The 107,606-nt window shown below is 42.3% G+C and overlaps 6 protein-coding genes and 1 pseudogene across 7 annotated transcripts; all 7 read left to right on the top strand.

The window, feature by feature from the left end:
* The first annotated feature begins 5,630 nt into the window (after positions 1–5,630).
* Positions 5,631–17,429, top strand: LOC306933289 (tyrosine 3-monooxygenase-like; annotated as a pseudogene). Its single transcript has 12 exons — positions 5,631–5,797; positions 6,811–6,883; positions 7,890–7,981; positions 8,970–9,039; positions 9,486–9,536; positions 10,750–10,895; positions 11,377–11,512; positions 13,190–13,259; positions 13,751–13,807; positions 14,690–14,785; positions 15,258–15,391; positions 17,264–17,429. The product of its transcript is annotated as a tyrosine 3-monooxygenase-like (transcript).
* Positions 17,430–26,594: 9,165 nt separating this feature from the next.
* Positions 26,595–31,490, top strand: LOC306934256 (E3 SUMO-protein ligase PIAS2-like; the record flags this gene model as incomplete). Its single annotated transcript, XM_079516828.1, has 5 exons — positions 26,595–26,678; positions 27,680–27,863; positions 29,467–29,600; positions 30,102–30,139; positions 31,200–31,490. Exons 1-5 carry the CDS (start codon positions 26,621–26,623, stop codon positions 31,488–31,490), a joined length of 705 nt encoding a protein of 234 aa, XP_079372954.1. The 5' UTR covers positions 26,595–26,620.
* Positions 31,491–40,553: 9,063 nt separating this feature from the next.
* Positions 40,554–52,494, top strand: LOC306933514 (tyrosine 3-monooxygenase-like; the record flags this gene model as incomplete). Its single annotated transcript, XM_079515766.1, has 12 exons — positions 40,554–40,720; positions 41,746–41,818; positions 42,827–42,918; positions 43,909–43,976; positions 44,417–44,467; positions 45,704–45,849; positions 46,381–46,516; positions 48,180–48,249; positions 48,814–48,870; positions 49,753–49,848; positions 50,321–50,454; positions 52,329–52,494. The coding sequence occupies exons 1-12, from the start codon at positions 40,604–40,606 to the stop codon at positions 52,492–52,494; spliced, it is 1,206 nt and encodes a 401-aa protein (XP_079371892.1). The 5' UTR covers positions 40,554–40,603.
* A 2,241-nt stretch (positions 52,495–54,735) lies between these two features.
* Positions 54,736–99,948, top strand: LOC306934123 (perforin-1-like). The gene is made up of 3 exons (XM_079516602.1): positions 54,736–54,914; positions 98,933–99,169; positions 99,735–99,948. Exons 2-3 carry the CDS (start codon positions 98,942–98,944, stop codon positions 99,897–99,899), a joined length of 393 nt encoding a protein of 130 aa, XP_079372728.1. The 5' UTR covers positions 54,736–54,914; positions 98,933–98,941; the 3' UTR covers positions 99,900–99,948.
* LOC306934621 (E3 SUMO-protein ligase PIAS2-like) lies at positions 62,788–69,705 on the top strand. The gene is made up of 5 exons (XM_079517270.1): positions 62,788–62,819; positions 63,759–63,942; positions 65,546–65,679; positions 65,995–66,032; positions 67,093–69,705. The coding sequence occupies exons 2-5, from the start codon at positions 63,785–63,787 to the stop codon at positions 67,333–67,335; spliced, it is 573 nt and encodes a 190-aa protein (XP_079373396.1). The 5' UTR covers positions 62,788–62,819; positions 63,759–63,784; the 3' UTR covers positions 67,336–69,705.
* LOC306934613 (tyrosine 3-monooxygenase-like) lies at positions 78,400–90,496 on the top strand. Its single transcript, XM_079517257.1, has 12 exons — positions 78,400–78,566; positions 79,578–79,650; positions 80,649–80,740; positions 81,731–81,798; positions 82,236–82,286; positions 83,395–83,540; positions 84,022–84,157; positions 85,778–85,847; positions 86,412–86,468; positions 87,664–87,759; positions 88,227–88,360; positions 90,249–90,496. The coding sequence occupies exons 1-12, from the start codon at positions 78,450–78,452 to the stop codon at positions 90,409–90,411; spliced, it is 1,203 nt and encodes a 400-aa protein (XP_079373383.1). The 5' UTR covers positions 78,400–78,449; the 3' UTR covers positions 90,412–90,496.
* On the top strand, positions 92,602–93,630 carry LOC306934255 (UBX domain-containing protein 6-like; the record flags this gene model as incomplete). The annotated part of the gene is made up of 1 exon (XM_079516827.1): positions 92,602–93,630. One exon carries the CDS (start codon positions 92,602–92,604, stop codon positions 93,628–93,630), a length of 1,029 nt encoding a protein of 342 aa, XP_079372953.1.
* Positions 99,949–107,606: the final 7,658 nt, after the last annotated feature.

Below are 107,606 nucleotides of genomic sequence, written 5' to 3'. Positions count from 1 at the left end.
TTTAATGGGTTAATTCACCTGATCTAGGGCTGGCTATCTTTAGGACATTTTGTGGTATCAGAACCTTGAGTATTGTTTATTTTCTTTTTTTTATTGTGCAAATTAAAGCAATCGAAGCAACTTAAAGGTGCTGTGAGTGATTTTGTTTGTTAAAGCTGATATTGACAAGTTTCCAGTGTTTGTACACAGAATTCAAATAGCTCCACCCCCCCCTCCCTCCCCCTGTTATTCTATTGGCCGAGCCAGGTCACGTCAGGCTATGGGATTGTTGTTGCTGCTGGGAGGGACGCTATGGATATTGCGCTCGTATGGCTAATATGAGGAGAACACCTCAGCATCATAATATAGGGAAAGATAGAGGGGGAAAAGGCCAACAAATACATTTATATATATTTTAAATTTTGCCTGAAAACTTTTCTATATCACCTTTAAAATAACTGTTGAAACTAATTCTAAAGGTAATCATCGCTGTAGACTAGTGTTCTTTCAGGAGCAAGGGTCTCTAGTAAATGGAACATGCATTGCCTGGCTCCAGCCCTGAATCACTATCCATACCCATTAAGAAAATATGTTCTGGCAATTATGAAGTGAAACAAAATGAAAATTCAGACTGAGAGGCTACCAATTACGTCTACCATGGGAGAGAAGACTCAGGACTACTGGATGCTGTAAAATAGACGTTTATTGTTACTGAACAAACACTATAGCAATGATTACTATATTGACTATATGTCATAATATAGAGCATAAACTAAATATCACTTACACTACCTTTAAATTCTATTTTGTTTTCCTTTTTAAGTCAGATATTTGCAAATTAATATGGGGGGGGGGGTAATCTTTAGAAAGCCTTTAATCATGCAATTATCATCATTGTGACATTTTAACCATCTCTTGAACAAAGATGTTTAGATGGAGTTAATTTAGTTTGAATATACTTGCTAAACTCCGATGCCACTTTGAAAGCTCTCCGTCCCATCAGCTGGGTCCCGACGGGGAATGCATGGCAGTGCTTCTCAAAATTTGAACAATAGTCTAACGGGATCTGGCTATGGAGTCACCAGCTGCTGCTTTTCACAGAGGACGTGAACGCATGCAGAGGGACACGCTATCCCTCCCAGGTTACCAGAAGGTGGCACACCCATTCCCTGATCCCAGTTTAGTGTTCCATAGCTTTGGTTTGATGGGCTTTGCAGCGGATTTGAACGGGAAACACACCTTTGTGCGTTTACTGTTCAAATCTACTGCAGAGCCAATCAAATGAAATATCAGGAAAACGGAATGCAATGCCACCTAGTTCTTCTGGGAAATGAACCCAAGATCTGTTGAAGCCGATATTTGGAAATGGAGGGGGAATGGAACCACAGACTCGACGGTGGTGGGCAGGAGGTTTACCCCTGTACCACCCGGATGCCCACCCTCTCTGAGAGCAAACTCTTGAGTAAAATGAACACTTTTTAATTTGCTGTGCACCATCAAGTGGCCGAGCCGTTGCTAGCATGTTGGTTGTAGCGACCTGGCCTGTGGTGTTGCCACGCGTCACAATACCGTTTCAGTTGAACTCTTGGTTACCTTTTTGTTTTGATACCGTCTTTTGTTATGAAGTATCTTTAAAATGCTATGTCATCTCTTGTTGCTTTTTTCCTTTTTTTGCTTTATGGACATCTGACATCCAGTAATCACAGAAGCCCAAATTATACCATGCCATACCACGGTGACGGATGCCGAAAATAGATGTTGCCTTTGACAAATGAAGCTCAATGCAACTGCACTGACTTTGAAGAAAGTCCGTAAAATCAATATTACGGTTATTTCAAACCTATGCCTCGATCATGCAATTAATGCATGATTCCTTTTGTTTTTATTTTAGAAAAGGTGAAAATGGCAGATCTACAAGGTTAGTTTACAATGTGTTGCGATGCAATACATTGTCACCTTGCAGATTGTCTATTTTTACTATCTGTATATATGCTGCCATTGCACAATGAATTATAGCACTACAGGGTCAAGTTGTTAATCAGACTAATCGATTCTCCGAGGCTATTATTCAATGAACCTACATGAGCAAGATTAAGGTGGTTATTGCTCATACTTATTGGTTTCTATATATTTCCAGCCCTACTGTGACAGCTGTGGGAGGAGTAGTCTGGTGTAGTCTGAGCATGAGTGCTCCAACAACTGATACTCCATGAATACAAGGCTTCATGGGGTGTGTAATTGACAGAAAATAAGTCACTTTTTGGGTGAACTAACTTTAGTGGCTCAGGTGTAGAGTTGTCGTTTATATAATGCAACGGAAAAACTATGGGTCGAGACCCTTATTTGGGTTGCAGGAAGGGACTGTGTGGTCCACAACTGAAAAAGGGCCAATCTCTCTTCCAAAGTGTGATTTATTAGTTTTTGAAAGGCATACTAGCCTGTGAATGTATTAAGATTTTGACAACAGAAGTATAGGTACCTTTTCTATTTACAAATGTGTACACAGCAACACTTCCATAGCCTTTAAACACTGATGGGACACGCATTCAGCTGGCTATATTTAAGGCTGTAAGCTTTATTTGTTGATGTGCTTTATCTCTTTTGATTGTGAAAAGAAAAAGACAGGAAAGGAAAACGCTGATTTGATGTTATATCCTGGTTGTTGATGCAAGAGAGGTCATTTATTCTACCACTGTCTGGAAGACATTACAATTCATTAAATATTTCTGTGGTTCTTGGCTCTTGATTGCTAAATCACATTTCTTTGTAAAAAAATAAAATAATCTATTGTATTTACAGTAGGCCTAAGTACATCAAAGTCATCAATAATATTAATTATGTCATTAATCAGAAATGTGAGCTGTTAATGTATGAAAAGGGCAGATGACATTATCTCACCATGTAGGGCGACCATGCAGCAGACAACCAGGGCCGTCAACACATGCTTTGGTTTCAGCAGCAGCATCCTGATAGGGGACTTCTGACGAGGATGGAGGGAAGATGAAACTCAGCCACTGGTCTCTGAGCAGCAATAGGAGGTCCTCATGGTTTATAAAGCTGCCAAGAAGGAAGTACCATAAACTCTGCCCACACACAGGAGAAAAAGAAAAGGAACTAGAAAAAGTGCCCTTCTGGTTTGTTTGTTTTTTGCAACAATTTTCTTCATTTTGTTGAGGAAATGCAGAGCCAGATCACTCATAGCATCTCTGAGGATAGAATTCTGGATGAGCAGGACATGTGCAGCATTTTGTACAAAACGGGCCACTCCTGAAGACTTTGGAAGGCAATCTTAGCCAATCAGTGTAGAATCTGAAAAATCAAACAGACTCGTCTTGATCACATGACTACAGAGATCATGTATACCGATTTGCATGAGATTTGGATGAAATCTGTGCGACTAATATAAACAATGTGTTTTGCAGAAATCGGCCTCATGGTGGCGCTATAACCGGCAGATGTGGAGGGATGCAGGGAAAATGTTTTTCCATGGCCTCTAGGGAGTGCATACAAAGTTGTACACAGATCGATGCAGTTATAGGTAAAAACAGGAATTGCCCTGTTATAGCGCCACCATGAGGCTGGTTTGGAAAATAAATTGTGTCATGTTATCAGTCCTGCTCCTGAGATGCACCTGACCAGCCTGAATTTGGCTTGTGGCGCGATGGAACCCCCTTTGTTCCAAACCAGGTTGTGAAGCCTGGTTGACCCGACCGGCGTCCCTCAGGGCTCTATTCTGGGCCCGCTCCTTTTTTATTATAGGATTCTTTTATGCTGTATGTGTACATGAGTGACACAGTAAACACAGCATGGGCTTCAGCAGGGTGGATGTTGTCACATCACGTGGTGGATCTAGAATTGTGCCCCCAAGGGCAGGTGGCTGACAAAGGTAAATCTAATCAGGAATCTATCCATTCACAGTGCAGCGTGTCACCGCTGGAGGGGTGGGGGCAATGTCATTAAGGTTACTTACCCATAAACAGCTTAATGGATGAGCACTCTGTGTGATTAACCATTCCACTTGGCAGCTGTATTTTCACACTTTGCAAGCGCAATCACGACCTCACCAGCCACACCTCCTGGGGGGAATAAACGTGGACATATTACAGTATACCACATCCATTCTTTTCCTGTCCTGTATGATTTTATGACAGTGGTTTTCAACCTTTTTCATATCAAGATCCATTATTTATTCGGCATTTGAGCCACGGATCACCATTTGATGAGATTTAGCCTCTCAGTCCTAAGACTTGGAATATTTTGTTATCGTTGGAGATAATTTGTCTACAATTCCATGCTGTATGTGGTACCATTAAGAGAGATAACAAACGTTGATCAAAATAATAATTCTTCTACATGCTCTAATTGTGTAGATGTACATTAGGTAATGCAGATGTTTAACAATAATTTAACCCTTATGGGTCCATTTGACAACATGTTACGCTCTCAAGAATTAAAGATCTATAAGGATCCATTTGGTTACCAACTCTTCATATAGCTGGGGACCACCTGGAATCCCTTCAAGGACCACTGGTGGTCCCCGGACCACTGACCAGAAGAGTGACAGTAGTACTTATTTATTACTACCACTAGAGAGTTTGAGGACTTTGTCATGGCTCATTGAATCTGTAATAAATTAATGTTTTTGTTTTCCTGTGCTTTATCATTGATGAAGTTACTTTTAGCTGATTTGGTCATGGCAGTTACACTGTTTCTTAGCTTGATTCGTTTCACCTGGAGTCAAAAGTAGCCTACAATATTTCTATTTGAAATGTTAGTGAAAGTAATGTACTTGCTTTTTTATATACCGGTTTGACTCACCTGGCTGGGGAGAGATCAACACACCATAGGAAATAGTTTGGACTGCTAATCCACACACACAGAGGCGTGTCGATTATGCTAAATCATAGCAGTTAAGCAGTGGCAAGCCAACCAAAGACATTTAGCACAATCATGTCAAGCAATTAATGTTCATTTAAGATATCCTGCGAGTGCGATGATTATACACACCAATGCGAAGATCATAAATTAATCTGCTTCACCCACACAAAAATGTTATTTTTTTTGTCTCACCAAAACAACAAATAAAAACCTATATGCCCTATAGGCCTACAGTCTAATTCTCATGTTTCACAGACTGTCCCAAATTATTCTTCAAGCCATAGGACAAATTATTTTGATTGCTAAATTGATGTCGGCAACTATATGTTTAGATATAGGCCGGCTACATCTAAATAACTGTTGAGTTGTGGTTTCATTTATAGCATTTATACAATATTATATAGGCTATCTAAGATATGTCCCTTTTAGCGCTGTAAGTGAAAGTAAAATCCTCTCTCTCTCGTCTGGAGGGGGTGGGGTGTAGATATGTATCTCTCCTCCTCAATACAAGAGAGAGAGAGAGAAGAGGAACTTTATGTAAATGCAGGATTTAATTTTCCAAGAGTAGGGACGGCCTACTTTTTTCACCCAATATAAATGCACCGCATTGCAGTTGACACCTGGTTATAAACGCCAGGAAGGGTTCCAACTTCCAAAGTCCTACATCGGAGAAATTGTTAAGGGTAAAAAAAACAGAAACAGAAAAGACGCCACACTACAAACACTACACTGACTGACTGGCTGCCACAGCAAAACAAGATAGACGCACGGAACGGACGGACGGACTTGTAGTATAACAGAACATAGCATTATTATAATTATTATGACTTCCAGTAAAGTAGAGATCCCCGGCGGAGTGAAGAGTGACCCCGCTGCGCTCATGGCACAGCTCCACCTCATGCCCCAGCCGGTGCCCAACGCGGAGATCCAGTACACCAAGGTAAGTTTCATTAGAACATGTTTTAAGTTATTTCCAAAAGTAGGCTATCCCCATGGAGCTCGTGTAGCCTACAAGTGGAACCAAATGGACCCTCACGGGTCCATTTGGTTCCACTTGTAGGCTACACGAGCTCCGAGATATAGGCTAAGGACCTGCTATGATGATGGAAGCCTGAGGGTTTCCTGGCCCCACTTTTTGGGAACCGCACTGATCTGTTTTGCTTTGAATCTAATATATTATGTTCAAACAAACATGCATGTCCAATGACATGCATGTCCAATCTGTCGATCCGATCCCCCAAAAATGTGATCTGTGCCAGACAGTCAGTGCTGCTGAAATCGTATACAAAGCCCAGGTGCGGTGCAATGGGTGTATCATGCGCCTGTTACGCACAGCAGCACAGGTGATACACTTTGGTAGGTTTTTTAGCGTGTGTGTGTGTGTGTGTGTGTGTGTGTGTGTGTGTGTGTGTGTGTGTGTGTGTGTGTGTGTGTGTGTGTAACACACTGTGTTAGTGTGTACCTGTAAGCATGATGAGCCTGTCGGGGTGTTTTCGCTTAGAATCGTATCTCAGATATAGGCTATTTTCCATCGGCGTAAAGCATGGTCTTTGAATGATTGAGAGGTTTTCTTCCATGACTTAGAAATAGGTGGAATTCAGTCTATCAAGTTGCAGTGCATATCAACTAAAGACGCATATTTTACTATATATATATATATATATATATATATATCATTGTCAACTGTTGGAATGAATGAATAGGCTATTCTCTCCATTTGGCAGTTAAAAAAAGGCATTTTCAGGAAAAACAGCTTTGTTCACATGCACTCATTAGCCACATAAAGCCCTATTTTAAAAAAATAGTGAAAATAGCAGATCTGTAAGTGTTGTGGAGTTTTGTAAGATTATTATTTATTTATTTTTAGCTTAATTTTCTATTCATAGGGTGTGTCGTACGTACGTAGCTTGATTGTGTGTCATGACTAAGAGAAATATGGTTTTAATCACAAAGCATGACGTCAGCACGCTCATCAGCGCCATCAAGAGGATTGCAGACGACGTCAAGACCACCAAAGAGGTCAAAGGTAAGACCCTCCCCGTTTGTATTTGGAATTATTAAGTGATGCTATACAATTGTACTATAGAGGGTATGCGTGTGACATCATCATCATACCCGGAAGTTATGCGGGAATGCCTACTGAGTGGCAAAAAGCTACTTTCTGGCCTTGACAGCCTATACATCCAAAGTCCTATTTGATTGCATTAAATTGCTTTAAACAACATTAAATTCACTTTGTCACTCACTTTGCCACTTGATTTGCCACTCGATCTGCCATTCACTTTATGCTAAGGCTGTCCCCGAACATTCGGGGGTTCGAACGTTCCCTCGTTAGGATTGGCACTCGAATCTTAATTAATGGGCTTGAACCCATTAAATAACTCGAAAATATATCTTGGCGAGAATGCGATATGCATAATAAGAGTACTATGTTCATTAACTGTTATTAAGGCTGTTGGAAATATCTTGTCTTATTATTAATACTATTTTGGATTTATATAGGCTTCTATAAGATTTAGATGTTATTAATAATGGTGCTTAAATCCTTCCCAGGGACACGTTGTGAACTTAAGCCATATTTCACTGATAGTCTGTATGCAATGTCGCCCCCCATAGGATCTATTTATGAATTGCAGCCTGGTTAAAAGCGGAGGTTCGGAGCTCGAAGGTTATTTTTTAAATGAATTAGAAACTAATGGTTCGGATGTTCGCTCGAAAATGCCTGCCGAAGTTCGAGTCCTAAAAACAGGGCTAGGGTGCAGCCTTACTTTATGCATGATGTTTGTTTGTCTTGTTTTGTATTGTAATGTATTGTCATGACTGTAAAGATTTGTTTAAAAAAAAAGGGGAAAAAAACTGCACTTCCGCTTGACTTCCAGCCTTCATTGGAGACACGTCGCTCCAATGAACTGCAGCGGCCAATGAGGCATCTCTCCTAACACTTTGAGAAGCACTGCTTTATGTCACTGGAATATCCAACTGTCCACCTGGAGACATTCATATTTGTGCCCAATTTCCCTTTTCTCCTCCAGAGAGAGAATTATTCCCAAAGAGAATAGCTGAATTGGACAAATGTCACCACCTCGTCACAAACTATAATCCGGAATTAGATCAAGAACATCCTGTGAGTATATAAAATGTCTCTTTCTTATGTTCGCTCGGAAATTCAGGGTTGGGGTCCAGTTCTAATATGATTATTTTGGGGGGTCCCCAGTCGGAGTGCCTGCTCAGCAGAGAGCAGGATTTGGGAGGAATAGACCACATCAGAATGTTTTAAACAGACATGTAGAGCGGGTATTTATGGGTAGAATCTCTATGGATATTTACTCAATATAAAATAAAGTGTCCAGAACATTAGCTATGTCTAGTTTGTCAACCTGAAGATAAAAATAATGTATTTCTAATAGTAAAAATAGTGTCCCGTTTGTCTAGAAATGGGGTTATTGAATACTGCTCCAATGCAAACGCCAGAGTTTTCAACCTGTAAATACATTTTTGGTTGTGGTGATTTCCTGATGATTCATTTGGTTTATAGCGTGTTCCTCCACATATGTGTCCAAATTTGACTGAAGAACTGCCATTGGATTTTTTAGAATTTTCGTTTTTTCATGTCATATGAAAGCAGGGAATCATAGCTTCAAATTGACATATTGGTTGTTCAGTTTGACCCACCAGTTTTGGAGATATGGCGTATATATATAGAGTAATGTCTTGCAGAAAACAGCGAGTTGAGAAAGGCTTGAAAGGTTCACTTCTGTGGACTCTAACATTACACCTAGATTATGTTATACACTGGTGAAACTCCTCACTGTCTATCAGTGGATGTGGTTGTCTAGACCAGGGGTTCTCGACGTTTCTGGCTGGGGACCCTCGAAAATGCTTTGGCCATGTCTCACGCCCCCCGCCCCCCTCCCCACCCCAATACAAATTGGCCGCTACAATAACTTTAATAATAGAGAAAATACATCATAAATAAATACTGAAACCCGATATAATCATTATGGAAAATTGCATGCACTATGTGTACTATGTAAAGTATTATTATCCCTTTTTGAGGGGCTCTACACATACAGATTTGTGGCGTGACCCCATTGTTTATCCATTGTGGACAGGGCTTCACAGACATTGTCTACACAGACAGAGGCGGGAGATGATTGGAGATATTGCCTTCAGATACAGATAGTAAGACACTATAATCTCTTCACACTCAACCTCATGCCCCTGGCGCTCCTTACTTATTAGTGCTGCCTATTCAGATACATACTAGATAATGTCATTCAGATGCTGTCCGTTTGTTATTTGGAATGCAGGGGACACATTTCACACAATATAAATAAATGTATAGTGACAAATACTCCCAAAACAATTCAATGTAAGTTACTTTGTAATTTTAATTTTGAATAATTGAGTAATTTTAAAAGCATGTATACTTTTTAATATTGAGTACTGCAGTACTTTGAATGAGCACTTGTAGTTGTAGTAATATTTAACTCGAGTACTGTGGTTGAGTACGTAGTCCACCACTAGTCTAGTTGTTGTCTGGTCTAGTGACTAGTGACTAGTGACTAGACTAGTCACTAATAACCTGAGGATTTACTAAAAGTGTGCTTGTCTGCTCTTGTCCTCAGCGGGGAGATCATTCCCAAACTGGAGTACACAGAAGAGGAGATAAGCACTTGGTACTTGATTTATGAGATTTATTATGTATCCTTCTGCTTGTGTGTTTACATAATTAACGTTTAGTACAATTCCACTATTGTTTAATAATTATATTGTGTGGTAGCTCTCCCCCCTCTCTCTCTCTCTCTCTCTCTCAAATTGGCCGTATATACTGTATATATATATATATATATATATATATATATATATATATATATATATATGTATATATATATGGGTCAGTGACACAATGGGATTGGCAAAGATGTTATGTTAAATCTTATGTTAAGGGCAATTTGTTTATTCCCCATGTGGCGCCAATTTATTCCTCAATGAGTCAGCTTCATAAGCTTCTTTGTTACACACATGCTTGTGAGTCATGGCAATATGATTTGGCCTCCATGGTTATTTTGATAAATTAGTTACAGGTGGAGGGTGCTATTAAAGCAATCTAGACATCAGCTTTAGATCATCTAAGTGCAAAATGTCAGCGAGGGTGCAGTGATTGAATGGATTGCCACTCAGTGTAGCAAATGGTGGTGTTGTTTTGCTTTGGGAAAAAATAATCACAGATTTGTTTTTTAAAGAGTTGTGAAATAAACCACTGCTCATCCGTTAACTAAAAAATCACACGCGTGTGAAGTAAGTGGTGCAACTCCGTTTGGGTTGTGTGGATGTAGCATTAAAAGGGTTTGAGCATGTGTCATCACTTAAAAGACACATTGACACCTAGCTGTATCCAACATTCCAATGTCTAGATTGACATCAAGCAATCAGACGCTGTACTCACTCAATTATTACATAATCGCCTAATCACAATTATTTATTTGAGATAATTACAATTATTTTTGCATTAATTGTCAATCGTTTAAAAAAATGTAAGATTTTTCAAAAATAGCAGAATTAGTAGATCAACTATTTCTGCTATTTTGTACATTTTTGGAAACAAAAACATTACAAATTATTAAATGTGTCAGTGATTTCTTTGTCATATCTGCACTGTGCAATTTATGATTAAGAAGCCCAAAAGGCAAACAGAAATACAATTGTAAAGTTCCAATGTTCAATGCTAAAAACACAATTAAATCCAATCGTCAACTTAAATTTGTAATCGTGACAGCCCTACTACTCACTCACTCACTCACAAAATAACATAACATGCTTTTTAGTACGTTCAAATCATTTCTGCAATCTGTAATCCTCATGAATGGATTGCGCGGTTGTGTTGTGCAGGAGAACGGTGTACAACACCCTGAGGGATCTGTACAACATCCACGCCTGCACAGAGCACCTGGAGGCCTTCCGTCTGCTGGAGAGGCATGGTGTGTACAGCCCAGACAACATCCCTCAGCTGGAAGACGTCTCGCGCTTCCTCAAAGGTACATACTTGACGGCACACTTTGCTGTAATTTTACTCGTATTCTTTTGAATCGATTTAGTTGTAGTAATATTTTTAGTCATCTGAAATGTTTTTTATTTTGCCGGGCGTTGTAATGCCTGATTTATAGGTGTGTGCCGAAAATAGCTGATCTACTACTTGTACATCTGCTATTTTCGGAGCGCGGCACCCACGCGCAGCCAAGCATAAAATGACTTGTCTTCGTTTGACTGGATCTCTTGTCCACTAGTCCCTCCCTAACATTTTCATCTCATTTTAATTTCTTAACTGCATAGAGAAAACCCTATTCGGATGAATCCTTAGTTATAATGTCATGTTTAATTTGCCCTTGATCACTAACTTCTCTCTCTCTCTCTCTCTCTCTCTCTCTCTCTCTCTCTCTCTCTCTCTCTCTCTCTTACACACACACACACACACACACACACACACACACACACACACACACACACACACACACACAGAGCGCACAGGGTTCCAGTTGCGTCCAGCCGCAGGTTTGATCTCGGCCAGGGATTTCCTGGCCAGTCTGGCGTTTCGGGTGTTCCAGTGCACGCAGTACATCCGTCATGCCTCCTCTCCCATGCACTCCCCAGAGCCGTGAGTACACTACAGCACATCCGCCATGCCTCCTCTCCCATGCACTCCCCAGAGCCATGAGTACACTACAGTACATCCGCCATGCACTCCCCAGAGCTGTGAATACACTACACACCACCCTCCTCTTCCTCATGCCTTCATCTCTTTCATCATCATCTTTACACTTTGGGCTGTTCTCCCCAATTAGGACAATCCTCTGTGCCACTCTCTCTATATATACTGTATCAAAGGCATAAAAAGCCCAGAAAATATATTTAGGACCCCCATAACTCTGAAAGTTACAGACCTGTAAGGGTCCATTTAGTTCTGTGTGTACTCTCTCAGAGTTATAGATCTGTAAGGGTCTATGTCGCACCCCCTCAAGGAATGCTGAGGGTAACTGGTCACCACTTTGAGGACCAATCCTCTGTGCGCTCCATCAAGTCACATCACGCTGTAAAAACCACAGGAGGCACAAGGGGGCGCCAGAGGGGCCAATTGAAAATATGAACCAGGAAAGCATCTATGTCATTTTAGATTTTAGCTATATAGACCAATTATTTGTTTACAAACATTGGGACTGGGCACAGGGTGACTGTTTCATGTAATCAATTCCCAACAGATCTCCAAGCCTGTTGTTTTGAGGAGCACTGGTTTCAGTCCATTCAACCTCCTCTTGTGTGTTGACTAGTGAGGTGCACCCTAGGACAGGGGTTCTCAACCCGTGGGTCGCGACCCCTCGGGGGGGTCGCCAAATTATTTTGGGGGGTCCCAAATTATTAAAAAAAAAAAAAAAAAAATCTTTTTGCAACTGAATGGCTGGAAAATGGAAATGAAGAGTTTACATATAGTACACATAGTACATGCATACACCTTCCCTAATGATTATATCTGGTTTCAGTATTTATTTATGGTCTCTATTATTAAGGTTATTGTAGCAGTCAATTTATATTGGGGGTCGGGAGGGGGCGGGGCGGGGGTCCCGAGACATTGCCAAAGCATTACCGGGGGTCCCCGGCCAAAAACGTTGAGAACCCCTGCCCTAGGAGACATTTATACTTCATTGCGCAACAGTAGAGAACAGCTGATATACAAGCTCACATCGCGTCGCGGACGTGACTGTTGTGAGCTTAGAGGTCTGCAACTTCTTTGAATTGCTATTATTGTTCACACACAACAGAAACCAATGGATTATATATTTCAAGAGAGAGAGATCACAATAAAAATCATAATCATTCTTCCTCCACACTGGGAGGAAAACAGCATCAGAAAGTTTGATGAGACATGTTTTTACATGAGCTAGAACCTTTCCATTGCATCTTAGTGGTGTTCTTGTGCTGCCGGCATGCGCGCGCATGCTGTTGCTTATCAGTGTGACGTCGTCTGGCGTCTATAGCGATATGTTGTTTTTTGTGTTTTTAAATTGGATTTAGATGATATTTGTAGAGTTGGCCTGACACAGCACACATGGACGTGCAAGCACGTTTTGTTTTGTTAGTTTTCCAAGACAGATATTTCTAGGTCTGCTATGCTCTAAATCCGATCATGCTGCTCTTCAGATGTTCTCTGTCTCTGTTGCTTTATCTTCTCATCTCATCTGGGGCCAGCCCATAATGTTGTTGTGGTGTGTCTCTCTCTCTCTCTCTCTCTCTCTCTCTCTCTCTCTCTCTCTCTCTCTCTCTCTCTCTCTCTCTGTAGAGACTGTGTCCATGAGCTTTTGGGCCATGTGCCCATGCTGGCAGACAGAACCTTCGCCCAGTTTTTACAGGTGAGTACTCACATTCCTCTTACTGCAGTGTAAGAAATACTTAAAGCAGAATGTCCCATTTCAAGTTTTCAAATGTATAAAAATCTTTTGAAAATAGCAGATCTACAAGCTCACAATGCATCAAATCACTATGAAAGCTTGTCGATCTGCTATATTCAAATGGCTGATAGGGTTGAAGTGGTTAATGTTTGTTTTGTAATAATAATCACAATCTACAAAGTTAACTAGTAAAGTTTTCAATTAAATGTAGTGGAGTAAAAAGTACAATATTTGTATCTGAGATGTAGTGGAGTATAAGTAGGCCTATTGGAAATTGGAAATACTCAAGTAAATTCCTCCAAATTGTACTTAAGTATCGTACTTAGGTAACTTTCCACCACTCGCTACATCCAACATTTCACTCTTTTCTTGCCGCTCCGTGCACTTGTTATGATGAAGTTGATATGATGAGAGCCAGGTGTGTGATAACGTCTGCCAAATGTGTGTTGTAGAACATCGGACTGGCATCGCTGGGCGCTTCAGAGGAAGATATTGAGAAGCTGTCCACAGTGAGTGGCTATCCTTCCCAATTTGACGCTGTATTTCTGTTTAGTAAAATCCTCTGTTCATTTTCCCATTTGTAATGTTATATCCTCAGAGTTAAAGGTGCTGTAAAAGTTATATGTTATGTCAAAACAAGTGTTAAATAGCTCTACATTAACATAGCAATCACATTATAGACTCTATAACTATTACTGAATAATCACTCTAGTCTAAAGTGTACTACTAGAGTGTTTGCTCAGTAACAGTTTCTTGTCTCTCCAGCTCTTAAACAGAAAATACATTTTCAGGTTGGGGTAAAAATTGTATCCAATCAATCAATCCAATCAATCCAATCCAATAAATTAACCCAATCCAAGCCATCCGCGAAATATCTCGAGGAAAGCTATTATTACCATCTGGGCCATCCACAACAAACATGAGATTTCTTTAAAAAATATAATAAAACATTAATTGCCCAGGGTTATTTAATCCATTAAATCAGTGGGCCCAGCGATTTATAGCAGCGGAGCACTTTTACCGACGGATTGGATGTTATCCCGGATGTGGATGTAGCAGCTAAATGTAGCCAAAACACTCTAAAGGCGATCGACAACAACGGGAGGTATGATTAAATCTACCGCTACTAGCATCTGGACCACGGTGGGCCATCTAACACATGATCTTTTCTTAGAATTAGACATTATGATTTAGATCACGAGTTATGAACTGTTCTCTCGCCTAACTGGATGAAATTGGTGTCCCACCAGAAAATGTATTTTCTACTTTTCCTAAAGAGCTGGAGAGAAGGGGAAACCCCTGGTACTGAAGAAACACTATAGCAATGATTACTTTTTAAAAGTAAAGTGAAATCAGCTAACTTAATGTTTACATGTCTGATTGTCCCTCAGCTGTTCTGGTTCACGGTGGAGTTTGGCCTGTGCAAGCAGAACGGCCAGGTGAAGGCGTACGGAGCTGGACTGCTCTCCTCATTTGGGGAGCTCGAGGTACGTACAGTCCAGTGCCCAACACGTTTTCTCTTTTCGTCCTGTGATTTTATCTCTCTGTCCGGAACATTAAAAGGAGAGCGCTTCACCCACTTTCTTTTCTTTTTCTTAATTCAAAGTTTTCCCAATCCATTTTCAAATTGATCTTCAAATTGGTCCGTTCAGTTCAGTAATAGTCCAGTTCAGTAATAGCTGCCTATCAGTGACATCATGGACGGGGATTCCAAGCTAATAGAAACAACAGCCTTTCATAGTCATTTGGAAAGTTAGCAGGCTGAAATAGAAGCCATTTTAATAATAATAATAATAAAACAAGGTTTGAAACCTCAAAATTAACAAAGCTGCCTACCGATAATGTCACTGGTCGGTGGGTTTTTGAACCTGTCCTCAGGCCTCTTCTGAGACACAGAGCGAAAATGGGTGAAGTGGAACTTTGAATCTTTTTCTCTTTGCCTCTCTTTGTCTTTGACAGCACGCCCTGTCCGATGAGCCTGAGAGGAGGGAGTTTGACCCTGAGGCGGCTGCGGTGCAGCCTTACCAGGATCAGGAATACAACAGTGTCTACTTTGTTTCTGAGAGCTTTGCAGACGCCAAGGAGAAACTCAGGTACACGGTGCACATTGACGCTTGCACACGCATGCACATACCACCTAGACTCTCTCTCACATGCACGCACACATACCACCTGTCCTAGACTCTCTCACACGCACGCACACATACACAGACACGCACGCACAGCCTTTGTGGATGTAAGAGGTCAGACAGGATTCAAGATCCAGGTTTCTGACACGGGGAACCCAAACATCTACTGGTCGTCTAAAGGGGGAATTTCCCCCCGGCTAAGACAAATATTTGGGTTTACAAGAAGGTTTCAGAGAGTTTGCCGGTAATGCACTCGAGCAGAGAATCCTGTAGGTTGACCGACTTATACGTTTTTGTTTTTAACGTTACGTCCGGCGGTTGGGTTGCGGTTTTCGCCTCATTCCGTTTGTCTCTTTGTTTGGCTGCCTGTAACTGCTTAAAAACCTCATATACTGCGTATAGTTGACCCCCCCCCCCCCCCCCCCAGGGTTGTGCTAGGTCCACCCCCCCCCCACATAGAAATCTCTTCACCAAAATCTACAAACTCACTTGTAGCCTATTTGAGTTCTCTTGTGTTGCTACGCGTGTCAAACAGACCAGCAGTTCCCAAACATGTTAGCTCGAGACCTAAAAGAGAAATTTCAACTTTAGCATGGGACCCAAACTAGTGAAGAAAGCAGATCTACAAGCGCGCAACCCGTCGCTTTGTGATGCATTCTGAGCTTGTAAATCGACTATTTTCGCTACTTATTAAACATTTGTTTTCTAGAGTTTCAGAGTTTTTAATACAGGTGAACAGAGAACGCTTCACAAACATACACTAACATCATGTGACAATAAACAACGACCTGACAAGGACTGACTGGGGAACAGGGATGATTACAAATGAGATACATCTGGGGAAGACATGAACAATTTAACATAGAACTATATGAAAACTAGAACATGAACATAACACAGTCATAGACAATACAATACCTAGACAAGACAGGCAAAATCTGTGACTGTGGCAACATGTTGTGATTTTGTACATCTGATACTTTAATGCTATAGGGTTTTAGTGTGAACGGATTTGCTCTCTGACTGTGCATGCATGTCTCTCATGGAATTACAATGACAGGTACAAATATCATGCTGATTCTATATCATGTATAGTGAAACGTGCTGTCGGGCTGTAGGTGTGGCCACTAACACAATGATTGAGATTTATAAAGACCAGAATCATGTGAACATTTGACTTAACGTTTGACATTTCCGTCCTTGTGTGTGCAGTTTGCGCACAGTGTTATTTAAGCATTTTTATGAGCAGTCTTCGTGCCGTCGCTGAAAGGCCTAATTAACAATTAGGTTCTAATTAACAAACTTTCTCCAGGCCATGCATATGATAATTGAGGCCATGCATTTGTATGATAATTTGTTTTTTGGAATCTAAGTACTTCCCCCTGAAAGATGCATATAAGCACGGGTGCTTACGGTGCTTTTTCAATATGCTAAGCCTGACCACACCTGAAACCATGGCTCTGCCATGATGAAAAGAATATTCAGTTTCAGTATGCTAAACTTGACCACCAGTGTCGATTTTGGGAAAAAAATTGCCATGATGACTAATACTATAAGACTAAATAGTAAATACTGACAATTTCATCAACAAATAAAAACTAGACTCAAATCTTAGGGGGGGACTAGTGGAGAAGAGATCATGAAAAGTCTAAAATCTCCATTTACAACGCATCAAGGCCCACCAAAATGCTTTTTTGTAGATTTAGTCTACTAAAATTGTATGATATTTAGTCGACTAAAATTAGACTAACACTAAAATATTTCACGTGACTAAAACTAAATTAAATTTTATTCAAAAGACTATGACTAAAACTAAATCAAACCGTTCTCCGACAGGACATACTTGGCTGGCATCAAGCGACCATTCTCCGTGAGGTTCGATCCGTCCACGTGCAGCATCGAGGTCCTGGACAACCCCCTGAAGATCCGAGGAGGCCTGGAGTATGTGAAGGATCAGGATGAGCTCAAGACTCTGGCAGATGCCCTCAAGGTTCTGTCGTGAGTCCCCCCCCATGCAGTCCCTGTGTACCACTACTGCTGTGTTCTGCTCTCTGCTGTCTAATGTCTGACACGTACCAAGACTGTTGTGTTCATAACTTTCTGTGCTGTTTTATGCTGCTATCTATTGTATGAAATGTCGTCTGGTCAGTGGTGGCAACCATTCAAACCTCAGTGCATAGTATAGGGCATCATGTCCAAAGATAGAATGTCCACTCGCGCCTGGATGTGGATTCATTCATTGACACAGCCAGGGTTCGGCCAGTTGGTGGCGATATTTATGATTGATGTCACAATTTAACAATCTAATTAAAATATTAACTATAGTCTACTACATCAAAGATTATTTGTCTTAAAATGTAAAAAAAAATATATAGCTTAAATACCCAATCTATAAGCTCACAACGCGTCACATTATGTTGATATTTTTGGTATTGGTATAGCTCTTGATACTTAAGCTATTTTTCAGTGGTAAAGAAAATGACCTGCTCTATTTATTTTACAAATGGAACTGTGGTTACAGTTTACGTATATTTACTTGAGTATTTAAAAATGTCAACACTTTATACTTCTCCCCCACTACATCTCAGATGCAAATATTGTACATTTTACTCCACTAGCATTATTTGGAAACTTGAGTTACTAGTAACTTTAGATTAATATTACAAAACAATCAATCCAATTAAGCCCTATTTTATACTTTGGTTCTTCTATTTTCGGAGATCGTCACATTTAAAAATAATCTACAGAAATGTGTTTTGCCAAAATCAGCCTCATGGTGGCGCTATAACAGGCCGTTGTGGAATAGAAAGAAAGTAAAAACTGTGCAATGGTGGAAGAAGAATCACATGCAACCCACTGTGTGATGACCACATGTGATGGCCACTGGTGGAAAAGCTTTTGTTTAAAGATCCATATGCCAGTTAAAAATCAACCAGGTTAAATGGAAGGACACTGAAAACGAAATCAAATCTTTAAAGAAAAAAGCAATATTACACGACAGGGTGTGCGTTACCGTCATTAATTGCACACCTGCGTTGCTGGTTGCTGCAGGAAGGAGCCGATAGGCGAGTTCCGTAAGCAGCGCAGAAGAGCGTATGTCTGATTATGGCAATGTGTGTATGTATGTCTGTATGACTGAGTACGGATTTTTTTTATTTTTGCGTTACATCCAGAGGTCGAACATTCTATTAAGTCAACAACCGTGCTTGACTCCAAAGCCACCGCTCACTTCACATTGGTGTGATTTTTCTGTTTTGATTAGGTGATGCTGGTTTGAAGCAGGGTATTTCAACCAATCAGATTGCTTCCTCGAAACTATATCTGTGGTATAATCGGGAGTTATTTCATTTGTATTTAAGTTTATTTTGTTTTTGAGTAGTGGAGTTTAAATGCTGGCCACAGAAATGACCAGCTGCTTCAGATTGGCTCATAAGGAGCTGGGTAATTGGACTGCACCATGTTCCCTTTGCATATGGGATGGGCAGGGGTTTATGTTTGAATGTATTATTAAGATTTTTGAATAAATGCATTTTTGATATTTCAGTTTCATTGTATTTTCTTTTGTTAATATGAGTTAGTGATGTGTTGTAGTGTATTATGTTGTAGTGATGTGTAGTATGTTTAAATGTTATCCTTTGTCTTCCCCTTTGTGTCAATAGTGGTTTGATCACCCACTATATATATGTTCCCCTCATATCTCATTTTGGTCAGTTTTGAGGTTCTGTTTGTCCTGAAGAAGAAGAAAAAAAAATATTTTATGAAACTACACACTTGTCCTGGTGTCTCTCTTGCCGATCAACTCTGGTCCCTGGCACCCATACACTAAGACTGGAAAAGCATCAGAGTCTTTTTAGATTTGAGCTTTAAAAATAAAGCATTATGTCATGCTTTGGCCATTCAGAAATAGCAGATCTACAAGCTCACTGTGTGTCAAAAATGCACTTAAAGTACCAAAAATACTCATTATGCAAATTGTAAAAGCAAAGTTTTCAGAACCTCCCTGTCACCACCGCATCATTTGGTGACCCCCCCCCCCCCCCCCCCCGGGGGATCATGACCCACAGTTTGTCAGCATCCAAGAATACCAAGTATGCAAATTGGAGCCCGACAGCATGCCAGATTTCTGGGTCCGATGTTGATATGACCCATATTTGATCAAGTGCTTTACAATGTGTTTTTTACAACTTTCACACACACTGATGGCGGAGGAAATCCACGCAAGGTTCATCAGGAGCAGTTAGGGGTTCAATGTCTTGCTCAAGGACACTTTGGCACTAAACCAGGGGGAGCCAGCCATCTATAGCTGGGAACCGTTTCCCAAGTGATGTCACACAAAGTATAAGGGCTACCCTGGCCTGGGGACTGAGAACGCCAGACACAGCATCAAGAGCTTGTAGCATCAAGCAAGAAGAAGTTCTCCACCCCACGGCTCAAGGTTAGAAGAAATAACCTCGCCCTCCAGAAAGAATCTACCTACATAGGTAGACCAGCATAGTTTCCTTCAACCTCCAATATCGCGTGACCAGACTCTTGGCCTTGGTTACATTTACCGTTGCTACTTTATGTATAATGTTGATAGTTTTATTTTATTTTATTTATTCTTTTGAATGCAGCACTTTCTTTACATCGTCATTGTGGTATTGATACCAGCCTACTGAATACTTCAGTTCACCACTGAAAAGAACATGATAGCAGAGGTAAAGCACAAGCACAGTTCTATACCTTGAGTCAATGTCACTGTGAAAGGAGATATAAGGTGGCGAACTTAAAAGAGGGTCCAAGGCAGCTCTGTCCAGTAGAAGTAGAAAAATCCTTTATTTCATTAATTAGTTAAATATTAAAAACAAGGGTTAAAAACACGACCAACGCGTTTCGGCCTGCATGGGCCTTCATCAGGGTCAACTGTGATAGCAGAGGTATTTCCATCTATAAATAAAGGTATACCAAGCAGACATCAAACAGGATATCACTCCTAAAAATCGCTGACCTATACACTTCCCCAAGACAGGCATCCCGTCACAGTCTATATGCTATTATTAACGCGTCTGAGGAGGAAACTACTCCATCTACCAATAAAGGAAACCACTGCGTCGGCATTTCCCGCACGCAGGCTCCAGAATAGAAAGTTATGGTCCAAAAGAGAGGTTTCTGAGACTGATCGCTCAGCTGTTGAGCTTGTGCCAAATACCTTTGTACTTTTACTTTTGCAATTTTGAATGCAGGGCGTTTACTTGGTATTTTCTGCATTGCGGTATTGCTAATGTTACTTAAGTAAAAGTATGAATTCTGCGATATAGAAATACTCTGTTACATGTGAAAGTCCAGAATTCAAAATGTACTTGAGGAAAAGTAGGCCTACAAAAGTATTGCCATCAAAATGTAGTTAAAGTACCGAAAGTAAAAGTAGGATATACTCATTATGCAGAATGTCCCATTTAAAAAAAATCTATTTTTGAAAATAGATCTACAAGCTCACATGCATCGCATTGTGACGCATTGTGAGCTTGTACATTTTCAAATGGCCGAAATGTCTAGGGCTGAAGTAGTTAATTAATGTATGTTTTGTCATAATAATCAAAATCTACAAATAACAGAAGTTTTCAAATAATTGTAGTGGAGTAAAATGTCAATATTTGCCTCTGAAATGTAATGGAGTAGAAGTAAAAGTAGTGAAAATTGGAAATACTCCAGTAAAGTAAAAGTACCTAAAATGTTGTCCACACTATGGGGGCGGGCTCTCCACGGCTCGGGGCGAGCCGTCATCACTTTTCGAAATTCTGTGGCGAGCCGTCTTCACTTTTCGAAATTCTGTGGCGAGCCGTCTTCACTTTTCGTGAGGGCGAGTTGGAAAAGGGGCGAGTCGACCTGGTACCACCTTTCTTATGACAGTCTCTTGTAACTTAGGGCTGTATTTTGCGTGTCTTAAGTACCAGGTCTTATTACATAACTTAAGACCTGGAGGCGTGGTTAATGCTCTTTGGCCACTCAGAATAGCCAAATGGCATTGATCACGCCTCCAGGTCTTAAGTTATGTAATAAGACCTGGTACTTAAGACACGCAAAATACAGCCCCTGGTCTCTTTGTGTGACCAGTGCAAATGGAGCTGCTGCATCCTGCTGCTGCTAGCTGCTTGTGGCTTGATTGCTTACACAAAAAACCTGTGTACCCAATTTACATGAGCAGACCAAAGGAGACACGGAACGTGACTTTGACTCTTCAAAATAAAAGCATTACAACAACTTGACACGAATACATGAAATAATGTTTTAAACGTAAATGTGACTTAATTATGACCTTTTAGGAATAAAGCAAACTATATCACCTATAGTGGCAACAGTTACAATATGAATGTGTTTAAATGCCAGTGTAGCTGGTTCACACACACACACACACACACACACACACACACACACACACACACACACACACACACACACACACACACACACACACACACACACACACACACACACACACACACACACACACACACAATGCAGCAGGCATTAGACAACCTGACAGCCACCAACCTGGCAACCCTGAATGAGCCAATCAGCTGTCAGTCTCTGGTGTGTGTGTGTGTGTGTGAGAGAGAGAGAGTTCTCACAAGTACTGTTAAAAAAAACTCTACCCTAACGTCACTAAAAAGTACATTAAACACTTTTTCCTTTCCAAAACAAACACAACGTACATTATGACAATATTTCACCCTTTGCATTGGTAAAATAGACTTTTTCTTTTTTTCCCTTCCCTTCCAAAAAAACTAAAAGATGAAATTACCCAAAATCCATGGTTAAGAGTATTCCACGATGGCTCAGTGGTTTGGGCAGCTTCTTGCGGTGCTTGCCAGAGGACGCTGGATCGAGACAGTCAACAAGTCTGCAGTCAAGATTCGGGACCTCGGACCAAGGACTAAGGATCCAGAATAAATAAATCAAAATAAATCACTCTTTACCTTTTAGTCAACAAGTCAAAAGTCAAGACAAGGACTAAGGACTAAGGATAAATCAATCCCGGCCCCTCCATAGGGCCGGGGGTCCGCCGGGGGTCCGCGGAAGGGGTCCGCCGGGGGTCCGCGGAGGGGGTCCGCCGGGGGTCCGCGGAGGGGGTCCGCCGGGGGTCCGCGGAGGGGGTCCGTGGGGGTCCCCGGCCCTATCTCGGCCGTCCCTTGTCCGTTTCGGATGGGGGGAATCTCGTTCGAACCGGGCCGCCGTCCCGGACGCGCTCCCGGGGCTCTCGCGGTGGCAATAGTTGGAAATGTCACGTCCACCAAGGGGAAACCTTGACCAGGCTATGGTGAGTATGCCAGTATGGCCACTATATGCGTGTAGGCTACTATGTTGGCAGCAGTGCTCCGTTCACGTTTGTTTATTATATTAGTGCTGTCTGCCGTGATACCTGGCTTAATATGGTCAATACTGAATCAGTCTAAAATATGCTTTGGCCCCCCCCCCCCCCCCCCCACCCACCTCTTGCTATAGACAGACATGACTTGACATGACATGACATGACATGATGTGTGTCAAACAATTGTCACACATGGATGGATGATTATCCTTCAGTATGCAAATGAAGGTGCGTGGTATGCAAATGAATGGGAGTGGTATGCAAATGAAGGGGCATGGTTCCGGCTACTTTGTGGGATTAGTTTATGCAAATGAAGGTGCGTGGTATGCAAATTAAGGGGCATGGTTCCGGCTACTTTGTGGGATTAGTTTATGCAAATGAAGGGGCGTGGTATGCAAATGAAGGGGCGTGTTGTGCAAATGAAGGGCAGTGGTATGCAAATGAAAGGGAGTGGTATGCAAATGAAGGGCATGTTTCGGCTACGTTGTGGGATTAGTTTATGCAAATGAAGGTGCGTGGTATGCAAATGAAGGGGAGTGGTATGCAAATGAAGGGGAGTGGTCTGCCCCTTCATTTGCATAAACTAATCCCACAAAGTAGCCGAAACATGCCCTACATTTGCATACCACGCACCTTCATTTGCATACCACTCCCCTTCATTTGCATACCACGCCCCTTCATTTGCATAAACTAATCCCACAAAGTAGCCGAAACATGCCCTTCATTTGCATACCACTCCCCTTCATTTGCATACCACGCCCCTTCATTTGCATAAGATAATCCCACAAAGTAGCCGAAACATGCCCTTCATTTGCATACCACTCCCCTTCATTTGCATACCATGCCCCTTCATTTGCATATCACACCCCTTCATTTGCATACCATGCCCTTCATTTGCATACCACTCCCCTTCATTTGCATACCACTCCCCTTCATTTGCATACCACGCCCCTTCATTTGCATACCACACCCCTTCATTTGCATAAACTAATCCCACAAAGTAGCCGAAACATGCGCTTCATTTGCATACCACTCCCCTTCATTTGCATACCACGCACCTTCATTTGCATACCACTCCCCTTCATTTGCATACCATGCCCCTTCATTTGCATACCACGCACCTTCATTTGCATACCACTCCCCTTAATTTGCATACCATGCCCCTTCATTTGCATACCACGCCCCTTCATTTGCATACCACGCACCTTCATTTGCATACCACTCCCCTTAATTTGCATACCATGCCCCTTCATTTGCATACCACGCCCCTTCATTTGCATATCATGCCCCTTCATTTGCATACCACGCCCCTTCATTTGCATACCATGCCCCTTCATTTGCATACCACGCACCTTCATTTGCATACCATGCACTTTAATTTGCATACCACTCCCCTTCATTTGCATACCATGCCCCTTCATTTGCATACCACGCACCTTCATTTGCATACCACTCCCCTTCATTTGCATACCATGCCCCTTCATTTGCATACCACGCACCTTCATTTGCATACCACGCCCCTTCATTTGCATAAACTAATCCCACAAAGTAGCCGGAACCATGCCCCTTAATTTGCATACCATGCCCCTTCATTTGCATACCACTCCCCTTCATTTGCATACCACGCCCCTTCATTTGAGTAAGATAATCCCACAAAGTAGCCGAAACATGCCCTTCATTTGCATACCACTCCCCTTCATTTGCATACCATGCCCCTTCATTTGCATACCATGCACCTTCATTTGCATACCACTCCCCTTAATTTGCATACCATGCCCCTTCATTTGCATACCACGCCCCTTCATTTGCATACCACTCCCCTTCATTTGCATACCATGCCCCTTCATTTGCATACCACGCCCCTTCATTTGCATACCACGCCCCTTCATTTGCATACCACACCCCTTCATTTGCATACCATGCCCCTTAATTTGCATACCACGCACCTTCATTTGCATACCACTCCCCTTAATTTGCATACCATGCCCCTTCATTTGCATACCACGCCCATTCATTTGCATACCACGCCCCTTCATTTGCATACCACACCCCTTCATTTGCATAAGATAATCCCACAAAGTAGCCAAAACATGCCCTTCATTTGCATACCACTCCCCTTCATTTGCATACCACGCACCTTCATTTGCATACCACTCCCCTTCATTTGCATACCATGCCCCTTAATTTGCATACCACGCACCTTCATTTGCATACCACTCCCCTTTATTTGCATACCATGCCCCTTCATTTGCATACCACGCCCCTTCATTTGCATACCATGCCCCTTAATTTGCATACCACGCACCTTCATTTGCGTGCGTCTCACAAATCTAAACATATTGTAGATGTGTGCATAAATATGTTTGTGTAGTTGAACATGCAGTTTAAAGATGGAGTGCCATGATTGTTTTCCTCCCTAAAACATGATCATCGGGTATTATTACAATATAAGGAGGAAGAACTTTTTCCAAAAAGTGTACAATATTTGTTAAAATCTTGCTTTTATGTGGACACGCCCACCAGTTCATTAAGTTTGCCTGGTGGGTGGTGATGGGTGGTGATCCACCTAAATTGAAGCCACACCCACAGCTGTAGTTGTATGATAAAGGGGGAGTGGTTAGGGGAGGGGCTGATAGTGTGATGTCACTATATTACTGTTTATTTCATTGGCCCGTTTGACTGTCAAGGGTTCAGCCTCCAGGAAGAAACCATTGCACATAAAAACGACTCCAGGGTTGTAGGTCTGCTATTTTTGAAAAATGGTGAAAATGAAAAACCTCATGTTTCTCTATCAGTGGTTCTCAATATTTCCCTCTTGTAGGTCTGCTATTTTTGAAAAATGGTGAAAATGAAAAACCTCATGTTTCTCTATCAGTGGTTCTCAATATTTCCCGCTTGTAGGTCTGCTATTTTTGAAAAATAGCAGACCTACAAGTGGCACCGAGTGCCGCGCTGTGAACTTGTAGGTCTGCTATTTTTGAAAAATAGCAGACCTACAAGTGGCACCGAGTGCCGCGCTCGGGGAGCTCTATAACATATCCGAAGATCAGACCGGAAGGCCTGATTTTCAGCTCACAGTGCGGCACCGAGTGCCGCGCGGTGAACTTGTAGGTCTGCTATTTTCTACAGAAGCAAAGGTTTGACGTTTGCGCGCGTCTACGTCGACTAGAAAGGTCGCCCGAGGACGTACTACAGTTCCACGCGTGCGTCTCGGGGAGCTCTATAACATATTCGAAAATCAGACCGGAAGGCCTTACCGTTGTGGCGTTCTACAGAAGCAAAGGTTTTAAATAGTAGATCTACAAGCTCGTAGCGCGCCACTCGGTGTAGTGGAACGTTCGCGCGCGCCATGTCGACTAGAAAGGTCGCCCGAGGACGTACTACAGTTCTACGCGTGCGTCTCTGGGAGCTCTATAACATATCCGGAAATCAGACCGGAAGGCCTTTCCGTTGTGGCGTTCTATAGAAGCAAAGGTTTTTACGTTCGCGCACGCCATGTCGACTATAAAGGTCGCCCGAGGACTTACTACAGTTCCACGCGTGCGTCTCGGGGAGCTCTATAACATATCCGAAGATCAGACCGGAAGGCCTTACCGTTGTGGCGTTCTACAGAAGCAAAGGTTTTAAATAGTAGACCTACAAGCTCGTAGCGCGCCACTCGGTGTAGTGGAACGTTCGCGCGCGCCATGTCGACTATAAAGGTCGCCCGAGGACGTACTACAGTTCCACGCGTGCGTCTCGGGGAGCTCTATAACATATCCGAAAATCAGACCGGAAAGCCTTACCGTTGTGGCGTTCTACAGAAGCAAAGGTTCAAGTTCCAGGAGGATGGCAGCTGGTGTCCCATGAGACCCAAGAAAGAGTCAGTCAAGGTGTCCTCCCAGTCCATTCCAAAACTTGAGCGTAAGTACAACTTTATTTATGTTTTTGTTGAAACTCACAGATTTAAGTTGTCAGTGGCCATTCCCTAGAAGGCGCCTCACACACCGAAATTCTGCTATCTACAAGATGGCCTATCTTCGGTTGTTTGTTGTTGTTTTTTTGTGTGTGTTTATTGATAGTAGAGAGAGACAGGAAACTGGGACAGTGGCACGCAGCCATGGCCGCCGGGCTCAGAAATTGCACCTGCGACTCACTATCAGGCTGCTTTAGAACCTATAACCTTAACCGCTAGGCCAGCGGTGCTCTAGTTATTCGTTATTTTAACATAAGAGTATTTGATGTGGTGACGGTCAAACTAGAAATAGAATACATTCAGAAAGACCCTATTGATCTCGTATATTTAATAAAAGCAAAGGTTTAAGGCCACAGTCTGCATTTGGTTGGTTGCATGGCTACCAAAACATCATTTGACATATTGTGGTCATTGTTTATGAAACAGAGCACTAATTTGTGGGGGAGGGGTCTCCTTTCACACGGTTTCACAAATGGCAGACTTAGACTATATTAGCCCAACATAATCTTTCAGTCGCGTTGTGAGATTTTCTTTGCTCTCGTCCATGGAAACTGTAGTCATAGTTGTCTTAACCCACTAAGACCTGGAACGCATCTGTATCACCTTAGCGACCACATGAACCATTATTTTATACTTTAGCTGTTGAAAAATAACAGATCTACAAGCTTGTAGCTCTGCTATTTTTGAACAATTGTGAAAATGTGAGCAATTCTTTGAATTTATATTCTTTCACTTGCTTCTGGGGGGTCCCTGGAACGACATATGCTTTGATGGGGGTCGGCGGCCGAATCCATATCATTTACGGGGTCCTTGACATGAAATATTTTTTATCACCGCGCTGATATAGGAACATAGGTCTTTCAGAAAACTGTCATGATTTAGAAGACATTTGTAGAATCTGGTCTCAGGCCTTAATGGGTCCCATACCTCCCCCTCCATCACCCCACAGCGTCCACTCCCGTGCGACAGTGTGCGATGGCGCTGCCCACGGGCGAGTCCGGCTCCGCCAAGAAGGCCGACGTCATCGACCTGACGCTGGAGACCTCGTCGTCGTCAGAGGACGAGGAGCCCGACCTGCCCATGAAGAAGCGCTGCGTGTACATGACCAAGACGGAGGAGATCCACAGCAAGGGGTCAGTGGTGTTCGTCATTGTCTCCAAACCTTGGAGAAAGGGGGAAGCTGTGTCTCAGATCAGGTCTGACACAAACAGGCAATATAGAACATAGACCTATATAAAGGCTAGATGGCTCAAGGCGGAGTCTCTGACGTAGTTCAGCCGGAAGCCATCTTGCTTCGGGGCTACAGTACAGTATGTTCAATGGCAGCTCAAACAAAAAGTCATAACTCGCTCAAATCTTGACTGATTTATAAACGGGTTGGTTTATTACAAACATTAACGTGGCTATGATTCAGGGCGCTTATCTGCTTAATTTAGTTTTTTATATGAACGTCGTATAAAAGCATATAAGTATGCGGACGTCTCTGATGTTTATAACAAACCAAACCATTTGAAAATTGAGCAAGTTATGGTTATTTAAAAGCACATGCCCCATAGACACAATGTTATGCTGCCCCGAGGTAAGATGGCCGCCACGTAGCAACGTCGCTCTCCATTGGCCATTGCGCGGGTGAGCCATCTAGCTTTCTTATATATATATCTATGATATAGACCGTATTCACACAGCGGCCATCAAGTTAATAGCAGGGTGGCGAGTTGCCAACTTGCCACCCTGCTATTAACTTGATGGCAAGATGGCCGCAATTTGTGAATATGGTCTGTTGGCATGTTATACAGAAACAGACGGCAGAGTCACACTCATTGCCAGCTGTTGTAGTAATCAACCACTTCCACACCCCATCTATAGGTTCATGCTGCACTAGCTAGTTAGCCTGGAAACCAGACAAAACGGCCAGTGCAAAAACAAAAATTGCCCATGGCAGAATTAGTCTGGCCCCGCTTGGTGATTAGATTTAGCTGCCCCTGAAATTGTGTGGGGCACCAATTGGGGACCAGCGTGCAATTATGCGGCGGGTTCATCACCAGAGGCATTTTTGTTAATCCGGCCCCTGGAAATGCAGGTTCCACACAGATTCCAAAATATTAAGATTAAGGGTGCGTTCGGAAATGCGCACCGGGAATGTAGTCAGTTTGTTGAGTGTGGTGGGCGGTGATGTCACAGAGTGCGTTCAGTGTGCCTTATTTACGAACGACCAAAGCTGTGACGCATTCACACTGGACGACCCCAGCTTCAGGGTAGGGTCGCTCAGTGCGGGCACTCGGCACACCCGGTGCGCAGCACACTGGATTTTCGAACGACAACGCACCGAGTGCACTGAATAAACGAACGACAAGAGAGCACACCAGTGCGTTCAGGGCGCATTTCCGAACGCACCCTAAGTGTGGTGTTACTCACGTAACACTACACTGCCAAAATGACTACAATTTAATAGCATTCAAGGGACAATTTTCCCAGGTGTTTAATCCGTTTATACGACTGTATGTGGTTATTTTTATACAGTTATAGATATACCAGTTGTAGAAAAGGATGTGGCGATGTTGAGCCAAACTCGTTGCATACGAGTTACATGCATACTAAATAATTTCCTTTATTTCTACTATTGGATAGAGACCAGTATAAGGCTGTGCAATCCACAGCGCACAAATAATGGATGATTGAATCGGACCATGTCTTTACCCACAATATATCTTATTGTTTGTTTGTCTGTCTCTCCAGGGTACTGACCTACCAGCCCTCCACGGTGCGAGTGCCAAACGTCCAGACTTTGGACACGCCCTACCTAACGTCCTCGCTGTCAGACTACCCTTTCCACCACTCCACCCTGGCTACCATACCTGCTGACATGCAGAGTGAGTGGCAATGTAACCCCATGTGCTGACTGCATGTCACCCCAGTAATAAGGAGTAAATATGACCCTCTATGCCAGTGGACTGCATGTCTCCCCAGTAATAAGGAGTAAATATGACCCTCTATGACTGCATGTCTCCCCAGTAATAAGGAGTAAATATGACCCCTATGCCAGTGGTTCTCAAAGTGGGTGCCCTGACGCAAGTCCAGCGGTGCTGCAGAATGCTCTGATAACATTTGGAATTCATCAATATCTCTTCAGTTGAATCACTTAACACCCTCTATACCAGGGGTACTCAATTATCTTGCCGAGTTGCCACTGGAACTCTCTCAAGGACCCCTGTAGGTCCCCGGACCCCACTTTGAGAACCACTGCTCCTACAGAATGCGGCACAAGATGGGCATTAAGTCCTTGGATCGCTGGTTCACACCTGCTACTGTTTGCAAATTATTTGTATAATCCTTGTGTAACATTTCAAAATGTCTGTTTTGGTTTCTCTTAGGTCTGGATCTGCTTTCTTTTCTTCAAGCAGATTCTCAGGTACTTTGTCTTGAATTTAGCACGTTGTCATTATTTAACCTCATGAAGATTTTGTTGGTAATTTCCAGTCCAGGGATGGTATTGTGTTAGTTCCACTAACAGAGGACAATAAATTAGACAGTATGTATTAATAGACACAGGAAGGTTATACAATCTCTGTAACTAGCTCTATATCAGAAACTGTGTCAGCTTTACACAACAAGCAAAGTCTAACAATAGGCAGAAATGTGCCGAGATGTGGAATAATTGAATATCATCTGTCATGAGACAAGGGCACTTGCACATCATTTCCAGGAGATGGTGCAAAAACACCCTGCATTCTATTTACTGCTACTGAACTGAACAACCAGTTGATGTACTGTGTCACTTGAAGTTTTGTTTCAAATTTAAAGTGCACTATGAACTATGGCTATTATTGTACTTATGAGTTTTATTAAAATTATTTCAGCATTACCATTAGTATATCTCTGCTGTCGGGCAGAAACCAGCTATGTCAAAAATATAAACCTTTCAGGAAAGAAAAAAAAATGTTTTTAGAACGATACTCCCTCATCAAAGTTGGTACAGTGACTTTATACAGATACTTTTTTTTATTACATTTTTATCCCACAATTTTGCACCCCATCTTTTTCACCCAATTTTTTATTTAATTTTGTAATGTAATCCTGGGCGCTACACTTCCTCTGCCAACCAGGGGGGGCAGCGGACTGACCTCATGCTTCCTTCTATGCCTGAGGAGTCCAAGCTGCTTCTTTTCACCTGACGGGGGAATTTCCCCGGCCGGACATAGCGCGTGGAAGGAACACGTTATTCCCACCAGTTCCTTTCCCCTCCATCAGGCACCCCGGCTGGCCAGGGGGAGGTAGTTTAGAGACCAGGATTACTGCATGTTTTTTGTGAGGGTACCTACCTTTATACAGATACTTGAATATGTCCTTATATTATCAACACTTTACCCTTACCTTGTATGAATTATATTTCCATGTATTTCTAGCATTACAGTGCTCCCATGTTCCTGGACAACATTATATTATTGAACTTATGTGAATTATATTTCCAGCATTACCGTGCTCCCATGTTCCTGGACAACCTGAGCAGCAGCCTGCAGAGCTCGGCCTCCTCCACCAGCTCTGCACTGGTCTCCTCCTCCACCAGCCACTACGAGAGCTCCGCCCACGTCGCCACCAGCTCCACCCACCACGAGACCCGCGTCATCACGGGGGGCGGGGCCGGGAGTGCCGGCCGGGAGTGCCGGCCAGCCGCTGGGCAGCAGTGGCGGCTCCGGCGGCATTTCGGACATCATCTCGCTGGACTGAGAGGCCACGAGGGGTGCGACCACGAGGGTCTTTGAGGGAGGATTCAGAGGGCCTTGTACACTCCAAGTTAAATGGGCTCTATGCACACTAAGTCAATAACTCTTCCTACTTCCGGACCCCTTCTCTACTTACTGCACAGGTGTCACCGACGATAACTCATTTAAGGCTCTGTTCCATTCTGGTCAAACAGAGTCAGGGTGCTGCTATTGTGCGTGTTGGCTCATTGGAAACTCTGCTACACCAGTGGGTATCAAAGTATCTTTGAGTTTGTTCCAAATGGCCCTGTATGGGTCTGTAACTCTGAGTGTACAAATTTAACCATTTGTACACTAGGAGTTATGGGGGTCTATTTGTACACCCTTGGAGTTATGTGGGTCCACTAAATGGAACAGAGCCTTAATTGGTATCATCGGTAACGCCTGTGAAGAAAGTAGGGAAGCGGCCCCGGAAGGAGGAGTTCTTTCAAAAATGGCGTATGTGCATATAGCCTATTGGAACTGAAGATTTTACAGTGTGGATTGGGGATCCCAGAGATAAAAATGGGGGTCCGCAGACCTCCAACAGACCTCAACCTCGGACCCCCACCCACCACTACCGCCAGGTGATCCTTGTGATCCGCACAGCAAGTCGTCCTGTTAATTTAACCACATGAACACTGAGTGTCCTTATTCTCATGTTATGAGCTCAATCAGGGCCGGTCCTGAGCAATCTGGCGCCCCAAGCAGGATTTTTCGCGGCGCCCCCCCCCCCCCCCCCCCCCCTCAAAAAATAAAAAAATAAAAAATGTTTTTTTTTTTTTTTTTTTTTTTTTACTCTGTCCCAAAAATTGAGGAGACACTGTGGAGGCACTTGGGGGGACAGTGGGGACACTGTGGAGGCACTGGGGGTCCATTGGGGAGGCACTGTGGGGACACTGGGGAGGCTCTGTGGAGGCACTGGCGGGACACTGGCACTGGGGAGACACTGGGGAGGCACTGGGGAGGCACTGGGGGGGCACTGGGGAGGCACTGGGGGGGCACTGGGGGGACACGGTGCAGACAGAGTTGGGACAGAGTAAAAAAAAAAGGAAAAAAAAGTTTAAAAAAAATAAATAAAACATGTTTTTTTTTTTTTTTTTTAATGTTTTTTTTTTTTGGCGCCCCTCCCCCATGGCGCTCGAAGCCGTTGCTTCGTCGGCCTGTAGGAAGAACCGGGCCTGAGCTCAATAATAGTCACGATACGAGGAATTTCGGCAGAAGAAATAGGTGAAACATTCGGCAGAAGCTGTTTGTGCGGTCTTCCTTTCCTTTTCAGTTCATTTATTTGAGTATTTAAGTACATTGTTTGAGTATCTGTACTTTGTTATTGCTTTAGAAACGTATGTACAGAAGTACATTTAAATAATAAGCATAAACAAACATGCCAATTTAGTCTTTTGACTGATGTAGTTTTTTTAGGGCAGAATGAAAAACTAAATTTTTCTATGATTGAAATGATGTAATTAATAATATTTCGTTTCAATAATATGCAGTGATTATCAAGTCATAACTCTTTATTTATATTAATAATCTACACCAGTGTGCGGACCGTTGTCGACAAACTATAAAGCGGAGCACAAGTGGTCAAATTAACACTCGATCACTGGTTCTCAAAGGGTTCAAAATGGACTACAGAGCTCTGTAACTGATTGAGAGTGTACAAATTGATATGCACTTTCTGCTCTAAATCAAACCCAGGGATGAACGATGGTATATAATGCATAACAAGCTGTGGGGGTCCTTAACCACTGAGAATCACTTAACCACTGAAACCCCAGCATCTGCATGGTAGGGAAAGCTTTGGCAGAAAATAGCAGATGTACAAGCTCACAACGCGTTGCAGCGCATCGTCGTGTGAGCTTGTCGATCTGCTATCCTAGTCATCTAAAATCGTATAGGCATGAAATTATTGGCTTACGAATTCAACAAATCAGTCTACAGTGTAAAATCACCAGCGTAGACTGAAGAGTGCGTGCAAAGTGGGCCGGTAAAGCTATGCGTGTGTGCGGTCCCCTTGGTCTGTAGGATGGTCTCGACATTCAGAAGCAGTGAACCCCCCCCCCTTCTCTTTCTGTGGGGGATACTTGTACTTGTACCCTTTTTTTATTGCGCAAATTAAAGCAATCGAAGCAACTTAAAGGTGCTGTGAGTGATTTTGTTAACTGTTGAAACTAATTCTAAAGGTAATCATCGCTGTAGACTAGTGTTTTTTCAGGAGCAAGGGTCTCTAGTAAATGGAACATGCATTGCCTGGCTCCAGCCCTGAATCACTATCCATACCATTAAGAAAATATGTTCTGGCAATTATGAAGTGAAACGAAATGAAAATTCAGACTGAGAGGCTACCAATTACGTCTACCTGGGAGAGAAGACTCAGGACTACAGGATGCTGTAAAATAGACGTTTATTGTTACTGAACAAACACTATAGCAATGATTACTATATTGACTGTCATAATATAGAGCATAAAGTAAATATCACTTACACTACCTTTACATTCTATTTTGTTTTCCTTTTTAAGTCAGATATTTGCAAATGAATATGGGGGGGTAATCTTTAGAAAGCCTTTAATCATGCAATTATCATCATTGTGACATTTTAACTGATGAACCATCTCTTGAACAAAGATGTTTAGATGGAGTTAATTTAGTTTGAATATACTTGCTAGACTCAGATGCCACTTTGAAAGCTCTCCGTCCCATCAGCTGGGTCCCGACGGGGAATGCATGGCAGTGCTTCTCAAAATTTGAAAAATAGTCTGATCTACAACGTGTCACTGCAACACATTTGTTGTTAACATTGTAACAAACGCAAATCTTTTATGGGGGGGTCACGTCATCTTTTCAGATGGCTGTCCGTGGCCAAATGGAATGTTAATTTGGGGGTCCTTGACGTGGAAAAGGTTTGAGAACCGCTGCTGTAAGCAGACTTGAGACTAACGGGATCTGGCTATGGAGTCACCAGCTGCTGCTTTTCACAGAGGACGTGAACGCATGCAGAGGGACACGCTATCCCTCCCAGGTTACCAGAAGGTGGCACACCCATTCCCTGATCCCCGTTTAGTGTTCCATAGCTTTGGTTTGATGGGCTTGATCCACGGAGACTCTGGGTCCACACAAACGTCAAAGTTGTCTTTCTTGGTGATTCTGTGAAGATAAAGTAGCCTATTTTTCTTTTCTTCTTTTAGCTCTTATCTGGAAATGTAGTTTCATTAAATTGCAAATAGCTTAGTCAATTAAACAGTTCCCCCAGATTTGATTACTTTACTTGGTTTCTATTTTAGAACAATTCACTTAAAATTGAACTTCAACATCACTAATAAGCTTTTTGATAGATTCTACGAACAAGTGTGTGAAACCACATCCAGCTATATGAATGAAGATACTGATGTCATAAAAAAGTAGACATTTGTCTGGGTCTTTTAATACAATAACTGATAACACTGACATGATCTGGGTGAGTCGACAGTTGGCTCCCGCCGGCAGGATCTCCATTTTCTTGAATAATCGAGGAGCGATGTAGTCTGAGGAGGTCTGGATGCATCTGCACTTCTGTGGCCTTCCGATGCCATTGGCTGCAAGCAGTGGTGGAAAGTACAATTTAAGATGCACTAGGTAACTTTCCTCTTCTACCCTGGATTTATTTGAAGTGCTGATTGAGCTAATAGAGCCTGCCTGCTTGCTCAGGGGATAAATTGAATCTTGACCATCAGTTCAAAATTCACGTCAGATCCTGTGTCTGGGTGAGATGTGACCTTTGTATAACAATTAATATCGCACAATATTTTATTTAATTCATTAACAAAACGTTACATAGTTCCTCTGCGAGTGTATACATTTTACTACTCCACTAAGTATCTCCTGAGGCAAATATTGTAAGTTTTTCTCTACTACGTACTGTATGAATATCGCACAATATTTTATTTAATTCATTAACAAAAAGTTACATAATTCCTCTGCGAGTGTACCGGTATACATTTTACTACTCCACTAAGTATCTCCTGAGGCAAATAGTTTTTCTCTGCTATGTACTGTATGTTAAAAGTTACTAGTTACTTTGCAGATTTATCTACAAGCTGAAGCGCACAATGCATAATACATGTTTATTTCATTTATTCTACCACTGTCTGGAAGACATTACAATTCATTAAATATTTCTGTGGTTCTTGGCTCTTGATTGCTAAATCACATTTCTTTGTAAAAAAATAAAATAATCTATTGTATTTACAGTAGGCCTAAGTACATCAAAGTCATCAATAATATTAATTATGTCATTAATCAGAAATGTGAGCTGTTAATGTATGAAAAGGGCAGATGACATTATCTCACCATGTAGGGCGACCACGCAGCAGACAACCAGGGCCGTCAACACATGCTTTGGTTTCAGCAGCAGCATCCTGATAGGGGACTTCTGACGAGGATGGAGGGAAGATGAAACTCAGCCACTGGTCTCTGAGCAGCAAGAGGAGGTCCTCATGGTTTATAAAGCTGCCAAGAAGGAAGTACCATAAACTCTGCCCACACACAGGAGAAAACGAAAAGGAACTAGAAAAAGTGCCCTTCTGGGCACAGGTCTCCACCAGGAGGATAGGAGTGTGTGTGATGTTTGGCAAAATGTGATATAAACATGTTTGTTTGTTTTTTGCAACAATTTTCTTCATTTTGTTGAGGAAATGCAGAGCCAGATCACTCATAGCATCTCTGAGGATAGAATTCTGGATGAGCAGGACATGTGCAGCATTTTGTACAAAACGGGACACTCCTGAAGACTTTGGAAGGCAATCTTAGCCAATCAGTGTAGAATCTGAAAAATCAAACAGACTCGTCTTGATCACATGACTACAGAGATCATGTATACCGATTTGCATGAGATTTGGATGAAATCTGTGCGACTAATATAAACAATGTGTTTTGCAGAAATCGGCCTCATGGTGGCGCTATAACCGGCAGATGTGGAGGGATGCAGGGAAAATGTTTTTCCATGGCCTCTAGGGAGTGCGCATACAAAGTTGTACACAGATCGATGCAGTTATAGGTAAAAACAGGAATTGCCCTGTTATAGCGCCACCATGAGGCTGGTTTGGAAAATAAATTGTGTCATGTCGTCCTCAGCCTAGTGGAAATGTGCGTGTATAATTTCACGGAAATTTGCACACTGTGTTTGTGATTTGTGGCATTTTGTTCGAAACGGACCAATCATGTGAGCTTTGGAAGCGAATCTTAGTCAATCAGGAAGGAAGATGGGAAATGGTGCAGATCCGTGTTGATCCCATGACTATGGAGACAGTGTATACCGAATTGTGTGATGTATGGATACAATCAGGCCTGGAATTTCATCCTTTTAGGGGCAAGGCCACTTGGCCTTTAGTGTGGTCAACTTTTTAAGGGCACAAGGCCAAGTGCCAGGGCATGAAGGCCATCAATTAAAAAATGATTTTCCGATGAACATTGGTTCAGAACAGTGCTTCTTAAATAAATAATCACAGCTTTAAATAACAAAATATAAGTAGCTACTGTTGTAAAATATTGTAAACATGTTTTGGGGACCCAGTCCAGAGATGAAAATCATAATGAAATGGCCTAGGACCCTGTCAGGCTGTCACCCTAGGCTAATTAATATAAATTTAATTTGGGGGTCCTTGAAATTTAAATGGCTGAGGATCATTGGGTTAAACTGAGTTAATTCACATAAAATACAATGACAGCCTACATAACTTTTGAATAAGGGCTTGGTTTAGAAAAGCCTATATTTTGTGCTAAACTAATATATTGAATAACATGGCATTGTAGAGAGGTTAGTGACAGATAAGATAATTTCTCCATTGTGGGGCTGCACCGCTGCAGGACTGAGGACTCTGCAGTAAGTCAACACAAAGTGAAAGTGCAGCTTCAAATCAGTTTTTTGTTCTTACCTGGAGACAGTGTGTGCTGTGCACAGGGGAACAATTGTTTAATTATATCCATGGTGTCTTTCTGTCGCTATCCATAATGCGACGCAAAAGTACATTTATGTTTGTTTTGGTGGGCTAGATAGATTCGGTAGATCTCCTCCTTGTATGGACAGCCACGCTGTTTCGCATTAGACAAAAGGAAATCAGCTGGACCATGTCCGACCAACGTTAATACATGTGACGTAGGACCGCCACACTGTCGCAACTGTAGGAAACATTGTTTTGTTTTGAGTGATAGTTGCAGTTTGACCGGATAGCTAGATTAGCTACACTAGTAGGCAGCGTGTGGGCTAAATGCCCTCTGTTTACTCTGTCAGTGCGTGTATGTGTGGCGCGGAGGAGGAGGCGTGCGGGTGTGTGTGTGTGTGTGTGTGTATGCGCGCGTCATGACGACCAGCGGCAGCGGGGGTAGTTATTAAGGCAAAGTACCGCAAAATAATCAAACCACTTTGCAAATGGCAACACAATTACAACACAAATTTGTTCTGCGCGGGACGTGAGGGGAACATTGGTTACCGTAATGACTGGAAAATTGCGATAAACGGTAAAATGAACTTCTGTGGGCGCCGGTCGGGGCACCACGGCCACTGTGGCCGTATGGGCATATACTTTTTCGAGGGGCACACGGCCAAAGAGAGGGGCAACGACGGCCATGGCCGCCGTGGCCGCCGTGAAATTCCTGCCCTGGATACAATGTGTACGAAATGTGTTTTGCCTAAATCGGCCTCATGGTGGCGCTATAACAGGCCGTTGAGGAATATTTGGGGCAGAGGTTCGTCGTTGGCATCCAGAGAGTGTGTGTGCAAAGTTTGGCATGGATCGGGCCAACGGTGCCGGAGATTAGCTGGTAACAGACGGACGGAAGGAAGGAAGGAAGGAAGGACGGACGGACGGACGGACGGACGGACGGACGCACACACACACACGGAGTGCAAAACATACTCTCTCCCCATGCCTTCGGCCTGGTGGAGACAACAACCATCTCCCTTGTGAGGACCAGGAAAATTCTACTATAGGCCCACAAGCACACACACACACACACACACACACACACACACACACACATGGCCTGATTGACATCACACTCTTATCAGTCCTGCTCCTGAGATGCACCTGACCAGCCTGAATTTGGCTTGTGGCGCGATGGAACCCCCTTTGTTCCAAACCAGGTTGTGAAGCCTGGTTGACCCGACCGGCGTCCCTCAGGGCTCTATTCTGGGCCCGCTCCTTTTTTATTATAGGATTATTTTATGCTGTATGTGTACATGAGTGACACAGTAAACACAGCATGGGCTTCAGCAGGGTGGATGTTGTCACATCACGTGGTGGATCTAGAATTGTGCCCCCAAGGGCAGGTGGCTGACAAAGGTAAATCTAATCAGGAATCTATCCATTCACAGTGCAGCGTGTCACCGCTGGAGGGGTGGGGGCAATGTCATTAAGGTTACTTACCCATAAACAGCTTAATGGATGAGCACTCTGTGTGATTAACCATTCCACTTGGCAGCTGTATTTTCACACTTTGCAAGCGCAATCACGACCTCACCAGCCACACCTCCTGGGGGGAATAAACGTGGACATATTACAGTATACCACATCTATTCTTTTCCTGTCCTGTATGATTTTATGACAGTGGTTTTCAACCTTTTTCATATCAAGATCCATTATTTATTCTGCATTTGAGCCACGGATCACCATTTGATGAGATTTAGCCTCTCAGTCCTAAAACTTGGAATATTTTGTTATCGTTGGAGATAATTTGTCTACAATTCCATGCTGTATGTGGTACCATTAAGAGAGATAACAAACGTTGATCAAAATAATAATTCTACATGCTCTAATTGTGTAGATGTACATTAGGTAATGCAGATGTTTAACAATAATTTAACCCTTATGGGTCCATTTGACAACATGTTACGCTCTCAAGAATTAAAGATCTATAAGGATCCATTTGGTTACCAACTCTTCATATAGCTGGGGACCACCTGGAATCCCTTCAAGGACCACTGGTGGTCCCCGGACCACTGACCAGAAGAGTGACAGTAGTACCTATTTATTACTACCACTAGAGAGTTTGAGGACTTTGTCATGGCTCATTGGATCTGTAATAAATTAATGTTTTTGTTTTCCTGTGCTTTATCATTGATGAAGTTACTTTTAGCTGATTTGGTCATGGCAGTAACACTGTTTCTTAGCTTGATTCGTTTCACCTGGAGTCAAAAGTAGCCTACAATATTTCTATTTGAAATGTTAGTGAAAGTAATGTACTTGCTTTTTTATATACCGGTTTGACTCACCTGGCTGGGGAGAGATCAACACACCATAGGAAATAGTTTGGACTGCTAATCCACACACACAGAGGCGTGTCGATTATGCTAAATCATAGCAGTTAAGCAGTGGCAAGCCAACCAAAGACATTTAGCACAATCATGTCAAGCAATTAATGTTCATTTAAGATATCCTGCGAGTGCGATGATTATACACACCAATGCGAAGATCATAAATTAATCTGCTTCACCCACACAAATGTTATTTTTTTTGTCTCACCAAAACAACAAATAAAAACTATAATATCCTATATGCCCTATACAGTCTAATTCTCATGTTTCACGTTATAGACTGTCCCAAATTATTCTTCAAGCCATAGGACAAATTATTTTGATTGCTAAATTGATGTCGGCAACTATATGTTTAGATATAGGCCGGCTACATCTAAATAACTGTTGAGTTGTGGTTTCATTTATAGCATTTATACAATATTATATAGGCTATCTAAGATATGTCCCTTTTAGCGCTGTAAGTGAAAGTAAAATCCTCTCTCTCTCGTCTGGAGGGGGTGGGGTGTAGACATGTATCTCTCCTCCTCAATACAAGAGAGAGAGAGAGAAGAGGAACTTTATGTAAATGCAGGATTTAATTTTCCAAGAGTAGGGACGGCCTACTTTTTTCACCCAATATAAATGCACCGCAGTTGACACCTGGTTTTAAACGCCAGGAAGGGTTCCAACTTCCAAAGTCCTACATCGGAGAAATTGTTAAGGGTAAAAAAAACAGAAACAGAAAAGACGCCACACTACAAACACTACACTGACTGACTGGCTGCCACAGCAAAACAAGATAGACGCACGGAACGGACGGACGGACTTGTAGTATAACAGAACATAGCATTATTATAATTATTATGACTTCCAGTAAAGTAGAGATCCCCGGCGGAGTGAAGAGTGACCCCGCTGCGCTCATGGCACAGCTCCACCTCATGCCCCAGCCGGTGCCCAACGCGGAGATCCAGTACACCAAGGTAAGTTTCATTAGAACATGTTTTAAGTTATTTCCAAAAGTAGGCTATCCCCATGGAGCTCGTGTAGCCTACAAGTGGAACCAAATGGACCCTCACGGGTCCATTTGGTTCCACTTGTAGGCTACACGAGCTCCGAGATATAGGCTAAGGACCTGCTATGATGATGGAAGCCTGAGGGTTTCCTGGCCTAACTTTTTGGGAACCGCACTGATCTTTTTTGCTTTGAATCTAATATATTATGTTCAAACAAACATGCATGTCCAATGACATGCATGTCCAATCTGTCGATCCGATCCCCCAAAAATGTGATCTGTGCCAGACAGTCAGTGCTGCTGAAATCGTATACAAAGCCCAGGTGCGGTGCAATGGGTGTATCATGCGCCTGTTACGCACAGCAGCACAGGTGATACACTTTGGTAGGTTTTTTAGCGTGTGTGTGTGTGTGTGTGTGTGTGTGTGTGTGTGTGTGTGTGTGTGTGTGTGTGTGTGTGTGTGTGTGTGTGTGTAACACACTGTGTTAGTGTGTACCTGTAAGCATGATGAGCCTGTCGGGGTGTTTTCGCTTAGAATCTTATCTCAGATATAGGCTATTTTCCATCGGCGTAAAGCATGGTCTTTGAATGATTGAGAGGTTTTCTTCCACCTTAAATAGGTGGAATTCAGTCTATCAAGTTGCAGTGCATATCAACTAAAGACGCATATTTTACTATATATATATATATATATATATATATATATATATATATATATCATTTTTTAACTGTTGGAATGAATAGGCTATTCTCTCCATTTGGCAGTTAAAAAAAGGCATTTTCAGAAAAACAGCTTTGTTCACATGCACTCATTAGCCACATAAAGCCCTATTTAAAAAAAATAGTGAAAATAGCAGATCTGTAAGTGTTGTGGAGTTTTGTAAGATTATTATTTATTTATTTTTAGCTTAATTTTCTATTCATAGGGTGTGTCGTACGTACGTAGCTTGATTGTGTGTCATGACTAAGAGAAATATGGTTTTAATCACAAAGCATGACGTCAGCACGCTCATCAGCGCCATCAAGAGGATTGCAGACGACGTCAAGACCACCAAAGAGGTCAAAGGTAAGACCCTCCCCGTTTGTATTTGGAATTATTAAGTGATGCTATACAATTGTACTATAGAGGGTATGCGTGTGACATCATCATCATACCCGGAAGTTATGCGGGAATGCCTACTGAGTGGCAAAAAGCTACTTTCTGGCCTTGACAGCCTATACATCCAAAGTCCTATTTGATTGCATTAAATTACTTTAAACAACATTAAATTCACTTTGTCACTCACTTTGCCACTTGATTTGCCACTCGATCTGCCATTCACTTTATGCTAAGGCTGTCCCCGAACATTCGGGGGTTCGAACGTTCCCTCGTTAGGATTGGCACTCGAATCTTAATTAATGGGCTTGAACCCATTAAATAACTCGAAAATATATCTTGGCGAGAATGCGATATGCATAATAAGAGTACTATGTTCATTAATTAACTGTTATTAAGGCTGTTGGAAATATCTTGTCTTATTATTAATACTATTTTGGATTTATATAGGCTTTTATAAGATTTAGATGTTATTAATAATGGTGCTTAAATCCTTCCCAGGGACACGTTGTGAACTTAAGCCATATTTCACTGATAGTCTGTATGCAATGTCGCCCCCCATAGGATCTATTTATGAATTGCAGCCTGGTTAAAAGCGGAGGTTCGGAGCTCGAAGGTTATTTTTTAAATGAATTAGAAACTAATGGTTCGGATGTTCGCTCGAAAATGCCTGCCGAAGTTCGAGTCCTAAAAACAGGGCTAGGGTGCAGCCTTACTTTATGCATGATGTTTGTTTGTCTTGTTTTGTATTGTAATGTATTGTCATGACTGTAAAGATTTGTTTAAAAAAAAGGGAAAAAAACTGCACTTCCGCTTGACTTCCAGCCTTCATTGGAGACACGTCGCTCCAATGAACTGCAGCGGCCAATGAGGCATCTCTCCTAGCACTTTGAGAAGCACTGCTTTATGTCACTGGAATATCCAACTGTCCACCTGGAGACATTCATATTTGTGCCCAATTTCCCTTTTCTCCTCCAGAGAGACAATTATTCCCAAAGAGAATAGCTGAATTGGACAAATGTCACCACCTCGTCACAAACTATAATCCGGAATTAGATCAAGAACATCCCGTGAGTATATAAAATGTCTCTTTCTTATGTTCGCTCGGAAATTCAGGGTTGGGGTCCAGTTCTAATATGATTATTTTGGGGGGTCCCCAGTCGGAGTGCCTGCTCAGCAGAGAGCAGGATTTGGGAGGAATAGACCACATCAGAATGTTTTAAACAGACATGTAGAGCGGGTATTTATGGGTAGAATCTCTATAGATATTTACTCAATATAAAATAAAGTGTCCAGAACATTAGCTATGTCTAGTTTGTCAACCTGAAGATAAAAATAATGTATTTCTAATAGTAAAAATAGTGTCCCGTTTGTCTAGAAATGGGGTTATTGAATACTGCTCCAATGCAAACGCCAGAGTTTTCAACCTGTAAATACATTTTTGGTTGTGGTGATTTCCTGATGATTCATTTGGTTTATAGCGTGTTCCTCCACATATGTGTCCAAATTTGACTGAAGAACTGCCAACTGATTTTTTAGAATTTTCGTTTTTTCATGTCATATGAAAGCAGGGAATCATAGCTTCAAATTGACATATTGGTTGTTCAGTTTGACCCACCAGTTTTGGAGATATGGCGTATATATATAGAGTAATGTCTTGCAGAAAACAGCGAGTTGAGAAAGGCTTGAAAGGTTCACTTCTGTGGACTCTAACATTACACCTAGATTATGTTATACACTGGTGAAACTCCTCACTGTCTATCAGTGGACATGTGGTTGTCTAGACCAGGGGTTCTCGACGTTTCTGGCTGGGGACCCTCGAAAATGCTTTGGCCATGTCTCACGCCCCCCGCCCCCCTCCCCACCCCAATACAAATTGGCCGCTACAATAACTTTAATAATAGAGAAAATACATCATAAATAAATACTGAAACCCGATATAATCATTATGGAAAATTGCATGCACTATGTGTACTATGTAAAGTATTATTATCCCTTTTTGAGGGGCTCTACACATACAGATTTGTGGCGTGACCCCATTGTTTATCCATTGTGGACAGGGCTTCACAGACATTGTCTACAGACAGAGGCGGGAGATGATTGGAGAGATTGCCTTCAGATACAGATAGTAAGACACTATAATCTCTTCACACTCAACCTCATGCCCCTGGCGCTCCTTACTTATTAGTGCTGCCTATTCAGATACATACTAGATAATGTCATTCAGATGCTGTCCGTTTGTTATTTGGAATGCAGGGGACACATTTCACACAATATAAATAAATGTATAGTGACAAATACTCCCAAAACAATTCAATGTAAGTTACTTTGTAATTTTAATTTTGAATAATTGAGTAATTTTAAAAGCATGTATACTTTTTAATATTGAGTACTGCAGTACTTTGAATGAGCACTTGTAGTTGTAGTAATATTTAACTTGAGTACTGTGGTTGAGTACGTAGTCCACCACTAGTCTAGTTGTTGTCTGGTCTAGTGACTAGTGACTAGTGACTAGACATGGGGACCTGAGGATTTACTAAAAGTGTGCTTGTCTGCTCTTGTCCTCAGCGGGGAGATCATTCCCAAACTGGAGTACACAGAAGAGGAGATAAGCACTTGGTACTTGATTTATGAGATTTATTATGTATCCTTCTGCTTGTGTGTTTACATAATTAACGTTTAGTACAATTCCACTATTGTTTAATAATTATATTGTGTGGTAGCTCTCCCCCCCCCCCTCTCTCTCTCTCTCTCTCTCAAATTGGCCGTATATACTGTATATATATATACAGTATATATATATATATATATATATATATATATATATATATATATATATATATATGTATATATATATGGGTCAGTGACACAATGGGATTGGCAAAGATGTTATGTTAAATCTTATGTTAAGGGCAATTTGTTTATTCCCCATGTGGCGCCAATTTATTCCTCAATGAGTCAGCTTCATAAGCTTCTTTGTTACACACATTCTTGTGAGTCATGGCAATATGATTTGGCCTCCATGGTTATTTTGATAAATTAGTTACAGGTGGAGGGTGCTATTAAAGCAATCTAGACATCAGCTTTAGATCATCTAAGTGCAAAATGTCAGCGAGGGTGCAGTGATTGAATGGATTGCCACTCAGTGTAGCAAATGGTGGTGTTGTTTTGCTTTGGGAAAAAATAATCACAGATTTGTTTTTTAAAGAGTTGTGAAATAAACCACTGCTCATCCGTTAACTAAAAAATCACACGCGTGTGAAGTAAGTGGTGCAACTCCGTTTGGGTTGTGTGGATGTAGCATTAAAAGGGTTTGAGCATGTGTCATCACTTAAAAGACACATTGACACCTAGCTGTATCCAACATTCCAATGTCTAGATTGACATCAAGCAATCAGACGCTGTACTCACTCAATTATTACATAATCGCCTAATCACAATTATTTATTTGAGATAATTACAATTATTTTTGCATTAATTGTCAATCGTTTCAAAAAAATGTAAGATTTTTCAAAAATAGCAGAATTAGTAGATCAACTATTTCTGCTATTTTGTACATTTTTGGAAACAAAAACATTACAAATTATTAAATGTGTCAGTGATTTCTTTGTCATATCTGCACTGTGCAATTTCTGATTAAGAAGCCCAAAAGGCAAACAGAAATACAATTGTAAAGTTCCAATGTTCAATGCTAAAAACACAATTAAATCCAATCGTCAACTTAAATTTGTAATCGTGACAGCCCTACTACTCACTCACTCACTCACAAAATAACATAACATGCTTTTTAGTACGTTCAAATCATTTCTGCAATCTGTAATCCTCATGAATGGATTGCGCGGTTGTGTTGTGCAGGAGAACGGTGTACAACACCCTGAGGGATCTGTACAACATCCACGCCTGCACAGAGCACCTGGAGGCCTTCCGTCTGCTGGAGAGGCATGGTGTGTACAGCCCAGACAACATCCCTCAGCTGGAGGACGTCTCGCGCTTCCTCAAAGGTGCATACTTGACGGCACACTTTGCTGTAATTTTACTCGTATTCTTTTGAATCGACATCTGAAATGTTTTTTATTTTGCCGGGCGTTGTAATGCCTGATTTATAGGTGTGTGCCGAATATAGCTGATCTACTACTTGTACATCTGCTATTTTCGGAGCGCGGCACCCACGCGCAGCCAAGCATAAAATGACTTGTCTTCGTTTGACTGGATCTCTTGTCCACTAGTCCCTCCCTAACATTTTCATCTCATTTTAATTTCTTAACTGCATAGAGAAAACCCTATTCGGATGAATCCTTAGTTATAATGTCATGTTTAATTTGCCCTTGATCACTAACTTCTCTCTCTCTCTCTCTCTCTCTCTCTCTCTCTCTCTCTCTCTCTCTTACACACACACACACACACACACACACACACACACACACACACACACACACACACACACACACACACACACACACACACACACACACACACACACACACACACACACACACACACACACACACACACACACACACACACACACACAGAGCGCACAGGGTTCCAGTTGCGTCCAGCCGCAGGTTTGATCTCGGCCAGGGATTTCCTGGCCAGTCTGGCGTTTCGGGTGTTCCAGTGCACGCAGTACATCCGTCATGCCTCCTCTCCCATGCACTCCCCAGAGCCGTGAGTACACTACAGTACATCCGCCATGCCTCCTCTCCCATGCACTCCCCAGAGCCATGAGTACACTACAGTACATCCGCCATGCACTCCCCAGAGCTGTGAATACACTACACACCACCCTCCTCTTCCTCATGCCTTCATCTCTTTCATCATCATCTTTACACTTTGGGCTGTTCTCCCCAATTAGGACAATCCTCTGTGCCACTCTCTCTATATATACTGTATCAAAGGCATAAAAAGCCCAGAAAATATATTTAGGACCCCCATAACTCTGAAAGTTACAGACCTGTAAGGGTCCATTTAGTTCCGTGTGTACTCTCTCAGAGTTATAGATCTGTAAGGGTCTATGTCGCACCCCCTCAAGGAATGCTGAGGGTAACTGGTCACCACTTTGAGGACCAATCCTCTGTGCGCTCCATCAAGTCACATCACGCTGTAAAAACCACAGGAGGCACAAGGGGGCGCCAGAGGGGCCAATTGAAAATATGAACCAGGAAAGCATCTATGTCATTTTAGATTTTAGCTATATAGACCAATTATTTGTTTACAAACATTGGGACTGGGCACAGGGTGACTGTTTCATGTAATCAATTCCCAACAGATCTCCAAGCCTGTTGTTTTGAGGAGCACTGGTTTCAGTCCATTCAACCTCCTCTTGTGTGTTGACTAGTGAGGTGCACCCTAGGACAGGGGTTCTCAACCCGTGGGTCGCGACCCCTCGGGGGGGTCGCCAAATTTTTTTGGGGGGTCCCAAATTATTAAAAAAAAAAAAAAAAAAATCTTTTTGCAACTGAATGGCTGGAAAGTGGAAATGAAGAGTTTACATATAGTACACATAGTACATGCATACACCTTCCCTAATGATTATATCTGGTTTCAGTATTTATTTATGGTGTATTGTCTCTATTATTAAGGTTATTGTAGCAGTCAATTTATATTGGGGGTCGGGAGGGGGCGGGGCGGGGGTCCCGAGACATTGCCAAAGCATTACCGGGGGTCCCCGGCCAAAAACTTTGAGAACCCCTGCCCTAGGAGACATTTATACTTCATTGCGCAACAGTAGAGAACAGCTGATATACAAGCTCACATCGCGTCGCGGACGTGACTGTTGTGAGCTTAGAGGTCTGCAACTTCTTTGAATTGCTATTATTGTTCACACACAACAGAAACCAATGGATTATATATTTCAAGAGTGAGAGATCACAATAAAAATCATAATCATTCTTCCTCCACACTGGGAGGAAAACAGCATCAGAAAGTTTGATGAGACATGTTTTTACATGAGCTAGAACCTTTCCATTGCATCTTAGTGGTGTTCCTGTGCTGCCGGCATGCGCGTGCATGCTGTTGCTTATCAGTGTGACGTCGTCTGGCGTCTATAGCGATATGTTGTTTTTTGTGTTTTTAAATTGGATTTAGATGATATTTGTAGAGTTGGCCTGACACAGCACACATGCACGTGCAAGCACGTTTTGTTTTGTTAGTTTTCCAAGACAGATATTTCTAGGTCTGCTATGCTCTAAATCCGATCATGCTGCTCTTCAGATGTTCTCTGTCTCTGTTGCTTTATCTTCTCATCTCATCTGGGGCCATAATGTTGTTGTGGTGTGTCTCTCTCTCTCTCTCTCTCTCTCTCTCTCTCTCTCTCTCTCTCTCTCTGTAGAGACTGTGTCCATGAGCTTTTGGGCCATGTGCCCATGCTGGCAGACAGAACCTTCGCCCAGTTTTTACAGGTGAGTACTCACATTCCTCTTACTGCAGTGTAGAAATACTCCGTTACAAGTAAAAGTCCGGAATTCAATATTGACTTGAGTAAAAGTACAAAAGTATTGGCATCAAAATGTACTTAAAGCAGAATGTCCCATTTCAAGTTTTCAAATGTATACAAATCTTTTGAAAATAGCAGATCTACAAGCTCACAATGCATCAAATCACTATGAAAGCTTGTCGATCTGCTATATTCAAATGGCTGATAGGGTTGAAGTGGTTAATGTTTGTTTTGTAATAATAATCACAATCTACAAAGTTAACTAGTAAAGTTTTCAATTAAATGTAGTGGAGTAAAAAGTACAATATTTGTATCTGAGATGTAGTGGAGTATAAGTAGGCCTATTGGAAATTGGAAATACTCAAGTAAATTCCTCCAAATTGTACTTAAGTATCGTACTTAGGTAACTTTCCACCACTCGCTACATCCAACATTTCACTCTTTTCTTGCCGCTCCGTGCACTTGTTATGATGAAGTTGATATGATGAGAGCCAGGTGTGTGATAACGTCTGCCAAATGTGTGTTGTAGAACATCGGACTGGCATCGCTGGGCGCTTCAGAGGAAGATATTAAGAAGCTGTCCACAGTGAGTGGCTATCCTTCCCAATTTGATGCTGTATTTCTGTTTAGTAAAATCCTCTGTTCATTTTCCCATTTGTAATGTTATATCCTCAGAGTTAAAGGTGATGTAAAAGTTATATGTTATGTCAAAACAAGTGTTAAATAGCTCTACATTAACATAGCAATCACATTATAGACTCTATAACTATTACTGAATAATCACTCTAGTCTAAAGTGTACTACTAGAGTGTTTGCTCAGTAACAGTTTCTTGTCTCTCCAGCTTTTAAACAGAAAATACATTTTCAGGTTGGGGTAAAAATTGTATCCAATCAATCAATCCAATCAATCCAATCCAATAAATTAACCCAATCCAAGCCATCCGCGAAATATCTCGAGGAAAGCTATTATTACCATCTGGGCCATCCACAACAAACACGAGATTTCTTTAAAAAATATAATAAAACATTAATTGCCCAGGGTTATTTAATCCATTAAATCAGTGGGCCCAGCGATTTATAGCAGCGGAGCACTTTTACCGACGGATTGGATGTTATCCCGGATGTGGATGTAGCAGCTAAATGTAGCCAAAACACTATAAAGGCGATCGACAACAACGGGAGGTATGATTAAATCTACCGCTACTAGTGACTGGACCACGGTGGGCCATCTAACACATGATCTTTTCTTAGAATTAGACATTATGATTTAGATCACGAGTTATGAACTGTTCTCTCGCCTAACTGGATGAAATTGGTGTCCCACCAGAAAATGTATTTTCTACTTTTCCTAAAGAGCTGGAGAGAAGGGGAAACCCCTGGTACTGAAGAAACACTATAGCAATGATTACTTTTTAAAAGTAAAGTGAAATCAGCTAACTTAATGTTTACATGTCTGATTGTCCCTCAGCTGTTCTGGTTCACGGTGGAGTTTGGCCTGTGCAAGCAGAACGGCCAGGTGAAGGCGTACGGAGCTGGACTGCTCTCCTCATTTGGGGAGCTCGAGGTACGTACAGTCCAGTGCCCAACACGTTTTCTCTTTTCGTCCTGTGATTTTATCTCTCTGTCCGGAACATTAAAAGGAGAGCGCTTCACCCACTTTCTTTTCTTTTTCTTAATTCAAAGTTTTCCCAATCCATTTTCAAATTGATCTTCAAATTGGTCCGTTCAGTTCAGTAATAGTCCAGTTCAGTAATAGCTGCCTATCAGTGACATCATGGACGGGGATTCCAAGCTAATAGAAACAACAGCCTTTCATAGTCATTTGGAAAGTTAGCAGGCTGAAATAGAAGCCATTTTAATAATAATAATAATAAAACAAGGTTTGAAACCTCAAAATTAACAAAGCTGCCTACCGATAATGTCACTGGTCGGTGGGTTTTTGAACCTGTCCTCAGGCCTCTTCTGAGACACAGAGCGAAAATGGGTGAAGTGGAACTTTGAATCTTTTTCTCTTTGCCTCTCTTTGTCTTTGACAGCACGCCCTGTCCGATGAGCCTGAGAGGAGGGAGTTTGACCCTGAGGCGGCTGCGGTGCAGCCTTACCAGGATCAGGAATACAACAGTGTCTACTTTGTTTCTGAGAGCTTTGCAGACGCCAAGGAGAAACTCAGGTACACGGTGCACATTGACGCTTGCACACGCATGCACATACCACCTAGACTCTCTCTCACATGCACGCACACATACCACCTGTCCTAGACTCTCTCACACGCACGCACACATACACAGTCACGCACGCACAGCCTTTGTGGATGTAAGAGGTCAGACAGGATTCAAGATCCAGGTTTCTGACACGGGGAACCCAAACATCTACTGGTCGTCTAAAGGGGGAATTTCCCCCCGGCTAAGACAAATATTTGGGTTTACAAGAAGGTTTCAGAGAGTTTGCCGGTAATGCACTCGAGCAGAGAATCCTGTAGGTTGACCGACTTATACGTTTTTGTTTTTAACGTTACGTCCGGCGGTTGGGTTGCGGTTTTCGCCTCATTCCGTTTGTCTCTTTGTTTGGCTGCCTGTAACTGCTTAAAAACCTCATATACTGCGTATAGTTGACCCCCCCCCCCCCCCAGGGTTGTGCTAGGTCCACCCCCCCCCCCCCCACATAGAAATCTCTTCACCAAAATCTACAAACTCACTTGTAGCCTATTTGAGTTCTCTTGTGTTGCTACGCGTGTCAAACAGACCAGCAGTTCCCAAACATGTTAGCTCGAGACCTAAAAGAGAAATTTCAACTTTAGCATGGGACCCAAACTAGTGAAGAAAGCAGATCTACAAGCGCGCAACCCGTCGCTTTGTGATGCATTCTGAGCTTGTAAATCGACTATTTTCGCTACTTATTAAACATTTGTTTTCTAGAGTTTCAGAGTTTTTAATACAGGTGAACAGAGAACGCTTCACAAACATACACTAACATCATGTGACAATAAACAACGACCTGACAAGGACTGACTGGGGAACAGGGATGATTACAAATGAGATACATCTGGGGAAGACATGAACAATTTAACATAGAACTATATGAAAACTAGAACATGAACATAACACAGTCATAGACAATACAAGACAGGCAAAATCTGTGACTGTGGCAACATGTTGTGATTTTGTACATCTGCTACTTTAATGCTATAGGGTTTTAGTGTGAACGGATTTGCTCTCTGACTGTGCATGCATGTCTCTCATGGAATTACAATGACAGGTACAAATATCATGCTGATTCTATATCATGTATAGTGAAACGTGCTGTCGGGCTGTAGGTGTGGCCACTAACACAATGATTGAGATTTATAAAGACCAGAATCATGTGAACATTTGACTTAACGTTTGACATTTCTGTCCTTGTGTGTGAAGTTTGCGCACAGTGTTATTTAAGCATTTTTATGAGCAGTCTTCGTGCCGTCGCTAAAAGGCCTAATTAACAATTGGGTTCTAATTAACAAACTTTCTCCAGGCCATGCATATGATAATTGAGGCCATGCATTTGTATGATAATTTGTTTTTTGGAGGCTGCATGCTAAATCTAAGTACTTCCCCCTGAAAGATGCATATAAGCACGGGTGCTTACGGTGCTTTTTCAATATGCTAAGCCTGACCACACCTGAAACCCTGGCTCTGCCATGATGAAAAGAATATTCAGTTTCAGTATGCTAAACTTGACCACCAGTGTCGATTTTGGGGAAAAAATTGCCATGATGACTAATACTATAAGACTAAATAGTAAATACTGACAATTTCATCAACAAATAAAAACTAGACTCAAATCTTAGGGGGGGACTAGTGGAGAAGAGATCATGAAAAGTCTAAAATCTCCATTTACAACGCATCAAGGCCCACCAAAATGCTTTTTTGTAGATTTAGTCTACTAAAATTGTATGATATTTAGTCAACTAAAATTAGACTAACACTAAAATATTTCACGTGACTAAAACTAAATTAAATTTTATTCAAAAGACTATGACTAAAACTAAATCAAACCGTTCTCCGACAGGACATACTTGGCTGGCATCAAGCGACCATTCTCCGTGAGGTTCGATCCGTGCACGTGCAGCATCGAGGTCCTGGACAACCCCCTGAAGATCCGAGGAGGCCTGGAGTATGTGAAGGATCAGGATGAGCTCAAGACTCTGGCAGATGCCCTCAAGGTTCTGTCGTGAGTCCCCCCCCATGCAGTCCCTGTGTACCACTACTGCTGTGTTCTGCTCTCTGCTGTCTAATGTCTGACACGTACCAAGACTGTTGTGTTCATAACTTTCTGTGCTGTTTTATGCTGCTATCTATTGTATGAAATGTCGTCTGGTCAGTGGTGGCAACCATTCAAACCTCAGTGCATAGTATAGGGCATCATGTCCAAAGATAGAATGTCCACTCGCGCCTGGATGTGGATTCATTCATTGACACAGCCAGGGTTCGGCCAGTTGGTGGCGATATTTATGATTGATGTCACAATTTAACAATCTAATTAAAATATTAACTATAGTCTACTACATCAAAGATTATTTGTCTTAAAATGTAAAAAAAAATATATAGCTTAAATACCCAATCTATAAGCTCACAACGCGTCACATTATGTTGATATTTTTGGTATTGGTATAGCTCTTGATACTTAAGCTATTTTTCAGTGGTAAAGAAAATGACCTGCTCTATTTATTTTACAAATGGAACTGTGGTTACAGTTTAAGTATATTTACTTGAGTATTTAAAATGTTCAACACTTTATACTTCTCCCCCACTACATCTCAGATGCAAATATTGTACATTTTACTCCACTAGCATTATTTGGAAACTTGAGTTACTAGTAACTTTAGATTAATATTACAAAACAATCAATCCAATTAAGCCCTATTTTATACTTTGGTTCTTCTATTTTCGGAGATCGTCACATTTAAAAATAATCTACAGAAATGTGTTTTGCCAAAATCAGCCTCATGGTGGCGCTATAACAGGCCGTTGTGGAATAGAAAGAAAGTAAAAACTGTGCAATGGTGGAAGAAGAATCACATGCAACCCACTGTGTGATGACCACATGTGATGGCCACTGGTGGAAAAGCTTTTGTTTAAAGATCCATATGCCAGTTAAAAATCAACCAGGTTAAATGGAAGGACACTGAAAACGAAATCAAATCTTTAAAGAAAAAAGCAATATTACACGACAGGGTGTGCGTTACCGTCATTAATTGCACACCTGCGTTGCTGGTTGCTGCAGGAAGGAGCCGATAGGCGAGTTCCGTAAGCAGCGCAGAAGAGCGTATGTCTGATTATGGCAATGTGTGTATGTATGTCTGTATGACTGAGTACGGATTTTTTTTATTTTTGCGTTACATCCAGAGGTCGAACATTCTATTAAGTCAACAACCGTGCTTGACTCCAAAGCCACCGCTCACTTCACATTGGTGTGATTTTTCTGTTTTGATTAGGTGATGCTGGTTTGAAGCAGGGTATTTCAACCAATCAGATTGCTTCCTCGAAACTATATCTGTGGTATAATTGGGAGTTATTTCATTTGTATTTTATTAGTTTATTTTGTTTTTGAGTACTGGAGTTTAAATGCTGGCCACAGAAATGACCAGCTGCTTCAGATTGGCTCATAAGGAGCTGGGTAATTGGACTGCACCATGTTCCCTTTGCATATGGGATGGGCATGGGTTTATGTTTGAATGTATTATTTAGATTTTTGAATAAATGCATTTTTGATATTTCAGTTTCATTGTATTTTCTTTTGTTAATATGAGTTAGTGATGTGTTGTAGTGTATTATGTTGTAGTGATGTGTAGTATGTTTAAATGTTATCCTTTGTCTTCCCCTTTGTGTCAATAGTGGTTTGATCACCCACTATATATATGTTCCCCTCATATCTCATTTTGGTCAGTTTTGAGGTTCTGTTTGTCCTGAAGAAGAAGGAAAAAAAATATTTTATGAAACTACACACTTGTCCTGGTGTCTCTCTTGCCGATCAACTCTGGTCCCTGGCACCCATACACTAAGACTGGAAAAGCATCAGTCTTTTTAGATTTGAGCTTTAAAAATAAAGCATTATGTCATGCTTTGGCCATTCAGAAATAGCAGATCTACAAGCGCACTGTGTCAAAAATGCACTTAAAGTACCAAAAATACTCAATATGCAAATTGTAAAAGCAAAGTTTTCAGAACCTCCCTGTCACCACCGCATCATTTGGTGACCCCCCCCGGGGGATCATGACCCACAGTTTGTCAGCATCCAAGAATACCAAGTATGCAAATTGGAGCCCGACAGCATGCCAGATTTCTGGGTCCGATGTTGATATGACCCATATTTGATCAAGTGCTTTACAATGTGTTTTTTACAACTTTCACACACACTGATGGCGGAGGAAATCCACGCAAGGTTCATCAGGAGCAGTTAGGGGTTCAATGTCTTGCTCAAGGACACTTTGGCACTAAACCAGGGGGAGCCAGCCATCTATAGCTGGGAACCGTTTCCCAAGTGATGTCACACAAAGTATAAGGGCTACCCTGGCCTGGGGACTGAGAACGCCAGACACAGCATCAAGAGCTTGTAGCATCAAGCAAGAAGAAGTTCTCCACCCCACGGCTCAAGGTTAGAAGAAATAACCTCGCCCTCCAGAAAGAATCTACCTACATAGGTAGACCAGCATAGTTTCCTCCAACCTCCAATATCGTGTGACCAGACTCTTGGCCTTCGTTACATTTACCGTTGCTACTTTAAGTATAATGTTGATAGTTTTTTATTTTATTTTTGTATTCTTTTGAATGCAGCACTTTCTTTACATCGTCATTGTGGTATTGATACCAGCCTACTGAATACTTCAGTTCACCACTGAAAAGAACATGATAGCAGAGGTAAAGCACAAGCACAGTTCTATACCTTGAGTCAATGTCACTGTGAAAGGAGATATAAGGTGGCGAACTTAAAAGAGGGTCCAAGGCAGCTCTGTCCAGTAGAAGTAGAAAAATCCTTTATTTCATTAATTAGTTAAATATTAAAAACAAGGGTTAAAAACACGACCAACGCGTTTCGGCCTGCATGGGCCTTCATCAGGGTCAACTGTGATAGCAGAGGTATTTCCATCTATAAATAAAGGTATACCAAGCAGACATCAAACAGGATATCACTCCTAAAAATCGCTGACCTATACACTTCCCCAAGACAGGCATCCCGTCACAGTCTATATGCTATTATTAACGCGTCTGAGGAGGAAACTACTCCATCTACCAATAAAGGAAACCACTGCGTCGGCATTTCCCGCACGCAGGCTCCAGAATAGAAAGTTATGGTCCAAAAGAGAGGTTTCTGAGACTGATCGCTCAGCTGTTGAGCTTGTGCCAAATACCTTTGTACTTTTACTTTTGCAATTTTGAATGCAGGGCGTTTACTTGGTATTTTCTGCATTGCGTGGTCCAGACGTGACTTTGACTCTTCAAAATAAAAGCATTACAACAACTTGACACAAATACATGAAATAATGTTTTAAACGTAAATGTGACTTAATTATGACCTTTTATGAATAAAGCAAACTATATCACCTATAGTGGCAACAGTTACAATATGAATGTGTTTAAATGCCAGTGTAGCTGGTTCACACACACACACACACACACACACACACACACACACACACACACACACACACACACACACACACACACACACACACACACACACACACAATGCAGCAGGCATTAGACAACCTGACAGCCACCAACCTGGCAACCCTGAATGAGCCAATCAGCTGTCAGTCTCTGGTGTGTGTGTGTGAGAGAGAGAGAGTTCTCACAAGTACTGTTAAAAAAAACTCTACCCTAACGTCACTAAAAAGTACATTAAACACTTTTTCCTTTCCAAAACAAACACAACGTACATTATGACAATATTTCACCCTTTGCATTGGTAAAATAGACTTTTTCTTTTTTTTCCTTCCCTTCCAAAAAAACAAAATTACCCAAAATCCATGGTTAAGAGTATTCCACGATGGCTCAGTGGTTTGGGCAGCTTCCTACGGTGCCTGCCAGAGGACGCTGGTTCGAGTCAAGATTCGGGACCTCGGACCAAGGACTAAGGATCCAGAATAAATAAATCAAAATAAATCACTCTTTACCTTTTAGTCAACAAGTCAAAAGTCAAGACAAGGACTAAGGACTAAGGACTAAGGATAAATCAATCCCGGCCCCTCCATAGGGCCGGGGGTCCGCCGGGGGTCCGCGGAGGGGGTCCGCCGGGGGTCCGCGGAGGGGGTCCGCCGGGGTCCGCGGAGGGGGTCCGTGGGGGTCCCCGGCCCTATCTCGGCCGTCCCTTGTCCGTTTCGGATGGGGGGAATCTCGTTCGAACCGGGCCGCCGTCCCGGATGCGCTCCCGGGGCTCTCGCGGTGGCAATAGTTGGAAATGTCACGTCCACCAAGGGGAAACCTTGACCAGGCTATGGTGAGTATGCCAGTATGGCCACTATATGCGTGTAGGCTACTATGTTGGCAGCAGTGCTCCGTTCACGTTTGTTTATTATATTAGTGCTGTCTGCCGTGATACCTGGCTTAATATGGTCAATACTGAATCAGTCTAAAATATGCTTTGGCGCCCCCCCCCCACCCACCTCTTGCTATAGACAGACATGACTTGACATGACATGACATGATGTGTGTCAAACAATTGTCACACATGGATGGATGATTATCCTTGTTTATTTATTTATTTCCGGGGGGAATGAATGAATGAATGAATGAATGAATGAATGAATGAATGAATGAATGAATGAATGAATGAATGAATAAATAAATAAATAAATAAATAAATAAATAAATAAATAAATAAATAAATAAATAGATGGATGGATGGATGGATGGATGGATGATGGATGGATGGATCATATTTCCGGGGGCATTTCACACACCTCACATTTTGCTTATGCAAATTAGTGGGCTGCGTCCCACCTGCTTTGTGGGTGTGGTTTCGACTACTTTGTGGGAGTGGCTTATGCAAATGAAGGGGCGTGGTTCCGGCTAGTTTGTGGGAGTGGCGTGGTATGCAAATGAAGGGGTGTGGTTCCGGCTACTTTGTGGGTTTGGCTTATGCAAATGAAGGTGCGTGGTATGCAAATGAAGGGCACTTTCGGCTACTTTGTGGGATTGGCTTATGCAAATGAAGGGGAGTGGTATGCAAATGAAGGGGCATGGTTCCGGCTACTTTGTGGAATTAGTTTATGCAAGTGAAGGTGAGTGTTATGAAAATGAAGGGGAGTGGTATGCAAATGAAGGGGCATGGTATGCAAATGAAGGGGAGTGGTATGCAAATTAAGGGGCATGGGCCCGGCTACTTTGTGGGATTAGTTTATGCAAATGAAGGTGCGTGGTATGCAAATTAAGGGGAGTGGTGCCGGCTATTTTGTGGGAGTAGTTTATGCAAATGAAGGGGCGTGGTATACAAATTAAGGGGAGTGGTTCCGGCTACTTTGTGGGAGTGCTTATGCAAATGAAGGTGTGTGGTATGCAAATGAAGGGGAGTGGTATGCAAATGAAGGGCATGTTTCGGCTACTTTGTGGGATTATTTTATGCAAATGAAGGGGCGTGGTATGCAAATGAAGGGGCGTGTTGTGCAAATGAAGGGGAGTGGTATGCAAATGAAGGGCATGTTTCGGCTACGTTGTGGGATTAGTTTATGCAAATGAAGGGGCGTGGTATACAAATTAAGGGGAGTGGTTCCGGCTACTTTGTGGGAGTGCTTATGCAAATGAAGATGCGTGGTATGCAAATGAAGGGGAGTGGTATGCAAATGAAGGGCATGTTTCGGCTACTTTGTGGGATTATTTTATGCAAATGAAGGGGTGTGGTATGCAAATGAAGGGGCGTGTTGTGCAAATGAAGGGGAGTGGTATGCAAATTAAGGGGAGTGGTATGCAAATGAAGGGCATGTTTCGGCTACGTTGTGGGATTAGTTTATGCAAATGAAGGGGCGTGGTATGCAAATGAAGGGGAGTGGTATGCAAATTAAGGGGAGTGGTGCCGGCTACTTTGTGGGAGTAGTTTATGCAAATGAAGGGGCGTGGTATGCAAATTAAGGGGAGTGGTTCCGGCTACTTTGTGGGAGTGCTTATGCAAATGAAGGTGTGTGGTATGCAAATGAAGGGGAGTGGTATGCAAATTAAGGGCATGTTTCGGCTACTTTGTGGGAGTATCTTATGCAAATGAAGGGGCGTGGTATGCAAATGAAGGGGAGTGGTATGCAAATTAAGGGGAGTGGTGCCGGCTACTTTGTGGGAGTAGTTTATGCAAATGAAGGGGCGTGGTATGCAAATTAAGGGGAGTGGTTCCGGCTACTTTGTGTGAGTGCTTATGCAAATGAAGGTGCGTGGTATGCAAATGAAGGGGAGTGGTATGCAAATGAAGGGGAGTGGTATGCAAATGAAGGGGCATGGTTCCGGCTACTTTGTGGGATTATTTTATGCAAATGAAGGGGCGTGGTATGCAAATGAAGGGGCGTGTTGTGCAAATGAAGGGGAGTGGTATGCAAATGAAGGGGAGTGGTATGCAAATGAAGGGCATGTTTTGGCTACGTTGTGGGATTAGTTTATGCAAATGAAGGGGCGTGGTATGCAAATGAAGGGGAGTGGTATGCAAATTAAGGGGAGTGGTGCCGGCTACTTTGTGGGAGTAGTTTATGCAAATGAAGGGGCGTGGTATGCAAATGAAGGGGCATGGTATGCAAATGAAGGGGCATGGTATGCAAATGCAGGGGAGCGGTATGCAAATGAAGGGGCATGGTTCCGGCTACTTTGTGGGATTAGTTTATGCAAATGAAGGGCGTGTTTCGGCTACTTTAGTGGATTGGCTTATGCAAATGAAGGGGAGTGGTATGCAAATGAAGGGGCATGGTTCCGGCTACTTTGTGGGATTAGTTTATGCAAATGAAGGGCGTGTTTCGGCTACTTTGTGGGATTGGTTTATGCAAATGAAGGGGCGTGGTATGCAAATGAAGGGGCATGGTTCCGGCTACTTTGTGGAATTAGTTTATGCAAATGAAGGCGCGTGGTATGCAAATGAAGGGGAGTGGTATGAAAATGAAGGGGCATGGTTCCGGCTACTTTGTGGGATTAGTTTATGCAAATGAAGGGGCGTGGTAGGCAAATGAAGGGGCATGGTTCCGGCTACTTTGTGGGATTAGTTTATGCAAATGAAGGGCGTGTTCCGGCTACTTTGTGGAATTAGTTTATGCAAATGAAGGGGCGTGGTATGCAAATGAAGGGGCATGGTTCCGGCTACTTTGTGGGATTAGTTTATGCAAATGAAGGGCGTGTTTCGGCTACTTTGTGGGATTGGCTTATGCAAATGAAGGGGAGTGGTATGCAAATGAAGGGGAGTGGTATGCAAATTAAGGGGCATGGTTAATGAAGGGGCATGGTTCCGGCTACTTTGTGGAATTAGTTTATGCAAATGAAGGTGAGTGGTATGAAAATGAAGGGGAGTGGTATGCAAATGAAGGGGCATGGTATGCAAATGAAGGGGAGTGGTATGCAAATGAAGGGGCATGGTTCCGGCTACTTTGTGGGATTAGTTTATGCAAATGAAGGGGAGTGGTATGCAAATAAAGGGGAGTGGTATGCAAATGAAGGGCATGTTTCGGCTACTTTGTGGGATTAGCTTATGCAAATGAAGGGGCGTGGTATGCAAATTAAGGTGCGTGGTATGCAAATGAAGGGGCATGGTATGCAAATGAAGGTGCGTGGTATGGAAATGAAGGGGAGTGGTACGCAAATGAAGGGCGTGTTTCGGTTACTTTGTGGGCGTGGCTCATGTAAATGAAGGGGCGTGTGTCGGCTACTTGACATAACCACGCGCCTTAATTTGCATACCACGCCCCTTAATTTGCATACCACGCCCCTTCATTTGCACACCATGCCCCTTCATTTGCATACCACTCCCCTTAATTTGCATACCACGCACCTTCATTTGCAAAAACTAATCCCACAAAGTAGCCGGAACCATGCCCCTTAATTTGCATACCACGCACCTTCATTTGCATAAACTAATCCCACAAAGTAGCCGGAACCATGCCTCTTCATTTGCATACCACTCCCCTTCATTTGCATACCACGCACCTTCATTTGCATACCACGCCCCTTCATTTGCATAAGATAATCCCACAAAGTAGCCGAAACATGCCCTTCATTTGCATACCACTCCCCTTCATTTGCATACCACTCCCCTTCATTTGCATACGATGCCCCTTCATTTGCATACCACTCCCCTTCATTTGCATACCATGCCCCTTCATTTGCATATCACACCCCTTCATTTGCATACCACACCCCTTCATTTGCATACCACTCCCCTTAATTTGCATACCACGCACCTTCATTTGCATAAACTAATCCCACAAAGTAGCCGGAACCATCGGAACCATGCCCCTTAATTTGCATACCACTCCCCTTCATTTGCATACCATGCCCCTTCATTTGCATACCACTCCCCTTAATTTGCATACCACGCACCTTCATTTGCATAAACTAATCCCACAAAGTAGCCGGAACCATGCCCTTCATTTGCATACCACTCCCCTTAATTTGCATACCACGCCCCTTCATTTGCATAAGATAATCCCACAAAGTAGCCGAAACATGCCCTTCATTTGCATACCACTCCCCTTCATTTGCATACCATGCCCCTTAATTTGAATACCACGCACCTTCATTTGCATACCACTCCCCTTCATTTGCATACCATGCCCCTTCATTTGCATACCACGCCCCTTCATTTGCATACCATGCCCCTTAATTTGCATACCACGCACCTTCATTTGCGTGCGTGCGTCTCACAAATCTAAACATATTGTAGATGTGTGCATAAATATGTTTGTGTAGTTGAACATGCAGTTTAAAGATGGAGTGCCATGATTTTTTTCCTCCCTAAAACATGATCATCGGGTATTATTACAATATAAGGAGGAAGAACTTTTTCCAAAAAGTGTACAATATTTGTTAAAATCTTGCTTTTATGTGGACACGCCCACCAGTTCATTAAATTGGCCTGGTGGGTGGTGATGGGTGGTGATCCACCTAAATTGAAGCCACACCCACAGCTGTAGTTGTATGATAAAGGGGGAGTGGTTAGGGGAGGGGCTGATAGTGTGATGTCACTATATTACTGTTTATTTCATTGGCCCGTTTGACTGTCAAGGGTTCAGCCTCCAGGAAGAAACCATTGCACATAAAAACGACTCCAGGGTGCTCGTAGCGCGGCACTGAGTGCCGCGCTACGAGCTTGTAGGTCTGCTATTTTTGAAAAATGGTGAAAATGAAAAACCTCATGTTTCTCTATCAGTGGTTCTCAATATTTCCCTCTTGTAGGTCTGCTATTTTTGAAAAATGGTGAAAATGAAAAACCTCATGTTTCTCTATCAGTGGTTCTCAATATTTCCCTCTTGTAGGTCTGCTATTTTTGAAAAATGGTGAAAATGAAAAACCTCATGTTTCTCTATCAGTGGTTCTCAATATTTCCCGCTTGTAGGTCTGCTATTTTTTAAAAATAGCAGACCTACAAGTGGCACCGAGTGCCGCGCTGTGAACTTGTAGGTCTGCTATTTTTGAAAAATAGCAGACCTACAAGTGGCACCGAGTGCCGCGCTCGGGGAGCTCTATAACATATCCGAAGATCAGACCGGAAGGCCTGATTTTCAGCTCACAGTGCGGCACCGAGTGCCACGCGGTGAACTTGTAGGTCTGCTATTTTCTACAGAAGCAAAGGTTTGACGTTTGCGCGCGTCTACGTCGACTAGAAAGGTCGCCCGAGGACGTACTACAGTTCCACGCGTGCGTCTCGGGGAGCTCTATAACATATTCGAAAATCAGACCGGAAGGCCTTACCGTTGTGGCGTTCTACAGAAGCAAAGGTTTTAAATAGTAGACCTACAAGCTCGTAGCGCGCCACTCGGTGTAGTGGAACGTTCGCGCGCGCCATGTCGACTAGAAAGGTCGCCCGAGGACGTACTCCAGTTCTACGCGTGCGTCTCTGGGAGCTCTATAACATATCCGAAAATCAGACCGGAAGGCCTTTCCGTTGTGGCGTTCTATAGAAGCAAAGGTTTTTACGTTCGCGCACGCCATGTCGACTATAAAGGTCGCCCGAGGACTTACTACAGTTCCACGCGTGCGTCTCGGGGAGCTCTATAACATATCCGAAGATCAGACCGGAAGGCCTTACCGTTGTGGCGTTCTACAGAAGCAAAGGTTTTAAATAGTAGACCTACAAGCTCGTAGCGCGCCACTCGGTGTAGTGGAACGTTCGCGCGTGCCATGTCGACTAGAAAGGTCGCCCAAGGACGTACTACAGTTCTACGCGTGCGTCTCTGGGAGCTCTATAACATATCCGAAAATCAGACCGGAAGGCCTTTCCGTTGTGGCGTTCTATAGAGGCAAAGGTTTTTACGTTCGCGCACGCCATGTTGACTATGTGGACACGCAGTCAAGGTGTCCTCCCAGTCCATTCCAAAACTTGAGCGTAAGTACAACTTTATTTATGTTTTTGTTGAAACTCACAGATTTAAGTTGTCAGTGGCCATTCCCTAGAAGGCGCCTCACACACTGAAATTCTGCTATCTACAAGATGGCCTATTTTCGGTTGTTTGTTGTTGTTTTCTTGTGTGTGTTTATTGATAGTAGAGAGAGACAGGAAACTGGGACAGTGGCACGCAGCCATGGTCGCCGGGCTCAGAAATTGCACCTGCGACTCACTATCAGGCTGCTTTAGAACCTATAACCTTAACCGCTAGGCCAGCGGTGCTCTAGTTATTCGTTATTTTAACATAAGAGTATTTGATGTGGTGACGGTCAAACTAGAAATAGAATACATTCAGAAAGACCCTATTGATCTCGTATATTTAATAAAAGCAAAGGTTTAAGGCCACAGTCTGCATTTGGTTGGTTGCATGGCTACCAAAACATCATTTGACATATTGTGGTCATTGTTTATGAAACAGAGCACTAATTTGTGGGGGAGGGGTCTCCTTTCACACGGTTTCACAAATGGCAGACTTAGACTATATTAGCCCAACATAATCTTTCAGTCGCGTTGTGAGATTTTCTTTGCTCTCGTCCATGGAAACTGTAGTCATAGTTGTCTTAACCCACTAAGACCTGGAACGCATCTGTATCACCTTAGCGACCACATGAACCATTATTTTATACTTTAGCTGTTGAAAAATAACAGATCTACAAGCTTGTAGCTCTGCTATTTTTGAACAATTGTGAAAATGTGAGCAATTCTTTGAATTTATATTCTTTCACTTGCTTCTGGGGGGTCCTTGACATGAAATATTTTTTATCACCGCTGATATAGGAACATAGGTCTTTCAGAAAACTGTCATGATTTAGAAGACATTTGTAGAATCTGGTCTCAGGCCTTAATGGGTCCCATACCTCCCCCTCCATCACCCCACAGCGTCCACTCCCGTGCGACAGTGTGCGATGGCGCTGCCCACGGGCGAGTCCGGCTCCGCCAAGAAGGCCGACGTCATCGACCTGACGCTGGAGACCTCGTCGTCGTCAGAGGACGAGGAGCCCGACCTGCCCATGAAGAAGCGCTGCGTGTACATGACCAAGACGGAGGAGATCCACAGCAAGGGGTCAGTGGTGTTCGTCATTGTCTCCAAACCTTGGAGAAAGGGGGAAGCTGTGTCTCAGATCAGGTCTGACACAAACAGGCAATATAGACCATAGACCTATATAAAGGCTAGATGGCTCAAGGCGGAGTCTCTGACGTAGTTCAGCCGGAAGCCATCTTGCTTCGGGGCTACAGTACAGTATGTTCAATGGCAGCTCAAACAAAAAGTCATAACTCGCTCAAATCTTGACTGATTTACAAACGGGTTGGTTTATTACAAACGTCAACGTGGCTATGATTCAGGGCGCTTATCTGCTTAATTTTGTTTTTTATATGAACGTCGTATAAAAGCATATAATTATGCGGACGTCTCTGATGTTTATAACAAACCAAACCATTTGAAAATTGAGCAAGTTATGGTTATTTAAAAGCACATGCCCCATAGACACAATGTTATGCTGCCCCGAGGTAAGATGGCCGACACGTAGCAACGTCGCTCTCCATTGGCCATTGCGCGGGTGAGCCATCTAGCTTTCTTATATATATATCTATGATATAGACCGTATTCACACAGCGGCCATCAAGTTAATAGCAGGGTGGCGAGTTGCCAACTTGCCACCCTGCTATTAACTTGATGGCAAGATGGCCGCAATTTGTGAATATGGTCTGTTGGCATGTTATACAGAAACAGACGGCAGAGTCACACTCATTGCCAGCTGTTGTAGTAATCAACCACTTCCACACCCCATCTATAGGTTCATGCTGCACTAGCTAGTTAGCCTGGAAACCAGACAAAACGGCCAGTGCAAAAACAAAAATTGCCCATGGCAGAATTAGTCTGGCCCCGCTTGGTGATTAGATTTAGCTGCCCCTGAAATTGTGTGGGGCACCAATTGGGGACCAGCGTGCAATTATGCGGCGGGTTCATCACCAGAGGCATTTTTGTTAATCCGGCCCCTGGAAATGCAGGTTCCACACAGATTCCAAAATATTAAGATTAAGGGTGCGTTCGGAAATGCGCACCGGGAATGTAGTCAGTTTGTTGAGTGTGGTGGGCGGTGATGTCACAGAGTGCGTTCAGTGTGCCTTATTTACGAACGACCAAAGCTGTGACGCATTCACACCGGACGACCCCAGCTTCAGGGTAGGGTCGCTCAGTGCGGGCACTCGGCACACCCGGTGCGCAGCACACTGGATTTTCGAACGACAACGCACCGAGTGCACTGAATAAACAAACGACAAGAGAGCACACCAGTGCGTTCAGGGCGCATTTCCGAACGCACCCTAAGTGTGGTGTTACTCACGTAACACTACACTGCCAAAATGACTACAATTTAATAGCATTCAAGGGACAATTTTCCCAGGTGTTTAATCCGTTTATACGACTGTATGTGGTTATTTTTATACAGTTATAGATATACCAGTTGTAGAAAAGGATGTGGCGATGTTGAGCCAAACTCGTTGCATACGAGTTACATGCATACTAAATAATTTCCTTTATTTCTACTATTGGATAGAGACCAGTATAAGGCTGTGCAATCCACAGCGCACAAATAATGGATGATTGAATCGGACCATGTCTTTACCCACAATATATCTTATTGTTTGTTTGTCTGTCTCTCCAGGGTACTGACCTACCAGCCCTCCACGGTGCGAGTGCCAAACGTCCAGACTTTGGACACGCCCTACCTAACGTCCTCGCTGTCAGACTACCCTTTCCACCACTCCACCCTGGCTACCATACCTGCTGACATGCAGAGTGAGTGGCAATGTAAGTCCAGCGGTGCTGCAGAATGCTCTGATAACATTTGGAATTCATCAATATCTCTTCAGTTGAATCACTTAACACCCTCTATACCAGGGGTACTCAATTATCTTGCCGAGTTGCCACTGGAACTCTCTCAAGGACCCCTGTAGGTCCCCGGACCCCACTTTGAGAACCACTGCTCCTACAGAATGCGGCACAAGATGGGCATTAAGTCCTTGGATCGCTGGTTCACATCTGCTACTGTTTGCAAATTATTTGTATAATCCTTGTGTAACATTTCAAAATGTCTGTTTTGGTTTCTCTTAGGTCTGGATCTGCTTTCTTTTCTTCAAGCAGATTCTCAGGTACTTTGTCTTGAATTTAGCACGTTGTCATTATTTAACCTCATGAAGATTTTGTTGGTAATTTCCAGTCCAGGGATGGTATTGTGTTAGTTCCACTAACAGAGGACTATAAATTAGACAGTATGTATTAATAGACACAGGAAGGTTATACAATCTCTGTAACTAGCTCTATATCAGAAACTGTGTCAGCTTTACACAACAAGCAAAGTCTAACAATAGGCAGAAATGTGCCGAGATGTGGAATAATTGAATATCATCTGTCATGAGACAAGGGCACTTGCACATCATTTCCAGGAGATGGTGCAAAAACACCCTGCATTCTATTTACTGCTACTGAACTGAACAACCAGTTGATGTACTGTGTCACTTGAAGTTTTGTTTCAAATTTAAAGTGCACTATGAACTATGGCTATTATTGTACTTATGAGTTTTATTAAAATTATTTCAGCATTACCATTAGTATATCTCTGCTGTCGGGCAGAAACCAGCTATGTCAAAAATATAAACCTTTCAGGAAAGAAAAAAAAAAGTTTTTAGAACGATACTCCCTCATCAAAGTTGGTACAGTGACTTTATACAGATACTTTTTTTTATTACATTTTTATCCCACAATTTTGCACCCCATCTTTTTCACCCAATTTTTTATTTTATTTTTTAATGTAATCCTGGGCGCTACACTTCCTCTGCCAACCAGGGGGGGCAGCGGACTGACCTCATGCTTCCTTCTATGCCTGAGGAGTCCAAGCTGCTTCTTTTCACCTGACGGGGGAATTTCCCCGGCCGGACATAGCGCGTGGAAGGAACACGTTATTCCCACCAGTTCCTTTCCCCTCCATCAGGCACCCCGGCTGGCCAGGGGGAGGTAGTTTAGAGACCAGGATTACTGCATGTTTTTTGTGAGGGTACCTACCTTTATACAGATACTTGAATATGTCCTTATATTATCATCACTTTACCCTTACCTTGTATGAATTATATTTCCATGTATTTCTAGCATTACAGTGCTCCCATGTTCCTGGACAACATTATATTATTGAACTTATGTGAATTATATTTCCAGCATTACCGTGCTCCCATGTTCCTGGACAACCTGAGCAGCAGCCTGCAGAGCTCGGCCTCCTCCACCAGCTCTGCGCTGGTCTCCTCCTCCACCAGCCACTACGAGAGCTCCGCCCACGTCGCCACCAGCTCCACCCACCACGAGACCCGCGTCATCACGGGGGGCGGGGCCGGGAGTGCCGGCCAGCCGCTGGGCAGCAGTGGCGGCTCCGGCGGCATTTCGGACATCATCTCGCTGGACTGAGAGGCCACGAGGGGTGCGACCATGAGGGTCTTTGAGGGGGGATTCAGAGGGCCTTGTACAATCCAAGTTAAATGGGCTCTATGCACACTAAGTCAATAACTCTTCCTACTTCCGGACCCCTTCTCTACTTCCTGCACAGGTGTCACCGACGATAACTCATTTAAGGCTCTGTTCCATTCTGGTCAAACAGAGTCAGGGTGCTGCTATTGTGCGTGTTGGCTCATTGGAAACACTGCTACACCAGTGGGTATCAAAGTATCTTTGAGTTTGTTCCAAATGGCCCTGTATGGGTCTGTAACTCTGAGTGTACAAATTTAACCATTTGTACACTAGGAGTTATGGGGGTCTATTTGTACACCCTTGGAGTTATGTGGGTCCACTAAATGGAACAGAGCCTTAATTGGTATCATCGGTAACGCCTGTGAAGAAAGTAGGGAAGCGGCCCCGGAAGGAGGAGTTCTTTCCAAAATGGCGTATGTGCATATAGCCTATTGGAACTGAAGATTTTACAGTGTGGATTGGGGATCCCAGAGATAAAAATGGGGGTCCGCAGACCTCCAACAGACCTCAACCTCGGACCCCCACCCACCACTACCGCCAGGTGATCCTTGTGATCCGCACAGCAAGTCGTCCTGTTAATTTAACCACATGAACACTGAGTGTCCTTATTCTCATGTTATGAGCTCAATAATAGTCACGATACGAGGAATTTCGGCAGAAGAAATAGGTGAAACATTCAGCAGAAGCTGTTTGTGCGGTCTTCCTTTCCTTTTCAGTTCATTTATTTGAGTATTTAAGTACATTGTTTGAGTATCTGTACTTTGTTATTGCTTTAGAAACGTATGTACAGAAGTACATTTAAATAATAAGCATAAACAAACATGCCAATTTAGTCTTTTGACTGATGTAGTTTTTTTTAGGGCAGAATGAAAAACTAAATTTTTCTATGATTGAAATGATGTAATTAATAATATTTCGTTTCAATAATATGCAGTGATTATCAAGTCATAACTCTTTATTTATATTAATAATCTACACCAGTGTGCGGACCGTTGTCGACAAACTATAAAGCGGAGCACAAGTGGTCAAATTAACACTCGATCACTGGTTCTCAAAGGGTTCAAAATGGACCCTTACAGAGCTCTGTAACTGATTGAGAGTGTACAAATTGATATGCACTTTCTGCTCTAAATCAAACCCAGGGATGAACGATGGTATATAATGCATAACAAGCTGTGGGGGTCCTTGACATTAAAAAAGGCTGAGAATCACTTAACCACTGAAACCCCAGCATCTGCATGGTAGGGAAAGCTTTGGCAGAAAATAGCAGATCTACAAGCTCACAACGCGTTGCAGCGCATCGTCGTGTGAGCTTGTCGATCTGCTATCCTAGTCATCTAAAATCGTATAGGCATGAAATTATTGGCTTACGAATTCAACAAATCAGTCTACAGTGTAAAATCACCAGCGTAGACTGAAGAGTGCGTGCAAAGTGGGCCGGTAAAGGTATGCGTGTGTGCGGTCCCCTTGGTCTGTAGGATGGTCTCGACATTCAGAAGCAGTGAACCCCCCCCCCCCCCCCTTCTCCTTCTGTGGGGGATACTTGTACCCCGCCCCCCCCCCCCCCGAACAGACTTGTGTTGTCAAAGCAACACCTCTTCAAACAGTTGATACTGTACACCCACCCTGTGTGGATCAAACAGTTGATACTGTACACCCACCCTGTGTGGATCAAACAGTTGATACTGTACACCCACCCTGTGTGGATCGGACAAGTGTTATTTTCACCCATCCATCCGTGCTGTTGTGCACCCTATAATGGACTGACGGGTGCTCTTTTTAACTCACTCCACTCTCCGCCTCGCCCTTGGACCCAGAGAAATGGGGGGGAGGTGAGGAAAGATACATTTTGTGTTTTTGTTTTTTTGTTATTTGCTACGACGACGGCTGTCAGTCGAACGGGCGATTGATCCCCTTTGGCGGAGTCGAATCACGTGGCAGCTCATTTGTTATACTAATTAACTAGAGATCTATTTATGTTTTCCTTTTTCTTAAAACCCATTAAGACCCGAGGCCAATTCTACAAATGCCTTCTAAACCAGTAGTTCTCACGCTTTACACAGCATCGTAAATAGCAGATGTACAAGCTCCCAGCGTGGTGCGATGTGATGCGCTGTGAGCTTGTATATCTGCTGTTTTTGAATAGCCAACGCAAAAATGTAAAATCACACAGATCCTTTCCCGGTTTTAATGGGTTAATTCACCTGATCTAAGGCTGGCTATCTTTAGGACATTTTGTGGTATCAGAACCTTGAGTATTGTTTATTTCCTTTTTTTTATTGCGCAAATTAAAGCAATCGAAGCAACTTAAAGGTGCTGTGAGTGATTTTGTTAACTGTTGAAACTAATTCTAACGGTAATCATCGCTGTAGACTAGTGTTTTTTCAGGAGCAAGGGTCTCTAGTAAATGGAACATGCATTGCCTGGCTCCAGCCCTGAATCACTATCCATACCCATTAAGAAAATATGTTCTGGCAATTATGTAGTGAAACGAAATGAAAATTCAGACTGAGAGGCTACCAATTACGTCTACCTGGGAGAGAAGACTCAGGACTACAGGATGCTGTAAAATAGACGTTTATTGTTACTGAACAAACACTATAGCAATGATTACTATATTGACTGTCATAATATAGAGCATAAAGTAAATATCACTTACACTACATTTACATTCTATTTTGTTTTCCTTTTTAAGTCAGATATTTGCAAATGAATATGGGGGGGGTAATCTTTAGAAAGCCTTTAATTATGCAATTATCATCATTGTGACATTTTAACTGATGAACCATCTCTTGAACAAAGATGTTTAGATGGAGTTAATTTAGTTTGAATATACTTGCTAGACTCAGATGCCACTTTGAAAGCTCTCCGTCCCATCAGCTGGGTCCCGACGGGGAATGCATGGCAGTGCTTCTCAAAATTTGAAAAATAGTCTGATCTACAACGTGTCACTGCAACACATTTGTTGTGAACATTGTAACAAACGCAAATCGTTTATGGGGGGGTCACGTCATCTTTTCAGATGGCTGTCCGTGGCCAAATGGAATGTTAATTTGGGGGTCCTTGACGTGGAAAAGGTTTGAGAACCGCTGCTGTAAGCAGACTTGAGACTAACGGGATCTGGCTATGGAGTCACCAGCTGTTGCTTTTCACAGAGGACGTGAACGCATGCAGAGGGACACGCTATCCCTCCCAGGTTACCAGAAGGTGGCACACCCATTCCCTGATCCCCGTTTAGTGTTCCATAGCTTTGGTTTGATGGGCTTTGCAGCGGATTTGAACGGGAAACACACCTTTGTGCGTTTACTGTTCAAATCTACTGCAGAGCCAATCAAATGAAATATCAGGAAAACGGAATGCAATGCCACCTAGTTCTTCTGGGAAATGAACCCAAGATCTGTTGAAGCCGATATTTGGAAATGGAGGGGGAATGGAACCACAGACTCGACGGTGGTGGGCAGGAGGTTTACCCCTGTACCACCCGGATGCCCACCCTCTCTGAGAGCAAACTCTTGAGTAAAATGAACACTTTTTAATTTGCTGTGCACCATCAAGTGGCCGAGCCGTTGCTAGCATGTTGGTTGTAGCGACCTGGCCTGTGGTGTTGCCACGCGTCACAATACAGTTTCAGTTGAACTCTTGGTTACCTTTTTGTTTTGATACCGTCTTTTGTTATAAAGTATCTTTAAAATGCTATGTCATCTCTTGTTGCTTTTTTCCTTTTTTTTGCTTTATGGACATCTGACATCCAGTAATCACAGAAGCCCAAATTATACCATGCCATACAACGGTGACGGATGCCGAAAATAGATGTTGCCTTTGACAAATGAAGCTCAATGCAACTGCACTGACTTTGAAGAAAGTCCGTAAAATCAATATGACGGTTATTTCAAACCTATGCCTCGATTGCAATTAATGCATGATTCCTTTTGTTTTTATTTTAGAAAAGGTGAAATGGCAGATCTACAAGGTTAGTTTACAATGTGTTGCGGTGCAATACATTGTCACCTTGCAGATTGTCTATTTTTACTATCTGTATATATGCTGCCATTGCACAATGAATTATAGCACTACAGGGTCAAGTTGTTAATCGGACTAATCGATTCCCCGAGGCTATTATTCAATGAACCTACATGAGCAAGATTAAGGTGGTTATTGCTCATACTTATTGGTTTCTATATATTTCCAGCCCTACTGTGACAGCTGTGGGAGGAGTAGTCTGGTCTAGTCTGAGCATGAGTGCTCCAACAACTGATACTCCATGAATACAAGGCTTCATGGGGTGTGTAATTGACAGAAAATAAGTCACTTTTTGGGTGAACTAACTTTAGTGGCTCAGGTGTAGAGTTGTCGTTTATATAATGCAACGGAGAAACTATGGGTCGAGACCCTTATTTGGGTTGCAGGAAGGGACTGCACGGTCCACAACTGAAAAAGGGCCAATCTCTCCTCCAAAGTGTGATTTATTAGTTTTTGAAACGCATACTAGCCTGTGAATGTATTAAGATTTTGACAACAGATACAGTATAGGTACCTTTTCTATTTACAAATGTGTACACAGCAACACTTCCATAGCCTTTAAACACTGATGGGACACGCATTCAGCTGGCTATATTTAAGGCTGTAAGCTTTATTTGTTGATGTGCTTTATCTCTTTTGATTGTGAAAAGAAAAAGACAGGAAAGCAAAACGCTGATTTGATGGTCAGAGAGGTCGAGCTGTGGAGGTCAGAGGATTCCTGCGCTTCCTGCTCCTGTGAAAAGACCATTACATATGGACGGTAGACCATAACACCAGATACACCAGTTGATTTAGAATCTTTTTTCCTCTTTTTTCTTTTTCTTTTTCAATTTTGAATGAGTTTTAGTCATAGTCTTTTGAATAGAATTATGTTAAGATAAGGTCTTATTTTAGTACTTGAGTTGGATGTTGTAGTACTTTTGTCAATGCATGAACATTTTCTGAATGGATAATGTGTGACTGGACATTCACCTTTGTTGCCTTTCTAAAACACTGTGAATGATCTTCTTGATCCACGGAGACTCTGGGTCCACACAAACGTCAAAGTTGTCTTTCTTGGTTCCTATTTTTCTTTTCTTCTTTTAGCTCTTATCTGGAAATGTAGTTTCATTAAATTGCAAATAGCTCTTAGTCAATTAAACAGTTCCCCCAGATTTGATTACTTTACTTGGTTTCTATTTGAGAACAATTCACTTAAAATTGAACTTCAACATCACTAATAAGCTTTTTGATAGATTCTACGAACAAGTGTGTGAAACCACATCCAGCTGTATGAATGAAGATACTGATGTCATAAAAAAGTAGACATTTTTCTGGGTCTTTTAATACAATAACTGATAACACTGACATGATCTGGGTGAGTCGACAGTTGGCTCCCGCCGGCAGGATCTCCATTTTCTTGAATAATCGAGGAGCGATGTAGTCTGAGGAGGTCTGGATGCATCTGCACTTCTGTGGCCGTCCGATGCCATTGGCTGCAAGCAGTGGTGGAAAGTACAATTTAAGATGCACTAGGTAACTTTCCTCTTCTACCCTGGATTTATTTGAAGTGCTGATTGAGCTAATAGAGCCTGCCTGCTTGCTCAGGGGATAAATTGAATCTTGACCATCAGTTCAAAATTCACGTCAGATCCTGTGTCTGGGTGAGATGTGACCTTTGTATAACAATTAATATCGCACAATATTTTATTTAATTCATTAACAAAACGTTACATAGTTCCTCTGCGAGTGTATACATTTTACTACTCCACTAAGTATCTCCTGAGGCAAATATTGTACGTTTTTCTCTACTACGTACTGTATGAATATCGCACAATATTTTATTTAATTCATTAACAAAAAGTTACATAATTCCTCTGCGAGTGTACCGGTATACATTTTACTACTCCACTAAGTATCTCCTGAGGCAAATAGTTTTTCTCTGCTATGTACTGTATGTTAAAAGTTACTAGTTACTTTGCAGATTTATCTACAAGCTGAAGCGCACAATGCATAATACATGTTTATTTCATTTATTCTACCACTGTCTGGAAGACATTACAATTCATTAAATATTTCTGTGGTTCTTGGCTCTTGATTGCTAAATCACATTTCTTTGTAAAAAAATAAAATAATCTATTGTATTTACAGTAGGCCTAAGTACATCAAAGTCATCAATAATATTAATTATGTCATTAATCAGAAATGTGAGCTGTTAATGTATGAAAAGGGCAGATGACATTATCTCACCATGTAGGGCGACCACGCAGCAGACAACCAGGGCCGTCAACACATGCTTTGGTTTCAGCAGCAGCATCCTGATAGGGGACTTCTGACGAGGATGGAGGGAAGATGAAACTCAGCCACTGGTCTCTGAGCAGCAAGAGGAGGTCCTCATGGTTTATAAAGCTGCCAAGAAGGAAGTACCATAAACTCTGCCCACACACAGGAGAAAACGAAAAGGAACTAGAAAAAGTGCCCTTCTGGGCACAGGTCTCCACCAGGAGGATAGGAGTGTGTGTGATGTTTGGCAAAATGTGATATAAACATGTTTGTTTGTTTTTTGCAACAATTTTCTTCATTTTGTTGAGGAAATGCAGAGCCAGATCACTCATAGCATCTCTGAGGATAGAATTCTGGATGAGCAGGACATGTGCAGCATTTTGTACAAAACGGGACACTCCTGAAGACTTTGGAAGGCAATCTTAGCCAATCAGTGTAGAATCTGAAAAATCAAACAGACTCGTCTTGATCACATGACTACAGAGATCATGTATACCGATTTGCATGAGATTTGGATGAAATCTGTGCGACTAATATAAACAATGTGTTTTGCAGAAATCGGCCTCATGGTGGCGCTATAACCGGCAGATGTGGAGGGATGCAGGGAAAATGTTTTTCCATGGCCTCTAGGGAGTGCGCATACAAAGTTGTACACAGATCGATGCAGTTATAGGTAAAAACAGGAATTGCCCTGTTATAGCGCCACCATGAGGCTGGTTTGGAAAATAAATTGTGTCATGTCGTCCTCAGCCTAGTGGAAATGTGCGTGTATAATTTCACGGAAATTTGCACACTGTGTTTGTGATTTGTGGCATTTTGTTCGAAACGGACCAATCATGTGAGCTTTGGAAGCGAATCTTAGTCAATCAGGAAGGAAGATGGGAAATGGTGCAGATCCGTGTTGATCCCATGACTATGGAGACAGTGTATACCGAATTGTGTGATGTATGGATACAATCAGGCCTGGAATTTCATCCTTTTAGGGGCAAGGCCACTTGGCCTTTAGTGTGGTCAACTTTTTAAGGGCACAAGGCCAAGTGCCAGGGCATGAAGGCCATCAATTAAAAAATGATTTTCCGATGAACATTGGTTCAGAACAGTGCTTCTTAAATAAATAATCACAGCTTTAAATAACAAAATATAAGTAGCTACTGTTGTAAAATATTGTAAACATGTTTTGGGGACCCAGTCCAGAGATGAAAATCATAATGAAATGGCCTAGGACCCTGTCAGGCTGTCACCCTAGGCTAATTAATATAAATTTAATTTGGGGGTCCTTGAAATTTAAATGGCTGAGGATCATTGGGTTAAACTGAGTTAATTCACATAAAATACAATGACAGCCTACATAACTTTTGAATAAGGGCTTGGTTTAGAAAAGCCTATATTTTGTGCTAAACTAATATATTGAATAACATGGCATTGTAGAGAGGTTAGTGACAGATAAGATAATTTCTCCATTGTGGGGCTGCACCGCTGCAGGACTGAGGACTCTGCAGTAAGTCAACACAAAGTGAAAGTGCAGCTTCAAATCAGTTTTTTGTTCTTACCTGGAGACAGTGTGTGCTGTGCACAGGGGAACAATTGTTTAATTATATCCATGGTGTCTTTCTGTCGCTATCCATAATGCGACGCAAAAGTACATTTATGTTTGTTTTGGTGGGCTAGATAGATTCGGTAGATCTCCTCCTTGTATGGACAGCCACGCTGTTTCGCATTAGACAAAAGGAAATCAGCTGGACCATGTCCGACCAACGTTAATACATGTGACGTAGGACCGCCACACTGTCGCAACTGTAGGAAACATTGTTTTGTTTTGAGTGATAGTTGCAGTTTGACCGGATAGCTAGATTAGCTACACTAGTAGGCAGCGTGTGGGCTAAATGCCCTCTGTTTACTCTGTCAGTGCGTGTATGTGTGGCGCGGAGGAGGAGGCGTGCGGGTGTGTGTGTGTGTGTGTGTGTATGCGCGCGTCATGACGACCAGCGGCAGCGGGGGTAGTTATTAAGGCAAAGTACCGCAAAATAATCAAACCACTTTGCAAATGGCAACACAATTACAACACAAATTTGTTCTGCGCGGGACGTGAGGGGAACATTGGTTACCGTAATGACTGGAAAATTGCGATAAACGGTAAAATGAACTTCTGTGGGCGCCGGTCGGGGCACCACGGCCACTGTGGCCGTATGGGCATATACTTTTTCGAGGGGCACACGGCCAAAGAGAGGGGCAACGACGGCCATGGCCGCCGTGGCCGCCGTGAAATTCCTGCCCTGGATACAATGTGTACGAAATGTGTTTTGCCTAAATCGGCCTCATGGTGGCGCTATAACAGGCCGTTGAGGAATATTTGGGGCAGAGGTTCGTCGTTGGCATCCAGAGAGTGTGTGTGCAAAGTTTGGCATGGATCGGGCCAACGGTGCCGGAGATTAGCTGGTAACAGACGGACGGAAGGAAGGAAGGAAGGAAGGACGGACGGACGGACGGACGGACGGACGGACGGACGCACACACACACACGGAGTGCAAAACATACTCTCTCCCCATGCCTTCGGCCTGGTGGAGACAACAACCATCTCCCTTGTGAGGACCAGGAAAATTCTACTATAGGCCCACAAGCACACACACACACACACACACACACACACACACACACATGGCCTGATTGACATCACACTCTTATCAGTCCTGCTCCTGAGATGCACCTGACCAGCCTGAATTTGGCTTGTGGCGCGATGGAACCCCCTTTGTTCCAAACCAGGTTGTGAAGCCTGGTTGACCCGACCGGCGTCCCTCAGGGCTCTATTCTGGGCCCGCTCCTTTTTTATTATAGGATTATTTTATGCTGTATGTGTACATGAGTGACACAGTAAACACAGCATGGGCTTCAGCAGGGTGGATGTTGTCACATCACGTGGTGGATCTAGAATTGTGCCCCCAAGGGCAGGTGGCTGACAAAGGTAAATCTAATCAGGAATCTATCCATTCACAGTGCAGCGTGTCACCGCTGGAGGGGTGGGGGCAATGTCATTAAGGTTACTTACCCATAAACAGCTTAATGGATGAGCACTCTGTGTGATTAACCATTCCACTTGGCAGCTGTATTTTCACACTTTGCAAGCGCAATCACGACCTCACCAGCCACACCTCCTGGGGGGAATAAACGTGGACATATTACAGTATACCACATCTATTCTTTTCCTGTCCTGTATGATTTTATGACAGTGGTTTTCAACCTTTTTCATATCAAGATCCATTATTTATTCTGCATTTGAGCCACGGATCACCATTTGATGAGATTTAGCCTCTCAGTCCTAAAACTTGGAATATTTTGTTATCGTTGGAGATAATTTGTCTACAATTCCATGCTGTATGTGGTACCATTAAGAGAGATAACAAACGTTGATCAAAATAATAATTCTACATGCTCTAATTGTGTAGATGTACATTAGGTAATGCAGATGTTTAACAATAATTTAACCCTTATGGGTCCATTTGACAACATGTTACGCTCTCAAGAATTAAAGATCTATAAGGATCCATTTGGTTACCAACTCTTCATATAGCTGGGGACCACCTGGAATCCCTTCAAGGACCACTGGTGGTCCCCGGACCACTGACCAGAAGAGTGACAGTAGTACCTATTTATTACTACCACTAGAGAGTTTGAGGACTTTGTCATGGCTCATTGGATCTGTAATAAATTAATGTTTTTGTTTTCCTGTGCTTTATCATTGATGAAGTTACTTTTAGCTGATTTGGTCATGGCAGTAACACTGTTTCTTAGCTTGATTCGTTTCACCTGGAGTCAAAAGTAGCCTACAATATTTCTATTTGAAATGTTAGTGAAAGTAATGTACTTGCTTTTTTATATACCGGTTTGACTCACCTGGCTGGGGAGAGATCAACACACCATAGGAAATAGTTTGGACTGCTAATCCACACACACAGAGGCGTGTCGATTATGCTAAATCATAGCAGTTAAGCAGTGGCAAGCCAACCAAAGACATTTAGCACAATCATGTCAAGCAATTAATGTTCATTTAAGATATCCTGCGAGTGCGATGATTATACACACCAATGCGAAGATCATAAATTAATCTGCTTCACCCACACAAATGTTATTTTTTTTGTCTCACCAAAACAACAAATAAAAACTATAATATCCTATATGCCCTATACAGTCTAATTCTCATGTTTCACGTTATAGACTGTCCCAAATTATTCTTCAAGCCATAGGACAAATTATTTTGATTGCTAAATTGATGTCGGCAACTATATGTTTAGATATAGGCCGGCTACATCTAAATAACTGTTGAGTTGTGGTTTCATTTATAGCATTTATACAATATTATATAGGCTATCTAAGATATGTCCCTTTTAGCGCTGTAAGTGAAAGTAAAATCCTCTCTCTCTCGTCTGGAGGGGGTGGGGTGTAGACATGTATCTCTCCTCCTCAATACAAGAGAGAGAGAGAGAAGAGGAACTTTATGTAAATGCAGGATTTAATTTTCCAAGAGTAGGGACGGCCTACTTTTTTCACCCAATATAAATGCACCGCAGTTGACACCTGGTTTTAAACGCCAGGAAGGGTTCCAACTTCCAAAGTCCTACATCGGAGAAATTGTTAAGGGTAAAAAAAACAGAAACAGAAAAGACGCCACACTACAAACACTACACTGACTGACTGGCTGCCACAGCAAAACAAGATAGACGCACGGAACGGACGGACGGACTTGTAGTATAACAGAACATAGCATTATTATAATTATTATGACTTCCAGTAAAGTAGAGATCCCCGGCGGAGTGAAGAGTGACCCCGCTGCGCTCATGGCACAGCTCCACCTCATGCCCCAGCCGGTGCCCAACGCGGAGATCCAGTACACCAAGGTAAGTTTCATTAGAACATGTTTTAAGTTATTTCCAAAAGTAGGCTATCCCCATGGAGCTCGTGTAGCCTACAAGTGGAACCAAATGGACCCTCACGGGTCCATTTGGTTCCACTTGTAGGCTACACGAGCTCCGAGATATAGGCTAAGGACCTGCTATGATGATGGAAGCCTGAGGGTTTCCTGGCCTAACTTTTTGGGAACCGCACTGATCTTTTTTGCTTTGAATCTAATATATTATGTTCAAACAAACATGCATGTCCAATGACATGCATGTCCAATCTGTCGATCCGATCCCCCAAAAATGTGATCTGTGCCAGACAGTCAGTGCTGCTGAAATCGTATACAAAGCCCAGGTGCGGTGCAATGGGTGTATCATGCGCCTGTTACGCACAGCAGCACAGGTGATACACTTTGGTAGGTTTTTTAGCGTGTGTGTGTGTGTGTGTGTGTGTGTGTGTGTGTGTGTGTGTGTGTGTGTGTGTGTGTGTGTGTGTAACACACTGTGTTAGTGTGTACCTGTAAGCATGATGAGCCTGTCGGGGTGTTTTCGCTTAGAATCTTATCTCAGATATAGGCTATTTTCCATCGGCGTAAAGCATGGTCTTTGAATGATTGAGAGGTTTTCTTCCACCTTAAATAGGTGGAATTCAGTCTATCAAGTTGCAGTGCATATCAACTAAAGACGCATATTTTACTATATATATATATATATATATATATATATATATATATATCATTTTTTAACTGTTGGAATGAATAGGCTATTCTCTCCATTTGGCAGTTAAAAAAAGGCATTTTCAGAAAAACAGCTTTGTTCACATGCACTCATTAGCCACATAAAGCCCTATTTAAAAAAAATAGTGAAAATAGCAGATCTGTAAGTGTTGTGGAGTTTTGTAAGATTATTATTTATTTATTTTTAGCTTAATTTTCTATTCATAGGGTGTGTCGTACGTACGTAGCTTGATTGTGTGTCATGACTAAGAGAAATATGGTTTTAATCACAAAGCATGACGTCAGCACGCTCATCAGCGCCATCAAGAGGATTGCAGACGACGTCAAGACCACCAAAGAGGTCAAAGGTAAGACCCTCCCCGTTTGTATTTGGAATTATTAAGTGATGCTATACAATTGTACTATAGAGGGTATGCGTGTGACATCATCATCATACCAGGAAGTTATGCGGGAATGCCTACTGAGTGGCAAAAAGCTACTTTCTGGCCTTGACAGCCTATACATCCAAAGTCCTATTTGATTGCATTAAATTACTTTAAACAACATTAAATTCACTTTGTCACTCACTTTGCCACTTGATTTGCCACTCGATCTGCCATTCACTTTATGCTAAGGCTGTCCCCGAACATTCGGGGGTTCGAACGTTCCCTCGTTAGGATTGGCACTCGAATCTTAATTAATGGGCTTGAACCCATTAAATAACTCGAAAATATATCTTGGCGAGAATGCGATATGCATAATAAGAGTACTATGTTCATTAACTGTTATTAAGGCTGTTGGAAATATCTTGTCTTATTATTAATACTATTTTGGATAGGCTTTTATAAGATTTAGATGTTATTAATAATGGTGCTAAAATCCTTCCCAGGGACACGTTGTGAACTTAAGCCATATTTCACTGATAGTCTGTATGCAATGTCGCCCCCCATAGGATCTATTTATGAATTGCAGCCTGGTTAAAAGCGGAGGTTCGGAGCTCGAAGGTTATTTTTTAAATGAATTAGAAACTAATGGTTCGGATGTTCGCTCGAAAATGCCTGCCGAAGTTCGAGTCCTAAAAACAGGGCTAGGGTGCAGCCTTACTTTATGCATGATGTTTGTTTGTCTTGTTTTGTATTGTAATGTATTGTCATGACTGTAAAGATTTGTTTAAAAAAAAGGGAAAAAAACTGCACTTCCGCTTGACTTCCAGCCTTCATTGGAGACACGTCGCTCCAATGAACTGCAGCAGCCAATGAGGCATCTCTCCTAGCACTTTGAGAAGCACTGCTTTATGTCACTGGAATATCCAACTGTCCACCTGGAGACATTCATATTTGTGCCCAATTTCCCTTTTCTCCTCCAGAGAGAGAATTATTCCCAAAGAGAATAGCTGAATTGGACAAATGTCACCACCTCGTCACAAACTATAATCCGGAATTAGATCAAGAACATCCCGTGAGTATATAAAATGTTTCTTTCTTATGTTCGCTCGGAAATTCAGGGTTGGGGTCCAGTTCTAATATGATTATTTTGGGGGGTCCCCAGTCGGAGTGCCTGCTCAGCAGAGAGCAGGATTTGGGAGGAATAGACCACATCAGAATGTTTTAAACAGACATGTAGAGCGGGTATTTATGGGTAGAATCTCTATGGATATTTACTCAATATAAAATAAAGTGTCCAGAACATTAGCTATGTCTAGTTTGTCAACCTGAAGATAAAAATAATGTATTTCTAATAGTAAAAATAGTGTCCCGTTTGTCTAGAAATGGGGTTATTGAATACTGCTCCAATGCAAACGCCAGAGTTTTCAACCTGTAAATACATTTTTGGTTGTGGTGATTTCCTGATGATTCATTTGGTTTATAGCGTGTTCCTCCACATATGTGTCCAAATTTGACTGAAGAACTGCCATTGGATTTTTTAGAATTTTCGTTTTTTCATGTCATATGAAAGCAGGGAATCATAGCTTCAAATTGACATATTGGTTGTTCAGTTTGACCCACCAGTTTTGGAGATATGGCGTATATATATAGAGTAATGTCTTGCAGAAAACAGCGAGTTGAGAAAGGCTTGAAAGGTTCACTTCTGTGGACTCTAACATTACACCTAGATTATGTTATACACTGGTGAAACTCCTCACTGTCTATCAGTGGACATGTGGTTGTCTAGACCAGGGGTTCTCGACGTTTCTAGCTGGGGACCCTCGAAAATGCTTTGGCCATGTCTCACGCCCCCCGCCCCCCTCCCCACCCCAATACAAATTGGCCGCTACAATAACTTTAATAATAGAGAAAATACATCATAAATAAATACTGAAACCCGATATAATCATTATGGAAAATTGCATGCACTATGTGTACTATGTAAAGTATTATTATCCCTTTTTGAGGGGCTCTACACATACAGATTTGTGGCGTGACCCCATTGTTTATCCATTGTGGACAGGGCTTCACAGACATTGTCTACAGACAGAGGCGGGAGATGATTGGAGAGATTGCCTTCAGATACAGATAGTAAGACACTATAATCTCTTCACACTCAACCTCATGCCCCTGGCGCTCCTTACTTATTAGTGCTGCCTATTCAGATACATACTAGATAATGTCATTCAGATGCTGTCCGTTTGTTATTTGGAATGCAGGGGACACATTTCACACAATATAAATAAATGTATAGTGACAAATACTCCCAAAACAATTCAATGTAAGTTACTTTGTAATTTTAATTTTGAATAATTGAGTAATTTTAAAAGCATGTATACTTTTTAATATTGAGTACTGCAGTACTTTGAATGAGCACTTGTAGTTGTAGTAATATTTAACTCGAGTACTGTGGTTGAGTACGTAGTCCACCACTAGTCTAGTTGTTGTCTGGTCTAGTGACTAGTGACTAGTGACTAGACATAACCTGAGGATTTACTAAAAGTGTGCTTGTCTGCTCTTGTCCTCAGCGGGGAGATCATTCCCAAACTGGAGTACACAGAAGAGGAGATAAGCACTTGGTACTTGATTTATGAGATTTATTATGTATCCTTCTGCTTGTGTGTTTACATAATTAACGTTTAGTACAATTCCACTATTGTTTAATAATTATATTGTGTGGTAGCTCTCCCCCCTCCCTCTCTCTCTCTCTCTCTCTCTCTCTCAAATTGGCCGTATATACTGTATATATATATATACAGTATATATATATATATATATATATATATATATATATATATATATATATATATATATATATATGGGTCAGTGACACAATGGGATTGGCAAAGATGTTATGTTAAATCTTATGTTAAGGGCAATTTGTTTTTTGCTGGGTGCTATTAAAGCAATCTAGACATCAGCTTTAGATCATCTAAGTGCAAAAAAAAGGGTGCAGTGATTGAATGGATTGCCACTCAGTGTAGCAAATGGTGGTGTTGTTTTGCTTTGGGAAAAAATAATCACAGATTTGTTTTTTAAAGAGTTGTGAAATAAACCACTGCTCATCCGTTAACTAAAAAATCACACGCGTGTGAAGTAAGTGGTGCAACTCCGTTTGGGTTGTGTGGATGTAGCATTAAAAGGGTTTGAGCATGTGTCATCACTTAAAAGACGCATTGACACCTAGCTGTATCCAACATTCCAATGTCTAGATTGACATCAAGCAATCAGACGCTGTACTCACTCAATTATTACATAATCGCCTAATCACAATTATTTATTTGAGATAATTACAATTATTTTTGCATTAATTGTCAATCGTTTCAAAAAATGTAAGATTTTTCAAAAATAGCAGAATTAGTAGATCAACTATTTCTGCTATTTTGTACATTTTTGGAAACAAAAACATTACAAATTATTAAATGTGTCAGTGATTTCTTTGTCATATCTGCACTGTGCAATTTCTGATTAAGAAGCCCAAAAGGCAAACAGAAATACAATTGTAAAGTTCCAATGTTCAATGCTAAAAACACAATTAAATCCAATCGTCAACTTAAATTTGTAATCGTGACAGCCCTACTACTCACTCACTCACTCACAAAATAACATAACATGCTTTTTAGTACGTTCAAATCATTTCTGCAATCTGTAATCCTCATGAATGGATTGCGCGGTTGTGTTGTGCAGGAGAACGGTGTACAACACCCTGAGGGATCTGTACAACATCCACGCCTGCACAGAGCACCTGGAGGCCTTCCGTCTGCTGGAGAGGCATGGTGTGTACAGCCCAGACAACATCCCTCAGCTGGAGGACGTCTCGCGCTTCCTCAAAGGTACATACTTGACGGCACACTTTGCTGTAATTTTACTCGTATTCTTTTGAATCGATTTAGTTGTAGTAATATTTTTAGTCATCTGAAATGTTTTTTATTTTGCCGGGGGTTGTAATGCCTGATTTATAGGTGTGTGCCGAAAATAGCTGATCTACTACTTGTACATCTGCTATTTTCGGAGCGCGGCACCCACGCGCAGCCAAGCATAAAATGACTTGTCTTCGTTTGACTGGATCTCTTGTCCACTAGTCCCTCCCTAACATTTTCATCTCATTTTAATTTCTTAACTGCATAGAGAAAACCCTATTCGGATGAATCCTTAGTTATAATGTCATGTTTAATTTGCCCTTGATCACTAACTTCTCTCTCTCTCTCTCTCTCTCTCTCTCTCTCTCTCTCTCTCTCTTACACACACACACACACACACACACACACACACACACACACACACACACACACACACACACACACACACACACAGAGCGCACAGGGTTCCAGTTGCGTCCAGCCGCAGGTTTGATCTCGGCCAGGGATTTCCTGGCCAGTCTGGCGTTTCGGGTGTTCCAGTGCACGCAGTACATCCGTCATGCCTCCTCTCCCATGCACTCCCCAGAGCCGTGAGTACACTACAGTACATCCGCCATGCCTCCTCTCCCATGCACTCCCCAGAGCCATGAGTACACTACAGTACATCCGCCATGCACTCCCCAGAGCTGTGAATACACTACACACCACCCTCCTCTTCCTCATGCCTTCATCTCTTTCATCATCATCTTTACACTTTGGGCTGTTCTCCCCAATTAGGACAATCCTCTGTGCCACTCTCTCTATATATACTGTATCAAAGGCATAAAAAGCCCAGAAAATATATTTAGGACCCCCATAACTCTGAAAGTTACAGACCTGTAAGGGTCCATTTAGTTCCGTGTGTACTCTCTCAGAGTTATAGATCTGTAAGGGTCTATGTCGCACCCCCTCAAGGAATGCTGAGGGTAACTGGTCACCACTTTGAGGACCAATCCTCTGTGCGCTCCATCAAGTCACATCACGCTGTAAAAACCACAGGAGGCACAAGGGGGCGCCAGAGGGGCCAATTGAAAATATGAACCAGGAAAGCATCTATGTCATTTTAGATTTTAGCTATATAGACCAATTATTTGTTTACAAACATTGGGACTGGGCACAGGGTGACTGTTTCATGTAATCAATTCCCAACAGATCTCCAAGCCTGTTGTTTTGAGGAGCACTGGTTTCAGTCCATTCAACCTCCTCTTGTGTGTTGACTAGTGAGGTGCACCCTAGGACAGGGGTTCTCAACCCGCGGGTCGCGACCCCTCGGGGGGTCGCCAAATTATTTTGGGGGGTCCCAAATTATTTTCAAAAAAAAAAAAAAATCTTTTTGCAACTGAATGGCTGGAAAGTGGAAATGAAGAGTTTACATATAGTACACATAGTACATGCATACACCTTCCCTAATGATTATATCTGGTTTCAGTATTTATTTATGGTGTATTGTCTCTATTATTAAGGTTATTGTAGCAGTCAATTTATATTGGGGGTCGGGAGGGGGCGGGGCGGGGGTCCCGAGACATTGCCAAAGCATTACCGGGGGTCCCCGGCCAAAAACGTTGAGAACCCCTGCCCTAGGAGACATTTATACTTCATTGCGCAACAGTAGAGAACAGCTGATATACAAGCTCACATCGCGTCGCGGACGTGACTGTTGTGAGCTTAGAGGTCTGCAACTTCTTTGAATTGCTATTATTGTTCACACACAACAGAAACCAATGGATTATATATTTCAAGAGTGAGAGATCACAATAAAAATCATAATCATTCTTCCTCCACACTGGGAGGAAAACAGCATCAGAAAGTTTGATCCATTGCATCTTAGTGGTGTTCTTGTGCTGCCGGCATGCACGCGCATGCTGTTGCTTATCAGTGTGACGTCGTCTGGCGTCTATAGCGATATGTTGTTTTTTGTGTTTTTAAATTGGATTTAGATGATATTTGTAGAGTTGGCCTGACACAGCACACATGCACGTGCAAGCACGTTTTGTTTTGTTAGTTTTCCAAGACAGATATTTCTAGGTCTGCTATGCTCTAAATCCGATCATGCTGCTCTTCAGATGTTCTCTGTCTCTGTTGCTTTATCTTCTCATCTCATCTGGGGCCATAATGTTGTTGTGGTGTGTCTCTCTCTCTCTCTCTCTCTCTCTCTCTCTCTCTCTCTGTAGAGACTGTATCCATGAGCTTTTGGGCCATGTGCCCATGCTGGCAGACAGAACCTTCGCCCAGTTTTTACAGGTGAGTACTCACATTCCTCTTACTGCAGTGTAGAAATACTCCGTTACAAGTAAAAGTCCGGAATTCAATATTGACTTGAGTAAAAGTACAAAAGTATTGGCATCAAAATGTACTTAAAGCAGAATGTCCCATTTCAAGTTTTCAAATGTATAAAAATCTTTTGAAAATAGCAGATCTACAAGCTCACAATGCATCAAATCACTATGAAAGCTTGTTGATCTGCTATATTCAAATGGCTGATAGGGTTGAAGTGGTTAATGTTTGTTTTGTAATAATAATCACAATCTACAAAGTTAACTAGTAAAGTTTTCAATTAAATGTAGTGGAGTAAAAAGTACAATATTTGTATCTGAGATGTAGTGGAGTATAAGTAGGCCTATTGGAAATTGGAAATACTCAAGTAAATTCCTCCAAATTGTACTTAAGTATCGTACTTAGGTAACTTTCCACCACTCGCTACATCCAACATTTCACTCTTTTCTTGCCGCTCCGTGCACTTGTTATGATGAAGTTGATATGATGAGAGCCAGGTGTGTGATAACGTCTGCCAAATGTGTGTTGTAGAACATCGGACTGGCATCGCTGGGCGCTTCAGAGGAAGATATTAAGAAGCTGTCCACAGTGAGTGGCTATCCTTCCCAATTTGATGCTGTATTTCTGTTTAGTAAAATCCTCTGTTCATTTTCCCATTTGTAATGTTATATCCTCAGAGTTAAAGGTGCTGTAAAAGTTATATGTTATGTCAAAACAAGTGTTAAATAGCTCTACATTAACATAGCAATCACATTATAGACTCTATAACTATTACTGAATAATCACTCTAGTCTAAAGTGTACTACTAGAGTGTTTGCTCAGTAACAGTTTCTTGTCTCTCCAGCTCTAAAATACATTTTCAGGTTGGGGTAAAAATTGTATCCAATCAATCAATCCAATCCAATAAATTAACCCAATCCAAGCCATCCGCGAAATATCTCGAGGAAAGCTATTATTACCATCTGGGCCATCCACAACTAGCCTGGTTAATAAACCAGACCGAATCAGCCGTTGGCAAAAAAAAGTTGCCTACCAGCGGATTTCGGTCTGGCGAGGCTCAGTAGCACGCCTCTTTCCTACAATCGAGAACAGGTCGGACCAATCGGGACACGGTATGCAATATGGGCGGGCTTTGGTACAGTGACGTTCAATGCTTGAGACCTTTGACTGACAGTAGCTCTGACCAATTGCGTCAAAGAGAAAATGTTCCCCGGGAAATGAAATCCAAGTGGAGCCAGCCCAGACTGATATACCGCGACAGTGTTGTGTGATATTAGTCTGGCTTATTAGCCAGGCTAATCCACAACAAACACGAGATTTCTTTAAAAAATATAATAAAACATGAATTGCCCAGGGTTATTTAATCCATTAAATCAGTGGGCCCAGCGATTTATAGCAGCGGAGCACTTTTACCGACGGATTGGATGTTATCCCGGATGTGGATGTAGCAGCTAAATGTAGCCAAAACACTATAAAGGCGATCGACAACAACGGGAGGTATGATTAAATCTACCGCTACTAGCGACTGGACCACGGTGGGCCATCTAACACATGATCTTTTCTTAGAATTAGACATTATGATTTAGATCACGAGTTATGAACTGTTCTCTCGCCTAACTGGATGAAATTGGTGTCCCACCAGAAAATGTATTTTCTACTTTTCCTAAAGAGCTGGAGAGAAGGGGAAACCCCTGGTACTGAAGAAACACTATAGCAATGATTACTTTTTAAAAGTAAAGTGAAATCAGCTAACTTAATGTTTACATGTCTGATTGTCCCTCAGCTGTTCTGGTTCACGGTGGAGTTTGGCCTGTGCAAGCAGAACGGCCAGGTGAAGGCGTACGGAGCTGGACTGCTCTCCTCATTTGGGGAGCTCGAGGTATGTACAGTCCAGTGCCCAACACGTTTTCTCTTTTCGTCCTGTGATTTTATCTCTCTGTCCGGAACATTAAAAGGAGAGCGCTTCACCCACTTTCTTTTTCTTAATTCAAAGTTTTCCCAATCCATTTTCAAATTGATCTTCAAATTGGTCCGTTCAGTTCAGTAATAGTCCAGTTCAGTAATAGCTGCCTATCAGTGACATCATGGACGGGGATTCCAAGCTAATAGAAACAACAGCCTTTCATAGTCATTTGGAAAGTTAGCAGGCTGAAATAGAAGCCATTTTAATAATAATAATAATAAAACAAGGTTTGAAACCTCAAAATTAACAAAGCTGCCTACCGATAATGTCACTGGTCGGTGGGTTTTTGAACCTGTCCTCATGCCTCTTCTGAGACACAGAGCGAAAATGGGTGAAGTGGAACTTTGAATCTTTTTCTCTTTGCCTCTCTTTGTCTTTGACAGCACGCCCTGTCCGATGAGCCTGAGAGGAGGGAGTTTGACCCTGAGGCGGCTGCGGTGCAGCCTTACCAGGATCAGGAATACAACAGTGTCTACTTTGTTTCTGAGAGCTTTGCAGACGCCAAGGAGAAACTCAGGTACACGGTGCACATTGACGCTTGCACACGCATGCACATACCACCTAGACTCTCTCTCACATGCACGCACACATACCACCTGTCCTAGACTCTCTCACACGCACGCACACATACACAGACACGCACGCACAGCCTTTGTGGATGTAAGAGGTCAGACAGGATTCAAGATCCAGGTTTCTGACACGGGGAACCCAAACATCTACTGGTCGTCTAAAGGGGGAATTTCCCCCCGGCTAAGACAAATATTTGGGTTTACAAGAAGGTTTCAGAGAGTTTGCCGGTAATGCACTCGAGCAGAGAATCCTGTAGGTTGACCGACTTATACGTTTTTGTTTTTAACGTTACGTCCGGCGGTTGGGTTGCGGTTTTCGCCTCATTCCGTTTGTCTCTTTGTTTGGCTGCCTGTAACTGCTTAAAAACCTCATATACTGCGTATAGTTGACCCCCCCCCCCCAGGGTTGTGCTAGGTCCACCCCCCCCCCCCCCCCCCCCACATAGAAATCTCTTCACCAAAATCTACAAACTCACTTGTAGCCTATTTGAGTTCTCTTGTGTTGCTACGCGTGTCAAACAGACCAGCAGTTCCCAAACATGTTAGCTCGAGACCTAAAAGAGAAATTTCAACTTTAGCATGGGACCCAAACTAGTGAAGAAAGCAGATCTACAAGCGCGCAACCCGTCGCTTTGTGATGCATTCTGAGCTTGTAAATCGACTATTTTCGCTACTTATTAAACATTTGTTTTCTAGAGTTTCAGAGTTTTTAATACAGGTGAACAGAGAACGCTTCACAAACATACACTAACATCATGTGACAATAAACAACGACCTGACAAGGACTGACTGGGGAACAGGGATGATTACAAATGAGATACATCTGGGGAAGACATGAACAATTTAACATAGAACTATATGAAAACTAGAACATGAACATAACACAGTCATAGACAATACAAGACCTAGACAAGACAGGCAAAATCTGTGACTGTGGCAACATGTTGTGATTTTGTACATCTGCTACTTTAATGCTATAGGGTTTTAGTGTGAACGGATTTGCTCTCTGACTGTGCATGCATGTCTCTCATGGAATTACAATGACAGGTACAAATATCATGCTGATTCTATATCATGTATAGTGAAACGTGCTGTCGGGCTGTAGGTGTGGCCACTAACACAATGATTGAGATTTATAAAGACCAGAATCATGTGAACATTTGACTTAACGTTTGACATTTCCGTCCTTGTGTGTGCAGTTTGCGCACAGTGTTATTTAAGCATTTTTATGAGCAGTCTTCGTGCCGTCGCTAAAAGGCCTAATTAACAATTAGGTTCTAATTAACAAACTTTCTCCAGGCCATGCATATGATAATTGAGGCCATGCATTTGTATGATAATTTGTTTTTTGGAGGCTGCATGCTAAATCTAAGTACTTCCCCCTGAAAGATGCTTATAAGCACGGGTGCTTACGGTGCTTTTTCAATATGCTAAGCCTGACCACACCTGAAACCATGGCTCTGCCATGATGAAAAGAATATTCAGTTTCAGTATGCTAAACTTGACCACCAGTGTCGATTTTGGGAAAAAAATTGCCATGATGACTAATACTATAAGACTAAATAGTAAATACTGACAATTTCATCAACAAATAAAAACTAGACTCAAATCTTAGGGGGGGACTAGTGGAGAAGAGATCATGAAAAGTCTAAAATCTCCATTTACAACGCATCAAGGCCCACCAAAATGCTTTTTTGTAGATTTAGTCTACTAAAATTGTATGATATTTAGTCGACTAAAATTAGACTAACACTAAAATATTTCATGTGACTAAAACTAAATTTAATTTTATTCAAAAGACTATGACTAAAACTAAATCAAACCGTTCTCCGACAGGACATACTTGGCTGGCATCAAGCGACCATTCTCCGTGAGGTTCGATCCGAACACGTGCAGCATCGAGGTCCTGGACAACCCCCTGAAGATCCGAGGAGGCCTGGAGTATGTGAAGGATCAGGATGAGCTCAAGACTCTGGCGGACTGGGGTGTACATCCATAAGTTATATTTTGTCAATGCCAAGTTGTTCAATTAAGCAATATTACATGGGGGCGCCTGCTGGCCTAGCGGTCCAGGCGCATGCCACATATAGGCTCTGATCTGACGCGTCGTGTGTTCGAGTCCCGTTTATGACAACCCTTTCTGCATCTTTCCTGTCCATCTTCACTTCAACTATCAATAAAGGCAGAAAAGCCAAAAACAAATCTTTAAAGAAAAAAGCAATATTACACGACAGGGTGTGCGTTACCGTCATTAATTGCACACCTGCGTTGCTGGTTGCTGCAGGAAGGAGCCGATAGGCGAGTTCCGTAAGCAGCGCAGAAGAGCGTATGTCTGATTATGGCAATGTGTGTATGTATGTCTGTATGACTGAGTACGGATTGTTTTTAATTTTGCGTTACATCCAGAGGTCGAAAATTCTATTAAGTCAACAACCGTGCTTGACTCCAAAGTTTTGATTAGGTGATGCTGGTTTGAAGCAGGGTATTTCAACCAATCAGATTGCTTCCTCGAAACTATATCTGTGGTATAATCGGGAGTTATTTCATTTGTATTTAAGTTTATTTTGTTTTGAGTACTGGAGTTTAAATGCTGGCCACAGAAATGACCAGCTGCTTCAGATTGGCTCATAAGGAGCTGGGTAATTGGACTGCACCATGTTCCCTTTGCATATGGGATGGGCATGGGGTTTATGTTTGCATGTATTATTAAGATTTTTGAATAAATGCATTTTTGATATTTCAGTTTCATTGTATTTTCTTGAAACTCACACTTGTGTTGTGTGAGGGGGAGGGGCGCACTCGACTGCGCCCCTCCCCCTCATACAACACAATGTTGTGTCAAACCATGTGACCTCCATTGGAAATGCATTGGGCAGCCATGACACTACACAACATTCATCCAAGCATACAGCAATGCAGTAAAGGTCTGAGTGAGGCCTTACATGTGAAAGTCCAGAATTAGAAATGTACTTGAGGAAAAGTAGGCCTACAAAAGTATTGCCATCAAAATGTAGTTAAAGTACCAAAAGTAAAAGTAGCCTATACCCTATTTTTCCTATTTTTGAAAATAGCAGATCTACAAGCTCACATGCATCGCATCGTGACTCATTTTGAGCTTGTACATTTTCAAATGGCCGAAATGTCTAGGGCTGAAGTAGTTAATTAATGTATGTTTTGTCATAATAATCAAAATCTACAAATAACAGAAGTTTTCAAATAATTGTAGTGGAGTAAAATGTCAATATTTGCCTCTGAAATGTAATGGAGTAGAAGTAAAAGTAGTGAAAATTGGAAATACTCCAGTAAAGTAAAAGTACCTAAAATTTTGACTTAAAGGGGAATACCACTAATTTTCAACATTGAACTATGTCATATAATAATATACCTTAGAGTTGTTGTGAACTATGAAGTGAGGGGCGCTCTTATCATCGTACATCATCATGACGTAAAATAGACACTATGTCTATTTGCTCAGACACTATGACATAAAATTCTCCATTCATTGTCAATGGGAATTTAATTTGTTTGTTTGTGTAGGACAAAGTTTGTGAACATACACTAAAAGCTGGATATAGGAGAGGCTAGCGCCCCTCAAAAAACGTCCCCCCTTCTGTGTAGCCTAGGTATAGAACTTGGGGTCATGTGATCAGTGACATCATGAAGATGTATACTTTGCAAGCCACTGTCACTGATCACATGACACCAGGTTCCAGACCTCTAGTTACCTCTAAGGTATATTAATGACATATTCAATGTTGAAAATGAGTGGTACTCCCCTTTAAGTGCGATACTGTAAGTAAATGTAATTACCCTATTGGCCTGAATATAAGACTACGTTTTATTTCGTATTATAATCGGGGACTAGACTATTTGACCTCTATTTTTCCACAAAATGAGTCTTGAAAAATGGGGGTTCGTCTTATAATCAAAGTCGTCAGACAATACGGGACAATACGGTAGTTACTTTCCACCACCGGAGAGGGCATGGTTTTGTCCATTGTGGTGCGCAAATCGCTGTTGTTTTGTGTGTGACGTCATACCAGAGGATATATTTTTAGAGGTTTTCTGGGACATGTTACACTATAGCGAAGAACCCTTCACACAGTCTGCTGTCGCTGTCGATGTAAAGCGAAGAATGAGACTATATTCGGACGTAACTAAAAACGGCGGGCCGGACGAGGCCGCAAGGATGTCAGCAGGAGAGGCGGCGCTGGCCAGGAGGAGCCAGGAGCAGGTGGAAAGAGAACTGGAAAAGGACAAGACGGAAGCCGAGGTTTCTGCTCTCACTCTGCTCTTCACCTGTCCACTGACCCAAGCCACCTTAACCAAAGGCAACAGAGAATCATGCCTCAAGGAGGCCATTCTCAAGAGGTTTGAGCAAGACCCGGTGGAGGCCTCCATCCTGATGGTGCACACCTTCAACAGAAACCGAGACAGGGTGAAGGCGGCTGTGGGCGTCATAAGCAAGTATGTCAACAACGTGTGCCGGCACCCCACGGAAGAGAAGTACAGGACAATCAAAGTCAGCAACAAGGTGTTCCAGGAGAAGGTGCACCGCGTCGAGGGGAGCAGGGAGTTTCTGCAGGCTTTGGGCTTTGAGAGCGTGAGGATCCACGCCGAGGGAGAAGGGGAGGAGGACGAGGAGTACCTGGTGTTACCGGAGCAGAGTGCAGACGCCCTGGATCTGATGTTGGAGAGGAGGCGTCGCCTCCAGAGAGCGGAGCCGCTCAGAGTTCGGCTGGACAGAAGGCCCCAGGCCTTCAGGGACTCCCCCGGCGCCAAATGCTTCAAGCTGCCGCCCGAGTTCGACAACCTGATGGCGGAGGAACTCGAGAGGGAGCAGCAGCAGGGGAGCGAGATGGTCACCACGCTGCGAGAGAGAGCGAGAAGGAGATACCATTACACTGTGCTGAGGATCAGGCTGCCCGATGGAAGCCTGCTGCAAGGGACCTTCTACGCCTGGGACCCTATGACGGCGCTGTTCGGCTTCGTGCGAGAGTCCCTGGTGGACGGCTGTCGGCCCTTCGAACTCCTCGCTTCCGGAGCTTACAAGCTACAGGAGTCCGAAGACGTTGCCCTCGCCGAATGTAACCTCGTCCCCTCATCTCTTCTGACGTTTAAATGGTCTAGATGGCAGGCGGACATCGCAGGTTCCACCGGGAAAAGCCCTGTCCTTCTCAAACCCCAGCTACTGGACAGCATCCAGACCCTTGACTAGCTGTGAGCAGAACTCCCCATGGCTTTATCCAGTGATGGATAAAACGTACTCAACCCCAAGTCAAAATAGATACTCCTGTCCATCCAACCGACTTTGAACGACCCGAGGGAGCGCGGTGACAGTCAGTCTGCCATTCCGACCGATATGCCCATACATAGGCATGGAGATCTGGAGAGAGGGCGAGATCCAAAATGGCAGAGATCTGGTAGTCCAGAATTGCTGACTTCCCAGATGTCCATATATCGTGATATCAGGAACCACCAATCCGACCAATATGCCATATTGGTCATTATACTGATGAGTCCGATCTGGGTATATAGGGGCGAAAGACTAATCAATCCATCTAGTAGCTGGTTCCCTCCGAAGTTTCCCTCAGGACAGCTGGCGCTCGACACCTCGCAGTTTTATCTGATATATGAGCGTAAAAGGACAGGCAGACGTTTGCAAAAAAAACAGCACACCTGTTGTAAAGTGGTCAATAATGCATTTGGTTTAAGAAAATGAAGACTCTGAAGTGTAGATCTAAAATGATTAATCTGCAAATATAATAAAAGGCAAATAAATATCATAAAATAGTTATATCATATCATAAAAGTTTGAGGTTAAATGTGAAAGTTGCCATCCCCTTGAAGCCCAAATTGCACCCTTTGAACCCTGGTTTCCAATGTCAGGCTGTGGCCCGTAATGGTTCTGTAAATCCAACAGTGCACAGACCAGGTGATTCATAGCTGTGAACTACCTCATAGTGATTGTTGTCTCCACCAGGCCGAAGGCATGGGGAGAGAGTATGTTTTGCACTCCGTCCGTGTGTGTGTGTGTGTGCGTCCGTCTGTCCTTCCTTCCTTCCTTCCGTCCGTCTGTTACCAGCTAATCTCCGGCACCGTTGGCCCGATCCATGCCAAACTTTGCACACACACTCTCTGGATGCCAATGACGAACCTCTGCCCCAAATATTCCTCAACGGCCTGTTATAGCGCCACCATGAGGCCGATTTAGGCAAAACACATTTCTGTAGATTACTCGTACACATTTTATCCATACATCACACAATTCGGTATACACTATCTCCATAGTCATGTGATCAACACGGATCTGCACCATTTCCCATCTTCCTTCCTGATTGGCTAAGATTCGCTTCCAAAGCTCACATGATTGGTCCGTTTCGAACAAAATGCCACAAATCACAAACACAGTGTGCAATTTCCGTGAAATTATACACGCACTTTTCCACTAGGCTGAGGACGACATGACACAATTTATTTTCCAAACCAGCCTCATGGTGGCGCTATAACAGGGCAATTCCTGTTTTTACCTATAACTGCATCGATCTGTGTACAACTTTGTATGCGCACTCCCTAGAAAAAAAAACATTTTCCCTGCATCCCTCCACATCTGCCGGTTATAGCGCCACCATGAGGCCGATTTCTGCAAAACACATTGTTTATGTTAGTCGCACAGATTTCATCCAAATCTCATGCAAATCGGTATACATGATCTCTGTAGTCATGTGATCAAGACGAGTCTGTTTGATTTCTCAGATTCTACACTGATTGGCTAAGATTGCCTTCCAAAGTCTTCAGGAGTTGCCCGTTTTGTACAAAATGCTGCACATGTCCTGCTCATCCAGAATTCTATCCTCAGAGATGCTATGAGTGATCTGGCTCTGCATTTCCTCAACAAAATGAAGAAAATTGTTGCAAAAAACAAACAAACATGTTTATATCACTCCTAAACATTTTGCCAAACATCACACACACTCCTATCCTCCTGGTGGAGACCTGTGCCCAGAAGGGCACTTTTTCTAGTTTAACCATGTGTGCTGCATGGAATATGTTACTGTGTTGTAGCCTACTGTGTTTTAATTGTATACTTGCTGTGAAGTGCACAGAGACCCCTTGGGGTGATGTTGCACTATACATAAAAATCACACCCGTGTGAACTGAGTGGTGCAGTGACGTCACACACTAACCATAGCAACCGTGCTCATCTGTACGTGGCCCCACGTACAGGTACACACATACACAGATACAGACAAAGCTGGTTGTTGGAGTGGTTTGCGCCACTCAACAAAGCTGGTTGTTGGAGTGCAAACCACTCCAACAACCAGCTTTGCACCACTCAAAAATCAACTGAAACGGTGAAAGAGAGATTCCAAGGATTTCAAGGAACCCATAACTCTGATAGTGCATGTACAAAAAGGCACACTCGTAAGGGGCCATTTGGAACCCCCCAAAGAACCATGAGGGTCCCTGTGGTTTATATTGTCAGTGAGACTTTTTTAAGACATTTAACCCCTTTTGGACAGGAACCCTTTTTGGAGTTTCATAAGCATTATGTTATGCTTTAGCTATTGAAATTCTAAATATGCAAATGGACTCCAGGGGTAGGGCCCGACAAGCCTATCTATGGCTTCTCCCTAGACCTTTTTCGGATATTTGGACAGAATACAAGCAACGGACACTCAAAAGAAGTAGAAAAATAAATTTGAACTGTATGTCCACCATTCCGAAAATAAAACTGAATCAATCAATCGATCAATCAATCAATCAATCAATCAATCAATCAATCAATCAATCAATCAATCAATCAATCAATCAATCAATAAATCAATCATTGTCCCAGGCCTACATGTCAGAGGAGGTAGAATCAGATCCATCAGTAGTACCCAGTCTGCACGCCACCAATGCAGCTTCTATTCCACACAACTACACCTTAACCACTGACCAGAAGACATTATTTTCAAAGTTTCTTCATCACCATCATCTTTTTTTCTCCTCCATGGCAACTTTTATCGACCTCTGTCCATGAAAGTTAGAATATAATATATGTGTGTGTGTGTAGTTGTGTACTGTATATAAATACATATAATCAGGATAACGTTTCGAATCACTATAGTACATAACAAATACTGTCTGTGTCACTCACTTTAGCATTATGCAACCCTGATAGTGGGTCATTTTAGAGGCGTGCGTGCGTGCGTGCGTGCGTGCGTGCGTGCGTGCGTGCGTCAATGCGTGCGTGTGTGAGTGGCTTTAAAAGAGACGTGCCACAGATTGAGAGGAGTTGGTGTTCACCGCAGGACCACTACAGCACAGGTAAACACTCTCAGAGGAGTTGGTGTTCACTGCAGGACCACTACAGCACAGGTAAACACTCTCAGAGGAACCTCACTATTCTGAAATGCCTTCCACATTTCCACATTCAGTATCGGGGTTTTCATTGTAATTCAACAGTAGGCAATTGTTGAGCAATGAGAGTTCTATTCAGGTAATGCTCAAATAATGTAAATAATTGTCCGGTAGACACTAGAGTCGAGGTTTATTGCTGAAGATGCAAGCAGTGGTGTAGTAACAAAGTCCATTTACTTAAGCAATGTAGGCTACTTGACTGCACTGACTTTGTTTTTGAGTATTTGTTTTTGTTTTAAACTTTCATTTCAAAGACAAATATTGTACTTTTTAATCCACTATATATTTTTTAGGAAAGCATCCCGACCCGGGCCACAAACTTAATGAAAATATCTATCGCAGTAACATGACTGCATGTGCAGTGGTTCTAAAGCTTTTTCAATGACCCCAAATCTATATGGTTTTGGCTGCAGACTCCCAAATCTATATGGTTTTGGCTGCGGACTCCCAAATCTATATGGTTTTGGCTGCGGACTCCCAAATCTATATGGTTTTGGCTGCGGACTCCCAAATCTATATGGTTTTGGCTGCAGACTCCCAAATCTATATGGTTTTGGCTGCGGACCCCCAAATATATATGGTTTTGGCTGCGGACCCCCAAATCTATATGGTTTTGGCTGCGGACTCCCAAATCTATATGGTTTTGGCTGCAGACCCCCAAATCTATATAGTTTTGGCTGCGGGCCCTAAAATCTATATGGTTTTGGCTGCGGACCCCCAAATCTATATGGTTTTGGCTGCGGGCCCTAAAATCTATATGGTTTTGGCCCGCATCTGAAAATATTTTGTGCCCGGGGACTAGGGGACAAAGATTTCGTTTTTTAAAGGGCACTAGTCCCTCACGTTTGTTTGAGAGCATTTCTGACGTAAATCACTTCAAGTCTATGGATTTTAATGTTTGTTTACCAAGGGCACTTAATTGTTTGCCAGCCAAGTCTATGGACTTTAATGTTGGTTTAGGGCACTAAACGTCATGTAACACATTTTGTTTCAAACAAGAAACAAGCCAGGATGGTATATATATGTGCTTCGACCCCACTTTGAGAACCACTGCTCTTTTTTGCATTAACCCCTTGAACCCTGCATCCCAATTTTGAGGAGAACTTTAGCCAAAGAATAGCAGATCTACAAGCTAGATCGACTATTTTTGGGAAAAGAGGTTTGGTGTACTGTAGAGGGAAGAAAAGTACAGAGTGAAAGGTGGTCACTATAAGTATTAATGGTACTATAAAGTGGTTAAATGTCTGAAAATACACATTAACTTGAATGCATACACAACGCTTGACAGTGCTGTCAAACAAGTCTACGTGCTGTCTATGAAACCTACATTATGGAAAAAAAATTATCTGCAACTCAATTCTGCAACACAATTTTGTACAATAGCCTATATGTAGTAAGGCCCAAGGGAGGGTCCCCGGCACGTCCTTGACCTGAGGGGGAAAAAAACAAACATTGAAGACCCCTGCTCCAGAGGTATATATTTTTAGAACATGTTTTTGCAGTGTGTGTGAATGTTCCCACCTGTTTCCATAGAAGATTATATACAATTTACATCTGGAGACTTCACAGCAACTCCACTTGCAGTGGAGTCAGAAGGTAAAAGTACAAATACCACCATGTAGAAAAACTACAAGGAAAAGTCCTGTATTCAACCTTTTGCTAGTAAAAATAATGTTTTTCAAAAATAGCCGTTGTACATGCAGATCGGCTATTTTCGAAAGGCCAAAGTGTCAAATTTGTACTGTGTTGTTGTGTAATGATAATCTGAATCTATAAAGTAACTTGTGATTAAGTTCTCAAATCATTTCAGTGGAGTTAAAAGTACAACATTTTCCTCTAAGATGTAGAGGAGTAGAAGCATAAATAAATAGTAAATTAAATAGATTGGGAGTACTCAAGTAAAGTAAATAAGAAATGGAGGCGTGATGTCACGTCCACGAGGCGTGACCATATATGGAGGCGTGATGTCACAAGGCGTGACCATATATGGAGGCGTGACTACCGGGAAATGCAGGCTTTCATATAGTAAACACGACCTACGATCGCAACAAAAACATATGCATATTATGTCCCAACAACCAACCGCCCTCCTTGTCCTTTTCTTTGTTGTTAAGTTGAACAGCATGGCATCCTCTGCGGTCCTCCTGCTGCTGCTATCCCTGAGCGTCACGGCCCATGCCCAGCTGAAGGTGTTCGACCTGCGGGCCAGTGACCTGCCCAGCGGCCTCCTGGGCACCACCGACGGTTACGTCAGAGTTTTCTGCGGTCCCGCTGACCTCGGTACAACATCCGTTCGCAACAACAACCCTAACCCGTGGTGGGAGGAGAACTTCACCTACTTCATGGCCCAGGTTTTTTATTATGATTATCATTTTTGTTTCATTTTGTATTTTTGTTGTACAGTATAGATTTTATTTTGTGAAGTATTTTTTAAATTCACAATAGGGTATTTCCAAGGGAAACCATTAATGAATGTATTTATTTTAAACTAGCCCGCCTTGTCTCTCCCCATTTCCTGTCAGTCTTCTGCAATAAAAGGCAGTAACAGCCCCTATTTTGTCTTTAAAAGGGGGCGCTCTTATCATTATACATCATTTTGTTGCCACAAATTTACGTCATATTTGACAGACTTATGACCTAATTTCTCCTTTCATTGTCAATGGCAAATATGATATATACGTGTGGGGACAAAAAAACAAAACAAAACAAACTGGCACATAGTTTATAACATTCTACTAGGATGTATGGAATACAATAACAAAGACTAAAATCATTAAAGGACATTCCCAGTGTATGATTTTATAGTTGGTTTTAGTTAATTTAATTTTAAACAGTTCTTTTGGGGGGTTTTTTCTTCAAATTCAAGTTTTTTTATTTGGTTAGTTTTGCGATAAACCTTGTTCTTGGCCCATGCAGGAGAAAGAGATGTTGAGGCTGGAGGTGCACGACAGTGACTACGGCTTCGACGACTTGCTGGGGGTGTGTCAGCGCTCCATCCAGGTCGGCACGCACCGCCACGAGTGCTTCCTGGAGAGCGGCGGCACGCTGCACTACGCCTACACGCTGACGGCCACAGAATGACCGACGGGCCGTGGGCCAAATATTCCACCTTCAACCTCAACCTCGATCCGCCACAATTCTGTGACAAAATAAATGAATAAACTTGCCACAGTAGGTTTTAATGTCTGTTTTGATTTTTGAGTGGCGCTAGCCCCTCCTATATATGGCTTTAATGTTTGTCTTTCAATGATGTTTGTTTAAGAAAACGCTATAGACAATAAAGAGAAATCTAATGTTTGTTTTGAGGATTTAAACAAACGGGACGAACCCGTATTTAGGCATGCCCAAATATGGAGTCTGGCCTGGGCAGGGGCATTGTGATGTCAGCTGTATCCCCTTTTATGCCCATATATAGAGACACACGGGGACTACAAATTTCACGCCCCCAAATGAGACAGCGTCCCCACTTCTGGTCCGTTGGCACGGATACTGCAGGCCAGCCCATAGAAGTCCATTGAAATTCAACTGTAGTTAGCCTACTTTTAAAATAATATGAAATGAACTGAAGACTATATTGATTTGAATAAAAATATGTTTCCAAATGTATGAAGTGTCTTTGTCAACATATATTGTTGTTTTCTCAATAGAGGATGTATTTCACATTTAATTTACCACTTGAATGAGTTACCCATAATGTTAACGGAGCAGAGGGGAGACGGCAGACAGAGAACCTGTCGCTTTTAAGGGACGTCACTGTCTTTACGAGGCTACGAGCGCCGACTTTGAAGAGTGGAATTCTCAATATACATCCCGATCCCGACTGACTTTGTTATTCATGTCTATATTTTGAACATGTCACAGGCTTACTATATATGTTCTACCTACCACGGAGCTCCGACGGTGTGTTTTACCGCTGTCAACTTGTTGTATAATTAACTTTGCTGAATAGTTGCATGGGAAAATAACCCAGCTAAATGGAGGAGTGACATCCTGACATTTTCAATTACCTAGTGAATTCTCCAGATGAGTATTAATAATAGTCTTGCAAGATGCTGTTTAGATCATTTTCAACAAATACATAGCATATAAAACGAAATACAACAAATATATCTGGGTATTGAAAACCTCAAGGGATGCATCCGTGACGTATATACCATGCGACCACTTTGACTTGAGATTTACAATGCTAGCACTTTTCAAAACTGATGGAGTATATTATAGTACATTGTAGGATGTATATTGAGATGGCAGGTATGTGACATTGAAAAGGACAAATCAAACATATGGGACACTTTATTAGAACACAATCGCTATAGCCTCAGTAATGAACCAGAAATTAGGGTATTTTATGATGCCTCTCATAGGGATTGTATTGGCAGCTGCAGTACACAGTTGAAACGGACCAGAAGTCGGGCCGCTGTCTCATTTGGGGGCGTGGAATTTGTAGTACCCGTGTGTCTCTATATGGAGATGTTTGTTAGACATGCCCAATTGGCGTGTGTGTAACCCAGGTCAAAATAGCCAAGTCAATAAAATAAGGATCTAAATATAAATGGATTTAGGATGAAACCCAGGTTAAAATATAGTAATCAAACATCTACAAAAGAGCTTTAACCATAAACTAAATAGGATTTGTCTAAAACTATTTTACTGTACAGAGTACAATGTATGGGTTTATATTCTATCTGTATTCACATTCATCTACTTGTGTAGTGTCTTTGAGAGCCCTGTGAGGTGCTAGCCTCGGTCCCAGGCTCACTTAACTGCGAAAAAGAAGAGCCTGGTCACAACCTAAGGCAGAGAAGCTATCGAAATGCGGGACATCCGCCGTGTAACCCCCCCCCCCTCCCCCCCCCCCGGAAGTTAACGTTTTTTGACCAATCGCAGCGTTGTGTTCCCGAAAATGTATTCCCGCTGAAATGATCATTGGGTGGGGACTAGTAAACACAGCCGCACCGCGTGACGTAGTTATCTTACACGCAACACTTCCGCCACTTCCGCTGATAGTCTTTTCAGCGTAGGTCTTGCCCAGGGTGGTGAGGTGCTCTGAACAAGCCAATGAACCAATTGACCAATCAGGTCTCTCAATTTGGAGAATCACCAGCCCAGGTGATGTGATTCAGCTAATTGCATGCTGCAGAGCACAGAATGTTCTGGAGAGAACAGGAGAGAGAAGCCTGTTGAGCAGACAGTTTGACAAACAGAGAGGAAAGACAAGATTTGATGAATGTGAACAGATTGTTTTAATTTAAAGAGAGTTTTGATTGATCCAGTCTCTTTTTGAGAGAAGAGTGCTGATCCTTTTGAGAAGTTTGATCCTGGAACCTGTTAATTATGTGAACTTTGTGAACACTGACTTGGTGAGTTGAACTACTGTGTTTGTGACTGACTGCATGCAGCAGCAGCAGCCATGTTGTAAACACTCTGCCTAACTTTCATAGTAACAGTTTTTGATTTAATTGTATATCCAGCTAATTGTAAATGTACTGTTAGTAGTTGAACTAAGATGAAGACAATGTTTTATTTTTGTTTCTAAACTTTTAAGGGTGTGATCCTAATTTGTGATTATATGACCTGTTTTGTAAACAGGTCAGGTCTTTTGCTTTGATTGGATTGATTCGAGTGATATTGGCATATCACTCTGGCGAGCTACCCAAGATTCACCGGATCAAGATCCTCAACACAGCTGTCCCCTTAAATCAGATAAGACATTTGGTTTGAACATTCCCCCATTTCCCTCTCATCTCACTGCAGCACAGTGAGATTCTCAGTGTGCTAGCCATTTGTAGTGCACTGCATACACATTGCACACACCTACCATACCTGGATGGACATACTGTACAGTGAACTTTACAGTCACAATACACTGAACACTGAATACTTACACCCTGATGGACTCTCAGTGAACTCTTGAGAGCTACACACATTCATTTCTACTCAATATCACTGCCCCACGCAGTGGGAAGTTCATTGGACTATAATACCTTAAAGGAGATTTATGGTTATTATTATGTTTATGTGAATTGGAATGTGAATGTGATTATTTGATGTTGTATATGTTCAAGTGATTAAGTGAAATTGATTATGCCTTTACTTTGAATAGTTTAAAGGTGAAGTAAGAAGGTAATTTGATAAATAACAAAGTATTTTGATTTCATAAAAATACATTTCATTGGTTAAAAAACTAATACTTACTGTGAACCTAAAAGAGGAATAAGTTACTTAAAAACAACTTAACTTAGTTACTTACCTTAGATTAGATTTAAAACCTGAAAAGGAAACTAAATTAGATAGTGAATAAATAGGACTAAAATAGGATTAAAATAGTACTTACCTGCTTTCCTGTGGGAGCATAGGGTTAATAGGAGGTATTTATTGGTGACATTCAACTGTCTAAGCACAGTTATTTTCTTTTGTTTATTGTTTTGAATGATTATTGTCATTGTTTGTTGTTCATCTTCCATTCTATTATTGTAATACAAGCCATCGGGCTATTACTAAACCTTACCTATGGTCTGTGGTCTAAATCATTCTTCTTGCTTACTGCTCTCCCGAACCTAGTAACTAGTCCTATACCCTGTAATTAATAACTAAAGGGTTACATGCGCACGCATCCGCCTGGGTGACATCAGACAGATGGGCGAGGGTGGTCGCTTTGGCATGGGATGAACTTTGAGCAATAAATCACAATGACCTGGGCACCATATGGGGGCTGACACATGATGTCACGATGACCTGGGGGCTTGCCTGGGTGAGGGTGACGTGACAGAGTGACGGGGATTGTGGGTTAGGTGTCAAAAACTATCTAATTGTATTAAATTATGTCAAACTCACCAACATCCTCTTTCTTAACTTTCTTTCTTTGACGTCATTTAATACAATTAGATAGGACTTTGTCTGTTTAGATGTATGGGCGGCCAATGGCAAATTGCGGCTAGTTTCCACCCTGCCATGTTTGAAGTAGCTGTCATTTAAAAAAGGGTCTGTACTGGCTATATATGGAGCGTGTCTTGAGTGTACAGGGTTTGTCGTTTGATGAGGTCAGATCAACAACATATGGAATTTTAAAATGCATGTTGTAGTTCCTTTAAAAGGTAACTACTTTGTTTGCAGAGAATTTTTCTTCTTCTGTGTAACAGTGAATGAGAAACACCGTAAGCAAACTGTATGCCTTTTTCTTTCCATTGAAAGTGTACACTGTTATATTAGCAATGATTAATTAAAAGGTATTTTTTTGTAACTTTCAAAGCCTTGTCTGTATTCTTTTATATTCTATTGTATTTTAGTCCACTTTTTGACCTTTCACCTCGCTGTATGGCGTGCCAATTTTTGTTTTACACCTCTGCTGCTTAGCAGACGGTGTGGTGTTATAGAGGAGGTCTCCCCGGACGTGTGCGTATGTCACACTAGTCGAAACATAGCAGGGATTTTTGTCCAGCGTCCACTGTAGTCTGGAAATGGGAAGTTTTTTGACATCTGACCTGGTGCCAATTTTAGTTTTACACTTCTGCTGCTTAGCGGACAGTGTGGTGTTGTAGAGGAGGTCTCCCCGGACGCGTGCATATGTCACACTAGTCGAAACATAGCAGGGATTTATGTCCAGTGTCCACTTTAGTCCACTGTAGTCTGGAAATGGGAAGTTTTTTGAAGTTTTTTGACATCTGACCTGGTGCCAATTTTTGTTTTACACCTCTGCTGCTTAGCGGACAGTGTGGTGTTGTAGAGGAGGTCTCCCCGGACGTGTGCGTATGTCACACTAGTCGAAACATAGCAGGGATTTTTGTCCAGCGTCCACTTTATAAAGTCCATGCTCTCCAGTGAATAGCATTTATCCATTTAGATAACTTTTTAATTACTTATCTTTACACAGAAACATTACTTATTACTTATTTTTACACAGAAACATAATGTGTGTCCTATAGCATCGTTTAAATGCTTAATTAATCGTTTGAATGTGCAAATTAATCTTTTTTTCAATACTCTAGAGGGTACTCTTATTTTGAAGAGATCGTCCACCTGAAGTCTTATATTTGCTAGCTTAGATTTGCCAAAAAAAACAGTGCCCAAAAACGCGAGGTTTCATAGTTAACTGCGACCTCCGGTCGCAACAATTGTGACATCAGAATAAGCAGAGTGAACATGAACTCTTGTCGACTAACAATAAGGTAAATAGTTTCATAGGGTGCAGAGAACAGTGCACTGCCTCACAGACACTTAACATAAACTAGCATCTGTCTTAAATAACACACTATTAAATAACATTCTATACATATTTGAAACTACAGAGCATAGCAATGGATGTGGTTTTCTGGACCCACTGAGAACTCTCCAATTATACGTTTTTCCCATAGAGATTTACAAAAATCACAACTGTGTCATGATGATGTACTTATCATCGAACATCATGACGTAAAATAGACACTATGCCTATTTGCTTAGACACTGATGTAAAATTGTCCATTCATTGTCAATGTGAATTTAATATTTGTGTATATAGGACAAAAATAGACACTAAGCCGATATGCTCAGACATGACGTAACATTCTCCATTCATTGTCAATGGGAATTTAATGCTTGTGTAAGACGAAAATCTACAATAATAGATAATAGGCTAGCGCCCCTCAAAAATTGGTTATATGGTCATGACTCACCAGGATTCTGGGTGGCTTGATTCCAGGCTTAAAACAATTGATATAAATATTTTCATGAATCTCGATGGGAAAAATGAATGGCGGATTTTTCAGTGGGTCCAGAAAACCACACCTACTGCTATGCTCTATAGGATATCAGGTAAATAATGAACCTAGCATCTGTCAGTGACACGTGCCCTTGGTTCTGGTGACTGATATTGTCCTTGTATTGTCTGTGTATTTCCCCCCGAAAGATGTGCCAGTGTGGTAGGATGGTGTTATTAGGACTATCAAAACTTTTAAATGTTCAATCAGACTGACCACAGAATTATTCATTATTAATGAATTCATCATGATTAATCACCATTGGTAAAGTATGCCCACAACATGCACATTTCTTGTGGGAACCAAAAGATAAGTGACTCTAGCTCTCGCTCTCTCTCATCTCACCCTGTTGTCGTGCTATGTGATTTACTTAGCTACTGCCTATATGTAAATTGTGCAGTTTTCTTTTTTTGGCAATAACCGACTTTCCCCATCCAGATAGGCTAGATGAGGCTTCACTTTCCATCTTGTTTGGATCTATCAGCCATCCGATACCAGCTAGAGCGATGACTATAGTAGTAAACAGACACCAGACTAGTCCTACACCGTAAAAATAAGTGGTTAAAGTGTGACACCTGCTGGATGTATCATTTACTGCAGTCATTCTCAAACCGCCCAGCCTCGTCTGATTATGAGAAGCTTCCTAAAGCAGTTAACTCAGTGGAGTGGTCAGCCAGGGCAGGGCCAGGGTCTATGGACCCCCATTTGATGACAAAAGGAACCAACCAAATGGATCCTTGCGGGCCCATTTGTTTCCATTTGTACACTATCAGAGTTACAGATCCATAACTGGTCAGTCGTTTAGCTTTGGGTCGTGTGTGTGTGTGTGTGTGTGTGTGTGTGTGTGTGTGTGTGTGTGTGTGTGTGTGTGTGTGTGTGTGTGTGTGTGTGTGTGTGTGTGTGTGTGTGTGTGTGTGTGTGTGTGTGTGTGTGTGTGTGTGTGTGTGTGTGTGTGTGTGTGTGTGTGTGTGTGTGTGTGTGTGTGTGTGTGTGTGTGTGTGTGTGTGTGTGTGTGTGGTGTATGACAATGGAATAGAGTGGGTGACAATGTTATCACACGTAAAGATGAAATTGCCTGGCTAATAAGCCAGACTCAAATCACACTGTCGTGGTATTTGAGTCTGGAGATGCTGTGTATGGATCTTGTTTCCCGGGGGGCGGGTTCAAACATTTTCTCTTTGACGCAATTGGTCAGAGCTACTGTCAGTCAAAGGTCTCAAGCATTGAACGTCACTGTACCAAAGCCCGCCCATATTGCATACCGTGTCCCGATTGGCCACACCAGTTCTCTGGTGTAGGAAATGGGCGTACATGAGCCTCTCCAGACCGTAATCCTAGGCTAGAGGCTAGAAATTACCTACCTAGGTTCCATCCTGGAGGCTAATCTTTCCGGTGATAAAATGGCCACCAACGTAATCAAAAAAGTCAACCAAAGAACAAGATTACAGGATCTCCTCACTGGTCAACAAAAACACCTTGAAGACCTTAACAGGAGCCCTCGTACAAGGTTTCTTTGACTATGCATGCACCTCCTGGTACCACAGCACCTCAAAGGCCCTCAAAACTAGGCTCCAGACTTCCCAAAACAAACTGGTCAGGCTCCTACTTGGCCTCACCCCCCGAACCCACCTCACCCATGCCCACTTTGACAGGCTGGAATGGCTTAGGGTCGACGACAGAGTACAGCATCTTGCAATGGGTCTGGTCCACAAGATTCGATACACCACCAAGATACCCATGTACCTGTCTTCCTTAATGTTAACGAAGTCCACACCCACAACACCAGAGAGAGTGCAACGAACCATGTACAACCCAGATTCGGCACAAACAAGGGACTACATTTTTTTCGCTCCTATGCCACCAAAATGTGGAACGCCCTACCAACAGTCATTAAGACATGCAAATCCCTTGACTCCTTCAAAACCGCTCTCAAAGGGCACCTACGGATGGCTGCAATTCGAAACTGGCCCCCGTAAAATCTGAATCACCCCCACCGCCCCCCCCCCCCCCCCCCCTTTTTCCCTCACTGTATATGTTTCTTTTCCCTTTTTAC

The sequence above is a fragment of the Electrona antarctica genome (genome assembly GCF_951216825.1).
Source record: "Electrona antarctica genome assembly, chromosome: 12".
NCBI lineage: Eukaryota > Metazoa > Chordata > Actinopteri > Myctophiformes > Myctophidae > Electrona > Electrona antarctica.
This window is presented reverse-complemented; position numbering and strand designations above follow the sequence as displayed.

Coding starts and splice junctions, on each gene's coding strand:
- LOC306934123 (XM_079516602.1), top strand. CDS start 98,942: ATGGCATCCTCTGCGGTCCTCCTGCTGCTGCTATCCCTGAGCGTCACG. Junction 99,170..99,734: donor TCACCTACTTCATGGCCCAG/GTTTTTTATTAT, acceptor TGGCCCATGCAG/GAGAAAGAGATGTTGAGGCT.
- LOC306934613 (XM_079517257.1), top strand. CDS start 78,450: ATGACTTCCAGTAAAGTAGAGATCCCCGGCGGAGTGAAGAGTGACCCC. Junction 87,760..88,226: donor CCTCATTTGGGGAGCTCGAG/GTATGTACAGTC, acceptor TGTCTTTGACAG/CACGCCCTGTCCGATGAGCC. Junction 88,361..90,248: donor GACGCCAAGGAGAAACTCAG/GTACACGGTGCA, acceptor GTTCTCCGACAG/GACATACTTGGCTGGCATCA.
- LOC306934621 (XM_079517270.1), top strand. CDS start 63,785: ATGGCGCTGCCCACGGGCGAGTCCGGCTCCGCCAAGAAGGCCGACGTC. Junction 63,943..65,545: donor GAGGAGATCCACAGCAAGGG/GTCAGTGGTGTT, acceptor CTGTCTCTCCAG/GGTACTGACCTACCAGCCCT. Junction 66,033..67,092: donor TTCTTCAAGCAGATTCTCAG/GTACTTTGTCTT, acceptor TTATATTTCCAG/CATTACCGTGCTCCCATGTT.